The sequence below is a fragment of the Zootoca vivipara genome, chromosome 1, assembly GCF_963506605.1.
Source record: "Zootoca vivipara chromosome 1, rZooViv1.1, whole genome shotgun sequence".
NCBI classification, from domain to species: Eukaryota; Metazoa; Chordata; class Lepidosauria; order Squamata; family Lacertidae; genus Zootoca; species Zootoca vivipara.
This window is the reverse complement of record NC_083276.1, coordinates 81,591,380-81,733,112: the sequence shown is the minus strand read 5'-3', so window position 1 is coordinate 81,733,112 and position 141,733 is coordinate 81,591,380. Positions and strand designations below refer to the sequence as shown.

At 43.9% G+C, this 141,733-nt stretch overlaps 7 protein-coding genes and 1 long non-coding RNA gene across 15 annotated transcripts; 5 read left to right on the top strand and 3 right to left on the bottom strand.

The window, feature by feature from the left end:
* Positions 1-22,982: 22,982 nt before the first annotated feature.
* On the top strand, positions 22,983-32,339 carry LOC132592464 (uncharacterized). The gene is made up of 2 exons (XR_009557962.1): positions 22,983-23,160; positions 31,724-32,339. It is a non-coding gene; the product is annotated as an uncharacterized LOC132592464 (long non-coding RNA).
* Positions 32,340-33,295: 956 nt separating this feature from the next.
* YPEL4 (yippee like 4) lies at positions 33,296-40,771 on the bottom strand. Its single transcript, XM_035124720.2, has 6 exons — positions 40,649-40,771; positions 40,245-40,281; positions 38,429-38,752; positions 38,066-38,109; positions 34,595-34,703; positions 33,296-33,920 (listed from the first exon to the last, which is right to left on the bottom strand). The coding sequence occupies exons 3-6, from the start codon at positions 38,567-38,569 to the stop codon at positions 33,831-33,833; spliced, it is 384 nt and encodes a 127-aa protein (XP_034980611.1). The 5' UTR covers positions 38,570-38,752; positions 40,245-40,281; positions 40,649-40,771; the 3' UTR covers positions 33,296-33,830.
* On the top strand, positions 40,717-48,732 carry CLP1 (cleavage factor polyribonucleotide kinase subunit 1). 5 transcript variants are annotated; one of them, XM_035124658.2, is made up of 4 exons: positions 40,717-40,848; positions 43,988-44,032; positions 45,742-46,366; positions 47,616-48,732. In XM_035124658.2, the coding sequence occupies exons 2-4, from the start codon at positions 44,013-44,015 to the stop codon at positions 48,285-48,287; spliced, it is 1,317 nt and encodes a 438-aa protein (XP_034980549.1). In that variant the 5' UTR covers positions 40,717-40,848; positions 43,988-44,012; the 3' UTR covers positions 48,288-48,732. The 5 variants fall into 5 exon arrangements, with proteins under 5 accessions (XP_034980549.1, XP_034980589.1, XP_034980579.1 ...); XM_035124698.2 differs by having other exon boundaries at positions 40,749-40,848; positions 43,988-44,064; positions 45,745-46,366; XM_035124688.2 differs by having other exon boundaries at positions 40,749-40,848; positions 43,988-44,064.
* Positions 48,733-62,061: 13,329 nt separating this feature from the next.
* Positions 62,062-112,336, top strand: ZDHHC5 (zinc finger DHHC-type palmitoyltransferase 5). Its single transcript, XM_035124560.2, has 12 exons — positions 62,062-62,251; positions 75,373-76,791; positions 91,613-91,734; positions 92,722-92,879; positions 93,493-93,665; positions 93,836-93,938; positions 94,015-94,106; positions 96,051-96,183; positions 96,578-96,701; positions 97,634-97,746; positions 100,214-101,103; positions 101,990-112,336. Exons 2-12 carry the CDS (start codon positions 76,688-76,690, stop codon positions 102,153-102,155), a joined length of 2,178 nt encoding a protein of 725 aa, XP_034980451.2. The 5' UTR covers positions 62,062-62,251; positions 75,373-76,687; the 3' UTR covers positions 102,156-112,336.
* Positions 112,337-112,414: 78 nt separating this feature from the next.
* On the bottom strand, positions 112,415-115,806 carry MED19 (mediator complex subunit 19). Its single transcript, XM_035124585.2, has 5 exons — positions 115,557-115,806; positions 114,209-114,465; positions 113,288-113,384; positions 113,046-113,140; positions 112,415-112,899 (listed from the first exon to the last, which is right to left on the bottom strand). Exons 1-5 carry the CDS (start codon positions 115,777-115,779, stop codon positions 112,831-112,833), a joined length of 741 nt encoding a protein of 246 aa, XP_034980476.1. The 5' UTR covers positions 115,780-115,806; the 3' UTR covers positions 112,415-112,830.
* Positions 115,807-115,893: 87 nt separating this feature from the next.
* TMX2 (thioredoxin related transmembrane protein 2) lies at positions 115,894-124,637 on the top strand. Its single transcript, XM_035124571.2, has 8 exons — positions 115,894-116,347; positions 117,152-117,212; positions 118,217-118,330; positions 119,762-119,838; positions 121,379-121,485; positions 122,749-122,814; positions 123,233-123,362; positions 123,485-124,637. Exons 1-8 carry the CDS (start codon positions 115,952-115,954, stop codon positions 123,626-123,628), a joined length of 1,095 nt encoding a protein of 364 aa, XP_034980462.1. The 5' UTR covers positions 115,894-115,951; the 3' UTR covers positions 123,629-124,637.
* A 2,373-nt stretch (positions 124,638-127,010) lies between these two features.
* SELENOH (selenoprotein H) lies at positions 127,011-133,033 on the top strand. 4 transcript variants are annotated; one of them, XM_035124639.2, is made up of 5 exons: positions 127,011-127,229; positions 128,438-128,590; positions 129,703-129,848; positions 131,795-131,923; positions 132,814-133,033. In XM_035124639.2, exons 2-4 carry the CDS (start codon positions 128,442-128,444, stop codon positions 131,893-131,895), a joined length of 396 nt encoding a protein of 131 aa, XP_034980530.1. In that variant the 5' UTR covers positions 127,011-127,229; positions 128,438-128,441; the 3' UTR covers positions 131,896-131,923; positions 132,814-133,033. The 4 variants fall into 4 exon arrangements, with proteins under 4 accessions (XP_034980530.1, XP_034980511.1, XP_034980502.1 ...); XM_035124620.2 differs by having other exon boundaries at positions 127,013-127,254; positions 132,809-133,033; XM_035124611.2 differs by having other exon boundaries at positions 127,014-127,229; positions 128,441-128,590; positions 132,809-133,033.
* A 3,003-nt stretch (positions 133,034-136,036) lies between these two features.
* BTBD18 (BTB domain containing 18) lies at positions 136,037-139,232 on the bottom strand. Its single transcript, XM_035126183.2, has 2 exons — positions 139,106-139,232; positions 136,037-138,206 (listed from the first exon to the last, which is right to left on the bottom strand). The coding sequence occupies exons 1-2, from the start codon at positions 139,230-139,232 to the stop codon at positions 136,192-136,194; spliced, it is 2,142 nt and encodes a 713-aa protein (XP_034982074.1). The 3' UTR covers positions 136,037-136,191.
* Between the last annotated feature and the right edge of the window lie 2,501 nt (positions 139,233-141,733).

Sequence of the window (141,733 nt, the reverse complement as noted above, 5' to 3'; positions counted from 1 at the left end):
TTGACATTCTTCCCATATGATTATTTTAAAAAAATAAAAACCTGAATATTAAAGATTTCCATTATGTGCACCTGTAAGATTTACAAGTTTAAAGGATCAGTTAGGACCCAAAAGTAGGTTTCCCTTTTCAGGATGACGGTAATGGGCAAATGGGGTGACCATCATTTTTCAGGCAGAACTCTGGTCCCATTAACAGCTAAAAGGCAGAAATTCAGTAGGCATTTCCCCCATTACTTTGTATTCTTGCTGGGGAAAGATACGCCTGTCACATGTGCCAGGAAAGGGGGGGTTGCAATGCTGCATATATGGGGTGGCATTCCCAGTCCCACAGAGAAACATAGGAAGCCTGCCCAACTCTTGATCATCCACATCTATCTGTAGAAGAAACACCCTGGAATGGGGTGTTTAGTGTAACTACAGGTTGTTATCTGGGGAGCATCATAGAACAACTGTGGAATGCTTGTTTCACAAGCAAGCCCCGAAGGAGCGGCTCTTTTACCTTAATTTTCTTGACAGTGTTTTCTAGCTGGTTGAGGTACTTCTGGCAATATTCAGTTTGCCTATGGATGTTGGGTCTCAGTCTGCTGCCAATTGGTCTGATGATCCCTGCATAATGCTGGAAGCACTTTGTGTACTGACACAGTCTCGTGTCAATGGTTCCCTGTCACACAAGAAAGAGGGACACCTTTACTGAGTACGTAGTCTATTTAAGCAGCAGCTATGTGTAAAATGTGCTAAGATGGCCAGGTTGCATTTTGGAAATGTTAAGTGCAGTGTTCATGGTTAGTTAGAACTCTCAGATTCAGGACAGGGCTGAGGTACCGTGCTGTTAACAGAGGTGTAGAAGACAGAGTTTTGGCAAGTACAGTCGTACCTTGGAGGTTGAAGACAATCTGTTCCGGAAGTCCGTTTGACTTCCAAAACATTCGGAAACCAAAGCATGGCTTCCGATTGGCTGCAGGAAGCTCCTGTAGCCAATTGGAAGCAATGGAAGCCCCATCAGATGTTTGGGTTCCAAAGAACATTCGCAAACCAGAACAGTCACTTCTGGGTTTGCGGCGTTTAGGAGCCAAAACGTCTGAGTACCAAGGCATTCGGGATCCAAGGTACGACTATGTTTTTTGCCTCCACAACAGGAGAAAACATGCAACACCCATTCAGATACTCTTTTCTATGAAACTACCAAATTCCACCACAGTGGCCAACTAGATGCCCGTGGGAAAGCTACAAGCAGGCTCTGAGCAGAAGAGCATTTTCCCTGGTACAGTATTCAGAAACATTGCTCCCTCCAACTGAGGAAGGAGAGCAGAGCCATCATGGTTAGTAGCCATTGATAGCCTTAACCTCCATGAATCTGTCTTATCCTCTCTTAAAACCATCCAGATTTGGGGGCCATCACTGCCTCCCGGGTGAGGAAGTTCCAAAATTTAACTATATGCTGTATGAAGAATTACTTTCTTTTATCTGTCCTAAATCTTCCAACATTCAGCTTATTTGGATGTCAGTGGATTCTAGGGCTATGAGAGAGGGAGGAAAACTTTTCTCCATCTGCTTTGAAATATATACTGCTTTGCAAAAAAATTTATATTAGGCAAAGTTCTTTAAAAAGAAATTGCAAATTGATGTGGAAATATGGAGAACTGAACATAATACTGAAATAATATAATGAAAAAGTAGGAGAAACCAAAATTGACAGATTTGCCCATTCCTGCCGAAGAAGAAGAAGAAGAAGAAGAAGAAGAAGAAGAAGAAGAAGAAGAAGAAGAAGAATAGTTCGGATTTGATAACCCGCTTTATCACTACCCTAAGGAGTCTCAAAGTGGCTCACAATCTCCTTTCCCTTCCTCCCCCACAACAAACACTCTGTGAGGTGAGTGAGGCTGAGAGACTTCAGAGAAGTGTGACTAGCCCAAGGTCACCCAGCAGCTGCATGTGGAGGAGCAGGGATGCGAACCCAGTTCACCAGATTACGAGTCCACTGCTGTTAACCACTACACCACACTGGCCCTAGACACAGATACTGGGCCCACTCTTCCTCTTGCCAAATGCCTCCTTACCAGGTCTGTGGGCTGGGCCACAATGCCATTGTTCCTCAGGATGCACACAGGTCCTCTGAGCTCTCTGCCTCCATAACCATCATCCTGCAAATTTGAAAAAACAAAACTTGGATTCCAGAACTGGCACGAACCAATTTTAATTGTGGAAAAATAAGTTATATATTATTTGTCTTTCAAGCATCTGAAACTATTTCTACTTTTCTGAAATTTGGTGTGCTTCCCCTCCTCTGCTAAAACAGCCGAAACTTAGTGTTCCTAGTCCCCCACACAGAGACTTTAGTAAAATGTTGAGAGCCAGTGCAGTCCTGTCAGCAGAGTTGCCTGTGGTCTGGACTCAACAATTCACCTGTAGACTCAATAGGGGTGTTAAAGGAGTCACCATCCCACAAATGCAATAAGGGTGAAGGGACTTTACTTATATTTAGGATCTGATGAATCATATCTAGTAGAATCAGGAAGGAATGTTCACTAGGGTAGCAGAACTGCCATCCTTTGCAGCTTGTAGTTTGTGTTTTTCTGTTGAGTCATCTGAAGTGGAGCTATTTGTTCTCCAAAATAACTCGCTGTAGATTCTACAGATTGATAGGCTGGAGGTGGAAACAGATGGGGGTTGTGAAAGAGGACTGAACCCAATAACCTCCTGTTTCCTTCCAAGGCTGTGAATTGTACGAGTAGGGCAATAATGGCCCATCACACAAGATTGTAGTGGGAAGGTCGAGGTACGAAGCTTAAAGGCTGTCAGTCCAATCCTGAACACATTCACTTGGAAGCATGTCCCACATGCTTCAGATCATGCCTGACCTTCCATTGCTGATGTCCTAATGACTGCAGAATGTGGGAATAAGCAGGACTTTGTATATTGAAAATCAGGGACAAGGGAGACCTACAACAAAATGTTGCTGTGTGACATGCTTCTGTTCAAGGTTCCAACCACTCCAAGCTATTCCTATTCTCACTAAGGATTTTGTAAACCCCCCCCCCCAAAAAAACACACCTCAATAGCCAGGATTCCATACTAACTGAGCATGTTCAGTCCTCACTTAGCCATTTAGAGGAGTGTTAAACCCCCTTGATTTACTCCCCTAAATACACACACACACACACACACACACACACACACTTCTGCAAAACATGGGGCTGTTGATACCTCCCTCTTGTGCATCTCTTGTGCATGGATGTTCTGGCTACTTATGCATGAAGACTCAAAAACCCGAGATCATTCTTAGTATCTAGATCAGGCATCCCCAAACTTTGGCCCTCCAGATGTTTTGGACTACAATTCCCATCATCCCTGACCACTGGTCCTGTTAGCTAGGGATCATGGGACTTGTAGGCCAAAACATCTGGAGGGCTGCAGTTTGGGGGTGCCTGATCTAGATGATGGCGCTGCTGCTGCTGCTGCTGCTGCTGCTGCTGCTGCTGAAATGTAGGACAAATTGGTACTGATCCTGCCCTGGAAGTCATGTGCACCACACAGGACACTGCCTGCCACTCGGAAACACAGGATCGCACGGCCAGCAGCATTAAGCCAACTAAATGTTAGATTGTACGTAATTTTAGTCAGCGATTCCAGTCGAACCAAAATATTTGGATCTATTTCAGCTGACACCCTAACCCTCAACATTTGCCAACAATGCCAATAACCCATGGCTGAGCTGGTCCAGTTTACCAAAGCACAATTCTTTGCTGGCCCCAGAATCTTCAACATCTGGAATAGCTCTACTAAATTCTACTCTTAGCTGAGTGGAAGGAAGGATCCCTTGGAGAGAGAAAGGGAGGGAGTGGCACAGAAAGCGGCTGATTCATTCTCGTACATACCACTAAGGTCCTGTAAAGATCCCTCAGGCATTTCTTCAAGCGACTGATAATGGGGATGGCATTGGGCAGTTCTTCTGCACATGTTGGTCCGGGCTCAGTGGGGCATCCCTGACTCAAACTGCAAAGCACAGTCATCAGTGACACCACAGATACAAACGTGTGCCGTCCTGTAATAAACATAAGGATTGCGTCATCAGACTTAACATCAAGACAAATTGTGCAGGGAAATGCTATTTCACACTTCTTCCAGAAGGAAGTCACATGGCATTCGCAGGAGTTCACTCTCAAGAGCGTATCCATAGGATGGGTGCTTTCATGGCCTTAATCTCCAAACAAGCAGGAGCAACAGAACATTCTCCCTGCTCCCCAGATCTCCTCAAGGCTTTCCCTTGACACCCTGGGACTGGTTTTGGAATGACGCAAGGCATGCTGGTGGGGAGGAGAGGGAGGAAATCCCATTGTGTAAGCGGAAATCCTTGGTTAGTTGGACAAGATAGTAAAATAACTGATAGTAAAAGACCGAATACTGACTAGAATCACTGCTCTAAAGAAATAATTCAGCAAATGTATTGATGATCACACACCGTTTGAATGGCAATGCCCTTCAATTCCTGCAAATATTTTATTGGGGAGGGGGGCAAAGGGACCTCAGCCCCTAGGAGCTGGCTCCTATGTTGCAACATGTACATAATATATAAACAGAGAATGTGTGCTTCGTGTTGGTGAGCCTAACAGCTTTACCGAAACTTCCGCAGTGCGCACACAGAGAGCAAGATTTATAGGTGTTGAAGATAAGCATGCACTTCAACATTTTTATACAGTATGTGTAGGTATCTTTTCTCCATGCTTTGCAGCAAATAAACCTCTACAGACTGGTGAAGTCTTTAAATATAAATGTTATGTTAGGCATCGGAAGGCTGAAATATCATTTTCTGGCAGCAGGAAAATAGAAGTACAAACTTTAGCCAGGGTTTGCAAAGCCCAGTTTTTGGTTTTCAAGAGAAACCTATTGAGACACCAATATAGTTTTGGATGAATTTGGGGTTATTCCTCACGACCATTTTGAATTACATGTTGGCTCATTATTATATAAGAATTTCATCAGGCTGTATGCAGCATAAACAAACCTTCATAACATTGTTTATGCAATAGCATGCCCAGTCACAACAGTTTACTCTGTTTACTCTGGAACTCTTATTTTCAACCAGTTTACTTCCTGCAAAATATAACCTGGTTGTAAAAATAAATGGTTCACTGCAAAAAAAAAAAAAGGATCACGAGAATGTCTCCTTTTTATCCATCCATCCTTTTATTTAAGTGTTATATTCTTCTGTAATGGAATCCAAGCAGCATACATATGTTTGGTTCCCAGTAGGTAGGAGTGGGGAGAAATTAGATTCAGTTTGAATTTAAAGACACACCTGCCTAATTCACACTTTCTGAAACAATACAGGAATCGAACAAAGCCTTTCCTTGAAATTTGCACTTTGCCTAATTTTGCAGCCAAGTGATGTGTACAAAAAGTATATACAGTATGAAGGTAGATTATGCATATAAATGCATGCAATGGTGAAAATAGCATTAAAATATATTGTATTAAGGGGGAAGAAGAAGAAGAAGAAGAAGAAGAAGAAGAAGAAGAAGAAGAAGAAGAAGAAGAAGAAGAAGAAGAAGAAGAGGAGGAGGAGGAGGAGGAGGAGTTTGGATTTGATATCCCGCTTCATCACTACCCGAATGAGTCTCAAAGCGGCTAACATTCTCCTTTCCCTTCCTCCCCCACAACAGACACTCTGTGAGGTGAGTGGGGCTGAGAGACTTCAAAGAAGTGTGACTAGCCCAAGGTCACCCAGCAGCTGCATGTGTATATATGTATACACATATATGTATATAATTGACAAAATTGCATACAAACATGAGATAAATTCACACAAAATGTTTGATGAATTTTCAGAATAGCTGTTTTTTAAAAAGCCAATTGATGTTGTACTGAACTTTATATTGGAAAAATGAGAGAATCCAGCATTGACAGAGTTGGCCAGTCCTGCTAAGGGATTGCCCATCCAGACATAGACCAGACTCAGACCATAAAGGTGGTGCCTCACGTGCCTTCACAAAATAAGAAGGAACTGGAACTTAACCTGAGCCCCACGAAGAGAGGGTAAATATAACTGAAATAAATATAAAACTGACAGGAAAATAAACAGGCTGGCCCCATAAGGTGAGCTTCCACAGTATATGCCACCAGAGTAGACCTAGTTTTCAAAACTAGAATAAACACTTTTCAAAATAGTGTGACATCAAACATACCAAATAAGGGGATGAAATTCAATTGGAAATCTGCTTCAAATATCTCAATGGTTCTTCCTAGCCTGAATTTAAACAGCCCTCTTGGGGTACTAAAAGTTTTTTCAATGGGAAGTGCTGTAGATGAGTGGTTTCCTGAGACATCAGACCCTCTTGCAAAATACTTCTTCTCAAAACTTATGAACCAAAGCCTTTTGGGTGACTCACAACAGAAATTAGAAAAGTTTTCTGAATAGAGGAATCGTCATTCAGGAAGGGAGCTGTAATTAATGGGTGGAGAAAACTCTGTGTACATTTCCTAGGCACATGGAGGAAAGTGGGGAGGAAATATTTGTATGTACTGGCTACCATAGTCCATATATGCAGTTGGAGGAGAATGCCATTCAGTCTAACCTAATTTGTACCTCCTGGATTAGTACATGCATCTGAACACCATTAAGTTTCAGGTTTCTTACTTTTCCAAATTTGCAATTCTCAGTTCAAAAAGCATTCCAAAATGCATCACATCAAGAAAAGTAGAGGGTTTTGGTTTAAGTGTAAGGATTTCTGCTTCCACAATATAACTTTCTCCCTCCCCCCCCCCGCATCATATGACCCCTGTTGTAGGGGATCCCCAAACCTTCCAGAGCAGATTTGGGGAGGGTGTGGAGTGAGGAAAGGGCAGGAGCTTCTATTGCATCCTTGCACTAACAGAACAAGTACATTGGATACCTCCCATAGTTTAGGGAAGAAAACATTTAGAAATGCGCACGTTGAAATAAAATGTGTATGTAAAACAGACCAGAAATCGACAGATCCTTCCATCCCTAGCTGTTGCCTGCACTTACTTTTAAATATATATATTATTGGATGGGATTCAGCTAACTAATCCTGTCAGTGGAAGCTCAGTGCAAGAACTTCTGCTTGTGCAATGGGGCTCCCCATTTGAGTTCTCCAGAACTCTTCCTCAGGCACAAAGCAAGGAGGAAAAGTTGGCTGGAGACAAAGCCACGGAGTTTTCATCTTGCACATTATTTGTTGACTTTTGGGTTGTCCTCATAAAGGTATTGCCCTAAGATGGGCCTTGGAATTTCTTAGCAACTAACACGACTAAAGCGTAGGTCAAAAATCTGTTTCTTTCTGTCACGTCTGCCCTCTAGTATCTGAATACTGGAGGGGTGGGTGGATTTTAGCTTTATTTTATTTCCTTCATTTTTGGTAACCAGCCTACAAAATAAACAGGACAACTTTTTCAGACATGTATGATTGTAGGAAAGATGAAAAACAATAATCTGGGATTATCAAAGCAGCTTTTTAAAAAGGGGGGGGCTGTTTTGAATGAGAGAAGAACGCAGCTGTGAGAAGAAAAATTGATAAATATGTTGCCAGGCTGCACTTATGGGTTATTTCCTGCTATTTTTCCTCCAATCACCCAACGGATACTCCCCCAGCATCCCTCACATGAGAAACCAAAGAGACAGATTCCTGGTAGCAACATGTAAGGGTGGATGTGTCACACACACACACACACACACACACACACACACGTCCTAGGAATGTGAGTCAGGTAATGTGGCTTCAAGATGCCATGCATCAAATGGGACTGGGCAGAATAGCAGAGCGACAACATTTCCCCTCGTGAGAGGTAGCTGTCACAAGACATGTGAAGCTACTTTGCTTATTTGTGCCCAGAAGCAGAGACAGTCGACAGGGACTTTCCCCCTCCGCCAGGCAAGAAGGAACAGTGGAATTCCAGCACCAGATTTTATCAGGAGCAGATAAGGCTGAATACCTTAGTGAGGTCAGAGCTGTGGTGAGGTTCAAGTCAAGGCTGCCTACCTTGTCATGTCACATGCAGTGTCACATGAAGTTTCTTGGCCGAATCCTCTGAATACTTCATCAATTGAGCTGCCCCTCATACCAATTCATGCCCCTTCGTCTCCCCTCAGCGTGGAGGAGGCTGAGCGTGGAGCAGAATTTGGCACAGCTTTGGTGGCTGGCTCCTCCAGAGCGCTTGGCCTCCTCCAGATGATGTGATGTCGCACCTGCATTGCATGGGGGATGTCACATGCATGCAAAGTGCAATACGTGTGACATCACACACACGTGCTGCATATGTGGTGTCATGTGCACACGGCATGCGCCAGGGCCCCTCAATCTTGGGAGCAACTTGGCATCTCTGGGGCTGATCCAAGACATTTTGCTGCCTGAGGCAAATGGTATGTACACTTCATGTACAATAGCCAAATGGGCAGCCTGATCCATAGGATGGTGTCCTCTACCACACTTGGGGATAGCAGGCTACCTTAAGGAGTGCAGGACAGGCTGAGTGGCACACACAGCTTTATTCTCCAATACTTCACCACTGCCCCTTGACCCTCAGCACCTGCTGCCTGAGGTGGCCGCCTCATTCCGCCTCATGATAGGGCTGGCCTGCATTTCTTTGGTATTCTAGGCAAACTACCACCATATACAAAAGGCTGTGTTCACACCATACATTTAAAGCACATTTATAGCATATTCTTCCCTCACCCAAGATTCCCGAGAACTGTAGTTTCCCCCCAAGAGTTACAGTTCTCAGCACCATTAACAAATTACATCTTGAGGGGAGGGGTGAGCCACGTGCTTCAAAGATATGTTGTGTAAGCAACCATAAAACCCCCCACAGCTCTCATCATTCCAGGGAGATGTGAGTGGGTCAGATCATCAGCTTACAAAACCACAAATACAAGAAGGGGGGGCAGACCTGGGTTTCAAAACAGTAATGCACTTCATGTTTGGGTGGGGGACCCAAAACCGTAATGACACTCTAAATTACAAACCAAATTCCAACACCAAAATTCGCTAGAGCTGCTCAGCCCTGTCCCAAGTCCAGAGCTCCTGCTGGCAAAAAAAATATGTAGAAGCATGGGAGTCTTGCCAGGAGGAAAACAAAATCCTCACTTCCATTCCCCACCCCCACCCCCATGGCAGAGTTACCCTGCTTTTGCATTTCCACACCAAGAGAGCACCACCTGTTTAATTGCTGCTCGACGGACAGTCACACAAGCCCTGCAACCATGCACATTTAACACACATTTAAAGCACATGGCTACCAAGCTACAATTCCCAGCACATTTAACAAGCTACAGTTCCCAGGACTCCTTGGGAGGGTTGTGAGAGGAATGTGCTTTAAATGCTCAGCCTTCTGTTGCTGGAATCCAGGGCTCCCCTGCTACTGTATAAGCATGCACACAGCCTTGTTGACATCCTAGCAGGCCCTCAGGCATTCTCAAACTTTTCTTTTGTTTAACTCATCACAGTGGGCAAAGCATGATAAACACCCTTGCCCACAGGTCGACTATGCCCCAAAGGTTCAAAGAAAAATCTTGCATAGCAACAGAAGAATCCAGGAATCCAGCAATGACATCTCACCTTGGGTAGATTTTTTTAAAAAAAATAAAAACATCTCTGCTTCTACTCAAGCACCCAAACAAGAATCCATAGCGCCAGTGCTGCTCAGTATGACAAATCACAGATGTGTTGGCAACTCTGCTCCCACCACTGAGAGAACTCAGCACTGAAAGAGTCACAAGCCACTGTACAACTTTCCCTTGCTGGCTTTTCTCTAGGAAACATTCAGAACCTGCCCTACCTCCCATCTCCCCAAACACTTGCCTCAAAATTTTGTCCCACTCATAACACACACACACACACACACACACACACACACACACACACACACACACCACAGACCAGCTTATTGAAGAAGACTTCCCCTCCACTACCTCAGCCCAGATAAACTTCTCAGCCCATCTCTCCACACTGTCTTCCAAGGAGACATGCATGCAACAGAGTGCCCTCCGGCAGCCTCTACTACTTACGGTGCCTCATCCTGCTTCAAGTTAGATGCCTTTCCACACCTTAATTGTCCCTCTACCTACTGCTTTCCCCAGGTCCTTATATCTCACCTGTTCACTGCTGATCACACCCCTAGTCTGACATCACTTCTAGAGAAAAGCAGGCTGTGAAATTCTGTGAATGAACAGGATGTGGGTAATGTAATTCAGCTGTGTAGAATGAACTCATTGGACACTTCTGAGCAGGGCAGGGCAGGGCAATCTATGGAGGTGTCCTGCATGAGAAGCTGGGTCTGGTGGCAAGGATAATAGAATCTGGAATCATAGAATTGTAGGGTTGGAAGGGACCCTGTGGGTCACCTAGTGCAACCCCCTGCAATGCAGGAATCCCAACGAAAGCATCCATGACAGGTGGCCAGCAAACTTCTGCTTTAAAACCTCCAAGGAAGGAGAATCCACCACCTCTGATGGGAGTCTGTTCCACTGTCAAACAGCACTTACTGTCATAAAGTTCTTCCTGGTGTTTAGTTGGAATCTCCTTTCTTGTAGCTTGAATTGGTTCAGGTCCTAGCCTCCGGAGCAGGAGAAAATACACTTGCTCTATCTTCCATGCAATAGCCCTTTAGATATTTGAAGATGGCTATCACATCTCCCCTCAGTCTCCTCTTATCCAGGCTAAACATACCCAACTCCCTCAACCATTCTTCAGAAGGCTTGGTTTCCAGACCCTAGATCATCTTGACAGGAGTTATTGGGAGTCATCTTGGTCACCCTCCTCTGCCCTCATCTTCCAGCTTGTCAACATCCTTCTTAAATTTTGGTGCCCAGAAATGGATGCAGTATTGCAGGTGTGGTCTAACAAAGGCAGAATAGAGTGGTACTATTACTTCCCTTGATCAGAACACTATACTTCCCCAAAGGAGAAAGTGTGAGAGCCCCTAGCCTAGATCTGTTTCTGTTCAGTGAGAAAGGGGGGGGGGACCTCAATTGTCAAGTTTCAAAAAATTAGGGGAGAACTCCTTGCTGCAACTGAATCCTACTTTGGTTTGTTGCTGTCGTCAGGCAGTTTGATTTGGTTTTAATCTCTCAACAGCTTTTTATGCAGAGGTGCTCAATTCTACATCTGCTGAATCGGATCATCCAATCCCCCTTTTCTCTTCTTTCTGGATATGTTTCTTTCTCTTCTGCCAATGCTTCTGAAAAGATCAATGTCATGATCACATTGATCCTAGAAGTCTTTTTTTGTCAGTGATCTTGAATAATAATCTGCCAGCATCTTCAGATGACCCCCTATAATAGGTAGCAGCCATAATTTCAAGTGGAGGTATAATAAACTCACACTGTCAGGAAACAATGTATGATATTAGAACTATATAATAGAATACTCATGCCCTAAGGAATCGGTTCGAATCCCCGCAATGCGGTGAGCTCCCGTTGCTCGGTCCTAGCTCCTGCCAACCTAGCAGTTCGAAAACATGTCAAAGTGCAAGTAGATAAATAGGTACCGCTCCGGCGGGAAGGTGAACGGCGTTTCCATGCACTGCTCTGGTTTCACCAGAAGCGGTTTAGTCATGTTGGCCACATGACCTGGAAGCTGTACGCTGGCTGCCTTGGCCAATAAAGCGAGATGAGCGTCGCAACCCCAGAGTCATCCGCGACTGGACCTAACAGTCAGGGGTCCCTTTACCTTTACCTTTACTTAGTAAAGTAGGTATAGGATTACAGCCTCAGATATCCTTCTGGAAAAATACACAATGTCTAGCTAGGGGACATAGGTTTATTTTTGCAATCAAGTACTGTGGCTGTGTACAAACCATGCCTTTAAAGCACATCTGAAAAGGCATGCTTTCCCTCAAAGCATTGCAGTTTAGCCCTCGAGGAGTTACAATTTCCAGCAGCCTATAACAAACTACGTTCCCCAGAATTCTTTGAGGGGGGGGAGTGTGCTTTAAAGGCATAGTGCATATACAGCCTGGGTGAACGGATGGTGTAAATTAAATAGCCATTTTTCTCTGCCTGAGCCTATTCTATCAACCCCTGGACAATGGTCAAGGATGATGGAAGTCGTAAGAGGGGCACAAATTCCATGGCGCTGATCTAGACTAGTGTTTCTCAGCCAGGGGCCAGGTGGCCCAGGATATTCCAAGGGGGCCACAGGTGGAAATTGCATAAATGGGGGGAGGCATGGCACAAGACTAGGGGGACACAGAGGGAAGTGAGAAGAAAACAGAGAAAAGAAAACAGAAAAGAAAAAGATAAGTGCAGAAAATGGAAAACAGAGAAGTGGAGCGAACAGAGAAGTGACCATGATTCCCAATGGATGGATCGCCATGCGCACTCTGCAACAACATTGCTTCTGCTTCCTTCTCCCTCCCACTTCTGCACTCCACCACTGTGCACACCAAGCTGTCCGCAAGCTGCCTGGTAGTACGGAGGGGGGAACAGGAAGGAAGCAAGGTCGGAAGGGGGCCACAGTCGGAAAAGGGGTGGGAAACCCTGATCTAGACAGTTGCAGCTTCCCTCCCAGGTTGAGAAGAGCGAAGGAAAAGGAGCAAGTGAGACATAACTGTTAGGGACACCCTGATCCATTTGAAACCACCTATCAACCCTCTAGTACGATCATTGCCTTTATTGATCTTAGACTTGCCCAACTCTGCTCTAGTTGCAACCCGCATCCCCTTGCCCTGGACTGTTATTGACATTTTTTCGACTGGAGCAAAAAGCCAAACTTGATATGGGGTGTGGGTGGAAAGCTAATAGGGCTGCGCCTGCTTTTCTTTCTCCTCTCCTCTCATGGTTGGCCAAAGAGAAAAGTTCAAACAGCATTACTAAGTGTGTAAGGTCTGCTCGTGCGATTGATCTTTTACACACACTCACACGCCCTTCCACACATTTGTCCTCCTGCACTGCTAAGAATTTTGGGACAAGGGCTGATTGCAAGGGCTTGTAGCTCAAAAAAATAAGCCAGAAGAGGCTGTGTGTGACCCACATGTAAGGTGACCGCAACATTTTGCACTGGGGCAACCTGAAATTCTCTGCAAAAGCTGAAATTCGCAACCTGCTGTTGTTTAGATCACACAACCTGAAGGACTAGAAACCTGCTGTTTTTTAAAAGAAAAAAGTAAGAAATACTGATAAAAAACCATACTGAGTTATATCTAGTGCTAGTCATACTCAGAGAAGACCCATTTCAATTAATAGACATGGCTGATTTAGGTTCATTAACTTTGATGAGTCTACTCTTAGTAGAGGTAAATTGGAGACAAGCCATTGATTTTGTAATTGTGGAATATGCCTAGTCTTGAATGCCTCCCTTCTCTTTTAGAGATGAAGGATAGGAATGCAAGTGTCAATCTTCACAACAAAAAGGGGTTTTCCAAGCCAAGGAAGTTGCTCACATCAGGCTGGGAAATTTGCGGAATGAGCTGCTGAGATCCTGTACCCAGTTCTGACGTTTCCATCCTGAAAAGGATGTTGAGAAACTGCATGAAAGTGCGGCAGATATTGTCTGGAAAACATAAAGCCAAAAAAGTTAATACTGTACAAACACATGTTCATATGCTAATATATATGGGATGTTGCTGGGTACTTTTAAGGAAACAGGCACATACAAAACAGAAATTTGCATAAATCAGCTTTCCCCAAGATGTTTCAGAGTGCAACTTCCATCCTTCTTGACCTTGGGCCATTCTGGCTGGGGCTGATCCAGGTGTTGACCAGGTTGGCAGGCCCAGAGGGGTGAAAAAACAATGCCTCTCCACTCTGGCTCAGGGTGGCTAGAAGCCCATTTGCCCGTCCATCCACGTACCCCCGGGGCCACTTCTCCCCTGCTCTGGGAGGCCAGACACAGGGACAGTGGGCACTGATAGAGCTCCTTGCCAAGGGCACAAGGGAGCCCAGGTATGCCTCTGATGCAGCCCATCATATCTGGAGAGCACCAGGTTGGGAAAAGCTAGCATCAGTGTACAGAATGTAAACTGTTCTGTGATCCTCGGACGAAGGGCGGTATAGAATTTTAATAAATAATAATAATAGAATGCCTCGGGGTGAAATGGAGAAGGTAAGTGACTAGGGCCTCATCATCACTGCACTTTGCAGTTTCCCCAGAAGAAGTGGTCCAGGACAACTTGCTGCCTGAAACAAAGGGCAAAGTGGCACACTCCCACCTCAAGCCAGGAACAAATGTGAGCCAGATTGCCCGATGAATCTTACTTCCGCACTGAGGACGGCATCTGGTTTGGAAAACCAATAGCTGAAATGATCTTGAAGGCAATGTGGATATAGGCCCCATTCCAAACCATGCTTCTATATATATATATATATATATATATATATATATATATATATATATATATTATAATATATATTTCAAAGTGGTTTACAACATAAAACCATACAGTGAAAAACATATTAAATAGTTAAGAACCATATTAAAAAGCTAGAAACAGAGCCTTGTGGAAAGATGTATTCTTAATTGCCTGCATAGGCCGGGTGGAACATAAAGTTTTCAGCAGGTGTTTAAAAGTTGGAACATTATGTACCTGTAGTCAGGGAGGATGTTCTCAAAGTAACCCACTGCTGGTAACTTATGCCACTTAAGTTAAGCTATTTGAGCCCTACCATGTCTGCTAAGTGCCGGAGAAAGTGTGTGCAGCACAGCACCTACATGCATATGTGGTGGCACTGCCTCCGCGTAGTATGCTTCTTGGAACAGCTTTTTGACCACTTGCCCCTGGTAACAAAATGAAGCGTATCAAGATCTCCTCCTCCAGTTCTCGTATTCTTATTCACTGTTCCTGAGCTATTCTGCAAGGAACTCGTCATCTCACTACTTGCATGATAGTGGCGGGTTGGGGGTGGTGGAAAACATTCTTGCACATCACTTTTACTGGTTGGTACAGGCAAATTTAGTACGTAGTCTTGTCTGAGAAACTGACTTACAACACCAGGTTGAGTAAGGGCCAATCCAAGGCGATTGCATTTTGAGGAAGTCCAGTTTCTGCACGTTGCAAGTATTGTTGAATTGGTGGAAGGAGGTGAGGCTGCTGGCCTTGCTTGTTTAGCCTTAGGAGAGACTCGACATGATCGCCAACCCACCTTGATGTTGTCCATTGCTCCTGATACCCCGTCCTAGTTTCTTCTTTATACACATGTGTAAGCAGCAGAAACAAATTATATCAAAAGTTTATTCTTGCTCGCCTTTGATTTGCACATGGTAATACATGTCTAATCAGCCCTGAGTGCTCACTGGAAGGACAGGCCGTGAAGCTGAGGCTCCAATACTTTGGCCACCTCATGAGAAGAGAAGAGAAGAATCCTTGGAAAAGACCCTGATGTTGGGAAAGATTGGGGGCACTAGGAGAAGGGGACGGCAGAGGACGAGATGGTTGGACAGTGTTCTCGAAGCTACGAACATGAGTTTGACCAAACTGCGGGAGGCAGTGCAAGACAGTAGTGCCTGGCGTGCTATGGTCCATGGAGTCATGAAGAGTCAGACACGACTAAACGACTAAACAACAACAACAACAATACATGTCTATTACAGTGTATTGTTCAAAATAATTAATAAAAGAGCATTTAAAAACAACAGCAACAACTGTTGGCAGAGCTGCACTGTACCCATAAGTAGCAGGCTAGTTTAAGGGGAACAAGACAGTCTAGTTTAAGGGGGGAAAGTTGTAATGATTGTGATAGACAACTCAACAAAAATGTCAACTCTGTAGGCAGTATGTAGTAGTTAGTGAGAGGGGAGGGCAAAGTCCATGCTAGTGGGTATTAAGAAAGAGATTTCGATACAAATTGGCCAGTCTTGTAATGCCTCTCTATAAAATCCATGGTGTGGCCACATTTGGAATGTTGTGTACATTTAAAGATGGGGTATCATAGATCTGGGGAACATGTATAAAAAGACAAGAAAAATGACCAAGGGGTTAAAGGACATTCCCTCTGAGGTAACGTGAGCATCTGGGGCGCTTTTGAAGGAAAATGACTAAGCAGAGACATGACAAGAGTTTTATAAAATTATGCATGGCATGAAGGAAGTGGACAGAGAAATGTCCCAATAACCTATCTTGAACTCATCTATGGAAATATGCTGCATGTGAGGCTTCTCTTCAAGAGCCAAAGGACTAGGGGGTACAGGCACATGACAGGACAAATACAACTATTACTGTAGGATTTATTGTACTGTATAGTTGTATTTCTTGTTTGAAGTCTTGTTTTAGCACTGCTTTTCTTGCTGTTTTTAATGTGACGGGGCCCCTGCAGACTGGCGGAGGCTTTTTTGCATTGTTGTTGTTATTATTATTATTATTATTATTATTATTATTATTATTATTATTTGAATTTATAGACTGCCCCAATGCTTTTTCTTTTTCCTTTAAAAAACAACATTTAGAGGTACTCTCATTTTCCTACTCATATTGAAATACTGCCCCTCAATGAGGCCAAACTTACATTCATAAAATATTTAGGGGTATGCGTCCCCCTGGATGCGTCCCCCCAGGAAAAAAGGACTAGACTGCCCTATACCCCAAGGTGTCTTATATAGTACCTTAGTGGTGGATTTCACTGGACTGTTCACATGCCATTCTACTTTGTTAGCTGCTCCGCAATACTTCCCCAACGTTACCCTCATTGTCACCCAGAGGGGCACTTTTGCACTACATATGAGAACATATACAAAAGTGGGACAAACACATGCATCTGCTGGAAACATCTGCGGCATGAAAAATTACAGGATTATCACAGGAAGCTACTGGACTTATACCAGTTGGAAAGGAAGCAGTATGTATGCCCCAAAGTGTTTGGAGGTGCAAACAGTCTTGGAAGTGGCTTGTGTATAACCAGCCCAATAACATCATGAGCATGCATAAGCATGAATGCACAATAAAAAGAGACATCTGGAGGGTCCCCAGCTATAAACTGATCGTAGGATCCTGTTGGATGAAGGGTTGTGTAAAAAATACAATCAATCAATATGTAAAAGACCCAGTGGCAGAACTTCATGCTCCAGCACCGGGGGGGGGGGCGGGGCTGGCGCCTACTCTGGGGGTGGGGCACGCCTCCCGGAGGGGCATGGCACACATTCCGGGGATGGGGTGCACGTTTTGGGGGTGGGGTGGGCGCCTGCGATGGCGCCCCTTGGAGCCCGCCGCTCGGGGCACCGCCCCTACCGCCCCTATCTTCCAACGCCCCTGAAAAGACCTATCAGAAACCTCGGCTAACTCATAATTCAGCGACTAGACTACAGACTGACAGAGGCTATATGGAACAAACCCCACCAGATCTGAAACAACTTCAAGGGGTTCCTGTGCATTTTCTTTAAAAAGAAAACAACAACTTTATTTTAATAAATCAGTCGATCATCTTATTTGTATGCCGCCTTTCCGAAAACAGGGCACACAGGTGAGCAGGATGCTGTTGATATTCTGCTTTTGGGCTTCCCACTAGCACCTGGATGGGCACTCTAAGAAGAGGATGCTGAACTAGATGGGCCTTGGGTCAAATCTAGTAAAAGTACAGGGACCACGGAGTATTAGGTTCAGTTGCAGATGACTCTGGGGTTGTGGCGCTCATCTGGCTGAGGGAGCAGGCATACAGCTTCCGGGTCATGTGGCCAGCATGACTAAGCCGCTTCTGGTGAACCAGAGCAGTGCACGGAAATGCCGTTTACCTTCCCGCCAGAGCGGTACCTATTTATTGACGTGCTTTCGAATTGCTAGGTTGGTAGGACCAGGGATATGAAAGTTGTAAGTAAGCTAGTCTAGTTAGTTTATTATAAAAACTTAGCACGTAGTAACCATGCACACAAAAGCTTTCACTTTTCGGACAATTGTGAAAACTTAACTGCTGGCCAAAGGTAAATAAACAGTAGCACTAAAGCACAAGTGACAAGGTTACTTGTGGAAAGGTCTAGGCACTGGGGGGGGGGGGGGGAACGGACACACCAGTATAGAGGAAGGACTCTCTTAAGAGGAAGAGATTTCTTAAAATTTCGAAATGCAAATTAGATCTCTTTCTAAGATATGCAACAGCTAGCCAGACGTCTGTGGAGATGTTGTATAAGAGATGACGGGCAAGGTGAATAAGCTAAAAAATCTGAGAGATGCCCCCAGGAGGAAGAGGAAATGGGGGAGTCATAAATCATAAAAAAAAAGAAGTTACGGATGTGGAAACATGAAATGACGGCTGTAAGTGACTGGTGCCCCAAAATAACTTACCTTATCACTTTATGGGATGGAGCAATACTGGGAAATGCAAAAGAAGCACCGAATTCCTGGAGGAAGTTCTTAAAGAAAGGGTGTGACTGACTAGCATCCAATTACTGAGACTAATTGATGGCACCACATTTCTTCCAGGATAAAACATCCTTTGGGCATTTCTTCCAAAGTCTCCGAGTTATTTCAAAATGTTCACATTTGTGTGAACAGCTAAAGTCTCCTGTGCACAATTGCAACATTCTGAAGCTCTTGCAAAGGTCTGCTGAAGAGGACTAGAACATGCATCATCAAACTTTGGGGGCCTGTGGGTACATTTGCAAACTGTAGAAAGTGCCTCTCAGGCACCAGGTTCAGGCACAGTGTGAACTGTAGCCTCCCTTGTCTTGGAGGTCCTCAGCTTCAACAATTGCAGTTGCAAGTTGCAAATATTTACTTCTGAGTGAACATGCAAAGGCTGGGCACACAAGTGAATTTTGATTACCCTTGCGGCTTTGTCATTTTCTGAAGTGGGCTTGGATCTTGGCTGGTATAGATCTGGCATTTGTTTTCTTTGCAGAGAAATTATACAACCACAAATATTCATCCCGATTTGCTTGTGGGGCATATATATGTATTCCTTGTTAATCATTCATTTGACATTTTCCAGTGTATTTGCTCCTTTCCAAACCACAAAAGTCTGTTTCTTATGAAAACTGAATTTGTTGCACTTGAGTTTAATCCAATTTAATTACGCAAATCTAAATTTCCAGGTAAATGCTTAAATACTTCCCTCAAAATAGGAGAAAGACAGAAAAATCACAGGGGAAAATACAGCATGACGATTTGATGATAGCTTCATCTGTGTGGATGCCCCATAAAAAACGAGTGAATGAAGTGGTGGCCATTCCACGCAAAACACATTGGATGCTTCTAGCAGGTGTTTATTGTAGGGCCAATGCTCTTCCTCCATGCAGCATCCATACAATGTTTTCGGTATCAAACTGCCAGCTTGTATTCCATATCCCCACAACCCATTTAATAAAGATTTACTATTTCTAGGGGAATTCCAGTAAGTTAAAGCAAAACAAAAACTGTTGTCAATTATCCATTTGCAATATCTCAGTATCTCAATATCTCAAATAAAGCTCCTGACTGGAAACACCCCTAATGTTGGAACACTCAACCCTTTATCTAACCCCTTATCCAAACAAAGAAAGTGAATTCTTACAGGTAAGTCTCACAGTTTCCCATCTCTCCTTCCATCAATTACCTTCTACTTTGTTGTATGTTTGTATTTGTACAACAGTGGGGTAGGATTGTTCCTATACTGGTAACCTACAAAGGATGGACTTCACAATCTCACAATCCTTGCCTATCACTGGGAGATCATGAAGGGGCAGGAGGAGCTGGTCAATGGCCATCTTCAGACTTCTGTGTCAGTTAACTGTGAACAGCCAATATTGGTAAGCACAAAATGTTTGGCAACATTGTCTAAACTCCCCCCTCCCCCAATGTCTGAGACAAATCTGAGGAATTTTCAATTTAGTTAACCTTAACAACATGCCAAAAATGCATTTGCCTGCCATTTATTGGGTTATTTTGATTTTGATTTTATATACAGTATTGTGATCTTTTCTGTGAACCCCCCTGAGACCTCTGGGTATAGGGTGGTATATAAATTATTATTATTATTATTATTATTATTATTATTATTATTATTATTATTATCTGAAGCTTTTAAAGTATTGAATGTCTTCTCCAATCTCGATGCTGATTTCGAGTATCTCAACCTGTCTTGAAAAGTTCCTAACTTTTTCAAATTCAGTTTTGATTGCTGTTCTTTATGCAACACACCCTGCTCACTTTTCTTAATTTCTACCTGCGGACCTTTCCTACGCAAGCCGTGTGCAATGATAGCCTCTAGTACAAATAACTGTGTTAAAAGTCCCATAATCTCTAGCTATTTCATGGTTGTGTGAGGAGCCTTCCCTGAATCTCTGAATCCCAGTGGAAGCTTTCCTGTGTTTCCTTCTCTAATGGGAAATGATGTAAAAAGCATTGCTTGGGGCTGCTCTTACTGTAATCAAACAGGATTGTGCGTGAGAAATTCTGCTTGTACGTATTTGCCTGTGGGAGGTGATTGTGGGAAATCTAATGTTAGGTTTTCCCAGCATCTGCAAGCAGGAAATTATGGTATTTTCCCTCAAAGCACTATAGTGATATTCTGAGGGTGTCCAGAAGGATAATTCCACTGTCAAACAGCTCTTACCACCAGAAAGTTCTTCCTGATATTGAGTTGCAATCTCCTTGCTTGTAACTTGAAGCCGTTGCTTCAGGTCCTACACTCCTGAGCAGGAGAAAACAAGCTTGCTCCATCACTTATGTAACTGCCCTTTAGATATTTGAAGATGGCTATCATATCTCCTCTCGGTGTCCTCTTTTCCAGGCTACACATACCAAATTCCCTCAACTGTACCTCATAAGGCTTGGTTTCCAGACCCTAGATCATCTTGACAGGAGTTATTGGGAGTCAGCACAAAAGTCCTGGGGCTTTGGGAAGCCGAGTAAGATTGTCTTCCATAAACACAGTTTTAAAGGTGAGTCTGTAAGTGACTGTGGAGGGCAATTCTGGATCCACATGTCAAACTACAGTGGGGACATTGGTTTCCGGGAGGGAGTTGATCATGGTGAGGATTTGCCAAGTGTGCCTTCCTCCTAGCGTGTTTCTCCCTTTCGTCCTGAGTTTGAGCGTCTTCAAAACCCATGACATCTTTGGTAAAGGCTGTTCTCCAATTGGAGCGCTCGCAGGCCAATGTTTCCCAGTTGTCAGTGTTCATACTACATTTTTTTTTTAGATTTGCCACCCAAACCATTCTTTAACAGTGCCCATGACTGGCTGGCGTAACTTCCTGTTATAAAAGACACAGGTGGCCGCAACCCCATAGTCGCCTTTGACTGGACTTAACCATCCAGGGGTCCTTTACCTTTACCATATCCATAAATAAAAACAATGGATGTATAATCCGACATACTTCAATGGGGGGGAAATGAAGGTGCTTTAGGAATATATGCAAATAAATGTAGAAAATAGGTACTTATTCAGAAAACCTGAACAGTCTTTGTCTCACAGGTGTGCCTAATGAGCACGCAGGGTGTAAGTGAATACAAAATGTCCCAATTGTTATGTCAAGAGTATTGCCTTTCTTAGGAAATGCCCTACTAATTGAGATATACAAGATGTCAACACAGGCTGTGAGGACTTTCTCGCCCGTGTTCTGTCTGCAACTTGTCTCCTCTGCATTCCTTTAATTTGTGGTCACTTGGGGTGAAGGATTTGATAAGAGTGCCTAAGGGCAAAACTATGCATTGTGGGGAGTTCCTTGGTTCTCTTAAGAGACAATATGTGTTCTTTGATACCAGGGGTGACTCACCTGTAGCCTTCCAGTTGTTGCTGGAGGACAGGACTCACCATCCCAGCTACCTTGCTGAAAGTTGCTTCCACCCATGTGATCTCAAAGCTTCTGAGGAAAGGATGTGGGGGCAATTTTTCAAATACAGCTTTGAAACAGGTCCATTGTCAGAACAAAACTGACATGTCTATTGGCACTAGCACCATCTGCTGGGTTGGCACCATCCAAGGAAGGCAGAACAACAGCACAAAAACACCCCCCCCCAAAGTGCACATAAGCTGCATGCCAGTGCTGAGAGCAGTTGCAGCCCAGCCCAGGGCATTTTGCTGCGGATGCAGAGCCAAAATGAAGCATGCAAGGGCCAACATTTTCGTGACCCTTTTCAGACAGTGCCTCCTGCTTTCACCGCACCCCACCCACCCACCTTCTTGGTACCAGGAGCCAAGGGAAGAGTGGGTGCCTGCTTCCTCATCCCCGCCCATCTCATGTAAACTAGGCAAGACGCCCCATTGCACTGCTTCTGTGTGTCTCCACGCCCGTCATAGGATCCAACTCCTAGGAACCAAAGCCCCTTTGCCCCCCATAAAATATTTGTGGGGGCTGCCCCCCAAGTTGATGGGCATTGCCATTCAAATGGTGTGTGTGCACTGCTTCTTGTAATCGATTATTAGGGGAAGGGTTTACCTGCCCCCCCCCATTTCATTCAAGTTGGCACCCCTGACCCCCATCGCTCAGCCCAGACACTGAGATCTAGCTTTGATGGCTTTTTGGCAGTTCCCTCACTGCGAGAAGAGAAGTTACAGGGAACCACGCAGAGGGCCTTCTCTGAAGTGGAGATAAATAACTATACAACTTTTAAAAATTCCTTCCAGCAGCACCTTAAAGACCAACTAAGTTTTTATTTTGGTATGAGCTTTCGTGTGCATGCACACTTCTTCAGATACAATTAGTTATACAGTATAGTCAAATGGGCAAGCCAGTCAAAAGGGCAGGGTACTGTTGTTGTTGTTGTTGTTGTTGTTGTTGTTGTTGTTGTTGTTGTTGTTGTTGTTGTTGTTGTTGTTGTTATCTTTGTTGCAGTTGTAGTTGTAGTAGTTGTTGTTGTTATTGCTGTTCTAACAACGATCCCCTCGCGCGCCTCTGCTTCTGAACGAACTTTCCGCACCGACCACCGAAACAAACAGCTGCAACAACAGATCGAAAGGTTGTAGCAGAATCCCTGTTTGCCGTGGGGGGCACTAGGGGTGGGCGGCGGCGCGTGGGCGGGGGACGGGACCGCGTCCAATGAGAAGGCGAAGCCCCTCTCCAAAGGGTTAACGGGCAGCCAATGGGAGCAGCACGGCGCGGATCCCCCACACGCTCCATTCAAGAATCTCAAGTATTCAAGATGGACGGAAGGGAATGCGGAGAGGAGAAGCGGGAGCTGCTGCTTTGAGCGTCTTCCACTTCCATGCCCGGGCCGGGGGAAAGGGGGAGGAAACTCCCCGCAAGTTTCCACCTCTGCCACTGGGGGAGGCGAGAGACGAGGAGAAGCCCGAGAGCTGCTGAAAGGGTAAAGGCGTCCAATGGCTCGCGAGGGGGGTCCCCTCCCCTCCTCCGGCGTCCCTCGCACAAGCTCCGTGTCTGAAACGCGGGGGTTCGGGGGTGTTTTTTGTGTGGCGGCTCTGTGGAGAGGGGTGAAGGCTGGACGGGTCCCCGCCGCCCGAAGCACTGCTAGAGACCTCCGGGGAATGGAGGGCGGCGACCTTCCGAGTCTTTAACCTGCCTTCCCCGCCCCCGTCCTTCCAGCCCCCCACCAGTTCCACTCAAGCGCCCTTTGGCGAGGCTTCTCCGGGAGTGGCGTGAAGGAGGGCAGGGCGGGGGAAAGGCTTCCTCCGGCCAACCCTTGGCTGGTGAAAAAAGCAGGAGGCGAGAGTCCCCCAAGAGCCCTCGGGGGGCTACTCTCTCCTGTCCTGGGCCCAGGAAAGAGGGGTCCCATGGGAATCAGAGAGTCCGGAAGAGCGAGCCCCCCTCCAGCCTTTTGAGGTCTCCAAGAGTAGTCCCGGATTGCAGGCACCCCTTCTCCCTGCCCCACCCCCAATGTGACACGAAGGTACCTCGGATCCCCTTTTTTCCTCTCAGGGCTTGCGCTCCTTTGTGAATGTGAATGCAGGGTAGAAAAAGCTGGAAGGGTTTTATGAAGACACCACATTTCCAGCCACCATGGTTATGGTTGTGTTTGCATTACAGGAAACGCAAAAGGTGCTTTGATTGTACTCTTGGGGGGGGGACCCTGTATCACGTGTACAAAAAGTTCTGCGTTCTTCTCAGTTCATATTTGGATCCCCCCAAACTAGGACATATGCACATTAGGGTTTGAGTTGGGAAGATCTTGCATGTCCTCCTTGGCCACACTTTTGTAGCTCAACAACCAGCAAGTCTGAGGAGGAAGGCTGCCTAGGATGTCTGTAAAAGAGGCATTCTAAAGACCTCAAGTTCCCAATATCTAGAGCCTGGTGACTCTTTAGTCTGCGTTGTTTACATTTTTGCCCATTGCCCATTGGAGACCCAAGCCTATGCAAAAACCAAGCACATGTAATGGGCGTAGCTCTGTAGTAGAGGATCTGCTTTGCGTGCAGAAGGTCTCAGATTCGGCCCCCACCATTTCCAGGCATGGCTGGGAATATCCCTGTCTGCAACCCTAGAAAGCCACTGCCAGTCAGGGTAGACAATATTGAGCTAGATGGACCCATAGACTGATCCAATATAAATCAGCTCCCTATGTTCCTGTTTGCATTGACCGGGGGAAGGGGGAGTGATGTTCATTAGGACAGCACTGTTGCCCCTTGGGGAATAAAGTTTTCCGTTTAAGGGGAAACATGCAAGGTTACTTGTTGGGGTTTATTTTTCAGCTTTAGCAGAGGCTGCTGGGTTTTATGCACATCTGTGGCAGAAGCATCTACTCACAGCGTGGCTAAAGGCAATTTCAAATGGTTGGTATGTTGACAATGGATTAGCTCAGCGCAGACAATACATATATAAGGTAAAGGTAAAGGGACCCCTGACCATTAGGTCCAGTCGTGACCGACTCTGGGGTTGCAGCACTCATCTCGCTCTATTGGCCGAGGGAGCCGGCGTACAGCTTCCAGGTCATGTGGCCAGCATGACTAAGCTGCTTCTGGCGAACCAGAGCAGTGCATGGGAACGTGTTTACCTTCCCGCTGGAGCAGTACCTATTTATCTACTTGCACTTTGATGTGCTTTCGAACTGCTAGGTTGGCAGGAGCTGGGACCGAGCAATGGAAGCTCACCCTGTTGCGGGGATTCGAACCTCCGACCTTTTGATCGGCAAGTCCTAGGCTCTGTAGCATCTAGATCAAGGGAAGTAATAGTACCACTGTATTCCACTCTGGTCAGACCTCACCTGGAATACTGTGTCCAGTTCTGAGCACCACAGTTCAAGAAGGATACTGACATGCTGGAACGTGTCCAGAGGAGGGCAACCAAAATGGTCAAAGGCCTGGGAACAGTGCCTTATGAGGAACGGCTTAGGGAGCTGGGTATGTTTAGCCTGGAGAAGAGAAGGTTAAGGGGTGATATGATAGCCATGTTCAAATATATAAAAGGATGTCATATAGAGGAGGGTGAAAGGTTGTTTTCTGCTGCTCCAGAGAAGCGGACACGGAGCAATGGATTCAAACTACAAGAAAGAAGATTCCACCTAAACATTAGGAAGAACTTCCTGACGGTAAGAGCTGTTCGACAGTGGAATTTGCTGCCAAGGAGTGTGGTGGAGTCTCCTTCTTAGGAGGTCTTTAAGCGGAGGCTTGACAGCCACCTGTCAGGAATGCTTTGATGGTGTTTCCTGCTTGGCAGGGGGTTGGACTGGATGGCCCTTGTAGTCTCTTCCAACTCTATGATTCTATGGTTCTATGATTCTAACATACAGCGTGACCCGCTGGATGTTGTACAGATTGAGAAAAAGACCTAAGAAGTATTTGTGTGAGTTATCCCTGACCTAAGCAATTATCCTTGCTTTGGGTGCAGTTAGACCAAGGTATATGTTTATGGTATGCTGCCAATGTTAAACCGTATTAAGTCAGAACTGCAGTTCCCATCATTACAGTTTCTTTAAACTAGGTGGTACACAGCCATCATTAATGCAGAGTCAGTTCACACATAATAAAGCAGCAGCTTCCCAAAGGGGTTTGCAAATTAAACAGGGAGGGATAGAATCAGAGTTGGAAGGGACCCTGAGGATCATGTATTTGCATGAAGTGAGAATTAAAGTTGAGAGGAAGCAATTTGCTAAATAAGTATTGCTAGCAAGATTAGACAGTATACAAATTTGGTTGCCAGCCCAATAGGGTATGGGAGAGAAGAAGAACTGACTTGGCTGATTTTTATTTTGCTTCAAGTAATTGTCGGGAAAACCAGGAAAAAAGTCAGGGGGTGTTTCCCTCCTCAGTTTGGTTGTTTCTGGAGCTGTGCATCTTGGGTGAATAGATACCCCCTGGTAACTGCTGAGTCCTGGAAAACTCTGGGGCTGCCCAGGAACTAGAATTTTTATTTCAGTAGGTGGTAACCCTATCTAGAAACAATAATATAATACTGTAAGCATCTTTATGCCCACAATCTGGATTTTTTTTCAGGGGTGAAGGCAGCAATTTTTTTTACATAGCTTGTTTGGAAATCTTTGTTCTCCATTAGATTTCATGTTCTGATAGCATATATAGAGTACTAAGATACTGCATTTCTAAATAGTTGGAGTAGGGTGGGAGCTTCAAGGCGAGGTTAGCAGTGTTAGAAACTCCCATTGTTCCAGGTGCGTTATGTGACAGGGAATTTCATTTGTATGAGCAGTTTCTGAGCTCTGGGTGCAGTATTGCACCTAAGATTTCAGATTAAAATTGCAGAGTGGAAGGAAAGGAGGACCTTTTTCTGCCTCCCCACTTCCAGCTACTCTCTGAAGATTGGAGAAGAGACCCTCTTAAGAATATTATGGGAGTGGGCAGGGGAAGGACTAGACCATGTGAAAAATGAACGTAAGATTTTAGCTGCAGTTCGTTCATTTTCAGCTTTGTATTCTTCTTATTAAAAAGTGCCTAATGCCTAGACATTCCATTGTTGCACCCATAACCTAAGATTACGGTGCCATTTAGCTCCTAGCTTTCACATCTCGGTTTCTAACACCGCCTGTTAGGGTTCAAGGCAGAGAAGCTCTAGCAATGTGCTCACATTCCCATGTATGTTGTGAAAGTGAACTTCTTTGTTCAAAGTTCTCTTTCTCCGTAATTTCCTCTCACTAAGGAATCTCTTTGTGTGTGCTATTCTGCCATCTGTTAAGGCTTTACTGGTTGGAGTGTGGTGTGACTGGGTGCCGAGTTACACGGTATCCTGTACTCTCTCATGGAGATGCAGGTGGGCCACCTGTCCATCCAGAGCCAGCTATCTTTTAATATGTCCCACTCCCTTGAAGACAGTAGGAAGGAAATCTCATGTGCCCTGCTGCAGGGCTGGTGCAAAATTTCGCTGTCAACAGGGGCATAGCTGTGGAGTGAAGGGGTATAGAATCCAGCATGTTTGCACCTCCTCTGTGCTGTTGATGTCTCACCCATGGCTCATAGGAACAGAGGAAGCTGCCGTATGCTGAGTCAGACCATCGGTCCATCTGGCTCAGTATTGCCTACACTGACTGGCAGCAGCTCTCCAGGGCTTCAGGCAGGGTCTCTCCTAGTCCTACTTGGAGATGCTGGGGATTGAATCTAGGACCTTATGGATACAAAGTTTTATTTTGGCTGTTCCACTGGCATATCTTCTCCAGTAGAATGGCTTTGCTAATGTGGCTCTGCCGTTGTACTGGGGGAGTCCCCACCCAAGGATCTGCCGTGGCGGCAGCATTCTGTCTGTATAATGGGATTTCTGCAAAGCTGTAAAGCCCTTCAGCCAATGTTAACTCAAGAACAGGATTGTGCCCTCAGGTTCCTCATAGTGCTTTACAACTAATTGCCATCAATTCAGTTCAACCATGCTTAATCAGGTGGAAATATAACCACTATAACCATCTTTAACTTGAAACCTGACAAAAGAGCTATAGTAGCATGAAACCAAAACATTATTAATCAAGGACACTTCTCCCTGATCTGGTGATCTCTTCCAGTGCAAGCCTAACCATGTCTATTCAGATGTATGTCCTATTGAATCCAATGGGGCTTACTCCCAGGTAACAAGGGTTGGCATTACAGCCTTGCTTCCTGCTCTTGGGCAGTTGTATTGGAGTGACCGTTCCATAAACTCAGATTGGGCCACCTGAGTGTGTGAGAAAAAACAGAGCATCCTGCACAGACTGGAAGAGAGGATAGATTGCTCTGCCACCAAATACTAAGGCCTTAAAAAGTAACGGTAAAGGTACCCCTGACCATTAGGTCCAGTCGCGGACAACTCTGGGGTTGCGTGCTCATCTCGCTCTATAGGCCAAGGGAGCTGGCGTTTGTCCGCAGACAGCTTCCGGGTCATGTGGCCAGCATAAATGTGCATAAATTGATACAGCCCACCAACTTCCTTTCTCAGACGTGCACTTTTACCTGCTTTCAAGCCTCAGTGTGAATTGACAAACTGCCTCCACTCTGTATACTGGCTCCTAACACTCAAGTTTGGACATGTGAGCATCATTGGATTTTGTGCCTTTACACCTAGTCAGAATTTTAGATTCCAGTGCTCTTCTAAAAACATTTAAAAATATATTCTAGTTACATGTGTCACTCAATCCGTTCTGTTAATCAACTTGAACCGGTCTTGTTTTTTTAAAACAAACAAACAAAAACGGTGAGTGACAAAATATTTCTTCCGGAGTCACATGGAGTAACTACAATTTAAACTGTCTTATTCAAAAGTGGTGTGATGTCTTTATGGTACAACCGATATATGTAATCTCAGGGAACAAGTCTAGAAGGTCCCTGTGTTACCTTTTCTGTTTAGATCAATATAACTTGGGGAGAAAGCTGATCAGTGTTCAGGGGACGTGTTTCAGTGGTCTTTAACTATTTGTCCTCTATATTGTATACTAGAGGCTGGTTTTGTTTCTTTGTGAAAAGGGGAAAAGTTCTTGGCTAAATGGACAAAGTTTCAAATGCTTTCATCCTTGTCTTACGTAGTATTGCGTTCACAAGCAGCTTCCTTGCTCCTGAGCTCGGTCCCATTGCAGCAATATTTTCTTGCAGTTCCAACAAAACTTGCATGCTTGTGAATCCTTCCACCCAGTAAACTACTTACCTTAATTTATTAGAAAACATGCTTGAGTTCAGTTGAGAAATTGTCTCTGTCAAAGTCATGCATACTTCCATTTCATTTTTCTGGATCATCTTGATTTTGTTAATTACATTTATGGTTGCTTTTACACCTTTTTTTAAACTTTTATATGAAGCCAAGTTCAGTATTTTTGTCTTCCAAGGTTTTGCGGATTGTTAATGCCTTGGGTTGCCCTTGTCTCCGATTCTTCTTTTCAGAAGTTAGCAATGATTAAACATAGAACATACAGTTCCCCTCTTAATGAGGTGCAGTGATTAGCTATTTAATGGCCTCAACCAATATAACAGTCTGAACTGAACCACAATGCAGGAGAGGTTTGCCTACACTATCTTTGTTAGATCATTGCAGCTATCTACCACTGAATTTGTGCAGCCAAGAAAGCCATGCAGAATAACTGCAACAAAATGTCGGGATCCAGCAAAGATCTCTGTGTGTAGAAGAGGAGGTGTAGCCAACGCAATGCCCTCCGGAGCTGCTGGACTACAACTCCCATCGTCCCTGACCATTGGCCATAATGGCTGGCGCTGATGGAAGTTGTAGTCAAGCAACGTCCGGAGGGCATAACTCCCCCACCCCCCGGTGCAGAATATAAAAGCCTATATAGGTAGGGAGTGGGAGACTTATGTGAGAGGAGAGATTATATCTGTGGTGCAGCTCACTTGTCTAGTTCTTTCACTTGAAAGCCGCTCCCTTTGCTCCAGAAGCATGTTGTCATTTCCCAAAAAGTCCAATTGCTTCATATCTAGTTGCAAGGTTCAGCACTACTGGTAGGTGAGTGACCTGTTGGTGAAAGATGAGGGCACCCTTTCCCACCAGCCCACGTCACAAAACAATCAGCCGGCCTCTCCATTTCATTTATGGCACAATTCCCAGCCAAACCACTTAGGCACTTTGTTATAAATACATCTGCATCCATTTTTTACTGGGGAGCTGTTTGCTGGTTCTCTTTCAGAGGTCTCCATAGGCATAGCCATATTGCATAGCAAGATTTTGGTTCTGGGGAAGGGAGTTCTGCCCTGTGTTGCAACTTTTTTTAACCTAGAGTTCACATGAATCAAATTCCAAGGTCTTGTGATGTGATTATGATTAGCGTGGGATGTGGTTAAGGCAGTGGGGTGAGACTCCCAACCTTGACTGACAGCACTCATAGCTTTGGAAAATAAACCTCCCACGCCTGCACCTCTGTTTGCCATTCTGCCCCTTATTATCTATTTGCTTTGAGTTCCTCTGGGTAGAGTATGTATTTTACCCCGTACTTTCAACCCTGCTTGTCGCAACAGAGCTTCTGGTTGTTACTTGAAAACAATTCCACCCCAATTTCCTGCTGGAGGCCCATGGTGATATTTATAGCATCCATAGTGAATTCCATAGGATCAAGAGATCGGGTCAAGTGAATGCTTCAGCCCTCAAGGCTTACAGACCACAGCCAAACCAGTAATGCAGCAGTTGTCTGCATCTGGCAACAGTTGCAGGACAGACCGTCAGAGGACTTTGTTGCATATATTTGCAGAGCTATGGTAAGGCCTGTACAGTATATGCTACTCGTTGGACATACGCACACAAAATTGTGCATGGTGATAACCTATATCAACCATTCAGCATATATTGTGGTCCATATAGTAGTTCACATGTAAATCACACTCTTCTCATATACACCAGACTCCATTAGATTGGAATATGTACATTTGGTTGGCGTGGAGACACATAATGGTTGCTAATGGAAAAATAGCTTCTGTGTATTGAATAGTAGTAAGGATTAGTTGATAGCTACAGTAATAGACATGGAAACCTAACGTTGCTTATCCCCGACTCTGCTGCCTACTAGATGATTTGGAGTGTAAAGCTACTTTTTCTCCATTTGTCTCAATCTTTCAAGGGCATAGTGGAAATGGAGAATCCCAGATCTTCAGTATTTGTATAGGAGATTGTATGTAGGGCCAAAAGTAAGAGACGAATGGTACAGGTTCTAATCCATACCCAGAAATATGAACACGTGAATCCTATTAAAAGATTTAAAAAGGTAAAGGAACCCCTGGACGGCTAAATCCAGTCAAAGGCGACTATGGGGTGTGGCACTCGTCTCGCTTTCAGGCAGAGGGAGCAGGCGTTTGTCCACAGACAGCTTTCCGGGTCATGTGGCCAGCATGACTAAACCAGTTCTGCCGCAACGGGACACTGTGACGAGTGTCAGAGTGCATGGAAAAGCTGTTTACCTTCCCATTGCAGTGATACCTATTTATCTACTTGCACTGGTGTGCTTTTGAACTGCTAGGTTGGCAGAAGCTGGGACAGAGCAATGGGAGCTCACCACCGTCAAGCGAATTCAAACAGCCAACCTTCCAGTTGGCAGGCCCAAGAGGCTCAGTGGTTTATACCACAGCGCCACCTGCATCCCTAAGAATCCTACTCTCCTAGTATCTAATGATTATTATTTTTAAGTTGTCTTATTTCTTTTACTCCCATCTTGATGCAAAGTATTATCCCTCTGTAGAATTAAAACAACAACCCACAAATCTCAGGTTGGAATTAAAAGAATACCAAGACAGAGGCATTTTTGGAGAGAGACAAGAGTTGAATCCAACATTCTGGATCTAGCTGTTTGTTCAGTGGCTAAGCAAATGAAGACACCATACTTGCACTAGAATAAAGACTTTTCTGATCTGGCAAGTAAGGAGTTTTTTTAGCCGTCTTCTAACAAGAACAGACATTTCCTTAATCTGCGAATAGCCTCCTCACTGCAGAAGTGGAGCTGGTGGGTGCAGTGACAGAGAGCAGTTTAGCGGTAAAAAGAAGTTATTCCATCTACTTTTATTCCCCTCCCTCTCTAGGTGGACCTTCTGAAACACCTTCTAGAAACACCAAGCTGGATGTTCCTGCTGAATGAAGACCAGAGAGGACGGCTGAAATTATTTGGGCACTACGGCAGCCAAGAGGAGATCCCAAAGAAAGCAAACTGATAAAAGAGTTAAAATGAATCCCCGTTGTCTTGGGCGAGGTGAGAAGGCAGTTCTCTTGTTTCCGCATAGGAATTCGGAGAGAGGGAAAGAGTGCGCGAAGAGCCTCCTGAGGCACTGGGCATGGCCCCTGTCCAAGGCTCTTTTCACATTGTGCTACTGTCTGAGCCCAACGCAAGCAGTGCAATGTAAAAAGGGCATTGGGTGGGTGGCCACAGCAGCATGAAGCCTCTAGACGTCCCTTATTGGCAATATTCAGGGGATAGACACGGAGCCTTGCTATGTGAGGCAAAAGGAAGGTGTAACTGAGAAAACGGATAGTGGGGCTGTTCAGCATCAACTGCTGGGTTAGGACGGTTCACAGGCCAACATGGTTTGGCATCTGAGTGGAAGCTGAAGGGTTGTTGCTTTCTTGCAAATCGCCTTTGACTGTTCTCTTTCTGAGGTGTTACAGCAGCCTATTGCCTAATAAATGTTGCCGCTTCTTTAACTGGGTGTCTCCTGTGTTCTCAAAGTTGCTGAATTGCTGGTAAATGTTAAAAATTTGTGGGAAAGAAAGCTCTGACTCATTCTAGATGTGGAAAGGAAGACATGGGTAGCGACTTCCTGCACATACAGTCCTGTTAAGTTTTTGAATGGGGAGAAACTTTGTGGCTTGTATTTTATTGTATATGTGGGTTTCCAGATGCTCATCCCGATGGTGCTGATGTTTGGTTATTTTAAAAGGAAAAGAAGTATAGTGGGATTTCCAAGTTCAGGCAATCAGCCGTTCTTATTTTAGAGAAGTCCTCTTGGGATGTTTGGCCAGCAAGCTTAATCCTTGTGAATATAACTGCTAGCTTTGGGCTGCAGCTGCGCAAGGAAGCAGGAAAAGAGAGGCCATTAGCAGGCATGGCTCTTTTTGATTTTGTTTGTTTTTTTAAATATAAAACACTTTTATTATACAAAAAAAATTCCTGCGCTGGTGACAGTGCTGAGGCTTTGCCCCCACCTGCCCCCCATCCTGTCTTCATGTGGGGTGGGGGGATGTGGGGGAGCCATGGTGCCCAGGGATCACAAGCACACGGCGACCCAAAACAAAATAGACTCCATAGAGTAGACATGGGGGGGGGGACACCACGGCAGTGTCAGGGAACAGGAGGGGTGAAAGGGGTTGTGAACTACCATGGCTCCATGTGGAGAGGGGCTGCTCCCCACCCCACCCCGCCCCCTACCTCTAGGATCCCTTTGTTTCCTGTTTGAGAGGGATTTCCTCTCCCCAACACTGTTGGCTGTCAAACGCAATTTTTATTTCTCCCAAGAAAGGAGAAGAGCATAAAACGCTGCCTTTTCCTGACTCAGACCCTCTTGGCCCTTCTAGCTCAACCTGGTCAATGTTGACTGGCAGCAGTTATCCAGGGCCGTTGGGCAGAGAGACCTGTTCTAGCCGTTCCATGAGGTTCTTAAAAAAAAAAACCACACAACTGCAGATCCCAGAGATTGAACCTAGAACCTCCTTCATGCAACGCTTGCCGCTAAGTCATGGCACCTCCCTTGCCCTGTGCCCCACAGCCCTTTCTGTCCTGTTCCAGGAAGGACTGCTTCTGTCTTACGCAAAGGACTGCAGAAGTGCAAAACCTGCCTGCGGTTCTGGATGCCACCGCTTGCTCCGCCCGAAAGGCGCTGTCGGGGGGGAGGGCAGCATATAGATCACGTGGAATCCAATCCAACACCCCCAGCACTGTCCACTGAACCCTCTGAGCTTCCCCTTCTGCTGTAAGGGCAGGGGTGGGGTCCTCCTCTCTGCGAATCCAGCCTTCTTAGAAAGTACAAGAGGTTTGGGAGAAGGGTCCTGGTATCTCCACTCCCACAGGTGATGCTATGCAGGAGGGCTGGGGGTGGAGGGTGGGGCGGGTTGATTGTGCCGGGATGCCAGCTGCGGATGTGGGGTTGGGAAAGGGCAAGGCATGCTACGCAGGAGGGTGTGTGCCCAGAGTCCCCCTCAGTCCCAGCCGTTGTCCTTCACCATGTGTGACATCTCAATAATGTACTTCCCTTCTTTGTACTTCTGGCTGGTCTCGAAGGCTTGTTCCTGGCAAATGACGAGATTGGGAGAATTAACCCCATTTGCTTCAGACATCTGCCTAAACACACACACACACACACACACACACACACACACACACACACACACACACACACCGTAGAATCTGCAGCACCCAAAACACAAAAGATGCTCTCAAAAGGGGTGTGTGAACAAAAAAAAACCACCCACAATTACAACAGGGAAAGTAAGAATCGAGAGTTTCTGCTAGTGTGGCTGACACCTAGAGGCTGACATTTCTAAGTGCCATGGTTTCTAAGAGCCAGTGTGGTGCAATGGTTTGACAGGACCTGGGAGAGCAGGGTTCAAATCCCCACTAAGCCATGTCACCATCGCTCAGCCTAATCTACCTCACAGGGTTGTTGTGCAGATGACATGGAGAGGAGAACCATGTACACCACCTTAAAATCCTTGGAAAATAAAGGTGGTACTTAAATGTTATAAATAAATAAAAATATATACAATGGCTTTGACAAGGACCTTGTTGCCCACATGCAGGGCAGGGGGTCAGCCTGGCCCTTCTCTCCAGTTGGGCAGAGTCAAAGACAGGTTTTCCATGGCTGCCTCATTTTGACTCTTTCCAACAAGGTTGCTTGCAAGAATCCTGTTTTGAAAGGGGATTTATTGTCTAGACTTGTAAGCTACCAGTATTCAGTACTCACGTATTTCCAGCCCAGTGTTGTCTTGCAGCTTTCGCAGAAAATGTCAGCGACTGAATGGAGACCGGTGAGCAAGAGGCGTTGTTCGGCCGGACCACAGCCCACATTAACCCTGCAGTCAAAGAAATTAGAAGGCACTATCTCTTTTTATGCTTCTCAGAGTTCCACCCTGCTCTGTTCTACCTCACAGGGAGTTTACCACAAACTCTACGCAAAGAGGGCATGAGGAACTATGTCCTAACACTTGTGCATTTGCTCACACACACACACACACACACAGAGGAAAGAGGGGGGGAGAAGAAGAAGAAGAAGAAGAAGAAGAAGAAGAAGAAGAAGAAGAAGAAGAAGAAGAAGAAGAAGAAGAAGAAGAAGAAGAAGAAGAAGAAGAAGAAGAAGAAGAAGAAGAAGAAGAAGAAAGGATTTCAAGCCCCACCACTACTTTTTTCATGTGATTGGTTTATGGAAAGATCTCAGCAACTGAAACATGACTTACACAATTGATTATGAGAAACCAAAACACATCTCAGCAGCTCCTGTTTCTAGATAAAAACCCATTAAGCACCTATTTTCTTAGGATGCAGAAGTGTCACATCTCCTAAGCTTTAAAAATAAATAGATTTAAGAACAGTCATACCCCAACATTGTATTCATTCAGGCGTTTGCCTGAAACCTAAGCCGTTTAAGAGTGTTTTCAGCTTGGTAATGTGTTTAATGCTGTTCCCATACATATGGTTCTTTTATACTAGTGGTATGAATATGCTGTTTTTATATGGCAGTTTAAAATATAATCGTATTTGATGTGGTTTTAATAAGTTTACATTGTGAGCCCCTTTTTTTAATCCACCTGGTGGGAAAGAGCAGGATATAAGCTTTTTAAATAAAACAAACAAATCACTTCCTCGTGCCTTTGCCATTTGTCTTGAAAAAGAAAAGAAAAGCCAGCCTATTCAGCTAGGAACCAAGATGGGGCACTGAAAACAAGAGAAGAGTTCTGAATTCAGTCCCACAGCGGCCTCCTGTGGCCATGAGGAGAAATACCCAGTGTGACTGGGACACATTCACATTGTAGTGGAAGAACCATTCGAATTCCACGCTGGTCCCTGGGAAGAGAAAGCTCTGGCAGATGTGTTTGATCTTTACTCAAGGCACGATACCTCTGCCTCATCCCAGGCTTGATGGTACATGCTTAGCTGTAACACAGAGGCTGCCGCCGCCAGCTAAACAGTTGTCTTGCTGTTCTGTCAGCTGAAACATGGGGTGTTCAGCCTATGACAACTTGAGAGCCATTAGGAAGTGCCAAAGGTATAAACTTCAGGGAAGCTTAAAAATGCTCTCCAATCCAGCAGCAGGGGAAAAGAAACAAAACAGCAGGCTTCCCTGCTAAACCAGGGGCCCAGAAACAACAAGCAACCTAGAATAACTCGGGAAGTGTCGCTTTCATTTGCCCTGGAAAGTACAAATATCATCTCCTAAATATAAGGTTCTTCAGCTCGTCGTAAGAATCTCTTACTATATAGAGAATCCTCATGTCCTGCTTGCAGGCTTCCCAAAGGCATTTGGTTGGCCGCTGTGAGAACAGGATGCTGGACTCGATGGGCCACTGGCCTGATCCAGCAGGGGTCTCCTTATGTCTTTGGGTCATGTTCTTATCCTAGCCAATGCCCTCTTGGCATGATAAAGCAGATCAACCTGGTGGAAGCAGGAGGCAGCCAGACTTGAGTTACTGGAGCCAAGGACCATCAAAAGACTAGTGCTTTCCCCTCATGGTTTCAAACCGATCTACATTGGGAAAAAAGTTAAATTCTTCTAAGATGTGGAATTAAGGGGCTCTGGGGCAGAGGGAAAGAAATTCAGATCTTACCCTTACACTAAGATTTGGTCTCCCGTCAATTACTTCAGACTAACTCTCCAGTGAGGTGTAAAGCACCATAACGGTGTTTCCTTGTCTCTTTTTTGCACTGGCATCCAAAAGGGCGATAAACCCAGTTTCACAGCTGGAATAAAAGCTATTCTATAACATTCGTTTAGACAAAGTGTTCCATTCACGTTTGCCCAAATAAGGGCAAAACCAGAATGCTACCGGAAAAAAGAGCCATCAAATCACCACTCGCTTATTAAAAGCGCCAGCTGTCAGACAATGATCAATTCACCAATATGAAACTATCAATAGGAACTTTCCACAAACTGTAAAAGACATCCTATTTGCCATTCCCCATAGAACTGGCCCAGCAGGTCCTGGCTTTTGCAAATCCCGCAGGTTCCTACCACTGAGAAAAGAGCATCTACTTCTCAGGCAGAAAGAATTCGCCACTCCAAAACAACAGTTTGCTTGGCTAGGTTCAACAAGCATGGCAGAGGAATGCTAGATCCATATGACTCAGTCAGTCTGCCTTGGAACTAGGCCTTCTCCCTGCCAAAGGCCAATTAGAAATGAAGAGAAGGAAAAACTCTGTGCTGTACTTTTCTTCACTGTCAAAACCTTGGCACAGAGGGAGGCACCTAGAGAGAGCCTTCTGCACTATGAGCTATATTTTGCATATATTAGAGAAGTCTAAAGGATGACCAGCAATCCTCTGGCCCATCTCTATGTAGTGAGGCAGGAGATTACTCATACATTGGCCTTTGCAGATGCCTTCAGTAAGAGTCGTCAAAAGAGCAGAGGAATGAAGGGTTCATCTTGAAGGAAAACAACATAAATAAGAAACACTTTGTAGAGATTCTGATTAATTGTTAGATCAGAGGGAAGAGAGTTCTCATTGCCAGCAATTCAGAATCAAGGGTAGATAATGCCTGAAGGTCCAGAGTGCAACATCCTATGGATGGTTGAGCCAGCACCCAAGAGAGAGAGCTGCAAGGACACAAAGCAAGATGTGAGGAATCTAGTGGTGCTACCATTAAGTTCAGCAGGATGATGTAGGGAGGAATCCAGCGCTGAATTAAGGATTGACCATGAGACTTTGGGAACAAAGACTACAATAAGACAGAAATTATGCACTATTTAATTTATATTAGATGTGCTTCATTTCTAAAAAGAGAATGGCTCGGGTGTAACGCTAGCTAGAAGTCATCCTTGCTGGCTGATGCCCTTATCCCAAGCCCCAGGTAGTGGGTGCTGAGGGGGCACATATTCAGAGGTAATGTTGCTTTGTTCCTCTTGAGTTCCAGAGCTCAGTATGTCAAGCTCAGATTATCAGAATGCCTACATAGTATGGAATGCTGAGTGAGATATGATGGATAAATGCCATCATATATAAGACCTCCCCCTGGAAATACTCAAATGTAACCCTAACCCACCCTAGCAGCATCACTCTGTTTTTCCCTCCTCCTTATGGAACGGATGAGATGCAGCAGTGCTCTACCTTCTTCCGGCGTGAAACGAAACCACCTCTCTCCCTCTGCCTCTGCTCTGCTCCTTCCAATCTCCCCCACATCCCCACCCACACCAAATAAAACCAATTGCAGTAGGAGACTCACACAGAATTGAAAAGATAGGCGCGACCATGACTTCCCTGGAAAGACTGTGGAAATAAAGTATAGGAGTTACGACCCTCTCCCTTGAAAGGCTCTTTGACCCACTCCCCCCACAAACCCAACTGCTTTGCTTCAAGGCAGAAATCCCCAGATACGAGAACGATCAGGTCTATTCCTGGACAGACCGATAGGTATTGCTAGCAAAGTATCCCACCAGTAGGGTGCCATTTTTTAGAAAGTGTCCTAGTCAGGCCCTGGGATGGCACTTCTTTGGGGGAATCACTCAGCGCCAGAGATCCAGGAAGACCACAGATAAATAACAGTGGTATAGCTAAACTTGCTGCCATGTCCCAGGGATGCACGTACCTTGGAGATGAGCTCATCGTGCTTGGCCAGATGTGCCCGGCAGTGAACACAGCTGTATGTTCGATGGCACCGGGGCAGGTAACTGCGGAAGGTCTTGGTAGGGAGGCAGGCGGCGGGTGGCGCTGGCTCACAGCTGGGCATGACAGGCTGGAGAGCAATGCCCTGTCGAGGGGGGGGAGCCGGCGCTGTGCAGCCCCCGCACAGGCGGTCGCAAGTGAAACAGCGAAGCAGGTTGGCTAGAGCCGTGTTTCAGAAAAGTGAAGTTTGGGGGGGCTGCACTGCCAGGGCCCCCCCAGATGAGAACCAGACCGAAAGCAGAGTCACCTGCGGAGAGACAACGGCAAGCAATTATCAGCCCTGGGTCTGTGTGTGTCAGACCCAGGAGGAGGTGATCAGGGCCTCTTCTGGAGGTGGAAGTTATGGCATGTCCTGCACTACACAGCATGGAATGTGTATTTGAGCAGATAGAAAGCTCAGTGGATTCATCCGTCTGGAATAATTACCACTGGGCCCTTGCTCCACATTCAGACAGTTCGGTAATTAGAATCCTCCATCCACCTCTATAAAAAGGCAATGAAAACGAGGTGGGGGAGGAGGAAATCAACCTGGTTTTTTACCAAGTTCAAGAGGGAGCTTGGAGAGAGACAGGACCTTAGTCAATTGTGCTAAGCGGTTTGGGGTCTGCACGATTCAAATCCCTGGCTCAGCCTATTGTTCTCATTGTTTACACAAACAGGCCCACAACTCAGGTGCCTTGAACAACATGTTCAGCTTATACTCACAACTTTTGTAACCTGGTCAGCTAATTGTAGGTTAAGGCCAGGGTTTCATTATGCTTTTGCTTTAAGCATAATTGTATCTGTGCAGCTCAAGCCTACGTATGTTTACTCAGAAATAAATCCCACTGAGTATGGTATGATTCGCTCCCAGTAAAGCCTGCAAAGAATCAGAGTCTTGGGTTTTGCAACGCCCATGATTTGAAAGTCTCATCTGAGAAACAGCTTTTCTGCTTTTGCTCTTTTTCATATGGAACACACAACGCTGCCTTATATCGAGTCAGGCCATTGACCCTTCCAGCTCAATATTGCCTATGTTAACTGGGGACAGGGCTTCAGGAAGGGGGCTGTCCTAGACCTACGCAGAGATTTTACCTGGAGCCTTCTGCATGCAAAGCAGCTGTCCTCCCTCAGAGCTACAGCCTTCGAATTGTAGATGTTGCTATTACACAGCATGTCACATAACCAATGACTCTGGCAACGTTGGAAAACATTCTGAAATATGCAGAATGCCCTAAGGCCTCTGAGCAACCTTTGAGAAAAGAGTTCAGCAACGTTGCATTGCCTGAACCCAACCCTCTGGTGATGTACCCCGCTGCCCCTTGCACTAAACGACCCCCGCCACGAGCAGCGGCCTCGGATAATATTCCCTTTTCCGACCCACCCTTGTCACGGGCCTTTTACGTATTGTGGCTGCAAGAGGGCCCTCTATCGGGGCCTCGACGTCATTTCCATGCGTGTTCATTCAAAGCCTCCTCCCGTCCGCCCCCGTTCTGACAGCGACTCTCGGCCGCGCGGGCGCGCCTCCTGTCGACAGCAAAGCGGCATTACACCCCCCCAAAAAAGAAGCTGACTTTCGGAAGCCCCAGCAGCAACCTCACGCGTTTGTCCACCGTGCGGGCATGGGCCATTAGCGCTTCCCAATCCGCCCTGCAGCAGCAGCAGCAGCAACTCCAGCTCCCGAAAAAAAGCAGCCCGGGTCCAGAGCAATGCCGCGCGAGAAGCATCCCAGCAGAAATCCCTGCGCGCTGCTTTCTTACCTTGCTTTTCGCACTTCACCCGTCCACTTCGTCTCTCCTAGAAGGGCGGGGGGAAGAAGGGAGAAATCAGGGGTAAGAATAAGTGAAGTGGGAGGAGCCCATGTGTCAGGGGCGTGCGGGGGGGGGGCTCGAGGCGTTAATCCCCGCAGAGTCTGACTCACGTGGCCGCCTGCGCGGAAGGAAAATAAAGGCGGATTTGGCGTCGCGAAGTTCCCAGAGGGACTTGGCTGGAGGAGGGGGGTGGGTGGGAAGCGGGCGTCGGGCTCTCTCGGCGCGGCCCGGAGGTGGAGGCGAAACGAGCAACTCCCCAAAAGCCCCGCGAGCGAGGGAGGCAAAGTTTCAGCTGCAGCGGCGGCGCCTCCACCACCTCCGCCTCCGCCGGGTTTGCCCTCCGCGCTGCTCACCTTGAAGCCTGCGCCCGGGCGCGTGTGCGCGGCGGCGGCGGGGAGCTGCCTGTCCGTGTCTACTTCTGCTCCTGCTCCTGCTGCCGAGCGGCGAGGGGTCGCGTCCAGGCGAGCGCAGCTTCAGGGCCGCCGAAGGGCTGCTTTTGTGCTTCGTCGGTAGACGAATGTGGCTGTGTGTTGTGGAACCGCATCATAACATTGTGAGTCATCCATCCCTCCCTCCCTCCTCCTCGACTCTCTTCCTCCTCCCCCCTCCCCGCTCTCAGCCTGCTGCTACGTCAGAGAGGGGCCGGAGACACGGATCAAAGAGGGAGGGGATAAGCAGGGGCCACCAGCACCACCGCAGCAGGGATGCAAGTTGCAGTGGGCACGCTGGAGTGGAGAGATCGGCGGAACGGGCAGCTGGCGATCAGGGAGCCGGGCAAGCGGGGGCGCTGCTGGGGTGGCTCCGGCGACAAGGATGGCGGTGGGGAGGGAGAAAGGCGCGCAGGTGATAAATCCCACGTTGCGCGCCCGTGGCAAACTCTGACGCAGGGAGAGAGGCGAGAGACGCAGCTCAGGGTCACGGGCTGCAAATCTGCAATATCATTCTCCGGTGCATTTCTCCACCATCACCCCAGCCCCCAAAACATCTAGCCACTCACTTTAGGGCTTCCAAGATCCTCCTGGCGACACCCCGAAACGCAAAGGCCCAGATCTCTCAACGCTCTTCAACCTTGACAGGCTCTGTCATTGCTTAGACTTTCTCATCCCTACCCCGCACCCCAGTTGGCATCCCCTAACGAATAGGTCGACAACCTCATCATTCCCTCCCCCTCCCCGCAAAGTGGTTGCCAAACGAATTTGGCCTTGGGATCAATGTGGAGCCATTAACTCCAAGAGGAGTTTGGGCGTCCAGTTCTGTCGACGAGGAGTGGCATCCATTTAGTCTGTTACTAAGCAGCAGCAGGAAGACCAAACACGTCCTGCTGGTGCAGAGACTAAGAAACACTAGCCTTCTTCCGTGGAAGCATACACCACGCAGGCTGAAGGTCGAAGTTGGAGGCACACCTATCTGATATGATAGATAAGTCGACTTAAAAATGTGCAAGCTTTTGAATTCTTGAGTTCTTCAGCAAGCAGGTGCTGTCTCCGAGTACAGATTTTGCATCAATGTTTGTTTTAAGGACATCTACAGCATCTCCCTTAGGAAGGTTGCATGCTAAACTATTTTGTGTATTTATGTTTGCCTTGAGGAGCTGCAATTGCTTCCGGTGCTAAAAGCCATGGAAACACAGCTGGAAACCAGCGCTTCGATGGATCTAAACCTAAGTTGCCACAAGCTAAATGAAAGTCATGCAAATACTGTAGGGCCCTAATAAAACAAAGAAACAGGCTGTTCTTGCTGGTTGTGTTCTAGAATTACAGCACTCCCTGATCCTTTGTACTGTACTTCAGTTTCCACTTTAGTACTATGTCATTTTTGTTAGTTGCAGACATCTCATTCTTTCCTTCTCATTTTAACACTCAAATAGTAGTATAAAAACTGTTTGGGTCTTCTGTGGTTAATAAGCCACCTTTAACAAACCACAAAACAGAGGAGAAAAGTCTTTTTTTGATTAACAGTAATGTTTCTGAAGAAGGTATCTGAAGAAGTGTGCATGAACACGAAAGCTCATACCTATGACAAACTTAGTTGTTATCTAAGGTGCTACTGGAAGGAATTTTTTGGTTTTTTGTTTCGACTACGTCAGACTAACATAGCTACCTACCTGTAACTAGTGACATTTGCAGTTAAATCAGTGGTCTGATGCTCACAACATTTTTGGTTGTGCTACTGAATTCAACAGACTTGATCCAATCATGTTTGGTACAGAAGCATCTGGAAGATGTATCTTGTTATGTCCTTCAAATAAAAAAGGATCCAAGATCTCTGTCATGGTAATAGTGTTCTGAAGATGACTCTATTCTTGCTGAAGATGAATATGGGCTGTACCAAAGGAATTGATTATATTGACTCATTCTTCGTTTCCTTTCTCATTTTCACTTAATCTTTTTTCTCCCTACCTTTTGCTGCCTCTTTGATCTCCTTCAAACGTAGCCTACATCCAGACACCTAGGGTCCCTTTTTTAATAATACTATTTATAATATAGACCCTTTGCCCCCTTTTTGGCACAGCCCATTCAAGGTGGTTCACAATGTCATAAAAACACAATACATACAGCAGTCCAAAAACCCAGCAACAGCAGCAGTGTTTGCAAATATTTGAAAAGGGAGACCAGTTGAAACAAAACAGCAATGTAATTTTCCTGCAAATGTGAAGAACTATTTTAAGATGGGCATTTCCCCCCTGCTTTTGCCCTCTTCATTTGGGAGAGGGCAATTCTGAAATAAATGGGCTTTTTAAACCCACTGAAAGGTTTGCAGGTTGGAAGCTAAAGAGCAGCAAGTGGAGAAAGTTCCACAGCCAAAGTGACCACTGCAAAAAGGCTGCCTCACTGCCACACTTGCTGTTTTTTCTGCTTCAGACAGTAACTGGAGCAACATCCCCCCCCCCAAAAGCTATGTAACATACCGGTAGTTGTAGTTTAATAATAAAATATTATTAACATTTTCCCCAATTTAGAACTGACATTTTAAAGGATGCAAACAGAAAAAGTATAAAATATCCTGTTGGGTGGGCCTGTTCCGGGCAGAAAGGCAGACTAAGGCAGGAATTCCATAGACACTTGCCTTGAGTAAGCTCCATTGAAATCAATGGGACTTACTTCTGTATAGACGTGTACTGTATAGGATTCTTCCGTAAGTGACATCCTTGCAACTTCATTGCCTCAATGCTGCTGCTCCACCCTGTAAAGCACATTTAGCTACTGAAAAACTTCATAAAGTTATGACTGGAGATTTGCAGGGGTGGGCAGTTACACCACAACTGACTCAGTGCAGAGTAGGAAGCAGCAGGTACCATCTATCTGAGTAGTAAGAACTTGGAAATTCATCAGTTGTACCCTTTGGGAAGACTTAGTACTGGCTTTGATCCCCAACATTGTGTATTTTTCTAAGTAAACAAATAGTAAAAGAGAATCCGGGGGAAACCAAAATTCCATGAGACTTCTTGTGGCATAAGCTTTTACTGTATAGTCTCTGGTCCAAGGAAGTTTATTCCACAATAAATATTTAGTGTGCCGCCTTAGTTTTTGGGGGGTGGATGTGTGGCATAGCAGGAGTCTTTCTTGAATTTGTAACCAAATAATTAAAGACCATGATATGCCTTTTTCTGTTAAAAGATGAGAAGCGGGAATTATTAGTGGTTGCGTGGGTTTAATCTCTCTCTCTCTCTCTCTCTCTCTCTCTCTCTTCAGAACCACCGAGGGTGAAATTTTCCAGATGGGTGATTTTGATCTAAGGTGATGAGAAGGAAATAACCCTACTCTACAGGGTAGGAAACGTGCTTGCGCGACTGGTTGTTTATATTTAGCAGCTGAACAACAAAGGGTTAAAGAAGGAAGTTAGAAACTACATTTCCCAACGGGCCACGCGAAAAACAAACGCTTTCCCGTCAGGCAATTGAAGGAGGCGGCGGCTCAGAGGCATGCGCACATCACACAATAGCTGCGGCCGTCACTTCCGGGACAACCGGCACTTCCGTTGCCTGTCCCGATCCGGGACTCGTGTGGTTGGATCCCTGTAGATTCAGTAGGTGGGTGATTTTCCTCAGCTTCTCAAGGCCTCGGGTCGGTTTCCATGGAGGCGTGCAGCCTTCACTAAGGCAGGAGCGCAACTGCCTCTTCGTGGGGAAGAGTCTTGCCCGTCGCCTCGCCTTAGGCCCCTTCCCCTATATGCTGCCAGGCAGGCACTGAAACGCTGCGGTAGCAGCGCGGTTGTCAACACTCGAAACGGGGTGGGGGTTGAAACCCCGCTGGGGAAGCAGTATATCGCCCAGTGCCAACGACATACGGACACTATTACTCTTACTCTGTTTCTGAAAGATAGCTCCTAATCTTTGGCTGTTGGTTTCATCTGGAACGGTTTCGCTTCTCCGGAAACGAAAGTGTTCCACTAGATGGATCAAAATGACAGATCAGCAACTTTCAGCCCCAGGATCGATCTCCTCCTCCCTCTGTACAATGCCAATTCAGTAGTTAAGCATCTGGGGAAAGGTTGCCGCTAGAACTCTTGCTGAGACTCTGCTGTGGTATGGGAGCACTGGCCTGCTCCCCTCCACCCTCTCTTCAGAAAGATCCTCCAGTGAAACTGGTTGCTGACTAGGGACCTAAATAAAACGGAGCCCTAGCTGTCTTCTTCAGAGGTGGGAGCCACCAGGCACACGTTCATAGCCAGCCCATGTAGCCACTTAATGAGGCACATCATCCAGCTTACAATGTGTGCCACAAGCAAAAGAAGAGGGGTGGACGAAGTTTGTGTTGTGCTGTGTTTGGGCAATCAAATCTCAGTTTAAACTGAGATGTGCAGAAGTTTCAAGCATTTTCAGGCAGCTCATTTGGCAAAACAGCTCATAAAGCTATGGTTAATCTTTGCTGCCAATGGCTTCTAAAGAAGCCAGAATATAAAGCCATGGTTTAAAGTTGGCTTCCAGATCCTGGATCATTTGGAAGCAATTCACTGTTGTTCCTGGTTTGTGTGTGAAGGGAAGCTGTGGTTAACTGCAGTTTCTTGGCTTGTTTGTTCATTCACACAAAGCATGGTGCATAGGGGATGTGTGCAGGTGTCTCAAAGTTGTGCTTGGCTCATTAAGCTGAGATTTGAGGGTGCAACTGTAATCTTTACAATTCAATGAATAGTTTAACAAGCCAATACAGATTGTTTAGGCCAGTGATAATAAGCAGTCCCCCAGCAACGGCAAACCCTCAGGCTCCCTGAACCACCTGGGGAAACCTCCTGCCTAACCAGAAACATATTTAGGGTAGATAATAAACAGGAAAGCAAAGTGTCCACCCTTTGAAAAATGCATATATAATAGGGGGCATTTTTGTCAAACTTAACGTGCTATGTAAGATGGGACACTAGGAGAGGAAAGGACTTTTGCAAGTTTTCTAATGAGTAGATGTTTCATTTTTAAAACATGAGTTAGTTTAATTTTGTTTTGTATCCATAGCAGTTGCAAAGGAAACAAGATGGCAGAAGAAGCTGGAGATGAAAAGAAACTGGTGGCCAAGTTTGAGTTGGAGAGGGAGACTGAGCTCCGCTTTGAGGTTGAAGCTTCACAAATGGTCCAGCTGGAGCTTCTGACAGGCATGGCTGAGGTTTTTGGAACAGAACTGACGCGCAACAAGAAATTCACCTTTGATGCTGGTGCCAAAGTGGCTGTCTTCACTTGGCATGGCTGTTCAGTACAGCTAACCGGTCGGACTGAAGTAGCCTACGTCTCCAAGGACACTCCCATGCTGCTGTACCTCAACACCCATACAGCCCTGGAACAGATGCGGTGGCAGGCTGAGCGCGAGGATGAACGGGGACCTCGTGTCATGGTGGTGGGCCCCACAGATGTAGGAAAGTCAACAGTCTGCCGCCTGCTGCTGAATTATGCTGTGCGGCTAGGGCGCCGTCCCACTTTTGTGGAGCTGGATGTAGGGCAGGGCTCAATCTCTATCCCAGGCACCATGGGGGCACTCTATATTGAGCGACCTGCAGATGTTGAAGAAGGATTCTCAGTTCAGGCCCCTCTGGTCTATCACTTTGGTTCCACCACACCTGGCACTAACATCAAACTTTATAACAAGGTAATCAGCATATTTGAAATAGTATGTGATATGGTGATCCTTTGCATGCATCCTAGTCTCACAGAGCTGGGCTGGACTAGTTTTTATATCCTTATCAAACTGAGAATAGGGATGATAGTTAGAAATTGAATTTCCGTTTTCATCTTTGATTGTGTTATGCTGGAGGACAAACAAGAGGTGGCTAGTCAATAAATTATTATCATGAATCCTGTTAATCTGCTTCAGCATGCTGTTATAGTCCAACTGTCATTAATTTGGAGACCAATGTAGATCTAGGGCTGCCTAAGCCTTTTTATTTGAATAGGCACAGGCACCTGCAACTCTTCGTAGGGCTGGGCTGTTAGTGGTCAATAACTGTCGAGATCCTTATCTTTTATACAAGGCAATAAACTAAAATATGCAGGTTTTACTTACCGAAGGAGTAAATTGTGTAATACAAGACTGTTTAGGGAGAGCCTTGTTAATATATTTGACTTGGATAACAGACCTGTCTCTGATTGAGGCAAATCCTTTAAAACTACACCAATAACACTCCAGATCCTTATCCTTTACACAAAGATATTAACACAAGACATGCTGGTTTTACTGGTTTAAGAAGTAAATTGTGCAAGGCAGGACAGTTTAGGAAGGATATTGTTAATATGTTTGACTTGATGTATCTCTGATGAAGGCAAATATCTAAAAACCACTCTGATAATTTCATTATTAAAGAAACATTAATGAAGACAAAATCTGTGGTGAATAAACATATGATGCTGCTTGTTTGATCTGGAAACTTCTCTTTAAAACAGCAGGTTTTAGTCTTTTGCAGACACAGTGAATTGGTCGTGGAGCTTATTTCAGCTTAACTCCCATCATAGTCCAACAATATATGGAGGGCAGCAGGTTGGGGAAGGTTATGCCTCTTAAGTTTCCAACTTATTTCTCTGGCATCTACAGTTAAAAGGTTCTCAAGTCACAGGCTTGGGAAAGTTATTGAGGCCGTGTAGAACTGCTGCTAGTCAGAGTAGACAATGGTCTGGCTCAGAATAAGCAGCTTCATATATTTATAGAAAATTAGTACAGTTTCACTTTTGAAAAGCAGGGTGGGGTGCGACTGAGCTAAAACTTCAGTATTAGTAAACAATCTGGAGATTTCCAAGGATGGAAGCTTCTAAAAGAGGTCAACTATCCATTTCATAAGACATTCACCCATGAGATTTGTGTGGTTTCCTGTTGGTTAATGCTGCTGCTTCATCTTTTTCTGCAGATCACATCCCGCTTGGCTGATGTATTTAACCAGCGCTGTGAGGTGAACCGCCGGGCTTCGGTCAGTGGCTGTGTCATCAATACCTGTGGCTGGGTGAAGGGATCTGGGTACCAGGCACTTGTACATGCTGCCTCTGCCTTTGAAGTTGATGTTGTGGTAGTTCTGGACCAGGAGCGCCTCTACAATGAACTGAAGCGGGACTTGCCTCACTTTGTTCGGACAGTGCTGCTCCCTAAGTCAGGTGGAGTGGTCGAGCGCTCCAAGGACTTCCGGCGGGAGTTTCGTGATGACCGCATTCGCGAATATTTCTATGGTTTCCGAGGAAGCTTCTACCCACATGCCTTTGATGTGAAGTTCTCTGATGTCAAGATATACAAAGTGGGCGCTCCCACTATCCCTGATTCCTGCCTGCCTCTGGGCATGTCGCAGGAAGACAACCAACTCAAGCTGGTACCAGTTACACCTGGGCGTGACATGGTACACCATCTGTTAAGTGTTAGTACTGCTGATGGCACTGATGAGAACATCTCTGAAGCAAGTGTTGCTGGTTTCATTGTAGTCACTGGAGTCGATCTTGAACGCCAGGTCTTCACCGTTCTTTCACCAGCACCTCGCCCGTTGCCCAAGAACTTTCTGCTCATCATGGACATTCGTTTCATGGATCTTAAGTAGTACCAGCGTTTGCAAGAAAATGATAAGACTCCACCAGGCACACAAACAAACAAACCCATTACAATTCTGGATGGAACAGCATCACACACAGACCAGGCAAGAGAGAGAAAGCAGTCGCAATAAGGGATGAACATAATTTGAACAATTTGAAATAGTCCTTTCTGTTTTCTCTTCATTGTTGGAATGAATCCCTGAGTAGAATGGTAGAAGATGAAGCTTAGAAAATTCACAGGTTTGACTTATTGAACCACTATAATGGACAAAAGTGTTGTCTAGCTAGCTAGTTAATTGGTTTGCTTTATGGTGGTGGTGATGGGTCTCCATTGAGGTGTCACTTATTTAAACTGGTCTTATCTGAAAGTAACAATAGTGCAAAGAGGGCATTTTTTAAAAAAAACTTTATATATAGATATTTTTAACTTTAATAAATTCCAAAATGTTGATAGTTTCGTGTTTGTGTTTCTCACTACATGTAACTAAAACTGTGTTTCAGCATTAAAAAACATGCACATATAGATACAGGGTAAGGCAGGACAAAGGGGGACTGTTTGGGTAATAAGCATACAGGGATGAGAAGAAATATTTCATCGGGCAGAAAGGCATACAAAAAATATATGCATAAGAAAACAGTGGCAATTTTGACTTCAAAGAACATGGCTTACAAATACCACTAGCCATTTTCATATAGGAAGCTTGCAATTAGGCACATGACTTAGGCTTATGAATGGAAACATAGTATTGTTATAAAATCATATTGGGGGGGGGGTTTGCAGGACACCATTATTAATGAACAGAGAGGGGTGACAGAATTTGACAGCTGCAATACCCAGAATCCTGTTCAATGCCATCTTCCCTGTCTCCCCACCCCTCTAGCTAGGACTCGACCCTGCCTGAAGGAAGGCTTAAGGATCTGCATATGCACAACAGTTAGCATAAACTCACACATTTCCCCTCTCCACCTCCCCTCCGCCCAGAACAAAACAATGTTTCCAGAAGAAGGGGGGGGGGAAACCGCCCAAATCCAAAGTTAAACTTTTCTACTCAAGTTAATAATACAGCCTATTATATGTTCTCTTACCATGAAATCTCTATCCGCTGCCTCTGTATTAGAATTGCTGTTTTATATCTTAGAACTGTATATGTCAGGACTGCTACCTTTTAATTAGAAATCCCTGTATTAGGTATGTTTTCCAGGTATATTTTCTGTATGAACCCTGTATGATCCCAACCCACCTGAGCCTTGCCCTGCTACCACCCTGTGCCCATTCAGGGACACACGGACAATGGAGGGATTAGCTGGAACAACTTTATTCAAATAAATTGCCATCCTCAACGTAGCCCACCCTTCCATGGCCTGGAGGAAAACACCTGCCGGGCAGACTTCCACCCCACCTCTGCACCCATCTCGACTGATTGCCCTTCCTGCCAAACAACAGGGAGCACCATCAGCGACAGGAGAAGAGCAATTGACATCTCCCCATCTGAAAGGAAAAGCCATCTCCGCACCCAGCTAATCCGATCCCCCACCTGTCGCCCTTGTCTCCCCCTCCCTCCCAGTCCAGAGATTTCCATGCATGAACAGGAGGGTATATAGGGGGACTTCACCATTTCCCGGGGTTCCTTCCTTCTTTCCAGAGGCAGGGACCCTACAGCTGTAGCTTTGCATTCTGCAATAAAGGGATCAGTTTGTTTTTCCTGACAGCATCGTGTGGTCTCTGTCATTTTCCCGGCGGAGCTGAACTTAGTGCAAATTTTGGAGCTTCCGACCCGCGTCTGTCCTTCTTAAAAGGCAACGCATTTTGGGGTACATTTTTCATAACAATATGGCGAGCCAGGGCAGGAGGCTCCGTTTAGCCGTACTCTTGGGGCGCCGTGGTTGGGGAGCCCAAGCGCACCCAGCCATTTGCAGGGGGGATCCCCTTCCCCGACTGTCCCTGGAGTTCTGGCCTAACTGGGATCCTTAGCGGGACCACACAGGGAAAACAAACAGGATCCAGACGGCCGTGGGGGTTGTTTTCCAAGATTTTCTTCTCCTGTTGTCGCGAGGTGATCAAGCTTCAGGAAAAGAAGGCAGCGCGCTGCGACGTGAGTATCAATAGGGAAATTGGCTTTTCGGGGTGGGAATTGTCACAGCAATCAAACTCTTTCCTATTTTTCACAGCCAAAAAACCCAAAGCCCGTCGGAGTCTGCCCAGGCTGGAAGGTTTTGCGGCTGCCCTTTCCCTCCCCAAGGCTTGTTGTCCGTCGGAGTTTTGCCCAGATAGCAAGCCTTGGCAACTCTTCCTTCTCTCGCTTAGCTATCCCGGGTGAAGACGCCCCTCTGCCATGGCGACCTTTTGTTAGGTATGACCCATGACCAGAGATTGCAAGTGCGCCCGTTCCCTTTTCCTACTTTGCATTCCTCAGGTCCGATCTGGCATTGCGTAGGTAAGCGTTCAGTAGGACCTGAGTCTGGAGAGCAAGAGGCAGGGAGATTGCTGTGGCACTATTAAATTGTGGGTGGGAATAGGAGTCCTCCTCGGAGTGTGTCCACTTTCCTAGAACGTTTTCCTAAGGAGACTTTCCAAACCCCATTTTCCCTTAGAGAGCCCTTTAGCAAACCTTCCCAAGCCCACTTTCCTATCGGAGTCGGTCCACTTTCCTATCGGAGTCTGTCCACTTTCCTTAGACGTGCCCCAGGTTCCCCAGGAATCCCCAGAACCCCGAGAGACCCCCCCCCAGCCCCGTCGGAGACTGCCCAGGGCTAGAACTTGCGCAAGTGCCCCTTCGGAGACTGACCAGGGCAAAAATGGGTGCACCCCTGTCCAAAGAGACAACTCTGCAGGCTTCAGGGGAGAAATAAGCCCAAGGAGAGCTTACTTCCCGTCTGAACTCTGATAGACGCCTCCAATTGTATTTAAGAAATGTTTCAGGGTCTAAAAAAACAAAAGAAAAAACCCAAAACAAAATGCAAGCTTGCTTAAATAATTTTTATGTAAGGGCTTGATCAACCCAAAAAAACATGGCAAATATTAAAAAGAGTGGACGTAGTGTGTAAAGGTTTATTTTAAAGAGGCTGTAGAAGGCCATTTTTTCCTCTCCAAAAGTAAAAAGAGGGGCAGGATGAAGGAAAATAAAGAGTTGTAACTTTGAAAATGCTTGCTCAATGCTTTGAAAATATTTCGAAACTTGAAAATGTTCACTTCATAAACTCCAGCTATAAGTGGATAAGAGATGTACTCAATGTTTAGAAATGTTATGGGGTTGTGTATAAATTGGCCACAACATCCATAGACTGCCTTCTTAAGTGTGCATAGTTAAAACTGCCAACTTGTTTTAAATTTCTAGTATAAAGAAACAATGTTGAACCAATCAATCTTAAACATGATAAATATGAGAATGAGGTGTGCAAATGTTGTTATTGAGAGAGGCTACAAAGGGGAGTCTTTCTCCAAGTGACTAGAGGAATATTGACTAAAGGAAAATTGAACAGCTATTCCTATAAAGGCGATTTGTTTGTCAAAAGTAGAGCTTCCATAGCCAGGAATTGTCTATCTGAGTCTAGTTTTAACTTTGATTGTGTTGGACAGAAGGGTTCTTGTTGGGCTCCTGATATCAGTCTCTTAAGGAAAAAACTCATCTGCTAAAGGGTTCTGTATAGGGTTGGTATTCTCAGTCAAATCTTCTGAATCCTGCATCTTAGAGGGTTAGACTAAATGACCTCAGGGTCCCTTCTAACTTCCATTTTAGAGCTATGTGAAAGGCAATGTGTCTGATGTGGTGATGGGTTGAAATTCAGCCCAGCTCTGCTTTCTGGCAAGGAAAGATTATTGGTTTTCAGAGTTAGAACAAGAGTGTCGTTGGTTTTTAAGGAGTGATTATATAAGTTTTTACCATTTTGTCTATTAAGGTTTAAAGTTTAAGCACATATGAAAGTCTTGACCATTTTCCCTTGTAAATAAATGGCAGAAAATATCTTATGAATTGTGACCCTGTAGCCATTTTCCCATATATGAGGGGGCAGGGAATTTTAGTCTGCCCATGGCTGAAGTTATTTAAAAAAAACCAAACATTTGCAATTTATGAATTCTGACTGGTCATTTACCCGTACATAAGGGGGCGGGTCATTGTTCCGCTAATGACTAGAGGGAAAGCACACTAATAATAATAATCCACATTTGTGAAATATTTTGAATAAAAGTCTGCACCCCAAAAACCCTGTAGATAAAGGGGGCAAATCTAGATTTCTTTTGCCTGGGGTATGAGATGTTTATATAGTACAGTAAACATGGCTAATTAGTGCCATGACTTCATTAAGGAGTTTAATTTGACCAAACTTTTCTTGCAGCTTTCTTGTGAAAATATTGGGTTGGGTTGTCTGTGAAAATATTGGGTTGTCTGGATGTTGAAGTTTTATATATTTAAAGTTTAAGATTTATAAGCCTGCTTCCTAAGCAGCAAGGAACAGGAAGTAAGAGGTGTCAGAAATATCTCAGGACACAAAAGCTATAGAAATGGATTTAAACTGACCAAAAATAATTTAATTTGACCACTTTTTGTTGCTGGTTTGGTGGAAGTGTAAATTGTTGGGTTTCTGTGTAAAATCTAACCTATTCACCCTTCCCTTCCTCTATTCAAATGGTAATTCAGCCAACACCAGCAACACTTTCAAATGGTACAATGGATTTCTGAATCATGAACTTTGTACATGCACAGAGGCTATGCCAGCTTGAAGAGAAAAAATAGAGAGAAAAAGGAGGTTAAAAACAAAACAAAACAAAAACAGCAACCAAATGCTGAAGGGCCTGTGCCATGCAGGGGAAAATTTGTTTAAATTTCCTTATGTGTCTTTGACTCCAGGGGGTCACTTGAGAAAACAAAAGGGTCAAGTGTTGGACCATCATTCCAAATCTAATATGCAAAATTCTTTCCAGAGGTAAATATCTCAGCACTCCCACTTTGAGTTCATCGCTTGAGTACTTTCATCGCTTGAGTACTTTTTGTTGTTGTTTGTTTCCCCTTTCAACAGGATACTGATTGTGATTTTAGTCAAGGGCTTAGAAAAAACTCCAGACTATGCAAACCAAGGGTCTGCTCCCCCTTTCCAATGGGTATTCAGGAAGCACCTTCAGATACTTCTCTCGCATTTGCATTTCACCCCAAGCATTAACTCCTGCATAACCTCCCCCCTTGCAAAGTTCCAACCTAACATGCAAAAATTATTCTCACAGCTTTCCCAGGAAGAACATTTCTAAAGGATATGTGAACCTTTAAGAAGACTAAACCCCAGTAACAAGTGTTTATTTTTTCCTTTCTCCCACAAAAAAAAAAAGGGGGGGGGGTAGTGAAGAGATACAAACAGTAATTTCTTTCCTTACAGTCTGCAAAACGAGCTTAAATCCCTGCTGTATTAGTTTACTTCCCGCTATAGTTTTATATATTTCCTTTACTTTGATGCTTCTCTTTAGGTTGCAAATAATCTGCTTTCATTTATTAAATCAGTTTTTCCATTATGTCTATGAAATTAATCTAACCATACTTGTACAACTTTAGATTGCTACTCTTTATTTTCATTTGAGATGCTCATTATTAGACTGATGTTTATTCAGGTACCATCTGTGTTTTTCCCCATAGAGTTCTCTTTTATCAGATAGCACATGATGACTTTTAAGGTTTTTCCCCATTATTTTACCATTCACCTTCAAATCTTTAGGTTACAGTCCAATATTAACCTGTATGGTCTTTATAATGTCTTCATATTATTTGATAATAATTCTTTTTTTTAATCTGAGATTTTTGTGTCAAGTCCATCTGAAAAAATTGTTGTTTGAGTGGTAATCTAAATATTATTTTGTTCTTATTTTTGATTTATTTTGCACTTCTACTTTTTTTGTATTTCTACTCTTTATTTCTGTACATGTGAATGTAACATCTAAGTCATTCTTTCCGTAGTAGTAGTAGTAATAATAATAATAATAATGATAATGATAATAATAAACCCCTAGGTAAAGGAAAACAGACTTAGCAGCTAATAACAGTAGTAATTATATAGAAATGTGATGAATAAAATACTTAATGCATCAAGATTTTATTGTTTGCAGCTTCCCAAAAAACTCCAGGAGATATTGCCACCCCCTTTTTCCCTCTTCTTCCCTTTGGCTTTTGCCCTTTCCTTCTTCTAACTGTGCCCTTAAGTACCCCAAACCCTGCCCCTTACAGCATACTCCTTCTACAGATGTTACTACAGACGCAATGATGGAAAAAACCTTGAACCCAAATCCTCCGGACCACAAGACTTTTACCTGCAACAACAGACACCAGAGTTTTCAAACTGGCCACAACTATCTCATTCCAAAAGGATATGGGCTGACAAAGGGGGGAAAGTGAATTGCAAGGACATATGCTCTCTTTTGACTTCAGGACTCTGTGCCCTGTTAAGAGTTGGCCTCAAGATATGCAACTGATATATAATTATGTTTTATGTTACGTGATATTATGCAGAAACGTTGACCTATGCCTGACAAGTATATGTTATTTCCACAAAGGGGGGGGGGCATTTTTGTGTGTAATTGTTTTCATGTTTAATGTATAGTAAGTTATTGTATGGTGGTATTATTCCTTATACGCCCAATGGAGGACTCATGTTTTCTAAAAGATCAGGCTATTGCATAGTCCATTATTGAGATTTAGATCAATTTATGACCACATTTCCTTATCTCACCTGGCACTTTGTAGTGTGCCAGCCTTCTTTTTACCAAGAAGCAGTTTCAGGATTCATGAAACCAGCAGATACAAGAAGGTGTATATGCCTTGATTTACCTGGAATGATTCCTTATAGAATTAAATTGACCAATTTGGACATGTGCCCTTTTCAGAATGGTTTTTATGGGGCTGTATAAATTATAATTGGGTCAGTTCTAATTGGGCAAGTGTATCCAAGGTGCAAGTAGCTTTCTCCCTTTAAGAGTAACTGAGCAACTCCCTACTACAGTGCAAGACCAGAGCCTATAATAAAAAAATCCCATAGAAAGCCCAAGGCAAAGGCATCTCTCTCATGACATGCCCAAACCTGTGGCAGCTATGGTGAGTGCCAGGTGACATGGTCAATATGAAAGCCCTAAGGGGATTCACCAGGGATTGTTGCTGCTGTGCCATGATGGAGGTGTGGGACCAGAAAGCTAACTTTTACACCTGAGAACACACAAAAGGCAAACTCCAAGGAAACTGCATTTTTCAGTCATTGGTGGACCTTCCCGGTAAATGTAAGGCATATACCATTTCTTATAAAATGCTTCTCCCAAGCCCCCCTTTGAGCCGCCACCACATACCCCTAGGTTGTGCCAATGTACCACCTAGGAAATGGAGAATACGTCACTGTCGATTATGTGAGGCAATGATTGGTTGTTACACAACAATATTGCCTCAGAGAGGGGGCTGTTATAAAATCATATTGGGGGGGGGGGTTTGCAGGACACCATTATTAATGAACAGAGAGGGGTGACAGAATTTGACAGCTGCAATACCCAGAATCCTGTTCAATGCCATCTTCCCTGTCTCCCCACCCCTCTAGCTAGGACTCGACCCTGCCTGAAGGAAGGCTTAAGGATCTGCATATGCACAACAGTTAGCATAAACTCACACATTTCCCCTCTCCACCTCCCCTCCGCCCAGAACAAAACAATGTTTCCAGAAGAAGGGGGGGGGGAAACCGCCCAAATCCAAAGTTAAACTTTTCTACTCAAGTTAATAATACAGCCTATTATATGTTCTCTTACCATGAAATCTCTATCCGCTGCCTCTGTATTAGAATTGCTGTTTTATATCTTAGAACTGTATATGTCAGGACTGCTACCTTTTAATTAGAAATCCCTGTATTAGGTATGTTTTCCAGGTATATTTTCTGTATGAACCCTGTATGATCCCAACCCACCTGAGCCTTGCCCTGCTACCACCCTGTGCCCATTCAGGGACACACGGACAATGGAGGGATTAGCTGGAACAACTTTATTCAAATAAATTGCCATCCTCAACGTAGCCCACCCTTCCATGGCCTGGAGGAAAACACCTGCCGGGCAGACTTCCACCCCACCTCTGCACCCATCTCGACTGATTGCCCTTCCTGCCAAACAACAGGGAGCACCATCAGCGACAGGAGAAGAGCAATTGACATCTCCCCATCTGAAAGGAAAAGCCATCTCCGCACCCAGCTAATCCGATCCCCCACCTGTCGCCCTTGTCTCCCCCTCCCTCCCAGTCCAGAGATTTCCATGCATGAACAGGAGGGTATATAGGGGGACTTCACCATTTCCCGGGGTTCCTTCCTTCTTTCCAGAGGCAGGGACCCTACAGCTGTAGCTTTGCATTCTGCAATAAAGGGATCAGTTTGTTTTTCCTGACAGCATCGTGTGGTCTCTGTCATTTTCCCGGCGGAGCTGAACTTAGTGCAAATTTTGGAGCTTCCGACCCGCGTCTGTCCTTCTTAAAAGGCAACGCATTTTGGGGTACATTTTTCATAACAGTATAAAAATCATTCTGATATGCTAGATTAGGGCGGTCCAACTTTTCATACCAAGTGGGCTACAAGAGTACTTGTGACATGCCCCCCCCCCCCCCGCTTCATGCTGCCTTCCCCAAGCTGGCTCTGGCAGCATCCTAGAACCTCCCACCTCTTTTTGAAAGCTGGGGAAGCACTAACTAGGCTTTCGGAAGGAGGTGGGAGGGGAATGAGGTGGGAGGACCCTAGGACCCTGCCAGAGCTCTCACACCTCCTTCCTCAAGCCCAGCTTTCCCTGTGTGCAAGGGCTGGTGGGGGAGGGGGTTTCAAATGTTGAGGGCCGAGTGTCTTATTACGCTGTGCCTAGAGCTTTGCACTGAAAACTACCAAATTTGGGCTTCAATCTTAACTCTACATACCTTGGAGTAAGCGCCATTTAATTAAATCAGATATCATCATTAGTATATTAATATTTATTAGTTGCTTTACTTATGGAAGTGGCTCAAATACAATTCTGAGTAGACTTGATTAGGATTGTACTGTTTCCCAGAATGTGAACCAATACTAGAAAGTCTCAACTAAACTTGACCTGGAATAGAATGGTTCTCCCCATACCTCCAAAATCAGGTTACTGTTTCAGGCTAAAAGTGATCCAATGATCTACAAGTGGCCCTAATTTAAATAAAACATGAATACTGTACTCAAAAATAATGTCAGAGAATTTTCTTACACGCTTGCGGTTGTTCGAGCTGTGACCCCTTCCAAAGCTGGCAAACAGCAGGCAGAATGAAAGCCTGCTGCTTAAAGTCTGCAAATCAAGAGCACATAGTGAATATAAACATCCAGGTGAGGAAGGGGAAGAAGACAACATTTTTGTCCCCTGCATGGTACTCCCCTCCCCCATGTTGTTGTGCTCAGCCAGTCACTGTTGCTCTTAAAGTGGTGGTTGAAACCTATTTTTACTAACTACTGATCTAAAGAATTCTGAAGAAGTGTGCACATGCACACAAAAGCTCATACCAATAACAAACTTAGTTGGTCTCTAAGGTGCTACTGGAAGGATTTTTAATGTTTATTTTGTATTGATCCAAGGATCAGTATTTACACAACTGATTTGTTAAATGGTAGGTTTCCCTGAGCACTTCATCAAGCGATCACTTGTTCTTTTAATTGTTTCCACAACATGGATTGCAGTTGTCAGATCTTGTGAGAAATTAAGTCTGCTGTTTTAAACTTTCTCAACAGACACCTGTGATTATGGATAGTGAAAGAAAAAGAAATAAACATGGAGTTGATATCACAAATTAAGATACAGGTAGGTAGCCGTGTTACAAGTTAAGATGTAAACAAGTTGCATTTACATTGTTTAGGCTGCAATTATGTTCACAGTTACCTGGGCGTAAGCCACACTGAGCACAGTAAAATCTTTTGCGTGAAGAGTTAATGGCTACCAGACTGAAAAAAGAAGACCTCTGTGCCACTGTCAGAGCAGTTCTGGCAGCCTAGCTGCAGCCCAATGATATATCCAGTCAAAGGCAGAGCTGACCCTACCATTAGGGGGAGAGAGATGGTTGCCTCATGCAGCAGCTACTGAGAGAGTGGGGGCGAAGAAGCCATTCCTAGTGTTAGGGCAAAATTCTGGGTGCGAGAATGCTCAGCCACCCAGCTCATCAGGCAAGGGCCTGTGGTCGTTGCGGAGTAAAAAAAAGGAAGGAGTCCAGCCACGATCCGGAGCAAACAGCAAGGTTTATTACTGCGCAGCAGGTTCAATGCCAGACTGAACACCGTGAACAGGGCTGCAAGAACTTTTAAAAGTTCCCACCACCATCCCATAATGCACATCGAAAGCATCATACATACATCACTTGTGACAGGGTAAAACGTCAGAAAAGGGGAAGGTGCAAGGGGCATTAGCATACAGGTAAACAGGAGGTAAACAGGATTAACATAAGGTAACAATGCACAATGTCCCAGGACATTGATAAGCAAGTACTGTACCAGTAAGTATCTGGGAGGGGATCCTTGAGTACCTGGCGGGGGGGGGGGGAAAAACAATGGGTCCAGGTGTGTGTATTGCCTCTGGCTTAGGAGGGTCGGGAATGGCAGGAGATGGTACCTGAATGGATTATGGATATGCAGAGGAGCACCACCCTGGCTACCTGACCTCTTGCTTAAAGGATTATGGCTGTTCCCTGCATCCCTGAGAGCCCTTGGCCAGAGTAGTAAAAGGGGGTTTCATTTAGAAATAAAGATACACGGTATTCATTCATAAAGAAATATGGTTACATAGAGTCTCAGGCAACAGAGAAAGGGTAGGAAAGGGAACCTTTATTACACAGGGCTTCATCTTGAGGGGTTCGTGTTGGTGCGATACTAGAGTGGTGTTGTAGGATCAGACAGGGTCCCCTTGAGGGCATTTGCGCCAATCTTGATTCCCAAATGAAGACTCGTTTGGGTGCCCCCCCCATATAAAATTCCCTAACACTAGTAAGACTGCTGGCTTTCCCTGCTCATCTGCTGTGGTGATGTTTGCTTGTTCCTGGGCCTGTGCAGGCTGGCTGGCTAGCTGGCTTTCTCACATCATAGTTGCCTTCTCTCAATGTATCACAATTGGGAAAGGCTCCTGACTTAGCAAGCAGACGGAAAGGGAGCCAGACCAGCTTGCACACTCCAACATGCATTGCTCTGCTTGTGAGATGAGCAGTTGCTGTACTTGTGTGGACAGCAGACGGGGCTAGGCAAAGAAGTGAATGAGTAGTTGGGTGTTGGAGAATAGAACTGTGTGGGCCATACAGGCTGCCCTGTGTCCGTTAAGCTAGTCTTCTGTCTTCAGGTATGGTAGAGCAGGCGTAGGCAAACTCCGCCCCTCCAGATGTTTGGGACTACAATTCCCATCATCCCTGACCCCTGGTCCTGTTAGCTAGGGATGATAGGAATTGTAGTCCCAAACATCTGGAGGGCCGGAGTTTGCCTACGCCTATGGTAGAGGACCCTGTTCGATTGTCAGTGTTGGAAATAAGATTTTGCTGCCAGTCCATTTAGAATGTGGGGTCGCTTGTGTTCTTTGCCTCAGGAAGCAAAATGTCTTGAGTCAACTATGGCTGTCAGCCTGTACTAGCCTCAGAAGTACCATTCAAATGCCCCTGGCCCTCTGCTACATATCCTCTTCAAAATGTCATTTGTTTACCACTGGATTTTAGGTGAAAAAAACTGATCTGAGGGGAGAAGCTAGCTGTAATTTAATAATCTGGAACTAAATCATTTTCAGTTTAGTCTCTTCAGCCACTGCTACTTAAATTGCCTGGCTCATGTCTGGACATCTTAGTTCTTGTGAAGTATTACACCACAGAGGAAAGTGATCAAGGGATCATATGATCATGAATACAAAAGCTTATTTATTTTAGTAATGTTATCTCACTGTAGCCCTACTTATCTATTTATCTACAAAATATGTGCCATGGAGCAGTTTTATGTGACATTTCCCACCCTGCTTTGTAGAAGATGCTAATTCAGCCAAACCAAAATGGTAGGTTCAAAGTATTCAGTGCCCCCTAAAAATATTCAGTGTCACACACTCATACTCTGGAACATACTCTGTCAAGACCCTTTCCCATCACAACTATTGAAGTCTTGTTAGGGTATATCCAGCGCTTTTTTAGTAGAAAAAAGGTGCCAGGACTCACCATGAAGTTGTTACAGTAAGTGCCACACTTTTAACATTTTGGGGGAAAGGTGCTGGTACTGCGTACTCTTGAGTACTCCCAGGGGGGAAAGCACTGAATGTATCTAAAGCACAAACTTCTATGTTTAACACTCATGTCTGTAAACTACCATTTAGCAAATGTGCTGGAAACCTCTATAGCCTTTCTGCACAAAATTATTATTCCTTGGGAAGAAGGAATGAATGGCTGTTTAAACTACAGCATTTTAAGTCTATACTGTATATATGCTTTTAATCCTTGTTACCGCAACATATCTTGCTTCTCTGTTTTCTCCACAATTTACAATATTTTGTCATTTCATTAAACCTGCACTCCCATGACATTTATTTGTCATCGATCTCAAGTATTGCCCTCAGGTTCCAAATCCTAGGGATGTGTGACACTGAACTCACCATCCTCTTTCATCCCCTTTCAGACAACCACTCTCTTGACTTTCTGCATTCCATGTCTCAAAATACAGTTAAGTTTTACTCTTATAATAGAATACTGTACAGGATAGAAGAATTGCATTTTTTTTAAAAAAAAAATAATTCACATCTCTCACAGCTAGATGGAGAGCTTGCTTCACAAGGTGTAGATGAAATATGGTCACCCTCAATTAAAGTATAGATCAAATAATACATTTTCAGGCTAATATTAAATACAACGGAAGCTTTGATCAGTATCAGCCTACTTCTTCAGATACAGAACTGTATAAATATTAAGGTAGGAGCAGGAGATCACATGTAAATTTGTTTTCACACATGCTGACTGTGAAATGTTTATGTTTAAGAGTCCAAACTTGCCTTGTGTGATGAGTCCTTTTGTCAAAAGTAGAAGTGTGTTTAATGCTGCAGCGATCCTATAATTTATCAGGGATTAAGACCCTTTGAAATAAATGAGCAGTACTTGTGAGTATACACATACTGTATAAAGTTGTGCTGCAGGACAGCCCAGCACATTTGAAACATTAATTTTTTTAAAAAAAAACACAGATTTTTTTTAAAAGGTGCAGATGAAAATGTTTGCGTAATGTTTAATTAACTCATATATATACATATACAAACCACATTTATGTATATTAAAAGAACGTTGAGATATCTAGAAATACAATTACAAATGTTCCACTACAAACTGCCACAGAGATTTTAATCAGGAGTTCCATGTTAAATCAATGACACTAGATCGTCACCTTATATGAAGTCTAACAAACGAGTGGATATCAGGTTTGTCAATCTCAGCCGCAGCGTGCCAATGAGGTGCTTGGAAGTGGGACGTCAAGAAATAATCTGCATACGGGAGGACGATTCACGCATGCTCGCCCTATACTTTCGTCCCTACCCCTCCCAGTTCTTTCGTAAGGCGGTCCTGGTCTTCTCGGGTACCACGAGACCGCGCATGCGTGCGGAAATGCCGCTGTTGCTATTGCTGCTGCTCCTCTCTTCCCTCAATCACGATTTGTAGACGCGCGGCTCCTCCCCTTTTACGCAACGAATCCTTTACTTCATTCAGCCTATCACTTCCCGCGCATGCCCGCGAGCGAAGGAAGGCGAAGGCTGGGTGTACTGGGGAGCGAGTGCGCACGCGCGCGTGGGGGAGCGCGGGCGAGCAGCTACCTGACCAACCGGCGAGCCGCGTCGCGAGCCCGGACGGCTTTGAGAGCGCGCGTGCGCGCCCCGCGCCCCTTGCTTGGTGCTTCTCCTCACTGCTTGGGCCGAGCGAGCGAGTTCCTCGCCTCACAGGGCGGGAGCCAGGCGCGGCGGCGGTACCAGCGGGAACGTTTTTGGCGGGTGAGTTGCCAGGCGAGGCGGGCCGGGGGGGTGACGGTAGCGAGGGCACGAGAGGGAGAGGCTCACCTCCACCTAAGGGCGAGGCGGGCGTGGAGAGGGACTCCCTCAGCAACGGCTCGGCGGGGCCTAACGTCTCCCTGCCCTTCCTCGGGGTAGTGAAGAGTGAGGGAGCAGAGAAGGAAGTAGCCGCGTCGCGTGCTTTCCCCTTCGTTCGCCTTACCTCCCCATCCCACCCTTTTCCTGCTGTGGGCTGGCCGAGAGTGTAACTTCCACCCCACCTACGGTACGTCCCCTCAGGGCCCTTCCCGCGTAGGTGGCCCCCGCCGCACCCCCGCTTTCTCTTTGTGACAGCTACTGTTACTTTCGCTTTTAGAGGGTTGCGAAGTGTTTTTCTTTTGGGTTCCGTGCCGGTAGCAGCTTCTGTTGTCGGTAATACTCATGAGTGGATAAGTTCCTTTCCCGATAAGCTTCTTCTCTCTCTCTCTCTCTCTCTCTCTCTCTCTCTCTCTCTCTCTCTCTCTCTCTCTCTCTCTCTCTCCCCCCACTTTCTGTTCTATAAAACTGTGGTCACTTGACAAGGTGGTGGCCTGCTTAAGGCCGCTTGTTTTAAGGGTAACGTACCTACTAATAGGTTTGTAATTATAGTTATGGGCCCGGCCTGTAGGTGTGTGGCGATGGTTGGAGTGAGGGGACCAAGTTGAAAATGTAGAAACGGGGGTTGTCTTCCATATTATCTGTGTTGGGTGTGTAATCATAGCCATGCAAAATGTAGATGGCGTTACTTATTCTCCTGACGACAACGCTTTCCATAAGTAACCCTTTGAAAGATCTTGCTGAAAAGCAAAGATACTTGTTAACTAGCTGATACAGTACTTTCATATCTTGTACATCATATTTCACTTCTTACCTTTACCAAGCCCTCCTCTCCTTTGCTTCTTACTTTGTGTTTATATGGTGGAAAAGTGAAGAAGTTTAGTTTCTTCTCTAGGGATTATTCAGGAGAGCATGCCATCTGTATTTCTCACAAATGCTTCCTGTGCAGTTATGTGTAGACCCCATGTTTTTACTTAAGGAAGACTGATTGAAAATGTTAAGAAGACATCCCAGCATTTGCCTCTGCCCTGCTTTTCAGGAAGTAAACCTTTTTATCGCCTGTACACAAAGTCACCTTGGTAATGGATGGAGCAGGTCCTCCCTCATCTGTTAATGTTTGCTTGAACAAGCACTTTAGGAATTGAAGTATCTTATGTTTTTCTTATTCTAACTCCTCAACAAGAATACAAGGCATGTACAATTTAAATGAATTTGAAGGTCACTTTTAGATATTAACTTAGATTGCATGGTAACATTAACTAGGTTTTTTTGGGGGGGGGTAATATTCTAGCTTGTTTTTTCCCCCTTTTAAGTCATTACCTGTTAATCCTTTTTCTTCCTGAACCCCTCTCTCTGTTAAGCCTCTTTCCTTCTGCACCTATACAGCACGCACACTCCTTGATCAGTACAATCATTTCTCAATTGTTTCCTCCTTTATATTTCCATACTGATAATTCTCCCTGCAACCCCAACTGTTCCCCTCTGTGCTATATGGCATGTCACCTATACGGTATTCTGATGCCCATTGTTTTCTATGCTGTGTAACACCTAGGATTAATTACTGAAATGTATTATATGTGGGAATCTTTGAAGAATTAACTGCAGTTAGTTCTAGATATACCGGTAGCCACCAGGGGCTGGGGCTAGTCAGTACAAACGCATCACACTGGTCTTCAGAAACTTAAATTGGCTTCCAGTCCATTTCCAAGTACCATTCAAAGTGCTTCAGCTTATCTTTAAAGTCCTACAAGGCTTAGGACTCAAGTACCCAAAGGGCTGCCTGCTCTCATACCAACCTGTATGTGCATTAAGGTCCTCTTTGGAAACTCCATTCCAGGCACTTCTGTCATCTGAGTATAGCCTTCTTGGTAGTGGTGCCCATCTGTGGAATACCCATAGAGACTCACATGGCATTGTTTTATTTCTGAAAATTTATTATACTGTATTTATATCCTACCTTTCTTCCACTATGGAACCCAACATGTGGTTCACATAGAGTTATTGGGCTTTCAACTTTGCTTCCATGGTGTTTTTGTGTGAAATAAATATATTAAAACACCCATGTCTGAAGGTGGGGCCAGTGTGATTCACATGTGATAGAGGCTTTGATTAGGTAAAAGTTACACTACATCATATCTAAATCTTGATAAAGTTTAACTAATTATTGAGTATACTGTGGTAATGTCTCCATTCCTTAAATGTATTTTATCATGAAAAGTGTAAATCACAGTAATGAATCATAGCTGTATATGTGTTTCCCATTCTTTCCAGTTGTTTGGAAAACCTGGTTCACTTAGAAGAGACAATATATTGTATAGTGATAAGATGATCTTTGTGCAAGAAAACATATCCTGTACTGTATGATGAAAACTTTGCCCTGCCCTTTAGATAATGAAGAGAAGGTTCTGGCAACTATTCAGGCAAGGACACATATCAGAGTACTGTATTTCAGAGATCCCTTTAAATGTGATTGGAAAAATAAAAAGGAAGCAGGAAATATTGAACACGAATAGAATTGTAAAGCACTTTAAAGAATAAGTGTACATTTTTAAGTTGAGTGTGGGTGCATTTGACTTGGTGCCCTTACTTTCACATAAGTGCTTTTGATCCAGTGAAGAGAAAGCAAGCAATTTTTGTTGATTTCACCTCTCCTGCCCCTGTGTCACTTTCTTCCCTCTTCTGACAGGTCCGCCAATTATCTGCAGCCTGTTTTCAGGGGCTGGGGGGATAATATGCAAATATAGCCCCCACACTTCGATTAGTAGAGGCATATGCTGGTTCAGAAGCTCTTTAGTGAGCTCGAGAGCACCAACTTGAGTCTTCTCGGCCAGCAAGCTTTAATTTAATATGAGCAGGGTGGATATTACTGCAAGACTATGTGTCTTTATTGCACTGTACAACAACAACAACAACAACAAACTTTATTACGGTTACAGACCAGCATAAGATACAAACATGTGAATAAAATAAAGCACATTACACTTAAAAGAGGAGAGGGATAAAAGGAAATAGTTAAAAGTGGTTATAAGTCATAAATTTAAAGAAGATACTGACAAAAGACATGTGAAGCAGCACACGTCTTGCATTATGGGCCTTCTGTTTAGGCCTATAATGTTTAGGCCTTGTTTGTGACACAAACCGTCCTTTGATGTATGTCCAGCAGGGCAGTGCAAAATCTAGCAACTGAGTATGTGACATTGCACTGTATATATTTTGCATGTTATTCTTATTGCTATACAGTGGAACCTCATGTTACGTACCGCCCTCCTTACGAATGCTTCGGGTTATGAGCTCCGCTAACCCAGAAGTAGATGCTCCTGGTTGTGAACTTTGCCCTGGGATGCGAGCAGAAGTCGCACGGCAGCAGCAGTAGGCGCCATTAGCGAAAGCGCGCCTCATGTTAAGAACGGTTTCGGGTAACAAACAGACCTCCGGAATGAATTAAGTTCGTAACCAGAGGTACCACTGTAGAGGTAATGTCCTTAAAATCCCTATATAGGAATTATAGCACTTGTGACAGTTTGTGCATTTAAATATGGGAATATAGGAACCTGCTGACTGGGTAATGTTGTCGTTGCTGCTGTAATGTGTTTTCTATTTTATTCTGCCTTGGTCCAGCCTCCCACCTGGCAATAGAGTCCATACTTACATGTAGAAGCAAGATCTGATGCTGACTGGTCATACTAGAGCTGTTTTTTCATCAGTTGAGAATGAAATGCATATGTTTAGGTGTAAATATTCATATCTGAAAAAAGAACAAAATGGTTCTTCATTTTACATAGAATACCTTTTCACTCAGTTAATCTGTTAGGGCAGGGAAGTCCAACTTCCAACAGACTGTGATCTACTTACAGAATAAAAAACTGGCAGTGCTCTACCCCTTTTGGGGAGCAGGTTCAGGTCAGAACCTCTCAGGGATCCCAGTTGAACGCGATTAACCTGTTGGACATCCCTGTGTTAGGGCATTGATTTAGTTTAACAATGAACTTTAGAACTAACATTCTTATGGCTAAATTATTATTAACCTAGTTGTTTAAGACGGCAGGAAATTGACATTTTTAAAAACAACTATTCAAGCCAAACTTTTTTAATATGATGAAAAACTGTTGACAATAATCTAAAGTTAGCTGTTTAAGAGAAACTCCTCTTTAGGATCTGAATAAAGATATTCTTGGAACTTTGCACCACTAGAGCTAAAAACTGGAGCTTATTTGGATAAACATCTTTAAACAGTTATTAGCTCTTGTGAGGTTGTTTTTAGGAAGCTTTGCAGTGACATCTATATTGTGCAAAGTGGCTTGAGAAACAAAACAACAGCTTAGTATGGTGACTTGAAGAAGTGGGCTTGTGTATCATATACAGTATGCCACTACTTCCTCTCCACCTATTATAATCATTATTTCCCACCTTTTACTCTGTCCAGGATTCAAGGCAGCTTACAGATAAAATAGAAAAAGCTATAAACCAGGGGTCAGCAAACTTTTTCAGCAGGGGGCCGGTCCACTGTCCCTCAGACCTTGTGGGGGGCCAGACTATATTTTTTTGGGGGGGGGAAATGAACGAATTCATATGCCCCACAAATAACCCAGAGATGTATTTTAAATAAAAGGACACATTCTACTCATGTAAAAACGCACTGATTCCCGGACCATCCGGGGGCCGGATTTAGAAGGCAATTGGGCCACATCCGGCCCCCGGGCCTTAGTTTGGGGACCCCTGCTATAAACCTACTGCAACATGTGGCACCGAATTGTATCCTTAGACTTCTAGTCTAGTAAGGCTTGGTGAATACAGATAGCGGTACTTTGAGGTGGTGAGTGAGATGCCAATAAGTTTTTGAAAAAAAGAATATGGTATTGTTTCAGGAAGACTAATGCCTAATATAAACACTGTTGATAGTGTTCTAGAGTGAGGAAGTTATGGGTGTAGGGAGCAGAAGAAATTGCAACCAGTGGTACAGCCTTTGTATATGTATGAATTGGAGGTGTAAAGAATAGTGAAGCTTGTGTAAGGAGGCAGATTGAAGGTTACTGCTGAGATGGTTCACCTGAGACTATTGACGCTTTTATGAAAATGTAAAGGATAAGGAATTGGGGAAAGTTGTGAAGAAAAAATGGGTGAATTTCAAAACTGACTGCCTTGACTAAGAGTTTGGAGTTGAGTTAAGTAAGGTGAAAAAACATTATGGGTAAGTAAGACCTGAATAATGGTGTCTGGGGAAAGGTGGGGAAAATCACAGAACAGATTCTTCTAAAAGGAAGGTTAGGTGGATAAGAGACAACTAGAAAGGCTATAGAAGGTAATATTTGGACATGAAGAAAATAATACCAGGGAACACTTTAGAGTCATTTTACTTAGACTGTACTGTACTAGCATGTTCGGCCACGCCTCGCTGTGGCTTAGTGTCGGGGGGGGGAGTCCGTGGGGGTCTGAGTTTCGGGCGGTGAGTAAACCCCACAGAATCGTCATTCAGGGTGGGAAAGAGTAAACACGTTCAGGAGTGAGTGAAGACTCTAAACACAGACTTACTCCCAAGTAAACAGTGGTATCCCTCTGTAGTCTACTCGGAAGCAAGAAGCATGGGGTTTACTCCGAGGGGTTTACTCCGAGGTTAAGCCTGTGTATGCATGAGGTCGCAGTTTTCGGGTAGTAATAAGTCTTCCCCCTGTCCCATTTATTCCAATATGTCTACTCTTGAGTAAAATTCAGGTGGCTCCAACAACCCCTTTTTTTATTCGAAGGGGGTGGGGAGAAGGAGATTTATTTCGGAGTAAGCGCGGCTCGGAGGAGCGCAGCTTTTTCTTCCCTCTGCCAACCCAAACACAACCAAATCCTACTCAAGAGTTGACCCATTGAAATCAGATTCCCCCCCCCCATTTCAATAGGTTTACTCCTAGTAGGCTGCAGTTCAATGTCCGTGGGTGGGGAGATTTACAGATGCTTCCAACCTTTCCCTTGGGTAAAGCAGATTTTGGGGTGGGGGAGGCGGGTCCTGGGCGGTGGCGTGGTTTGTGTAGCGGCCCAATCTGTGGGTGGCGGGGCTCTCGGGTGGCGGCGTGCTCCCTTGAGTGAGCCGAGTCTGTGGGTGGCGAGGTTATCGGGAGCCGGCGTGGTTTGCTTAGCAGCCGGATCCGTGGGCAGAGTGGTTCTTAGGTGGCGTTGTGGGCTGAGGAGCAGCCTTGTTCTCTGGGGTGGGGTGTGTCTCAGGTGCCGCTGCGTTTTCTGGAGCGGTCTGGCTACCTGTTCGGTGCGTAGTTCGGAGGGTGGTGTGGCCTGTGCAGTAGCCTGGGTCTCGGAGGGGGGGTCGGGGGGGTCGCGGAGAGGCCTGGCTCCCTGGTCGGCCTTGTTCTTTGGCGGGCGCGAGGTCTCTGGTGAGTTTCGCAGCCTGTGGGATGGGTCCTGCCCTCATAGGAGGATTTACCATCTAGAATTTCCCAGCTTCCCCAGCCCTCTGAGTTCAGGGTTCCAAACCAGTGTGTTTTACCTGGTTTTTGTGGCACAGGTGTGACATGTGGGCAATGCATGTGGATGGAAACACTCCCCTATACCCATGTGACATTGTGGCCAAATTTGGATGCAATCGGGCAAGCAGTTTAGGAGAATGCCACGTTTTAACAAACTTAGACCCTCTACATTTATATATATATATATAGAGAGAGAGAGAGAGAGAGAGAGAGAGAGAGAGAGAGAGAGAGAGAGAGAGAGAGAGAGAGAGAGATTGGTAGCCTTAGTAAATCAGGAATCATGGTGACTGAGTGAAAGGGCTTCAGTGCGAAAATCAGCAATACATGTTCATTATTTAACTATAGGAAGATGATAATGTGTGAAAAGTGTGAGGGCTGATCATTCAAGTCAGAAAATACCTTTTTTTTAGAAGGAAGAGTGAATAAAGGGGTAATATCAGATGTACTGGAAATGAGTTATCTGAGTCACATTGGAAGAAGAGATTGCAGAAAATGAAAACTGAACACCAAGTATTTCCCCCCCCCTTAATTTGATATAACATAAATAACAGAATAAGCAGTTTGCTGAGGATGGTTCAGGTAAAGCAGCTGCATTAAACTCCATTGACAAGCTCTTACCTGAATTAGATTTATTCTTATTCTGTATGCCAGCAAACCGTAGTACTCATTGAGTTTTCATTATTATATACAGTTGAAATTTGGGGTAATTGTTTGAAATAGCAGTTGTTGATTTCGATTGAGTCTTGTGCTCAGAGTAGTGGCGAGCTGGAGGAAGGGTTCAAGGAGATGATTTTTGCCAGTACCCTCTTCCCTATTTGCCCCCTAAAAAGCTAATATAGGGCATTGGGGTACTTTTCAAAATAGTATGGTAGGTGGCCCTGAGGGGCTGTAGGGGGGCATGTGCCCTTCCCTCCAGCAGGATGTTGTTGTTGAAACTGTACAATTTATGGAGGTGCAAATCTGCATATAAACGGTTGTAAATTGAGCATTTGGGGGAGGAGAGAGGCATCTTGAAAGGAAAATATTGCGACTGATATTTTTCTAGAGAGAAATGCATTTATTTGACCTGTGCTTGGGAAAAGATGGACCTATACTGAAGATAATGGAGCAAACAAATAGATTTGCTGCTTTTAAAATTATTCTGGAAGTAGATTGTTTAGTTGAGATAGTGATGTGGGTGTAACATTTTCCAGTGCTTTATTTTTCCATAGAAACTTTTCACTTTCATAAGTTTATTCATAATACTGAATGCATGCCAGTTACTAATAAATATTAAGAAAGCTTGGCAGTGTTTTTGGCACCACAAATTATCTAATGCAATTTACTCTTATTTGTATCGAAATTTCCCCCAGAGGTTTTCCAGAAAACCCACATCACTGGTTGACAATGACAGCTAAATTACTGCTGTTACATGCAAGAGTTAAATCATGGTTAGTTTTCAGGATTGCTTCCAATCTTAGTTCTGTTCATAGTAAGATCTATTGAAATTAATTGATGTGATTAACTTAGGTCCATTAATTTCAATGTGCCTTGAAATATTTTATTTCTTGAGTAGCATCAGTCTCTGAATTCTTAATCACTTTCTTTTCAAGTGGCATATAAGTAGAAAATGTAGGAACATAGATGCTTGTTGTTTTCACTCAGTTGCTGGTAGGCAAAGCAACAAAAGCTTTTTTGGGGACCATAAGTCTGTCAGATAACATTTCTAGATTATTATTATTTTAAAAAAAGATTTTTGCCATGCAACAATTAGTGACAGAACCAACGAAATGAGGCAACTATTGAATTATCCAAAGTAGTGCTCAGGATGTAATAGAATATGTAGTGCTGTCAGATTGGTTGGCATGCGTCTGTCTTGGGAGACAATGGAGTAGTGCACTTTTGAGGGTTAAATCAAACTGTTGGAAGGTTACAGCGCTTGTGATTGTAGAGACATATGGGAGAGGCATGGTTGTTGCAGCTGGGGCAGATTGTTGTTCTGCTGCAGATGCAGCTTGGTGTTTCTTCTCTCTCCACTCATCGCAGTAGTCATTCCTCCTCTGGTCACTACAAGAAATGCTATCAGTCTGCTTGGAAATAATTGCACAAATGCTATCAGATTTATTTTAAGTTTAATTGAGCATATGAGTGTGGGAAATTTCCCAGAAAGGCCAACATTTCACTATATTTCTTTGTCTGTGTGTAGTGGATCGGTTCTAACAAATTAGAAATTCAGTGTCATGTTCTTTGTTGCCATGCGTAGCAATCCCCCTCCCCTCCAGGGTTTTCCCTGATCCTCCCAGAGTTAATTACTTTTAGCATGTGTATGGGGTGGGGGAAGCCCCATTGCACAAAGAAACAGAAGAGGGCCTTCTTGGTAGTGGCGCCTGCCCTGTGGAATGCCCTCCCATCAGATGTCAAAGAAATAAACAACTATCTCAAGTTTAGAAGACACCTGAAGGCAGCCCTGTTTAGAGATGTTTTTAATGATTGATGTCTTACTGTATTTTAAATCTTTTGTTGGAAGCCGCCCAGAGTGGCTGGGGAAACCCAGCCAGATGGGTGGGGTATAAATAATAAATTATTATTACAATATTATATTACTATATTATTTCTACTACTATTACTATTATTAGACTTTGCACAGGACTTCCACTGAGGGGACCCATTAGTTTAATCCTACCCTTTGAATCTGTTTAAAGGAAGATGGTAAGACACAGAAGTATCAGATCCCACCAGGAAGCCTGGAAGTTATTTAAAGCTATGTAGAAGGTCAGATAAGATTCATGTCACTGCTCAAAAAAGATGCAAATAAGACAAAGGGGGATCAGCATGGTTAAATAGCAGTGGAGGATAGTTTCCATAAGTCTTAGTATACTTGTCTGTCCTCTCTCACTGCCTGCCCTAGAAATTCCATTAGCACCATTTCTTACGCCTTTGCTCCAGAGAGCCCAGATGGCTACATTCTGGATGTACAGTTAAATTATATACAAATTCACTACCTTACCCCCCCCCCAAATGTTATTCCTTTCTCTAGTTCCTTTGTCCTCTGCATTTGGACTCCCTTTTTTCTTGGAGATGGGTAACTTTGAACTTGAGGTATTGTAAAAAAATTCTGTACATACTGTATTCATTTATTGTACCGTCCTGTTCTAGTGGGATCATCACATTTAATTTAGTTACTCCTAGACATTGAGTATGGTACCACACCTCCTTGCTATGTTTCTATTGGCCTTGCAATTTTTTGTCTGGTCCAGTTAAAATAACTCAGTCTATAGTTGGCTCTCTAGGGACGCAGGTGGCGCTGTGGGTTAAACCACAGAGACTTAGTGCTTCCCAATCAGAAGGTCAGTGGTTCGAATTCCCGCAACGGGGTGAGCTCCCATTGTTCGGTCCCTGCTCCTGCCAACCTAGCAGTTCGAAAGCACGTCAAAGTGCAAGTAGATAAATAGGTACTGCTCCGGCAGGAAGGTAAACGGCGTTTCCGTGTGCTGCTCTGGTTTTCCAGAAGCAGCTTAGTCATGCTGGCCACATGACCCGGAAGCTGTACACCAGCTCCCTTGGCCAGTAAAGCGAGATGTGCACCACAACCCCAGAGTCGTCTGCGACTGGACCTAACGGTCAGGGTTCCCTTTACCCCTTTACCTTTATAGTTGGCTCTAGGCCCTAGGGAATAGCTCTTTAGTGAAATTTTATTTGGATTTGGGTAAACAGTGGTGCCTTGACTTACGAAGGCGATCCGTTCCACAGCGCTCTTCAGAAGTCGAAGCGTCCATTTTGCGCATGCGCAAAGCGCGATTTGCTCATGCACAGACCACGCACGCCGCTTCTGCGCATGCTCAGAATGCACGCGCGGCGAAAATACCTCCGGGTTAGCGGACTTCAGAAGTCGAAACCTTCGAAAGTCGAGGCACTTGTAAGTCGAGGTACCACTGTACGGACCTCCTACTGTATTTCTAGGGACCTGGCTCATCCTGTAATCTCAAACAATAGTCTTATCCTAGTCTGAACATTGATGTTTCTTTTTCAAAATTTGTTCTCAGAGACAGCACTATCATACTTTGTAAATAATTAGAAAAGTGGGTTTTAGGGTTCTGAAACTTCTTTGTTAAATGATTTAATCCCACAGTTCCCCGTATCATGTCAATTAGTTCACTCTTCAGTTGTCTCATTTCTCATATGAGTTTTTCATTATGCATACAGTATATTATTTTGATCATTATGAATATGGACATTATTTTACTACTGACCATACCTCCCTTCTTTGTGGGATGTCCTTGTTGATAGGTAGCAAAGAAGCTACTAACCTTTATTATTGTATAAAGTATTCAAAACCAAGATTTAGGTCTAAGATTACATATAATTTATGGATTAGAGGTGAATTTAGGGTACCACTATAATTGCTATATAATAATAATATTGAACAATTTACTGAATGGATAGAGGGAAAAAGTGATTCCTGCCTTTATTCATCTTTGAAAGATGCTGGTACATTTTTTAAAAGATAATTGATATGGATAAAGAAAACTTTCAATATCCTTCATCCAGAGAATCCACAGACAAAATAATAAATCAGGCAGGGGTCAGTTTGTTCGGAGGTTATTTTTAAATATAATTGAACTGGAACTCTCTAAATACTATATGTTTACACACTTTAAAACTTAACTTGTTCTGAGGGTTCTCCTTACGCACTCTCTTCAGAGGAGCAAAAGGGGAAAAGTCCTGTTGCACAAGTTGAAGTCCTTGCATAAGGCTTTCACTGATGGGATTTGTTAGATCAGGCATCCCCAAACTTCGGCCCTCCAGATGTTTTGGACTACAATTCCCATCTTCCCCGACCACTGGTCCTGTTAACTAGGGATCATGGGAATTGTAGGCCAAAACATCTGGAGGGCCGCAGTTTGGGGATGCATGTGTTAGATGAATACTGCCCATAATCACCATTGACTGTATTTGTATTTATGTATCACTTTTCAGGCATAAGATTATTACAACAATAAGCACTGGTGGCTTTTTTTTAAAGTTACAAGAAAATGGATAAGACAACAGCTACTGCTTCTTCTCACTCTCCTCAGGGCAAGATAGTTCTGCAGAAGGCCCTGCGGCTGCAGTTTGGGGGAAGGGTTATGAGACCTGGGTGTTGGCTGTTCACCAGGCTGTTTCTCTTTTCCAGTCTCCTCAGGGCAAGTTGGTTCTATAGGAATCCATCTGGTGACATTTGGACGATGGAGGGGCCACAATTGGAGCAGGATGGTGGAATCCCCTGCTGAAAAATGGCATGAAGTTAAAAAGAGGGGGGGAAACCACATATTTTCCCTTTACTCAGAAGTGCCCCCCAATACAGTGGTACCCCAGTTTGCGAACGCAATCAGTTCCGCAGAGGCGTTCGTTCACGGAGGCGCTTGCTCGTCAAAGGCATGCTTCTGTGCATGCGCTGCGCAGATAGCTTTTGCGCATCCGAGCGCCGCGGAACCCGGATGTAAACACTTCCAGGTCCATGGCGTTCGTAAATGGAGGCGTTCATAAACGGAGGTAGGTGTAAACCATAGCTGCCAAGTTATCCCTTTTTTTAAGGGAAATTCCCTTATGCTGAATAGGCTTCCTCGTGAGAAAAGGGAAAACTTGGCAGCTATTGTGTAAACCGAGGTTCCACTGTATTGTTATAAACTGGACTTGCAGCCAGTTCAGAACCCTTTGGTATTATATAGTGGGGTAAGGAAAGGCTGGGGGGGGGAAGCAACACTGACCAGCATTCCAAAGCTCCTGATCCAGACTGGCTGCTGAACAGGAGTTCTTTTATTAGTTGGGGATGCACAACAGCATTATGAGCTGGAAAACACTACAAAGTTCCTGCTTGAAGGAATCTATTTGTTAAACCTACAAGGGAAAGAGAAGGCTATTAATCATCTTGCAAACAACATCCAGAAAGCAGATAAGAAGGAAGGAGAGAGAATCTGACCAATGGGAAATACTGTCAAAGGGGATGTGCATAGCTGGGAAGAGGCTTAAAGGACTGATGGGCAAAGTAACAGATATGAAAGTTAGGTTCTGCATATCTATTTTAAGGATAAAAACTTTATAACAGTAAAGAGTCTGCCTTTTAAGATACAAGCCATGAAATATTTGACCCTGACATTTTGAGAAACAATCACCTAATCCTGGTAGAACAAAGAGTTATTTGTCTTTATGTACACTTTCTTTTGAAGTGTAGTAATTTTGTAAATCTGCCTTTTTAAAAGAGTAGAGTCCTGGCTCTGAATATGCTGAAAATAAAGGTAAGCCACCAGGTTTTGGGTTTCAGTTTTATTAACAGTAGATAATTTTAGATAATCCCAAAATCCAGAATGAGTTAATGGATGTTTGAAGCTCCCTGAGTGCAAAATATGTCCTAATGTGTGTCCTAAATATAACATGTCTCACAAGTTTTACAGATGTGGAAACTGAGTCACATAAGACTGTTATCCATAATTATAGGGTTCTCATATGGGAAAAGTACTTTAGCTCTTAACTCTCAGATCTGTACTAAAGATGAGTACCGCATTACACTTTCTCTTGAATGCTTAACCTTATTTTTATCTCTTCTAGGTACAAGAAGCTCAAGATGAGAAGTTGGCAAAATGATTTAAAGACTTTTAAAGCAAATATGAATGAATAAGGATTAATTTTATTTGTGTGAAGGGAGCATGAGAATGCAACAGTTTGGAGCAGACTAAGTGCTCTAGGACATGGGTGTGGAGGTCCCAGGCATCTTTTCTTTTTACTGTCAGTTATATTTTGGATTTTTAGGAAAACACTTGAAAACTCAGTCTCTAACTGGGTCTTCTCCAGACACAACTGATCCATAATTTATGAAGCAATCTCAAACTTAAATTTCAGTTTTTACCAGTAAGACTGAACTTGTTGAAGGATTTTTGGCGTTGTACACAAAGGAACAAATAAGGAGACTAAAACGCAAGACCAGCCTTCCAGTGTGCCCCCTACTCCCCCTTGAAAGAAAAGGATTTTCAGCTCAACCTTGCACCAGCTGTTACCCGGATTTAGCAGTCAAGAGAGAAATAAACAAAATTAAACAACGCATGCCAGACAACCCCAGTTCCTGGTGAAATCAGGGGAGAGTGCTCCTACTTTAAAAGAAGAGAACGTTCGCGGCACAAGGTGGGGGGGGGGCAGAGAATGATGTGCACAAGCATGACAGATTTGCTAACACAATAACCTTCCTCTGAGCAACAACCAGAATGTACTGCTTTATACTAAAAGCAGATTAAAAAGGAGAAACTTGCTCCAGAGTATACATTGCAAAATCACCATGTGTTTTCTGAAACAAAAATAATAACAAAGCAAACCATCAAAACCTGGTATATACCTTGTGTCTTTCATTGATCACCTTCCTTGGGGTGCTTATTTGGCTCATCCTGCACTCTTGCACTAAAACGTCTAGCCCAATTCTGATACTTCATTTGCTACATTTTTCAACACTGTGTCACCTCAGAAGAGGATCATCTCTACTCTACTCTAGGGAGTGCACTTTTTTACAGGGCTTTCCTGGTACAGGAACCTGCGCAATTTCTTGAACCACTAGAATTTTCAATTGGAGTACAAGCTCCCATTTTATATTTTTAATTTTCCTTGCCCCACAATCTTGGGACTACATATAGAATTCCCATTGTTGTCTTCTGTGACACTTTGTTGTGAATACTACTATTCATTTTCATCTGGATCATACTGTAAATCTGATCTGACTCGTAACAGCTAACTACAAGAACTTGAATACAGATTTAAAAGTCTCTTCTTTGCACAGTTGCTTTTCTTTTTGAAGGTCCCTCCTGCATTTTCTTGTCCTTTCTGACTCCGGTTGGGCCTGGGCTATGCTGCAGGGCGGATCATCCATCAGAGCTCCAACATGCCAGCAGCATCTGGAAAGAGATTCAAACCCAGCAAGTATGTCCCTGTATCAGCGGCTGCAATCTTCCTAGTAGGATCCACCACACTCTTCTTTGCTTTTACGTGAGTCAAGAAAATATATAATATTTGGGGAAGGGGGGAATGGATAGACTGGGCTGGCAGTAAGTGTAGAGGCTGTTAAGAAAATCCAGTACTCCTGGATAGAAAAAACCAGCCCTGTACTCATTTTTGTTATGCTGACTTTACAGCAATGGTAATCTGAATCGGGGCACTCAGAACCCACTGATTTGATGGCTAATTTTGTTTAGCTTTGTTGAACTTTGCAGTCATGTTTATGGTCATATTAAATATAAGTTTAAGGGGAAAGGTATTGGTTGTATATGCACTTGCTTTTGCTCCTACGTGTTTCTCCGAAAATAAGACACCGTCTTATATTTATTTTTCCTTAAAAAACCCCACAGTGGCTTATTTTCAGGGGATGTCTTATTTTTTTATTATGCGTCCAGCCTCGCCTCTTCCTTGGGGCCCTCCAGAATTGCGCCTATCACTATGTCTTATTTTCGTGGTATGGCTTATATTGCGCAAATGCTTAGAAATCCTGCTATGGCTTATTTTATGGGTATGTCTTATTTTAGGAGAAACAGGGTACAATATAGGTGTGTGGAAACAAACCAGGAAGCCAAAGTTAAGCATAGTTTCCCATTATGTGTGAAGTGAAGTTGGCTTTAGACTCTGGAAGAGGACTGCCAGAGAAGCCATAGTTTTCAGTTAGCAAAGAACCAACATGTGAGTGTATAATGCTCGGGCATATCCTGTCTTACTAAAGCAGGATTTGTTTGTGCAAACCAGGCCACCACATCTTGCTCACTTGCAATGGCCAAGGTTTCACTTCAGTTTTCCTGTGGTGGATGAGTGCCGTTCCTTTAATTTAGGGACCTATCGGAAAGAAATGTAAGTGGAACCCGGATTAAAATGCATATCTAGTAGATAAAATAATGTTTCATTGTGCAGGAAAGCAGGAGAGCTTAGTTTGGGCACAAGCACTGAGGTTACTGTATATATTTGGGTTCACAATTATACCTGCAATGCAGAGGAGTGATGTCTTTTGCCATGGTGGATAGGGTAATTTCTGCTGTTTGTCTGTCAGATAAAAAGGGAAAGCTTGTTCAGCATTGGGAGGCCTATTTGTAGTCAAAATAATCAGATATGTTGACTGTATAGAGTAATATCTGTTAAACATAACTTAATTGAAGGCTATGAGACCATTAAAACAGCCTAAATAACTTGTCTGGTTGTTGTTTATTTTATTTAACATATTTATATGCTGCTTAATTACCAAAGTCTAAATGGTGTATATAAAAATTCTACAGTGGGTAAAATCAATTACAATTAATTATAAAAACCGAAAGCCTCCTTACCTTCAAAGTTGTCAGTTGTGTTTCAGAATCTGTTGCTGTGAAAAATGTTCACTGATATTTCTAAAAAAGAATTGCAATAGGCAATCTGAGATTGTGAATGGCATACAACAAAAACATCAGTTTCTGTTGAACACATGGTGATTGGGGTTTCCTTATTTTGATGTTTATTGATGTGGCTTCAGTGAAAAACATATTGGGCAATGTATGCTTGTCATACAAGGACTTTGGATACTTAGGCAGGAAAATAAGCCACAGGTGGGATTGTCTCATGAGCTGTTATCCTGGTTTACCATTGAGGTTGTTATTGGTCTTTATGTTAAATAATTGCAGTGATGTGTATGGAAAAAATGGCTAAATTGTGCACACTTGAAGGAATAATTTTATGCAATTTATGATTTAAATACTTTTTAAAACATTTACACACACACACACACTGATAAAGCTTTCCATTATGGCTTTTTGTGAAGTCAAGTTGAACTTAGTAATGTAAAGGGCGAAAAGAGTGATTTGTGCACAGAAATCTTTGCTCATACAAAATAGGATTGTTTAAAGTGCTGCATAGCAGAAAGTTTAAGTTTGCTAGCACATTGCCTCTGGATAAATACCGTAAATATACTACTTCTTCACCGGGTGGTATAACAAATAATGCTTGAGGAGGCTATCTTAGAATCACAGAATTGTGAAGTTGGGACCACATGAGTTATCTAGTCCAACTCCCTGCAATGCAGAAATCTTTTGCCCAGCATGGGGTTCAAACCCACAACCCTGGGATTAAGAGACTCATGTTCTACCGGCAGAGCTATCTCAGCAGCTCGTAACATTGGTGATATACCACAACTGTTAGCAGCCCTTGTCTGAAATGTATGAATCACTTCCATGTGATGTGCTTGAATTCCATCAGTGGAATCCTTTGAGTTACTCCTCTTATTTAATACATAATCAGTGAACTTAGTAACAAGAAAGCAATTTTTGATGGAATTTATGGGGCTGGTTGTAACAGGTATGTATTTTCAGATCCACAGAAGGTACTCATAAAAAGTAGTAGTTAAACTTTTTCCCCACCATGAGTACGGTATAGGGTACTATAGAAGCATTCTGCAGAGAACTACAATTGTATTTACTGGATGTTCCTACATTTTGTAAGCTGGAAATATGTATACATATTCCAAATACTACTTCTGTCTAATATGTATTCAACAGGGTGTGAAATGCTCTGTATAGTAAGAAATGTAGCATCCCAATAAGTGAAGAGAATAATGTATTTCTAGTCTGAAGCATAGGATGTAAACATGAAGCACAGCCTTTTCTGTGATCACTTGAACACTTGAGTGGCTTGTTCAGAATGAAAATTCAGTCAGTTAATTCTAGGGCAGTTGAAGTTGGCCTGCTTTATAACATTTTAAAACTGAATCATAATTATCCTTCTCTTCAAGAAGGATTGAAGCCCTCCTGACATTCAAGTTTTATTCAGTGTCATTTGGGGTAGGAATTTAATGTCATTCTCTCCATGCTCCATGGCATTTCTGAACATCACCTCTATTTCTGAGGGATGCTTCTGCCTCATAATTGAAAGTTACACAAGCACCATAGCTGTACTCCTGATGTTTAAAGACTTGTTAACATGTAGTGTCTGAAGCATACTTTTAAAAATACTTCCCAACATGCATCTGAGATGGGCATGTAGCATTTTCACATTGTTGTAGGAATAGGGGTACGAGTATAATAGTTTCTTTCAAAAGTGATGCAGGGTGTTACTGAAGTGTAAAGATAACTCCTGCATCTTCATCATTTAATTTCTCATTTGATTGACTGAAGCTGATTCTGTACTTATTCCAACCAAGATGTCATGGGTGTGTGTTTGAAGAAATAATAATACAAATAATAACTATTATTTCTATACTGCTTTATATTTTAAAGAAAAAAGCTCAAAGTCAAAGGGGTTTACAGCACATTAAAACATTGAGTAAAGCTATTCTGAATAAGACAAATTCAAGCCTCATGGAAAATATTTCCGATCCTTCTGTAAGTAACATTTTGTTTTCCCCATATTTATACAGTAATGGTAAAGGGACCCCTGACCGTTAGGTCCAGTCGCAGACGACTTTGGGGTTGCGGCGCTCATCTCGCTTTACTGGCCATGGGAGCCGGCGTACAGCTTCCGGGTCTTGTGGCCAGCATAACTAAGCCGCTTCTGGCGAACCAGAGCAGCACATGGAAACACCATTTACCTTCCCGCTTGCACTTTTACCTTATCTACTTGCACTTTGACGTGCTTTCAAACTGTGAGGTGGGCCCAAACAATGGGAGCTGATTAGCAAGCCCTAGGCTCTGGTTTAGACCACAGTGCCACCCGTGTCCCATTTATACAGTATACTCATTTAATTTTTATAGCTGCCCCATAGCAGAAGTGCTCTAGGAAGTCAGTGTGGTGTAGTGGTTAGTGTCAGACTAGGACCTGGGAGATCAGGGTTCAGATTCCCACTCAGTCATGAAGTTCACTGGATGACCTTGGACCAGTCACAGCCTCTTTGTTTAACCTACTTTACAATGTTGTTGTAGGGATTAACTGAGGAGGAGGGTGAACCATGTACTCCTTGGAGAAAAGGATGGGATGTAAATGCAATAAATAAGTTATTCTGCTTACCTGCTTAAGAAAGCTGGAGGGTCCAGACAGATGGAGATATTAGTCACCAACCTGGCATTCAGAGATCTCCACATGGTCACAGTTTGACCTGCGACAGTCACAAAATGTGCCTGACACCTGTGGGTTTTTGAACACTAAAAAACAAACAAACAAAACAGTAATTAATACATTGATGATGATTAGTATGAGCCGGCATGTCAGCAGTGGTCCTTGGTGCTACATGGTTTCCCATTCACAATATGATGCAATTCTGCTATCCTGTGAAGAAGGCGGAACTATTGTTTGGCTGCTATAGTGTTCATTTAGCTGAGCTCTGCAGTACACACATATAATTTAGCTTTCTTTCACTAATTTATTTGCTGCTTGTAGCAGACATGCTTAACCTTGCAGGTTGCTAGATGCAAGATTCTTGAATGTGTGCTTTAAAGCTTCATTTTGGCTAAAAGAATTGGAGCAAATATCTCAGTCCAGTTCCAGCTGTTGATTAAAAGAGAGCCTTCTAAGTCTGAAGATGTGACTCAGTATATTTGGCAGGCAATAATAGCTGAGCTTCCAAGAAGCCTGTTATCTACAGTGAAAAACATGATTCAACAGATCTTGGGGGTGTGTACATTCAAGAGTACTTGAAGTTGTTTTTCATGATTATTTGGTAAGCAGTTGCATGAACCCTCCAACAACTATGATTGTACAAACTTTAGTTTGGGATATGGCCCTGAGAATCTGCACAGTGAGTGTATAGTATTGTAAATGCCGATTGCTCTTTTTGCAGAGTAACAGCATGAAAAAACCTTGTTTTTCTAGTAGGCATATTTTGCTGTCTTCAAAATATCTTACCTTGTAACATTAACCATTAGCAAAATATACAGTACAGAGATTGATTGTCACATTCAAGCTTATTAACCATGCAGGCATTCTCTTGGCCCTGGTGTACCTTTCTTGATCTCTAGAATACATTCTAGCTGAACTTCTAATTTATAGTTTAAAACAACATTTAAACATTTTGGGTAGATATGACCTCCTTGACTTTGCCTTTCAACTTACTTTTTTAACTTCCTTTTTTGGGAAGTTTCCTCTTTTTGAAGTCAAATGTGACTGGGTTCAGGGGTTTTGTTTTGCTTTGCTTTGCTTTGCTTTTTTGCAGTTGTCTGTTTATATATACATTGTATTTGATAGCATTATGACCACAGTTCCCAAATGATTCAACTACACTTGCACCAGGTCCTGGGGGCCACTCAAGATTAAGTCCCCAGGGTCATCACTCATCTGTTCAGTTCCATTACCTGTTGTTCTAAGGCAGAGTCATTTTGAGTATCTAGAAACAAATATGCACCTAGTCCATGTGAGGATAATGGTAGTCACCTATTAATGCAGCATTTCCTCTTTTAGATGCCTCCTTGATTTAATTCTCCATTGATTTCTCATTCTCCTTTTCAAGATCACTGAGCATTTTGGTCAGGGGGAGCAACAGCATTTCTCTAGTACTAAATTACTTTTTGAGGCTCAATATCACTACCCACAACAACTTTAAGGAAGAATCTGTGCCTTTGGGGATTTCCAGCTTATTGGACTTTATGTACTCTTTGGCGTACAGAGTGACACCACCTCAGTAGGTCCCATCCTGTCCTTCCTATAGGGTTTGTATCTAGGGATAACTGTGCGTCATTGGTTCTGTCCACTCCACCAGGTTTCTGTTATGCCTACTGTTATGTCTGGAGCTTTAATCCTAGAATAATAGGCAGGTAGGATTTTAGAATGTAAAATTTTAGAAGTGAAGTTTGAACTAGCCTATCGGGTGTGTCTCTCTCTGTGCTTGCCTGCTTGCCCCTCCCAGACTCCAGGCTATATACCGGTATCCTTTATTCACACCCTAGGTCACACCTGATAGGCTGGTTTAAACTTCCCTTCTGGAGCCGGATTGGATGGTTCCAACGGCCAATCAGATTACTACAATCTAAAATCCTACCTGCCTATAATTCTAGGATTAAAGCTCCAGACATAACACCTACTATATCTGTATTGTCCTCAAAATCCAAGTAGTCCAGCTCATCCATCTTGACTCAAAAGTCTTCTAGCATATAAACACTTAAATTTTGTTGGTTGTATCCACCCTACTTTTCAGTAAATGACTCTCTTTGCTGTCCTCAAATATTATTCAGAGGGTTGGGGGAATCCCTAGAACAGATTAAGAGGGCACAGGATGAGAGGAAAGGGGAAGAAAGTCCCAACGCACAAGCAGAAATCCTTGCACTAATGGGACACTTACTCAGTTGTTTCTAACATAGCATTAAGTGACTGTCTTTGTCTTTTTTTCATTTTAGTCTATGGTGCTTGGGTCTTTCTGAACTTCTGTCATGTGCCTCTGCACTGCCAGTACCCATTTAAACAATCATACCCCTTAAGCCTTAGTCCTTGGTGGGAAGATTTGCTTCCATTGGCTTCACCCCCTGCAATCGGTTTAAAAACTGCTCTGACACATTTTATTATTTTAAGCATCAGCAGTCAGGTTCCATCCTTTTTCAAGTGGAGCTTGACCCTTTTGTATAGGCTCAGCTTGTCCTAGACCTAAAACATTCCCTAGTGCCTAAAAAATCCAAATCGTTCCTCCTGACACCACCATCTCATCCACTCATTGATACTGCAAAGCTGTGCCTGTCTAGCTGACTCTGTGTGTGAAATCGGTAGGATTTCAGAGAAAGCTATCTTGAAAGTCCTGGTTCTCATTATCCTACCTCACAACCTAAATTTCACTTCCAGGGCTTCCTAACTACATTTCCTCATTTATTAGTGCAAGCACAACTACTGACTCTTCTCTAGCAGAATACTTTTCATATTTTATTTTATTTTATTTTATTTTGCATCTAAAACAATCATTTTGAAGTTTCTAAGCTGGTTGAGTAACTTTTTCATTTGTCTAAGACATAATAGCTTTTTGTATCACCCGTAAGGAATTTCTAAGAAGTTGAATGTTGGAGGTTTGCCTACATATAAGAAGTTATTAGAAAGTTGGACTCAAACAGTAATTTAGCAGAAATGCAGTAATTATGACTGGCATGATCAGGAACACCGTGTGAATATCCAACTTCTTCAGAGTACGGGCTATATTCTATTCTCCTTTTGCACTATTAGCTGTTTCTGCAACAGCCAAATGAAACTTAGAACTTCACTAGTGCAGGCACGTCCAACAGGTAGATCGTGATCTACTGGGAGATCACTGGACATCTGTGGTAGATCACTGGCTCCCCCCAAAGAAGCTCAACAAGTTTGGCTCCCCTAGAAATAGGCCAACATTTTTGCCCTGCACCCCAAAAAGCATGGCTTTCCCCCTCCCTAGAAAAAGCTCAATAACTTTGACCTGAACTACTGCCAGCTTTTAACTCTGTGAGTAGATCGCAGTCTATTGGGAGTTGGCCACCCCTGCACTAGTGTATAGCTTGGAGGCCTAAAACAGTTCACTAATGGATATGGAGCTGTGAATGAGTCACCTCTTCATCCCTTCAGTTGTAGCAGGGAAAATGCAAACATGGGCTGGGCATGTCTGTGTCATTAGATGTTTGGGAAGGTTTCTTACCTAGATCTCTTCTGTAGGGAGAAAGTTATAAAATAACTTGGGTTAACTACTGGGATAGGACTTGAGAGTTCCTGTCTGAGTTCTTTAAACATTACCTCCTCTGACAGGGGGGGAATCTCCAGCACCTGCCTGTCTACTTTGAATACCTTGACCACCTTTCATTTTGTCAGTAGCATTCTTACTTGTTTCACCTCATTATCTTTATTTTTTCCACAGTAGAAGGCTTTATCATTAAAATATAAGTATGTGAATGCTAGGTAAACGACATATAATTGATGCTTGGCCTATGATGTATATGCAGTACATAATAACATCTTTAAAAATAATCAAGAATCAGCAACATCATTGTCACTTTCTATCTCACTCTGCAAGAGACTTATTATTCCCATGGTTTTGTCTGGCCGTAAGAATGTTTCTGTAGACATATTGAATGCTAGTAAGCTTTGGGGTGTGTACACATATAATTTTTTGAATGTGTTCATTTATCCTTTTGCTGTGACACTGTTTATCACTGTGACACCTGGACAACATTGCTCTAGTCTCATGGAACAAAAAGGCTCCATATCATGTTCTTTTGATTCACCAATAAGCTCAAGTTTCTATCCTTAACTCGTATAGGAAATATCAACTTGTTTTGTATTCTCTTTAGATACATAGCAAATTATTGTCTTCCCAGCTTTGGTGTGTTTGCATTGCCTAATTCTGCTGTTCAGAATCCACTGACAGTACTTCCCTGCCTCTAGCTACCAGCCCACCATTAATGATTCACAGGCCTGATGCCAGTAGGCAGGGGTTGTTGAGTCGGTTTTTAGCTGCTGCTTCAGCCTCTTTTTGGCCTGCATTGGAGATTAAGACTGTGTTCTCACTGACCCACAAATGAAAAGAGTTGAACTGGCCTTTGCCTTATAGATATTTTGATAATGAGGGGGAGGAGAGGAAGACTATATTGGGAGGGATGCCTCACCCTTCCCTGCTAATGTAATATATGCCCCTTAGATACCCTTAGTGGGCTCTGAGCATTCTGTCAATTGGTTTACTCCATATGTCATTTTTTTAGAGGTAGCCTTGCATTTCCCTTCCCTGCTCTTTGCTCCTGCTGCCTAAATCCATCTGTTTATCTCAGGCTGCTCTGATTGGAGAAAGAAGGACAGATGCTGCCCTAAATCTATGGGATTAAACTCCCAGCAGCAAAGCAGATTAGGGTATTACACTGGCGTCTTCAAGGGGGAAGCCCGCTGGGTCCTGAGCCCAGGCTTTTCTGTGGAAAGGATTCTTCAGTATAGTAATTTTGTCAGTGGGTACCATCTTAACGCGGGTGGCGCTGTGAGTTAAACCACAGAGCCTAGGGCTTGCCGATCAGAAGGTTGGCAGTTCGAATCCCCACGACGGGGTGAGCTCCCGTTGCTCGATCCTAGCTCCTTCCAACCTAGCAGTTCGAAAGCACGTCAAAGTGCAAGTACAGTAGATAAATAGGTACCGCTACAGCAGGAAGGTAAACGGCATTTCTGTGTGCTGCTCTGGTTCGCCTGAAGCGGCTTTATCATGCTGGCCACATGACCTGGAAGCTGTATGCCAGCTCCCTCAGCCAATAACGTAAGATGAGCATCGCAACTCCAGAGTTGGTCACAACTGGACCTAATGGTCAGGGGTCCCTTTACCATCTTAACATTTTCCAACCTCCAAGACTGTGCCTGTGTGTTTGCTTGTGGATTAGTCATATGAATGAGTACCTTGTGCTAGAAGAATTGATCTGCATTGTCCCTCTAAGGAATGGAATTATATGACATAGGTCTGGCTTCTGTCCTAAGACACAGTTGCATGTGAGATATATATATAGTGTCTGTGGCATATTAACTTGTGGTGTTACTAATATTTCCAGAGTTGTAATTAACACCTATTCTGAGCAGCACATAGATACTGTGGCCAGGTGAAATACCTGGCAAGGGTAATGCAAGGGTAAACCCACCCCCCATTCCCATCACTGAATATGGCCACACACCCTGCAGTAAAAAAGCCCAGGGAGGCACAAGTTACAGTCACACTGTTGCTCTCAATTTTCCTGATACCTCCCAGTACCACATACTGATTCAAGGTGGATATTCTCTTCCTTAACTCCCCACCACCACATTCACAGAACCTTCATCTTACTATAGGATATGCAGGAGGCCAAGTGAATACAGTGGTGGGTTCACAGTTATTTGGGTAGTTTGTGTGGCTATCCAGAGTGGTTAATGGGGTGTGAAGTAACAAGTTGCTAAATGCTGATGGTGCATAGCACACTGGCACATTGGATATAGAAAAAAATATCCTCTGCCCTTCCATTGTAGTCGTAATGTTCAGGGCAGGTTGCAGCAGCTTAAAAACATCTGCAAAACATAAAAAATATTAAGGATCAAAATAAGGACCAGCAAATTCTTGGACTAGATGACCCTTGGTCCCTTCCAACTCTATAATTCTAATTTGATACAGGTAGATACTGACCTGCATCTGATTATGGGTCCACTTCAGAATTCACTGCCCTGTAGATCACTTTACTGTACAAGATAGTTGAAGGGCTGAAGCACTTCTTTGTTCCTGTTGTTTAGCATTCAAAAATGGGTAATCCAGCTGCCCACAACCTGGAGTGACTAGCATGCAATACGCCTTGCTGCCGTGCACTTTGAATGCAATATAGCAAGTCCCCCTAGGAGTGACGGGATGAGGTTCTGTCATTGTCAGGGGGGATTATATAGACAAACTGATTAGCTCTAGTGCTTGAATTAAGTTTGACTAAATTGGCATATATTTGCAAAGGGGGAAAGGCAGATTTAAATCATTTTTTCTATTGATTTCCTCTTCATATATTTCCTAACCGATGGTGCATATTTGACCATTACATCATGCTAATTTACAACTAAATGGAATTTATATGGTTTCTTTCTTGAAACAAAGGATTGATCTTGCACTTACCGGTACCCATGAATGATACATCAAAGTATGTCCAGATAATTAGTGGGCAGAGTAGAGTTGGCTATTTTCATTCAAGTGAAAATGAAAAGCTAATGTTTAGTGAGTGTAAATAATGAAATCTTAGAAATTGTCAAATTGATTTTTAATTTATATTGGAAAGTGTCACTTAACTCAATGTATCAGGTAGAGGCATTGCTATAGTTAAGAGACTAACTGTAGAGCTAATATCCATTTCTTCAGATTAATATCCCAAACTTTCCTGAAAAGAAACTTGGCATTTATATTTTTAAATGAAATAAAATATTGATTTAAATGTTTATAATTTTAAAATTGATTTTTATTTGCGCTTCTCAGTCAGGGCTGAGCATACACTGCACCACTAGATGTGATGAGAGGTGGAATGAAGTGTCCTTCCTAGGATAATACATTACTGGCTGGCATGCTGAACATGAGCTCTCCAAACTACAATATTTTGTTGCACATCCCACTTATTTCTATGTAGTGCTCAAACAAGTAAAGCCATGAAAGTAGCAGCCCTGGCTACTTGGTGGGTGGCATGTGCCGCATTATGGAGCAGTTACCATTCTGTATGAAAAGGCCAGTTGCCCATGAAGAGGGCATAGGCACACCCATATCCCACATGGTGTTGCAGGTGTGCCAAGGTTTTCTGTCTGCCAGTCTTAGTTGTCAGGAGCAATTTTTGAGTACTCCCTAATACAATTGGGTGAGGCTGTGCTGCTAAAAGATGCATTGTGGCAGGTATATCTTACACACCTTACTTTTCATGTTATGTCCTATGATTGAGACAAGACGAGGTGAGGGAGTTGCCTGCCTTTCATTCTAAAGATGTCTCAGGTTAGAGCAAATGTAAACCCAGTGTGTCTAATATATAGTAGGACAGTTGCCAGGCCAGGACTGACATGCAGCATCAACACCCCCCCCATGGGAAGCTATGCGAGAGAACCAGTGCAGACTGTTCTGTGCAATCCCTGTGGTGAACTACAATATCTTATTCAGGGTAGCCTCTAAATCTCATCAATTTATATTTGCAAAAAAAAAAATCGGTGTGACAGTTTTTTAAAATTGCTATTTACAATTCTAACATCACCTATAATTACATGCTTGCATAATAAGAGAATTAAAGACTCCAATACAACCTTAGATTTCTAAATTATTCTTGCACCACTATGTAGACAGGGAATAAGGCTGTCATGTACAGAACCAGTTGCAGTTATCTGTCTGCCTATTTAAATTTTTTTAGCCTGATATACATATTTCTTTCATCCAGGCCCTAATCTAAGCCTTATCAGTTTTATGGTGTTTATTGCAAACCACTTCAAAAACCTTGTTGCCCAAAGCAGTATAAATAATGTTTGTTTGGGTTTTTTAAGTTGAAAGCTTTAAAAGTTTCAGAGAATGAAGTTTCTGAGCTTATTTTGACATCACATTTACAAAACCACATCCCTTTCTTTCACTGGCAGCACCTATCTCCAGGCTCTTGATTTGTATTTACTGGTACTAACATAGATTAGAATCCTAATTTGTTCATAGCCATGTGTTAAAAGGATGAAAAAGTGCAGTCTTTCACAAATGTGTAAATGAAAATAATATGTTATGGGGCAACTGATCTGAAATGGATTGACTCAATTGTCTTAAGATACAAATGGAGGTGTAATTCCTTTCTCTATTGGGCTGGGAACATTATTGGGTGGTATCCAGTGTTTGCCAAGTAAACCCACTGAAATCAGTAGACCAAAGCAATTTAAGTTCATTGATCTTAATGCATCTACTTTGATCATCCTTGATCAAACTTTATAGTTTAGTTACATTTACATTCAGATAACCTAAGACGCGGGTGGCGCTGTGGGTTAAACCACTGAGCCTAGGGCTTGCCAATCAGAAGGTTGGCGGTTCAAATCCCCACAACATGGTGAGCTCTCGTTGCTCAGTCCCAGCTCCTGCCGACCTAGCAGTTCGAAAGCACGGCAAAAAGTGCAAGTAGATAAATAGGTAATGCTCCGTTGGGAAGGTATATGGCGTTTCCATGTGCTGCTCTGGTTTGCCAGAAGCAGCTTTGTCATGCTGGTCACATGACCTGGAAGAGCGCCGCAACCCCAGAGTCGGTCAGGGGTCCCTTTACCTTTACCTTTACCTTTAACTTAAGGCTACTCCTAGCTTTTGTGTCTACCTCATTAAAAAGAAATATGAGCTTGCTCTGATACTCTTCTGGCTGTGCTCCATTAAAGTTTTGAATCTAGTGGGCAAATATTTTAGGTTTATCTAACTTTGTTCTAAGCAGACTTTTGTTGTGCCTTCCCTCCTTAACCTGTAGCCTTACTGTAGGTTTTATGTGGGATGTTCTTCTGCATATGGATCTTCTAGTCAAACAAGCTAAACTTGTTTTTCTTTCTTGCTGTGTTCTGGACGTTGACAAATTTGGTTACAGCTGATTATAGTGTGTCCAAAATGCCAAACCTCATAGAGCTCATACACATACTCAAGTAGTGTCTGGGAAATCAGATGTTACTAATGGCACTTTCTTGTTTATGTAAACATTTTTAGCAGTTTTAACTTACATGCTCCATGCTGTGTACATTGAATAGAGAGCAATAACCATTTAAAACTGGTAACTGCTATATATATGTAACAATGATGAAAGTTGCTATTTCACAAAATGTGTTTTATTGTACATGTTCCCAAGTGTTGAAACTATTTTATGCACATTATCTCCATAATCCTTTCAATAGCTCTGCAAGGTGGACAATAATGGTATCATAGTGCATACTGGTAAATGAAGCTCAGAATATTGACTTGCTTTAAGACCATCTAATGAATTCATAGCTAATAATAATAATAAATTTTATTTATACCCCGCCCTCCCCAGCCAAGACCAGGCTCAGGGCGGCTAACACTAAAAAGAAAACAATTGATTAAGATACAACTTAAAAACACGATTAAATACAACATTAAAATTAAAATACAGCCTCATATGGAAGGAAAAAGGGAAAGTAGGGGAGGGGGGTCAAGTCGGTTCCAGGCCAAAGGCCAGGCGGAACAACACTGTCTTACAGGCCCTGTGGGAAAAAATCAGGTCCCGCAGGTCCCTGGTCTCATGAGACAGAGCGTTCCACCAGGTCGGAGCCAGTGTTGAAAAGGCCCTGGTTCTAGTTGAGGCCAATCTGACCTCTATGGTGTTACTATTTATGGACGTTAAGGTCCTTCGTGGAGCATACCGGGAGAGGCGGTCCCGTAAGTACGAGGGTCCTAGACCGTGAGGTAAAATTGGAACCTGGGCCATTCCAACTTGCACTTTACTATACTAACTGCTTGCTTAAACTACCCAGCACTTCAAGTGCACAAATTGAGCTCACATAAATGTGAGAGGTACACATTGGCATGTATAGGAACACTAGTAGCATTATATCATTAAGAATTTCAGCTATGTATGTTAATGGGTTCTTCATCACTGGAGTGAGTAGAAACTAAAAATATTTACAGTACTTGAGCCTCAGCAGAGCTGACATTTGCTATAAATGGGAAAATACCACTTAAATACAACTATTTAAAGCACAGAAGACCAGTACTACACAGAGTTGGGTGATCTCAATGCTATATGATCATGACGGCAGTGGTACATAAGCAGTGGTTCACCTTGAAGAACTTTACACATTTTGGAGTTATCCAAATATTACACCTAATCAGATTTGTGTTGGAAGATGTATCTGTTGTTCAGTGAATAGTTTTGAAGAACTTCATCCACATCTTTGGGAACCAAAGTGGGTGGTATAGGCCATGTGTTGAAATGCATATTTATGTTGTTTTGTTAATTCTTAAGTGATTTAACAGAGTGATGCTTCCACACTGTTAATGGGTTCCCGTGCATGTTTGGATTAATGCTGGCCATTTGCTATGAAGTGAGCAGAGTATAGGCTTTGTAGGATCCCAAGCTACCGGTACCTACATACTCCTTTAGAGGGGGTGTGATCCTGTCCAGAACAGGCAACTGTTCTATCTTTGGGACATGGGAACCACCTATCCATGGGACCTCCCTCTTCCTACAATTCAAACTCAGCCCTCATCCAGTCCATCACCACATTCAGGTACTGGTCCAGGGCTTGCACAACTACTCCTGATTCAGATGTGATAGCGAAATAGAACTGTGTGCCCTCAGTTTACAGATGTCACTTTACTCCAAAACTCCTGATGAGTTTTCTCTTCCATTTGCTGGTTATCCAGGTTTATTTAGGTCGAATGACCTCAGTGCTTTTACTTAAGGTTGAATCAATTCATAGTTAATCTTAAAATGTTAATAGATCTGTTTTAACTTACTTTTTCTTTGTGCAGGTGCCCAGGGCTTAGCTTGCATATCTCCCCAATCATTCCCATTTACAATGCTGTGGTCTTCCTCTTTGTGCTGGCCAACTTTAGTATGGCCACCTTCATGGATCCAGGCATATTTCCTCGAGGTGAGAACTGAAAATTGCCTTTGAAGCAATTTCTATGGCACTGATTGATCTGAAAATGTTTTGATTAGGGATGGCTACTTCCACTCTCCAGATCCAGAGCATAAATTATTGTAATCTGAATAGGCAGGAATCTTCCAGCTCAACAGTGTTTATAGTGTGAATTATGTTGGATGTAACAGCAGGATTCATTATTGGAAGCTATTGCCATATTTGGGAGGGGTGAGGTTCTACAAATTTTGGCTGGCCTTGATAGCTAGCCAAAGGTGTTCTTTCCACCAAACTTGGTATAAGGTGGGGGGGGGGGAGTATTGATTGTGGTGTCACACTACAATTTTTGAAGGCTCTAGCTGTGGGGACAAACCCTGTTCTCCTGCCTAGCATCAAGATGAGTGGGAGTTTATTCCTGTCCAGGGATCACTCAGAAGACCCTGGTATCTTACTGCTTTCAGAGCTTCTCCATGGCTTATTTACAGGACAGCCTAGTATGTAGCAACTCACTGGTAACTGTAGGTGGTAAGGCTCATTCCATGTAGGCAGCTGAGTGAGCTAGCAGAGGAGAGATGGATTTTTCCACTGCTGTTCTGTTTTATGTACTGGCTGAGAAGGAAGGGAAGCCAATCCTTTAGCTCTGCCGAGCCTATGGGTGCGTTCTTGACAAAACAGCTTTTTTTACAAGCCTGCTAAGAAGCTGGTGTCCTGGGATTCCATAGCAGACACCACGCAGAACGCTAGACTCCTAGACTTTAAAAAAACACACAGCAACCCTGCAAGCTATTGTGGGCTTATTTACAAAATGGATCAAGGGTCAGCATAATCCATCCCCTTTTCTCTAAACTTGTGAGGGGATAGGGTGTCTCACCAGAAGCACAAAAACAAAAAGTCAGTGCTAAGGTGAATGGGTTTGTGAAACGGGGGGGGGGGGGGCAAGGACATGTTGGACATGCTCTGCACGTCATTGGATTTTATAATTTTTTCTTGGTACTTCAGCTGAAGAAGATGAGGACAAGGAGGATGATTTCCGAGCTCCATTATACAAGACTGTGGAGATAAAGGGTATTCAAGTGCGCATGAAATGGTGTGCAACGTGTCGCTTCTACCGGCCCCCACGCTGCTCTCATTGCAGTGTCTGCGACAACTGTGTGGAGGTAAGAGACTGGGAAGAGAAGGGATGTGTTGGAATTGCTTGTTGGATTGTTGATAATGAACTTAGGACATTCTGTAATTTTTGAGATCCAGTTCAATAACTGTTTGGGCTGCAAGATTCAGTTTTGTGTGTTATAGGTTGGGATAGACACCTCAGACTTGCATGCTTTCCTTTTTTACCAGAGCCCGCAGGGTCCACACTCCGGCACTTGATACAAAATGGTGGTTTGAGAGGGAGGGGGCAGAATCAATTGCATAATTGTGGGTAAAGTAATCCATAGAAAATATATTCCTCTAGTATACATGTTTGTTTATTTTATATTCATTTTTCACCTTCCATAATGAAATTCAAGGTGATGTGTGTACAAGTGTTTTTAACACATATTGAAAGGCAGGAGAGGTGATGAGGCACCATTCAAATATAATTTATAATCTGCTGGTTGACCACAGCCATTCTACTCTTACCCTTGTTATAGGAGTTGCATCTTCTGTTGTGGAAATGAAAATTGTGGGTGGGATTCAGGTTTCCCAGAGTTTCAAGGGGTTCTACAGGTGTAGTATTGTTTTACAGAGGTGATGTCCTTCTAACTCTGTTCTTTACCCTTTCACTGATAGGAATTTGACCATCACTGTCCCTGGGTAAACAACTGTATTGGGCGGCGCAATTATCGCTATTTCTTCCTGTTCCTGCTCTCACTTACAGCACATATCATGGGTGTATTTGGTTTTGGCTTGCTGTTTGTCCTGTGTCAAGTTGAAGAGCTCTCTGGGATTCGTATGGCCGTCACGTATCCTCTTTTTCTAGAGTGCAAGGAATTCCTTAATCAAATTCTGGTGAACAGTTGGGCTGTTCACCTGAGATAATGCCAACTGTGATGAGTGGTGGGAGGGAAAGGAATCCCAAAAACAAAGTTGTAGGCTGGTCCTTCATGAATTGCTTCCTTGACTTTGTTGACAGTATGGCTGTGATGTGTGTGGCTGGCTTGTTTTTCATTCCTGTTGTAGGCCTTACGGGATTCCATGTGGTCTTGGTAGCCAGAGGTCGCACTACAAATGAGCAGGTAGATATTTTACAGTTAGTTTTTTACTTCACTACATGGTATCTCTGTTTCCCTGACATATCTTTTCTTCTTGCAGGTTACAGGCAAATTCCGGGGTGGAGTAAACCCTTTCACCAATGGCTGTTGTAAGAACGTCAGTCGTGTCCTCTGCAGCTCCCCAGCCCCTAGGTAAATTCTGCTTCACCTAAGAAATTTGTAGAGGCCCTATTCTTTCTTGGAGAGAGAAGAGCTAGATTGTCTTGATTCCTAATGGAGACAAGCAGAAAAGCAGATGAATATTCTCTGGGATCAGTCATATGAATGGTTTCAACAGTGAAGTGGTGGGATGTGGGAAGTCATTGCTCACAGCCAGATCGCACCTTGAACATAGCTGCCAAGTTCTCCCTTTTTTTAAAGGGAAATTCCCTTATGCTGAATAGGCTTCCTCGCGAGAAAAGGGAAAACTTGGCAGCTATGACCTTGAAGTACAGTTTGACACAGCAGCTATAAGCTTCTTCCTCTTGTAGTTTTTAGTAAAGAAAGGGGTTGCTGGCAACTATCTAAAGATGTGGGAGAAAGATTAATTAATTTTTATAGTGGCTGTTTTTCCTGGGATCTGTATGTCAAGGTGTGTCTATACCACTGAATATAATCAGTCTTTGAGAGTGGATTGGGAGTAGTTATCTTCTCCTGACTTTGCTTACTTGAACTATCCACAGAACAAAAATATGTGGTATTCCTGCTTGAGGTGATATGCAAGGCTCATTAACAGTAGATAATTCTGTGATGTTTCCTTGATACCTCCAATTCCAACAGCTCTAGTGTTCCTCACACCTATGTATGTAACTTTAGAGAGAACAGAACTCTATATGACTTTATATCACTACATGTCTGTACTCATGTACAGGTGAAACTCGAAAAATTAGAATATCATCGAAAAGTGCATTTATTTCAGTAATGCAACTTAAAAGGTGAAAACAATATATTAGATAGATGCATGACATGCAAAGCAAGATATATCAAGCCTTTATTTGTTGTAATTGTAATGATTTGTCGTTAGGCGGGTCAATTATAAATGGAATGTAATTAATGAAATGTAATAGCGATGTTTGTTTTTGTTTATTTTTGTATTATTGTAACTATTTGTTTTATTACTGTGGAATTTCCAAAAGAAAGCATTTGTAAAAAATTAAAACAAAAATAAAAATATTAAGTTGCATTACTGAAATAAATGCCCTTTTCAATGATATTCTAATTTTCCGAGTTTTACATGTAAATCATAATCCACTAAATCGCTGCTCAGCATTTATTAGTGTTTCATGTATAAACTATTTCAGCGTGCTCTGTGTTTTGCACTCATCACAGCTGCCTATAAGTGTGAACAGACTACAGGTGTGAAAAAGCTGTTTACTTTTATTACATCAATGAATGTAACTTGTGAAGAAGGAATGCATTACTTACTCCATGATTTGACACTTTTTGTAATTATTCATCTGTTTTGTTTTGGTGACTGAGCTCTCCAGAGTTATCTCTTGGCCTCTAATTTTCTGCAGTTTTCCTAGATATAAGGTATATCTTGTTCCCCAATGCCTTATATCCTTGAAGGATGGCTGTGTTCAGTTTTTAATCCAAGGTTCCTATCCTGAGAAACAAAGGGATAAAAAATGCACCTTGGCTTGTTTTTGTTCTCAACTAGTGTGATCTGTTATAGATCAGTTTGTTAAGTATTTTGTTTAAAAAAATTGTTTTGACAGCACACTTACACCAGGGAAATGTACATTCTCTCAGATATTGTCACATCACTACTTAACTTTCTTCCTTCACTGTGGCAATATGGCCTGTAATGTAACAGGAACTCAAAGAGTATAAAGACACTACTTTGAGTGCATTCTGTATAGCAGGGAGGCGCATAAGGGAATGTACAATGAAACCACAGGTGATACCGGGACTCGATTCTAGAGAATGAGTGAAACTGTGACCTGTAGTATTGCCTTTGCAGTTCTTTGGATACAAATAACTTCATGCCTCAAACATTCCTCAGACTTTCTTGCCAGAGCATGTAAACATCATCATTGCTTCACATGTTTGCAGGAGGCACTGTCTCATCTTTGCTGACTTCCCATGATTCACTAGGTATCTTGGACGGCCAAAGGCAGAGCAGACTGTGTCAGTGAAGCCACCATTCCTGCGACCAGAAATATCAGATGGACAGATTGCTGTAAAGATAATGGACAACGGTATCCAGGCTGAGCTAAAAAGAACAAAGGTGAGGAGGAGGAGAGAAGGTGCTACCCAAGCACTAGCTTTCTCCAGACCTTGATGGTGCCACTGCATTCGTGAGTAGGAACCAAATGAGCCTCTTGGACATCCTTCCCCCATGTTATCACACCTTGTACTTCGTTTTCCCTGACAAGTGAAGGTCTGTTTTCCTCCCATGTGACTATTGCTGCATGAGAGTTGTCCCCTTTTATATCCTATATAATTTTTACTTGCCCTTTCCCTTCTCATCCAGCAACTGAGACATGCACAGTCTACAACTACACTTGCAGAAATGCTAGATGGCTGCAGGTCCTTCTAATAACACTTTCAACCTTTTAGAGCTGGGGACAATGCTCAGGACTTTGGGTCCTGTCTCATTCTTCTGCACTTTGTCTCTGCAGTCCAAAGGAAGCCTTGAGGTGACGGAGAGCCAGTCTGCTGATGCTGAGCCACCGCCACCACCCAAGCCAGACCTCAGCCGCTACACAGGTCTGAGGACGCATTTAACCCTGGCCACCAATGAGGGTAAGAGGAGCATTCCAGGGAGACAGAGGATCCAATCAGCTGTGCACTTCTACAGTGATCTGCCATCAGAGAAGTAGTCTCTGACTGCAGTACCAAGTAGTGAAGCTAGTCAGTACTGAACCGTTTGCAAAAGCCAGTGGCAGCTCTGTGCTGGTATTCACAGCACTGCTGACCATACAGCCGCCTGCTTGCCTCAGTGCTCAGGCAGGTTATTAGAGCAGTTGCTGAGTTGGTAGCTAGGTTATGACCTTTTAGATGTTACGATCATGTAAATATCCAGCTTTAGCTCTTGTCCACATGTGAAGGCTGCTGTCAGGATTTGGGGATTTATTGACTGTTCCTCCCTCTTCTGAGTGTGGAAACGGGGGTTATTTGGAAGGACAGGTCTGTGCTTTGTTCATCTGTCATAGAGCTTATATAGAACAATAACAGAAGGCTAATGTTATTTCCCAATTCACGTAGTTGTGAAACCACCTGCTTTTGCTGTTGCTCTAGTGTTTCCAAAGGGTGTAGCACCTTGAAAGAAAATGTGATCATGGAGAAATGCTTGGAGCTTTCTTTTCTAGTCAGTGCTACTGTTTCCCTCTAGCAGTGCTCAAAATTGAACACCCAAAGGGTCAGGACTACCAAGGTGTGCATGTACAGATTGGAAGCTTCTTGTGTGATGTCATTATTGAGGAAATGTTCCTCTTGCTCCATTTCACCTCCACTCCTGCAATACACCCCTTACCTCCTGACTGATTCCTTGACCTCCATGGTGTGTCCACCTGCCTGAGGCTCTTAACTGGTTCTCACGGATCAGTCACTTGTGATATGTGGAACTTCTGCAAAAGCGTTCAAACCAGGATTGTTGGGAACTCCCCAGGAAAAGCTGTAAGTAACTATATAATATTGCTTGTAAGTATGTGTGTGATTCCCATTTATCTCCACAGATAGCAGTTTGCTAAGCAAGGACAGCCCTCCAACTCCAACAATGTACAAGTACCGACCTGGCTATAGCAGCAGCAGTACTTCAGCTGCACTGCCTCACTCCACCAGCGCCAAGGTAATGAAGAACTAAGGTAGTTAAATATGAAGAGGGGGGTTTTCAGGAGACCATGCAGGATGTGGAGTTGGAAAGGGAATTCTCTTTGAGACTGTGCAGTGGTTTACTGCCTTAATTTGACAATTTCTCTATAAGAAATTTCTCTAGTGTATTGTACAGCTACTATTATGCCATAAATGGAGAATTCTAGCATGGTACAATGTTGGGAATCATGGGGCCGAGAGGGGTCTTTCTTTGGCCAGAATAACCATTTCACCAATTTCAGTTCTCTGTCTCTTCCCATGAACTCCAGTTCCTATTTCCATGCTCCTTACTGCCATCCAATAGTGTGTGAGTCTCACTACCATTTTCCTATTTCTTGATCGCACTGTTTTGTGGTCAGACCTTACCTGCCCAAATTGGTGTACATCTAATAAGCAGTTTCCTGAGGAGCAGCTGATTTAGTCTTGTCACCAGAAAAACAACAAAAAGTATTGTGGTAAGGGTCTTACAGTGGTGGTAAGGGTCTTACAGTGCAATAGTGTGTTGTTGTTTTTTCCAAAAGCAAATCTCCATGAAGGGTCCAGAGGCAATAGCATGAGAACAGGCCTTTTCTGCGGTGGGCTCCCCATTGTGGAATGCTTTCCCCAGGGAGGCTTGCCTGGTACCTTCGTTACATATCTTTAGGGACCAGGCAGAAGCATTCCTCTTCTCCCAGGCCTTTGGCTAATTAAACTATGGCCTTTTAAAGTGTGTGTGGCGGGGTTATTGTTGTTATTATCTGTTACTATGTTCGAAAGCATGCCAGTGTGAGTAAATAAAAAGGTACCGCTGTGGCGGGAAGGTAAACTGCATTTCCATGCACTCTGGTTTCCGTCGCAGTGTTCCGTTGTGCCAGAAGCGATTTAGTTGTGCTGGCCGCTTGATCTGGAAAGCTGTCTGTGGACAAACACCAGCTCCCTCGGCCTGAAAGCAAGATGAGCGCCACACCCCACAGTTGCCTTTGGCTGGACCTAACTGTCCAGGGGTCCTTACTAGGTTAGGTATTTTTGTGTTTCTATATTGTAAACTGCCCTGTGATTCCCCAGATGAAGGGCGGCATAGAAATTTAAATAAATACATAAGTTCTCAAGCAAAAACTAGTTAGACTCATTATGAGTGCCCAACTTCTGGTTAGACCAAGAGTAGCTAATCTTGTTTAGGCCAAGGGCTGCATTGACGCATTAGCAGCCCTTGGGACCATATTTCAAAGTGGGTGTTGCCAATTTGTAAAAGTAGTTGTGGTGAGAATTGCAGTTCTCAAGACTGCCTTTCAAAAAGATTTCCTGTCAGTTATTGTATGATATTCTAAATACTGGTACTTTTTATTATTCCTTTTTTAATGGACAAATCTTTGGATGGGGACTCAAAAACTTTATGGTATCATGTCAGCACAGGGGAAGGAACAAGAGCGATCAGTTAAAAAATTTTTTGTCAGGTTTTGAGGGTAGTCTTGAGGGAGCACAAAAATCCTTTTATGGGTTAGATACAAGCCACAGGTTAGCCACCCTGATTTAGTCCCTTCTTGTAAATGTGGAAGCTAAGAACCTTTCAGGCTCTGTAAGCATTGCCTTTTCTTTTAATTCATCAATCTATGTATTTCTTCCTACCTAGGGAATCCCATTAGTATGTAGAAACCATTACCTTATCTTGGGTTGGCGCTATTTTTTACTGGCACTCAACCACTTCAGCTTGATGTTAGATGTAATGGTGAATACGTGTAAATGCTCCCCTATTAAACTCTTAATGCTTCTTCTATAGCTGGCTAGAATTTGATCAGTGAAGTAATGATTTATTAAATAAGACCCTCCAAAAATGAATTTCCTTTTACCTTTGTAAATACAGTACCCTTGGTGGAGCTCTGGGTGAAATAAATGAGGTTGTTCTACTTTATATAAAGAATGGTCTGTATACCTCAGTGGTAGAATATATGCTTGGAAGCAGAAGATCCCAGGTTCAATCCTCAGCATCTCCAGCAAGAGCTGGAAGAGATAGGTCCATAGAGATCCATTGCCTATCCGTGTCTACATTTAGCTATACAGATTCTGCATAAGGCAGCTTCCTATTTTGCTATGTATAAAGCAATCCTGTGAAATAGGTTAGACTGAAGGAATGCGACTGAGCCAATGACACACAATGAACTTTACAGCTCTGGGGGGATTTAAACCAAGGTCCAAGTCTAAAAGTCTGTTACACCACATTGACTCTTAATAAGTAAACAACTTGATTATCTAGCTTACATTATTGTGTTTACAATGTTTTTGAAAAAAATGAGGCTTCTGCATCAAGAAATGTGGGAACTTCATTTACAGTAAGCAGAGGTCCTTGCTTATGGGAGCTTTGAGAAAGCAAACTCTGCACCCAATAGTTATGAATTAATATCCACAGTCCAGGAGGCTTACTAATTATTGTTGCATATGTTCCTCTTCCCCCTTCTCCCCTGCTGTAGCTAAGTCGAGGAGACAGCTTGAAGGAGGCAACCTCCATTGCTGAGGGCAGTCGAAACCCCAGCTACCGTTCTGAGCCAAGTCTGGAGCCAGAGAGTTTTCGGTCTCCCACTTTTGGCAAAAGTTTCCATTTTGATCCACTATCCAGTGGCTCCCGTTCATCCAGCCTCAAGTCTGCCCAAGGCATGGGCTTTGAATTGGGCCATCTTCAGTCGATCCGCTCTGAGGGCACCACATCCACATCTTACAAGAGCTTGGTGAACCAGACACGCAATGGGAGCTTGTCCTACGACAGTCTTCTCACACCCTCTGACAGCCCTGACTTTGAGTCAGTGCAGGCAGGCCCAGAGCCAGAGGCCCCCATGGGCTACACATCTCCTTTCCTCTCGGCACGTATTGCCCAGCAGCGGGAGGCTGACCTGCACAGTCGTTTCCCAAGTTCTGGCTCACCGAAGCACCAGCCACCCCGTGACCCTTCACCTGTCCGTTATGACAATCTTTCGCGCCACATTGTGGCCTCCATGCAGGAGCGGGAGAAGCTGCTACAGCAGTCACCCATGCCACCACCCCTGGCCAGAGAGGAGGATACAGCACTGGGGGACTCAGGCATCCAGTCCACCCCAGGCTCCAGTAATGCTCCACGTACCAGCTCCTCCTCGGACGATTCAAAACGCTCCCCTCTGGGCAAGAACCCACTCACCCGCCCAGTGCCACCTCGCTTTGGCAAGCCAGAACCACCACATGCACTCAGAGTGCGCTCTCTGGGCTCACCAGACCAGCCTGCAGCCCCACACTTGGGCAAATCTGTGTCTTACAGCAGCCAAAAACAGTCCTCGCAGGCCATTGTCCCAGAGACTGAGGAGGTGGCCTTGCAGCCTTTACTGGCACCAAAGTAAGTACAAGTGACACCTGCCTCACGCTTTAAGTGTTCCTTGACTTGGTGGAGGAAGAGCCGCATTCAACCCTGTCCTATCTCTGATCTGACCAGAGACCCCAAGATAATTTTTGTTCCTTTCAGCAGCATTTGGAGGGAGTGGCTGGGGGAGATCTACAAATAATGCCTGCACTCGTCTGCCCTTTCCTCCCTCCCTCCTTTCCTTCCTTCCCTCCAGTGTGTGAACCAGCCCATTTCCTCCACTATACAATGCAGTGCATATCTCCAGAGTACTGCATTCCTTTTTGTGAAGTGTGTGTGGCTTTGAACACCCCTACTTTCCTTGGGTGTGTGTGATGGTCATTGGCTTCCCTAAAAGATACCTGGATCTGTGTGAAAGCTGCTTGGTTTCTACCTCATATATAAAACTTTTATATTTATGTCTGCCTTTCTACCTAACCCAAGTGTGGTCCTTTTCCCTGTCTTGTTGGCATGCATGAATGAGACACTTGGGTCCACCAGGGAAAGGACAGATTGTAAGAAATCACCTGGTCCTCTCATGATGGTGGAAGCATGAGCCCTTCTGTCAGTTTCCTAAAAAGCTTTCTTCCCACTGCACCTCCTTTTTTTCCTTCTAGAGAGTGTTGTATTGGGTACATGTAGCATCTTTTCTTAATAATTCTCTGTGTGTAGTATTCTATCTTCTAGATTAGTGTGTTTAGCTGGGTGGTAAAAAGTATTTAGAATAAGTTTTCCGTAGATACAAAAGGTGCACTGTTCCTTAGGCAGTGCAAGATGTATCCCAAGCTTTCCTTTCCTTACCGAGTGTGAGGCATCCTCCATTTCCATTGCCATTGAATGAGTGGTCACTTCCTGACATCCATGTATCCTTCCTTTTCCCCAGAGACGAGATGCAGATGAGACCCTCCTACAGCAAGTCCAATGGACAGCCCAAAAGCCTGAGCTCAACCTCGCCCACCCCTGGTCAGCCACCTCTCAGCAGCCCCACTCGTGGAGGAGTCAAGAAGGTCTCTGGAGTGGGTGGGACTACGTATGAGATCTCTGTATGAGGAGGTGATATCCCCACTGTTGACTCCTCCATGGCTGATTCCAAAATGCTCTATCCCTGATGAGCAGGAGATTGGGACTTGCTCACCAAATGGTTGCCCCATCAGATGCATGGACCTTTTTTTACAAATACAGTTTTTTTGCAGGGGGGAGAGCTGAAGGGACAGCTACCTTTTTAAACTAAAGTATCTGGTATTGGGAGAGTCCCTAAACACTACAGCAGGATTCTAGCCTTGCTCATCTCCACAGCCTGCACTCTTCCTCTCAACCAAGAAAGAGACTGCAATTTGTAGCGCACACTGCCCAGAGAGAAGGGGAGGGAGTTGCTCTCAGCACCCTCTGTGAGAGAAGGTACAGGCTGCAGGCTGCCCCACTACCAACAGGACAGTCAGTTGTGGACCTTGTGCAATTGCTCGCCTAGTGCGGTAGGAGTGGATCATTTCTAAATTTTTTTATTGTTAACGGATGCTATTTTTTCCTGTTCTGAGTTACTGGGTGTGTGTATATATAAATATCTATAAATATATAAATATAAATATTAAAATATATATATATATATCCATATGGAGCGTGGGGTGGCCCTGGCAGACCCCATTAGCTGGGCCTGAGGAAGCCATGTATGGAGCATTTTAATTTTGGAGGAGTCCAAAGGGCTGTATTAATCATTTCGTTTACGTTTGAATGGGTCAGGCAAAATACAAAAACTGCTGTTAAATCACTATCCTTGGACAAGTATGGCTGAGGAAATGCTAATATGTTACCTAATTGGTACCACTGACCTGGTCATCCCAGTGCCTGTGGCCAGGCTTGAGTTTGGCTTGTTCTGCCCCACTCTGGATTGTCCTTTCCAGGAAATGAAGGGAATAGACAAAGGCTTCCTAATCCTTGCTCTATCCTTCTGGAAGATTTTCTCTATGAATAAATCCTCCTTTTCTGGGGGGCTTGGGGGTGGGGTTAAGAAGACTATGGGAGTGTTTGGCTTCCCATGTTTTCAGCTCCAGGCAGGCTTTGACTTCTCAGTAAAATGACTCCCAGTGAAAGGATGCCATACCCTACAAACCAGGCCAATCAGCATGCACAGGTGCCAGTTGCATACTATAAGGATACAGGATCGTGCTTTGGGTGCTGAGCAGGAGGAGGGTGGCAGTGGCATTGGAGCTGTGTCGCCTATGTGGATATATTACTTGTATTTAGTAAATCCCTCCCCCAGGTGGTTTTTTACATTGCTTTTATGATTTGTTCCATATTGATTTATTGTGGTATCATGGTTCTTTATTCACAAACTGGGCAACAGAAAGAAGAGGGAAAACAAACAAACCAAAAAGCAATATTTTTCCATATGCCAAAAAACTTTCAACCCCTAAAAGCCCATGAGTAAAAATCAGAGCAACCCAGGAATCAAACAATCTCCAGTCGCTACTGACTCTTTCTCTATGGCAATATCTTTACTGTGGCCTGCAATGGGCCACACTTTTATTTTTATTATGACTAGCCATTTTAAAATGAGGAATAAAAAATTATATAATGAGCCACTCCCTCCATGCTTGTGTAGTTTTGTTTTGTTTTGTTTTGTTTTGTTTTGTTAACCTGGGGAGGAGAAAGGTCCTGGTGGTTATCCTTCAGTATTGCTTGCCATGCCCACCCAAAATGGTTCCGTAGGAAGGACATTACTAGCTTCTGATCCTTGGTAATTCGAACTGCAGGCATTGTGCTGATTTCCAGAGCTGGTGCAAAAGGTTTCCCAAGAAGGTAAGTGAGGAATGCTCATTCAGTCATCTACATTCCAAACCTCGTTACAGAGGAGGCTTACAATGGAGGACTGGTTCAGAAAGTAGTTGCATATTATACCCTAGGTTAAGGGCTAGGCCTCGAAGTGGCTTGCAATAGAAAAGGAAAGAAACAAATATAAAAATGCCATTAAAACAAATAACCCTCAACTGCACTTGCTACATTCTAAACTGTGTTCCATCTCAATTGATAAAACTGCACAGCATTTCAAATGAAGTTCTGTGTTATTAGTGAAATTTCCATCTTTGCTACATTCAAGTCTACATTCTCTTTGTTTTTGTTTCCTTCACACCTTGATGAAAATATTGGACACCAAGCATATATATATATATCCTCCTTATCCTGCAGTTCTGATACAGATGGTTGGAAAACCACTTCTTGTGAGGAGCATGTGGCTCAACTGCAGCCGGTAATTTTTATATTCAAATAATAGAATTTCACAGAAAAGGAATCTAAAGGACTTTGGAGGAAGCTATGAGCAAGTGATGCAGCTATCTATATGGCAACAGTTGCCAGGTGAGATGTCTTAATCCAGCCAAAACTAGGCACGACAAAGTCCCCTTGATTTCAGTATTAAACCCATGCTTCTCATTGATTCGTGTGGGAAAGTTATTGACATGCCCAATATTACTTAAATAGTACCATTGATATAGAAGGTAGTTACAGTCTCTAAATTTCATAAAGAGATGCCCTGAGTGATGCTTTATAGAAGAAGGGTGGAGTATAAAAGTGCATTAAATAAATAAATAAATACACACAACTGCTGTTTGTATACATCAGCGTAATGTGATTTCTAATTTCTGGTAGATAAACACTTAAAATATATATGTCATAAGTGCTAATAACAACCATGATGTTCATGCATAAAGTCAGTGCTTTATTTCATTAATTCTTTTATTAACTATGGAAACAGATTCTCCTGAATTCTTCTACTTTAGAGACTTAGGAAGGGGCTTGGCTCAGAACCGGCTACAGCAGTAATGGTTTTAGGCCTGCTTGGTCCTTCTATCTAGAGTGATTCAGTTTCCATAGATGTTTCCACCTTGGTGAGTTACGTTTAAAATTATCCCAGAATGTGTGCTTAAGCTCTTCAGCGGCTCTTTTAAGTGTTCTGCTTCTTGTTGATGACAGCAAGAGTGCTAATTGCCCCAATTACAGTTCTGAGCCAGAGCCTTGATGTTGCTTACTTTGCCTCAAGGAGAAGCCTTTGAACCTCGTTTGTATCTCCCAATACCTGCTCATCATCTGGAAGAGCTGAGTAAGGCTGTGGTAGTACAGTAATGGCGACTAAGCATCTGACAGACACCTTCATGAAAGCAGGCTATAATCCTATAGCAGGCAGTCTTCAAGAAAAGGGAGTTCCCAGTGAAGACTAGTAGGATTGTAGAAAGTCTTAATTCTAATAGCCTGTGGGTGGGACTCATTAGGCTGCTCTGTAATGAATTCTAATTCAAGTGATCTTGGGAACCCTGGCTTCTCACTAGCTGCTGTTCATTTGCCTTTTTGCTAGGAGACAAGACTAACTTAACTTCCACAACAGTGCGCCTTGCCATGGTACGCTTCCATACCACCAAATCTGCATGCAGTGTAAGTTGGAAGGGACAGCCTCAACCAATTTCTGCCGTAAATTGCACAGAAATTATGATGAAAACTGTCCCTGTTGAATTCTCAACATATAGCAGCTAGACACAGCCTCATACTGGGATTGGGGGCGGGAGAGAAACACATGATATATTTTGCCAGGGATAGAGAGGGGGTGGTGTCTTCCCCTATGGGATGCTCCTTTAGTTCCCACCTGAAGTACATATAATTGAGATGGCTGCATATTCTTCCCTCATCTGTCCCTGCCTCTGTTCTCTTCTGCTTTTTTTTAAGATTGAAGGCTGCTTGGGATAAGGGCATGTCAGACCTCTACTTTATAACATGCCACACACACAGATGGTGCTGTGTGAAAAACAACTGCAATATTGTAAGTGATTGTGTGGAGGGTCCTTACTTGGAACTGATGACCTTTTAAGGTTCCGTTCCCAGCATTTCCATGGTGATCTTTTAAGGAAGAAGATTCTTCAACTTGCCTAAGCAGCTGGTTCCATTGCTGATCAGCCCTTACTGGTAACTCTTGGCAGTTTCCGTATAATTTTAAATCTGCCCCCCCTTTTAAAACCCCTTTTGTATCTGCTATTTTTGAGATGGTCAACAGCATCTCTTAATCTTTTGTGAGCTGAACACACTCAGCCCCTTTAGCTTCTTCTTGTAATCATAAGTCTCATATTCTTTTGAACTGTAGTACTCTGTTTTAAATATCTCTTTATGACACTGCTGCACAGAATAGTATTACGGGTTCTGCTAATACAGGTTGGATTGGCCTAGCTGTACAGCTTTGCACAGGCTTGTTGAACTGAACCCTCCCCCTCTCACACATTGGCGCATTAAGAATCTGCAAGTCTTGTCATACCACATTTCAAGAGACCCCCTTGGAGAGTAATGACGTAACTTTGTTATGAAATTAACTTTAAATTATATTTGATTCACACCGTTGCAAAGGGAAACAAATGAACAGGGAGTGACTTGATGAGCTTCAGTCAACCATTTGGGCTTTTGACTGCAAGAAGCTAATGGTTAGCATTGAAGAAGGCTGCCATGTTTCCAGGCTTGTAAGTCTGCCACCACCACCACCCCAAAAAAGCAGATGTCATGAGTAAAGAATAGGGCTAAGCACTAGGCAGGAGATCTGAATCCATCTTCTGCTTCTGCCATAGTTTCTCACTGAGCAAATCATTTTTGATCCCAGTTCCAAATTTATAAAATTGAGTACAGCAGTGACCTACCTCACAGGGTTGTTGTGAGGGCGCAAATAAAGATTGTAACACACTTTGCTAATTAAAAGTGCCACAGACGTGATTGGTGATGGTGTCTACTTGGGTAACACAAATGGGCTGCCCACAGTTTCTGTGGTCAGTGCAGGTCAGTGTCTTTTGGCATCGGTTACTCTTTTGCTAATGGTCATTATTCCTTTTGAAAATTAATCGTTCAGTTGCGTAGCATTAATTTGCCTGTTCTACATATTTTTGAAATATTGGCTGTGTTGCATGCTGAACAGCTGCCCACAAATGAAATATAATACTTGATCAAAAATAGAAATCAAAGTAATGTACATTTGACAAAGATAAGAGCATGGGTAGCTATTCCCATCACTCAAAAAGGTGTTATTTACTCCTCAAAAACATTTGACAGAAGCACAGATATCTATTTTTTTATGCAAAGTTCTCTGTGTGACTTACAAAAATAAAAACAAAAACATAGCTAGCTGTATGTATAGTATGGTTACGGTATGTCCACAAAGTCTGCTGTCTTTGCATAGAATACATTGGTCTGTGAGGCAGCTATGCCCTATTGACCACTCAAGTTATTTTTTAGCCTTCACAAAAAAAAGAAAGAAACCCCACCAAAGCAGACCTTCCAGGGCCATAATTTTTCCCAAATTACAAAAGAATAGTCCTTAACCTTGCCTACCTTGCTACCTGCCACGTGTAATCCATCTAAGCTTACTTGTGCCTAAATCTTAGAAGAAGGAATGGAATGTGATTTTGTTGTGACTTCTGTTTCGAAGGGAGAGCCACAATTTTTTTTGAATTTAATCATTGTTTCAAACTATTTGAGCTCTGCAATTTACTTCAGTGCTAGTCAATATAGGTAAACCAAAATGTTCAATACAGTGGATGTTTTATGTTGAGGCATATTTGTGTATGTAAATAATAGTTCCATGCACCACTGGTCTTCAACTGGTGCATCAGGGCCTGATCCAAGGTGGGTCGCAACAGGAGCTGTGCCACCATGCAAATATTAAGGTAAGAGATTAAGAAATGGGTCCCTAAATGCATGTTTGAGTTAAAAGTGGGCCCTGGGTCTGCAAAAGTTGAATGTCTGCCATACAGCATGACCTGGTAGCAGATTTCAGACCGCTTACTATTTTCTTGGCAGAAGGACAAAACCTCATTGTTTGTGACCCATTTCTTCTTTGTGGGAATATGTAGGACCCAGACAAAAAAGAGGGGGATTGTCTACACATCATTACACCAGCAGGTGTCTGCATTCAAAGGTTGCTAGTGGATCTGGGACCAGCTACCAGCTGTCAACGGATAAGCCAGCCAAGGACTGGACCTCTTTCAATATGTAAACTTTTTAGATTGATGGGGGAGGGTAAGAAAATACGGCAGAGGGTTGTAATGTTATGCATAATGTTGGGTGAGCTTTACTGCCTTTCTGTCAACACCAGAAATTGAGATTCCCAAGTGAACTTTGCTGTGGTGTAGATTGAAGATAATAATAAAAAGGAGCACTTCATCCAGTGCATACTTAAAAGGCCTGGCATTCACTGCTCCAAGCAGTGATGGGTGCTACATTAGATGGCTGGAGAATAGGTTTGTCAATGGTGCCTTGGTCTTCAGAAAGCAGCATGCCACTAAATGCTGTTAGGTTTACAGCAGGAAAGGGCTGTCACTGTCCTCAGGCTTGCTTAGAGGCAGGTGGTTTAACATGGTGTGAAGCAAGATGTTGGATGAGATGGGCTATTGGTTTGATTCAGCTGGACTATTGCATTGTTAAGAGGCTGTGGTGCAGATTTACCTGTGGGCTGAAGGAGGTGGTGCGGGGAACCCTGTGGCTGTATAGCAGGAGAAGAGGTGCTGTGGGGTGCAGAGAGCAAAAGGCTAATGTAGAAGTTTAAAAGAAACCAGTAAAAAGGGAGAGAGGCATATTTTTCTGCAATTAGCACACCACTCAAACCTTCATCCCAAAGCCCTCTTGTAAATATGCAAATCACACAAAATTTAGCAGTTTAATTGTACCTTCAACAAAATTTATTGCAGGGGAAAACTGTCATGAGCTAGAACTCACTTTGTCATCTTTATCTTAAATGGGTGGAGATAAACATCTGTGCAGAAACAAGAGTCAGAGGGCTCAGTAATACAAGAGAGAGTTGTGCTACGAAAGATATAATCAGGGCGTGACACATTCCCAACTGCTAATAAAGTATGGCAGCTTTCATGTTACAGGAGTCTGTCTGGCCATTGTGTAAGAGACTTTATAAAGTTGCCATACTTTGTAACAAAAAAAGATTTCAAAGGGAGGCTACAGAATGATGTTGCAGAGTTGGAATTCATTTTCAGATCTGACACCCTAACTTAGTCTCAGTATAGTTAGGGAGTGTCTCTCTCACACAGCTGTCCCATTTTTGGTGTTCCTGTACACCATCTTGTTTTTGGCAGGCAGTTAATATTTGGGAAAGTTTGCATCTACTCTGCTAGGATTGCATTGCATTTATAATGCCGCCTCCCCTTTTACATGTGAACCAAGAATGCCGCTTTGTGCATTTTACAAAGTGGGCTCTGGCCCATGAAACCTTATGACACAATAACTGTTAAGTCTTTTAAAGTGTCACTATCCTTTTTTTTGTTAATGTATGAGTTGCACATTATTGGTGTGGTGCATTTCTATGTACAAAGAAATATTGCACACCTTCCTGGTGCTACTAGTAGTGGATGGGTGTTGTCTCATTTCAAAACTGCCCCAGTGCAATGCTTTGGGTGTTGGTAGGATTGCCATACGTGCAGAATTTCCCAGACATACCAGAATACTGCATTTTCCAGCAGAAATTGGCCAAATGTCTGGGAAAATCCAAACATATGGCAGCCCACGTTAGCATTGCTCGTTTTCCCTTAAAATAGCTCAAAAACATCAAAGCTCAACAATTTTGGGCAAAACTAAAAAAAAGCTCAACATTTTTTCTGTCTGGATTTTCACTGTTTCAAATAGTGGCAACCCTAAGGTTAGTCCTACTTGTATTGTCTTACGGCTGACATGAAGGGTGACTTGGTTCCCCTCAGGTGTGTACTCCTGTGCTGCCTATTTACGTTATTCTAAAGAATTTTAGAAGCAGATTGTTCACACCAGTTTCTGTTACCTTCCACAATTCCTATTGATGCTGCCCAGTTCAGCCTGGATTTTTTTCTTAATACTAAAATGCTGCCTGTGGAGCTACTTGCATGGGAACATCCACCTGACACACAGGATGATCTGGGGAGGGAATCTTTGGTCCTCCAGATGTTTGTGAACTACATGTCCATCAGCCCCAGCAAACATGGCCAATGGGTGTTGAAGTTCTGTAACATCCGGGGGAGGCTGAAGGTGCGTTTCCCTTCCCTGAAACATATCCCCAGGGCTGCAGAGGAGAGGACAGTATTTTTCTGATGGTTCTGGGTTGGGTTGGGAACAGAGAAAGTATTCCTTACCTGTTCTTCAGGATGCAGAAATCACCAGTCACTTAGAGGAACAGGATCAGCCAGTTTTGCCCCACCTTTCCTACTAGCAATGGCTTTTAATTTAGATGCATGTGATAATTGGGGGTAGAGAAGAGTCGGGAGTGGAGTAGACTTTCATCCTTTCCCTTTATTATCATCAGCTTTCTTTTGTAAGCACATGGAAGAGTAGCAAGCAAAGCATTATTATATGATCCCCATTTACTGCTTCAGCTCGGTTCATTACTTTGTTGTCTATAGCAAAATGGTGAAGAAGATGGAGATGGAATAAACAGCTCATACTGCTCTTCCAAAGGTACTGAGAGCAAAGGAAATGGCAGTCAGATTGTTCAAGGGCCGCAACGGGAGTGTACTGAAAATAGATCCAGGACCTAGTAATTTTAGTTACAAATATCTTCAAAATGCAAGGAGGAAGAGAATTTAAAAAAACTCTGTCCAACCACCCTTTTCTCTTTTAATATTTATTAGCCTGGTATATCAGGAGGAGGATCTACAGGTGGAGAACCCAACTCCTTCCTTTGGTACCCAGGTAGTGTAGCGTAATGGTTATGGTGTCATAGCAGGGGCACCAAAAACTCACTGGGCGTTCTTAGGCCAATCACACTCAGCCTAGCCTACAGGGTTGCTGTATGCATAAAGTGGAACAGAGGGAGGGTAGAAAGTATGTATACTGTCTTGAGCTTCTTAGAAGGAAGGTAGGACACAAACATAGTAAATAAATGAGATGAGTTGATTTTCATGATTTCCACTTTCCACCTTCTCAACTGAATCACTGCATCTTGCTGTTATCAGTGAAATACCTATGTATCTGAATGCCCAACTAGGCCTACTTTACCAAAAAGTCTATACTTTTCCATAAAAAGCACTGGGTGTAAAGCAAGCTCCCCCATGGAGCAACATGAAGTCTGCACAAACTCCTACAGTACTTCATAGGAGTCCTTTGACATTAAGCAAGCCTTTCTGTGCAAGTAGACCAGCATAAGAGACAAGCAGTATCACTAGAAAGCAATTTATTAATACTGTGAGCCAGAGCATCTGCATTTCATTTCCAAGTGACATCTATCATCTCTGTGAAAGGACTGATAAGGCGATCTATGCAGGGATCTCAACTTTTAAAAAATTGATAGGTGGGATATTTGGATTGGATTCACAACACCGGGGGGGGGGGAGCTGTTTCCATGAAAAAAACAGTCTCCCTGGAGCAGCTTATTCACTGGGGGTGGGAACCACATTTACCCCTTGAGGAAGAAAATTTATATTGGGGGAATTTGATTTTAAGAAGTTACAGGAACTTCAGTCAGGGTCCTGAAATTCTCATGCCCTGTTTGTCCCTAAGAGGCACTCTTGATCAAAGTGCAGTTCCACCCTCATTCTGATTCTTAAGCTCAGGAAAGAGATGTTTTAACTGTGGATGAAATTCCCCTTCCTATAGGAAAAAAGAAGCAGTTAAGATGGCAGGCTATTTCCAAGCACATTCCTCTTGTCACTCCAAGGAATTTTGGTGCAGTAGATAGGGGCCGATTCATCACCACCTTGGCTTTAGAAGTGGGACAGACTAGCCATCAAGATGACCAGCTGACAGTTTAAGGAACCATTTCTGCCAGGGTGCTGTGCTAAGGTACTAATTCAGAAAAAATCAGAAGAAGAGGACAGAGGAAAGCAATGGTTTCTATTCGTCCAGGTTCCAGAAAGAGGCTTCCATCTGTTCACAGCTGAAGTCTGTGGCCGAAGATTCCACTTTCTCCCTTCTGCTGGCAAAGATTTAAATGATGTCAGCTTTTTTTTTGTTTTCAAGTTTTATTTTTAAAGGGACTACATGTAGAGAAGCCTTTACCTGGCAAGTGAGCCCTTAGGGGGAAATATCACCATATATACAGTTCTGTCCTTGGATTCACAGTACAGCTTCTTGACTCACATGCTTCCACTGTTAAAAGAAATTTGGTCAAAGCTTTCGACTTAACTCTCCAGGTGATGATATTAAAGCAGGCCTACTTATCAGCATGGGTCAACTCCGGGAAGATAAAACCAACCTTGTCTTCTCTTTACTCCCACCTCACAATTCAGCCGTTTCTCCCATTCTCCTATTTCGAAAAAGCCCGATCACAGTAGCTCTTTCTACTTAGGAGACTATCTCACCCACTAGCCTTGGGCCACACTTTACAAAAGAAAGCACTTCTGGAGTCTCTAACCCTATCTATTCACAGTGCAGTTTGAAAGCCCATGATATGAGAGGAGGTTCTAGACCCTCCCAAGTGCTCCAACAAAGGTTTAACTAAATCACGAGGCAGACACATCCCAACTTGGTCAGGAACATTCTGTAAAAAGGAAAAGAAGAAAAAAACCCTCCCCGAGTAGGCAGGGCTCCCATATAAAGACACCAGTCTGCATTGTGTCGCAGGCAAAGTCTGTGTTCCTTATAGAGGGGATCAATGGAGTCCCAGAAGTTCCACTCAGTAGGGGTGAAGGGGAAGCAGGGGAAGTATATGAGTCTGTGGTGACTCCCCCATTATTGCTCTTCCTCCTTTTCTTGTCAAAGCTGTAGCACCTTCCAAGGTAACTCTCTGGCAGGACTTTACCGGAGGCTGCTGCTGCTGCTGGCCTGAGAGCTGCCCACACCAGGGTGTTCAGGGCTATGCCGATTCTAAAGAAAAACAAAATGGACACACATGCAAGAATGAGAATGAAAGTTCTCAACAAGAATGAAAGGCCAGGAGAAAAGGTCAGTCCGTTCTCTGGCACCTGAAGGTACAATTACTTGAGCTGGTGGAAGCATTCTTCCCAACTTACTTTCTTTTTCTTCTTCTCCTTCTTCTTCCTTTTCCGCTCAGGGTCATCCTCTTTCTTCTTCTTTTTCTTCTTGTGGTCAGAATCTGAAGGAGTTTCTGCCAAGAAGAGAAAAGGAACTGAAGCAGACACTTTTGACGAGGCAGAAATTGTGGTAGCTTAGGCTGCTGGACTGTGGAATGCTAAATTGGAAGGGGTTGGTGAGGGCAAATGCAACCACAGGGCCCAAGGAGGAAGCTTCTTACCTGGAGGTACAGGATCCTGGGTACGACTCTGCTTGTGTTTGTGCTTGTTTTTTTTCTTAGGTGGCTGGATGTGCATTAAGCGACACTGCTCTGGCAGCTGAGGCAGTGCAAAAGAAAGAAAAGAGCATGTTAGTCCACTGAATACCACATCTGTTGTTCCAGACAATAACCACAGGCGTAATCATTTGCAGGGAGGGGATTGCTTGTCTCTTTGGTAACCTGGTCCCACCATTATCCCCCATCAAAACTTGCAAGAAAAGTTTCTACTAGGTTCACTAAGTACTTGGGTCTGTTATGAGCTCAGCGCTCCCTAGACTCCTTGGCTATCTACCCTTCACAGAATACGGCTAAAGCATTACTCTGGAATTCACATATGAGTCAACGTTCCGTTTCATACCTGCTCTGCAAAAGAGAGCACTAAATTTGGCAGTACAGTGGGACCTCCATTTACGAACTTAATTCGTTCCGGAGGTCCATTATTAACCCAAAACTGTTCTTAACCCAAGGCGCGCTTTTGCTAATGGAGCCTCCCGCTGCTGCCACACGACTTCCACTTGCATCCCAGGGCAAAGTTTGCCACCCAGAACACCTACTTCCGTGTTAGCGGAGCTCGTAACCCAAAGCGTTCGTAAGGAGGACGGTACGTAACCCGAGGTTCCACTGTACTTCTGTGAATCCTCCTGCCTGGGATCCCTCCCTAACTTCAGCCTACCTACTACTGCTTATTCCATCAAGGGAGATGGATCCCATTCTACTGGACTCTTAGAAGTTTCTCCCAGTACTCATATTCTCCAGTGCACCCTAACATCTATTTCCAATGCTGCCATAATTTTATTTATTTATTTTTGTCATTCAGAACATTCTTTTCCCACCAACAGTCAATATTTCCTTCTTCCCTTGCAGCCCCCAACTCTAACTTACCGGGCCTGCATGGAGACGAAAGCCTGTTAACATGGTACCAGTGATAGGGTTGAACGAACTGCTGCAGATGGGGGGTTTCTCAATGAGAGAGCGCAGGCTGCTGTTGTCATGTGAACCTGGCAAATCTATCATCCCTGGTAGGTCTGGCAGGAAGTTGCTGAGCTTCTCCTTCACCTTTTTGCCACAAAATTTGTTGTAGGCATGCTCCAGGTTGTAGTGGGTGATCAGGTTTGTGCTCCCTGTTAGTTCTGTAGTACCTGGCAAAGAACAAAGGACATGACAATACTGCCTATGTTTGGCTTGTTGGGAGTAACAGGACAAAGGCAGATAGAATCTGGCAAGCAAATCCTTCAAATAAGACACTACTTGCACCTGCAACTGAATTCTTTGTTGAGATGACAAGAGGACATGTCCAGCCTCATACACCCAAAATGCTTTTGGTGAAGCCAGATCAAGAAAAAGCTTTGCTCTGCTTTCTGGAAATGTACTTCTCTTCTTGATAGGCTGTGGCATCCTGGGAAGAAAATCCCTAAAGCCCTATTATTCCATGGGAGGTTGCTTCAAGGTAATGGTTTGTAGGACCCTCGTCTGGTAACAAAGCAATAGTTTGCACACAACACTAAGCCAATTCATGGCTTCACGCAAATCATGGTTGCTGTGCTTCTTCCCGAGTCCTGCATTACATCCAAACCTGGGCTCATGTTCTGTCTCTCCCGACAAGCCATGAGCTGTTTGTTGTTGATCACTCATAGTTTAGGGGAGACAACCATGAACCCCGAGTCAGCATGCAGTGCTGAGCCAAAGCATGGTAGTGCAACAGCCACAGCCTTTGCTCTGGGAATGCTTGCTCTCGTGTGCTAAGCCAGGTTTTGGCATAGTGTTGTTACATGTTCACTGGGTCCTATTTGCTCATGGTATTTAGACAGTGCTTTTCAGACGGACCTTCCATATAGATTATTACAGCAAGCATCTATTAAAACAGGAAAGGCAAACAGCTGCTTGTCTTGAAGTTAATGAACTTCAGCGGCTTCCGTCTCGGCAGCGCCAAATGCGGATGCACAGCCTGACCCCGCCTCCCTTTTTCAATCCGACACCTCATTGGGCCCCAGGCAACTGCCAATCGAAATCCCACCACTAGCGGCGCTTCCGCGAAGTCGTCAGCGTCGACTGTTGGGTCTAAGTTCCCACAGGAACAGGGAGGAGTGCCCATCAAGACGCAACCGCGAATCTCTATTGGGCCATTCCCCCGCAACGCCTCGTTGGCATTGGCCAAGGATGCAAGGCCCGCCTCTAAATTACGGTAGGCTGAATAGCCCCCCCGAAGCCCGCCCCTCCAACAGCCACATACCTGGTAACTCGCGCATTAGGTAGAACGGGCCACTAGCGGCCGCCGCTTTCTCTCCGACGGGGGTCACCGCAGGGACGGGAGCTGGCCCAGTCCCCGGTCCTCCGGGTTTCCCTGGACCAAAGCCCAGCGCGGCGGCTGTGCTAGGCGGAGGCGGTTCTGTCCCTCCGAAGAGAGCGGAGAAATTCTCCATCATCCCGGCGTGCTCCGCGCAATCTCCTCCCATTGGCTTCGGATCTTGGCTGTCCCCTCTGCTCGCCTAGTTTTCATTGGAAGGCGGTGAACCCTCCTCTTACGTATGATTGGCTAACTAACCTGGAAACTGCGCCACGTTCCGATTGGATGGCACTCTGCTTTCTCGTGACGTATTTTTTGGATGGCGGCATGACGTCAACAGAATGCGTCGAGAGGTCTCCGGAAAGCAATCTAGTTTGTATTCCGAATCCATCACAGCGATTCTGAAATCGGCCAATGAAAGCGCGCGGTGTTTCTCTAAGCTCCGCCTTTCCGTTGATTGGCGTAGGTATTGGCCAGCGAGCCAGAGTGGAGGAACGACGAGCGTGCGCCGCAGGCAGGCGCGGGGGCTCGGTCAGGGTGAGGTGAAGATGGCGGTGCTTGCTCCGCTGCTGGCCCTGATCTACTCCGTGCCTGGAATCTGCCGATGGCTGGCGCAGCCCTACTACCCGCTGTCGCTTCTGCTCTCGGCTGCCTTCCTGCTGGTGCGGAAGGTGCCGCCGTTATGCCACGGGCTGCCCACCCAGCGCGAGGACGGGAACCCCTGTGACTTCGACTGGGTGAGGCCTTGCCCGGAGCACCTTCTGACAGGGGCCCCCCTCACGCCCTCTTTCCTCTATGGGGCTCATCCGGCGAACTGCCGGGAAGAGAACGCTCCGTTTCTCCCCTTTGCCCAGAGAAGTCGAGATCTGCCGTTTGGCATCCTCGTCCCGCAGACATTCGACTCTCCGACTGGAAGGAAAGAGACAGATGTCTTTCTTTCTTTCTTTCTTTCTTTCTTTCTTTCTTTCTTTCTTTCTTTCTTTCTTTCTTTCTTTCTTTCTTTCTTTCTTTCTTCCTCGGTGCCATCGACTGATTGCGCTTTTGTTGTTTTGATGGCTGGTGCGTCATGTACTAATGAAGGGTAACTAACTTGCGGCCCTCCAGATATTGTTTGTTTATAGAATTTATATACCGGAGGTCTCAGGGCGGTTTATAGAAGAAAATCAAAATATAAAACCACAAAACCACAAAATATATAATCAAAATAAAACAACAACCCCCCCCAAAAAAATGTTGGGCACCGGTTCCCACCCTCTTTGGTTACTGGGCATGCTAGTTGGGGTTGGTGGAATTTAAGAATCCAGTCCAAATAAGGGTGATCCTTGCATATGCCGTCACATAAAAGTCATCTCTAGTTTTATTTCATTGTGCAGCTGCTTGGTTTGTGGTCCTGAAACTTCCAAGCAATTGTAAGCTTCTTTTGGCACTGACAGTATGGCCAGCTAGATGATGGATAGATGTGACATCTGCTTTAAGGACAGGCCAGCTGGGCCCTTTTCCCCTCTGCTTATACAACCACTTACTGCCATCTTTCTTTGTAGCGCGAGGTGGAGATTCTTATGTTCCTCAGTGCCATTGTGATGATGAAGAACCGCAGATCCAGTAAGTAATGCTTGTTCTTTATATCTCTCTTTTTCAGAAAACAAAGATTTCACAGCTGGTTTTAACTTGTATCAAAATCTTATTTTCTTTAAAGTCAGTATGGTCTAGTCCAGGCATCCCCAAACTGCGGCCCTCCAGATGTTTTGGCCTACAACTCCCATGATCCCTAGCTAACAGGACCAGTGGTCAGGGATTATGGGAATTGTAGTCCAAAACATCTGGAGGGCCGAAGTTTGGGGATGCCTGGTCTAGTCAGTATGTTTTGAACAAAAAATAGCTAGTACAGAGTGGGATGTAAGTGGGATGAGGTTGTGTCAAAAATGCACACAGAAACAGAAAGCCCCTAAATGATTTCAAAAGTTTTAAGATGAATGGCTGCTGCTAGGTCCTTGTTCCTCTGCCACAATTGGTGCGTTGTCCCTGTGCATTCCTGCTTTAGGAGCGGCTTCAAAAGGTGACCTGTCTGTTTCTTTTGTTTTCTGTTACATAATACAAAGATATGGAGGCCAGCAGGGCAAAGCTTCTATGTGCCAAGCCTTGGTCTATTATGGGTGAGAATAAGTGAATGTCAACATGGAGGTGATAAGAATACAGTGGAGAACAGTGATTGCTTAAGATGAAAGGATATGCAGAATGTGGGGTTTAGCCTGAAATGATATGGGAAGCAGAAATGACCTATAGGCATGAAAAGAACACACTTACCGGTAGTAGTATCATTTGCAGGAAATGCAAAAAGCTACAGCACATGCTGTAAAATACAAAACTGTACAACGTTAGCCTAGGACAGAACTCATTTGACAAGAAACTCACACAGACCTTGAAAACTACACCGTGTCTGTATATCTATCAATAGGCATTCTAAGTATGTAATCTGTCTTGCACAGAAAGCTTCCACAAATTTTTAAAAAGTTAAGCTTCATTCAAAATTCCAGCTTGTTGCTGGGCCTAGCAGTGATGCAGATAATATCAGCCATAAGAATGTGCCTCTTTCTCTCTCTCTCAAGTTACTGTGGACCAGCATGTGGGAAACATCTTCATGTTCAGCAAAGTAGCCAATGTCATCCTTTTTTTCCGCCTTGACATCAGAATGGGACTGCTCTACCTCACCCTCTGTTTAGGTGAGTCATCCTAGTTACATCCTAGTTCTAGTTCTAGTTATATCAATTGAGGAGGACTTGGACATCATAAATAATAGGACTTTAGACACAAAATCCACCAGTTCTGCATTACCACATAATAACTCTTTCATAATTCCTCTATTTTGGGGCATTATTCTTGTTTATAGGGCAATGCCAATTTGCATTAAGTGGAAGTAAAGACTATCCCATGATTGACATATCTAACACTGCAGCTGGAACCTGCTGCCTGAATTCCATTTGCTTGAGCTATTGGAGGAGGGCTGTGGGCTGGAGGAATCTTTGTTCCTGGCAAGAGGAGAATATAACCTAGATCAGGCATCCCCAAACTTTGGCCCTCCAGATGTTTTGGACTACAATTCCCATCTTCCCTGACCACTGGTCCTGTTAGCTAGGGATCATGGGAGTTGTAGGCCAAAACATCTGGAGGGCCGCAGTTTGGAGATGCCTGATCTAGGGAACCTTTGGAGAATTCTGCCAATCTCTAAAGCAGGGAGGAGTCAAAGCTTAGACAATACTGTAGTAGGTGGACAAACACTCTGGTCCCATATAAAGCAGCTTCCTAATCCCATCCCAGCAATAGTGCTAAACTAGGGGTCAGCAAACGTTTTCAGCAGGGGGGCGGTCCACTGTCCCTCAGACCTTGTGGGGGGTTGGACTATTTTGGGGGGGATGAATGAATTCCTTTTTTTAAAAAAAATTAAATAAACTTTATTGGAATTCAAATTAAAATACAATCACAAAATCACATACACACTCAAAAAACAATAATATAGAAACAATAACATACACAATCATATATAAATAATAATGAAAATATATCATATAATGAAATAATAATGAAAATATAACATAAAAATTAATATCATACAGCATCAAACATAAATAATAATACTCATAATCATAAAGAAATTACAAACAAAAGAAAACAAAAATCATACAGTACATTCAAATACTCATTCATACCCAAAATCATAATAATCAAAATACATTTCGGCTATATTCACCTTTATTTATTCCCCTATATCTCCTCCTCTCCATAACTCACACAAAAAAAGGAAAAAAGGATTCATCATCATTCAGCTTTATCAACTTAAGTTAAATCAAATCAGCTCAGTACGAGGCCTTAGAAATAAACCCAGGATTTTATTGTGGGGCACTGTCCCTTCATGTACTCCAAATTTTTTCCAATTGTGATGGAATTTCTTATTGGAATACCCTCTGATTGAATTGGTCAGGTTATCCAGGTCTAAATTTCCAAACAATTTCTCCTGCCACTCCAAAATATTGGGTATTTCTTTATTCTTCGAATAAAGGCTGGATTTAGAAGGTGATTGGGCCGGATTCGGCCCCCGGGCCTTAGTTTGCCTACCCATGTGCTAGTTAAGCTGTGCTTGGTGTGTGCCTTTTCAGTGTTCCTGATGACCTGCAAGCCACCTCTGTACCTGGGTCCTGAATACATCAAATATTTCAGTGATAAAACAATAGATGTGAGTATTTTATTCTCTGCACTCTCATTTGTTCTTGGGGAATTGGATAAACTGGGTATAGCTTATTATTTTGGGTATAGCTTATTATATCAATGCTGACCTAGTTTCCTTACAGTAAGAAAATGAACACAATAAAAACCCTTGTTAAAACAGAAATAGGCAGTGCTGGCTGAAAAGGAGACACTGCTTCAACAAGGTTCCCCTCCCACTTTTGTTCCTGGATCTGGAACATTTATTCTCGGGCAACTGGATAGTCTGCAGCTCCTGGCTTTTCCTGGCAGCAGCAGCAGTGACTGAACCAGCAGGGAGATGATGATGATGATAACTGACCACTTCCCAGGCCATAGATGTTCACTGTTGCTGCTCTAACTGTATGTTCTACCTTTTCTTTCTTGGAGCTCAAGGAGGCATGTATTCTATACATTCACACACACTTTGTTCTCATAACTACCAGTAACATCTGAGGTAGATTGGCCAAAGAGAAAGTGTCTGGCCCAAGGTCCCTCACTGAGCTTCACTACCGAGTGCAGATTTGAACCCCGATCTTCCAGGTTCTAGTTTGACACTTTATCTAACCATTGCACTGCATTAGCTCTGCTTAAGGAGGCCTCAAGTTTATTATTCTGTACTGCTGTTTCCTCTTGCTGATTGGTTATTTTGAAAAGTTGCATGCAGTCTTACCGCCCTGCGAGCATTGTGGAAATTTTGTTTATAGGTATGGAATATAAAATACTATTTAAAATATTTTATAGAAATGGTACATATTAACACGAGAACTGAGAGTATGGAGACCTAAGAAGATCTGAGCAAAGAGTGTCATTGGCAGTCTACATTGATGTAGGTTACTGGTGGTGGAATGGGACTGGTTCAGCCCAACTGAAAAAGCCTTGCCCTAAGCTCTGAAGTTCAGACAAAGGGAGCACTTTCCAGATACAGGTAGTCTTAAACACAGAGAGAAGTGCAAGCATGAAGGTAACTATTGGATGTAGCCTAGTATATGAACTATTTGGAGCTACGCCATGGTGGTTGTGTACTGCCTCTAATATTGGAGGCGGTTTGCATCTGAATCCTAGTTTCTAGGAAGCACAAGTAAGGAAAGTGCTGTTACGCTCTGACCTTGTGGGCTTCACATAGGCATCTGGTTGGCCACTGTAAGAGAGGGTGCTGGGCTGGCTGCTGATCCATCAGGCTTCTACTGATAACCTGTTCTTTGCCAGTGCCTCTCAACTCCTGGAACTCTATGGGTTTGAATTGTGATTGCTGGTCCTTCTGTGCAGCAGCTTTCCCCAACCTGGTGCCCTCCAGGTGTTATTAAGCTGTAACTCCTTGTCATCCATCCTCATTGGCCATTCTGGCTGGGGCTGATGGGAACTGGAATGCAAACCATGTTGGAGGGCACCAGGTTAGAGAAGGGTTGATGGTTGTGTGATCCTGCTTCAGGATAGGGATTGTCCTTCTGTATCCTTTCAACTCTATTGAAGTGTCGTATGTGGACATTTGAGGGATGTGCATGTTGTCAGCCTTGATCCCTCTTTTGCAGGAGGAACTAGAACGGGACAAGCGCGTAACCTGGATTGTGGAATTTTTTGCTAATTGGTCCAATGAGTGCCAGTCATTTGCTCCCATCTATGCAGACTTGTCTCTTAAGTGAGTGGTTTACTCTTTAATAAAGTATGGTGTCTTAGCGCAGGGGCAGGCAGACTTCAGGCACATGTGATGCCTATAGTGTGATGCATGCTTTACCTCCGGCACTCAGCATTTTTGTTGTGCTGAAGGGTATACAGAGAGGCATTGAGTCCAGTATGTTCCAGTGTGATAACTACTGGGCTAAGATGAGTGTGTATTTTTATGCTATGAACTGCCCTGAAATCTATGGATGAAAAGTGGCTTATTCTTATTCTTATTATTATATTTCTAAGATACAATATTTCATTTGTTGGGTGAACAAAGATAAACTCGCCAGATTATTCTGATAGCAGCCCCTGATGTACCGCTGGCTTTTAAGAAAGAGTGTTACTATAGGCATGCAAGTTATGGTTTAAAAGAGGAAAAATTTGTATCCTCTAAAACAAACTTTAATGGGAAGGAACTCTAACAAATAGGGAATGTCCATGAATCCAGGCCCTTGTGGTTGCAGGGGGTTAGTGCTAATCCTTTATATAGACTGACAATTTAAAATTGAAGAAAATTAGTTCCCAAGAGAGTTTATGGTGGTTCCCGTTCTGAGGTTTATGAGACCTAGCAGTTGAACTAATGGGAGATGAATGGTGGCAATAGCTCATTAGCTACTGGCAGTTTCTGGGGGGGGGGACTCCATAAGAGATTCTGGTGACCCCGCTAGACATTCAACTGAGGCAAAGGCCTCTCCTTATCCTGAGGTTCCAAAGTGAAGGATTGCTCTTTAAGTGGCTCTTGGCAAGGGCCTGGCCACCAATGGCTTTTTTGAAGCAACCTATTGCTTCCAGCAATGACCAGTAGATGGCCCTAGTGTAGAAAGTGTTTTCCTTTTTAGTCCCTGTAGAGTTGAGTTACACATCAACATCGTGGTTGCATAAGCAGGAAAAGGGTGGCTGTATAACTCAACACAGTAAAATCTAAAGCTTCCCAGAGGAGTAGTTCAAACTTGAGAGAAGGGAGAAAGCCCCTGGAATCAGCTTAAGGCTGTGCTTTCCGTGTTCTTTAATATTCTGTGTTATTGTCTGAAAGCACATGATGCCGCAACCTTGGTTGAAGCTGAGATCATCTAGGTTTGGTTAGTGTCTGGATGGGAAATTGTCTGGGAAACATATGTATGCTGCCTTGAGTTCCATGCAGGAAGAAAACAGAATGTGACCATTAATGAAATAATAAGCGTCTACTTTGTTTCATGGTGTTTCTGCCTGCATACTAACCATTGCTGTGCCTCTTCAGATACAACTGCACCGGATTGAACTTTGGGAAGGTGGATGTGGGCCGCTACCCTGATGTGAGCACCAGGTGAGCTATTTGCTGTAGGAACCTTAGGAGAATGAGGAAGACCACAAGGCTAGGTGTGTGATATGCAGCACCATGAAAACTTGTTTTGCATTAGTAGGGCAGTGTGGGAAGAGGAGATGCCGTGTTGAGTAATTCATATTAGGGTAATTCAAATCAGAAAATTTTCTGATTTCTTAGAGAGATGTAATTAGCCTGTTTATTTTACTTGAATTTAATAAACAAGTCTAAAAACTTAGAATCAGCTTTGGTGACCTAATAATTATTTGTAGTTGGCATTCATTATGACTAACGAACCTGTGGAACAATATTTCCTGAAGGAAAAAACAAAACACTAGAAAATTTCCTGGCCCACATTAATCTCTGGCCAGATGTTCCTTTTCTTATTCTCCCTGGACTCAAGCCCTCCGTCTCTTCACAGGTACAAAGTCAGTACATCTCCTCTCACTAAGCAGTTGCCCACACTAATCCTTTTCCAAGGTGGGAAGGAGGTGATGCGCCGGCCACAGATTGATAAAAAGGGACGAGCAGTCTCATGGAATTTTTCGGAGGTACATTCTATCTGAAGTTTCATTTGTATGCTGTCAATATCAGATGTGCTCCTTGTTTTAAGCTGGGGGCGGGGTCAGTACAAGGCAACACAAAACAATGCTGATCTTTCTTTTTGTCACAGGAGAATGTGATTCGGGAATTCAACTTGAACGAGCTGTACCAGAGAGCCAAGAAAGTGTCTAAGCAGCCCGAGGTCCCAGAGGAGTCTCCAGAACAGCCTGCTGCCCCTGAGGTCCCCAATGGAGAGAGCAAGAAGGACAAATAGAGCCCAGAGGACTGGACTGTGTTCCTTTACTGTTTAGCTCCCCACTCCTCTTCCATTGCCATTCTGAGCTCTCTCCTGGGACATCAGCCACAAGCTGCTTTCACCCACAACGCTGGTGCTGGGAGATGATTGTACATGCCAGGGAGCTTCTATCTTCTGAGTGTAGTTGCCAGGGAGCTTCTATCCTCCTGGGCTCAGTGCCTCTCTGCTGGCAGCTACATGTTTCTTTGGGACTTCCCCCATCCCCTGATCCTCCTTCCGGGAGTTGCTAGGTGTAGTTTCAGCAAGATAAGATGTGGCCCCAACTCTATAGAAGCTAGAACATGTTTCTGCATCTAGATATGGGGCTGCAGGCTTCTCTGGCAATGAATAAGAGCTACTGGGGGGGAGCAAGAACTCAGTGGACACTGTAAATGGGCAGGATGGGAGGAATTGCCACTTTTGGTGGAATTGACTCCCTCCTGTCAAAGCTGTGACACCTCACTCCTGTTTGAATTGGTTTTACGCAGGGTCCTATCTGTGGCTGAGAAGCTACAGGTGTCATTGACCAATTTTGACTACTTGCTACCCACTGCCCTCTACTGTACTGACTGCAGAACCTATGTGGTCTCTTCCCATATGTTTTGGGCTTTAAAAGCCAATGGGTGGACGCACAATGTTTCTTTGCTGAACTTGAAAGTGCTGCTGTGCCAGAGAATAAGCAGCAGCCATGCAGTCCTTAAAGATTTCCTGTTCTCTGCATCATCATCGTCATCAGCTGCTTGCGTGGTGTAATATGCTGAGGGTGTGCAGTAAGAAGGGGGTCCCTCCTGCCCCCAAACTGGAGGAGTAGTTGCATCTGCCGCCCAGAGTCATAATTGGCAGGGTTCTTATAGCTGCTAACTCCATTTCCAACCCAGGGAGCTTGTTTGTGGATAGGAACAAACTCCACTTCACTGTACTCATCCACCTTCACACTTCTGTTAATTGTCTTATACGGCTATCTCTAATAAACAAACTTGGGGATGTCTTTTTCTGGAGCCTTCTTTTTGTTTCTGAGTTGGAATATGACCACAGTCTGTAGTGATTTATGCAAGCATTTGCTTATTATTATCATTATTATTTATTAAATTTGTATACTGTCCATAGTATACTGTTCATCCATAGATCTCAGGGCATTCTTTTCTTTTTCTTTTAAAAGAATGTTTCCTAGTGACCAAGTAAATTCTGTTCACTGTTTACGGCTGAACTCTTCTGTATGGGGTGAGGGCTTTGCCACGCTATCCTTCTTGGTGCTCTCTACCAAGCTGTAAGCATGCTGGCTGAGTCACTGGGAAGATCTTGGAAAAGTCCAACTAGGGTCTCCACCAGTTTTTAGATGGAGGAAGCATCAGTTTGAAGCTGGACTACAATGTGGGAGGAGGGGAGAGATTTAAGTCTTCCTCTTCTATTTTCCTTATTAAAATTCCCCCTCCTGAATAGTTAGCTGAGGTCAATCCTATAGATAGGTGTATGTTTTCACCCTGGGGAAAACTAACTGTGAGGTTCAGTTAGGGCAGTGGTGACCAAACTTGGCTCTCCAGCTGTTTTTGGACTACAACTCCCATCATCCCTAGCTAACAGGACCAGTGGTCAGGAATGATGTCTGAAAACAGCTGGAGCATAGCTGTCAAGTTTTCCCTTTTCTCGCAAGGAAGCCTATTCAGCATAAGGGAATTTCCCTTTAAAAAAGGGAGAACTTGACGAGCTGGAGGGCCAAGTTTGGCCACCACTGAGTTAGGGGAAGGGTTAACACCGTGCACCATAGTACCAATCCAGACCGTCCCGCCCCCCACATACCTGCTTTTAAACCTTTAAAGAAAAAAGAAATTGTGTTTGAAGAATAGCTGCCCTCAGCTTACTCTGATCTTTTGGTGTACTGCTGTTCCTCACACGTGCAAAGGCATTGCTTTTGTCTTCCCCAGACATGCAACTGTTCATAGGCTGGGCCAAAAAAGACACCACTGACAAGCCAGATGTGAAAGGACAGTGTAGGCCACAGAGTGGCAGCACTATAACAGTAAACCTGTAAGAAGGGAATAAAAAGAACCTTGCTTAGATCAGAATGCCAGCTTGTGCTTCTGAAGGGCATGCCTACATTGTTTCCTCCTAATTAAAGGCAGATACAATCAGAGACAAAGATTTGAGAAATGGGAACAATGTGGAAAGTATGATATAGAAGGAAAAGTGAGGGTAGGGATGCCATGCCATGCCATGCTGGTATCCAAATAGAAGCTTTTTGTGTTCCACGTATGTTTGCGAATACAAGTGTCAAATGCAACAACTTTAAGGAGCAGTACAACTTAAGGAGCAGAAGAAAGGAAAATAGCACAAACTTCAGGAATTAGAAGCAGGCAGCTCAGTTTACAATGGAACTACATAAGATGGTTAGGGAGTGGTTCTGCTAGGTTAGATAATGAAACAAGTTCCCTAAAAGTAGTTGGGGGGCTCCTAACTTAGAAGGTGGATGTGTCTTACTAAGGAAAGGTAGGAGCTGTTCATCCCTGTTATTTTATTTATTAAATGTGTATACTGCCCTTCATCCAAAGATTACAGAGCAGTCACAACAAAAATACCAAAGGTTCTGTGTTTGCTACAATGCCATATGATGACGAGTGTGAATCGTCTGTTCACACCCATCACTGACAGCGCAAAATCACTTCCCATGGCTGCTTTCAACCTGATACTCGCATGTAATCAGTTGTGATGGAGTACTGTGAATGTGTGGATCTGTCCTTCGTCTGCTGCCATGCCACAAGACAAGAGTACTGCATTAGAAGATAGGGAGAGTTTGGGGGATTTGGTTTTAAGAAACCCATTTTCTTTAAGGCAAAAGAGAGCTAAATAGCAAACCTCGGACAGAAGTTATTACAACGGCTAGCTTATACCTATTTACCTCGAAACCGTGCAAAACAGTATTTTCTGACTCAACTCATACTTCCTGCACCCTGCCACGCTCTTTTTATACCTTCGATTAACATAACGGAATAGATAAGAAAAAACCCTTCTATATTTAAAACTCGGGCATAGGGATCATCCGCATTAAGTGATCTTTTGTAGAAGGACCAACCCACCCCAACATGGTGCAGCGGATGTTTCCACTGCTTCATCGCATGAAAACGAACCTGGTTGCCCACGATAAGTACTAAGCGGGGAATTGCAGCGAAACCCTAAACCAGCGACGCTACCTTAGCAGCCAGGATCGGGAGCGAGCCGGGATTGGCTGCTGCAGAACTTCATCGCGATTTGCAGAGAGGGGCTTGTGTAAGTGGCAGCAACCACCTTGCAAAACCTCTTTGAACAGGGTGGGGGCGGTTAAAAGTCCTGCCTGCGATTGCTATTCTTTCATCATAACAAAATGTTTTGATAGCTAAGGCTGCCATCCTCAGAAGGCGTCCCATTTGCTGAACTGGCCAACTAGGAGACTGCTGCTTTTGTGACTTTCCCGACTTTAGCGTTATTATATTTCCGGGTCTCTCCTCCCATCATCGGCGCACGTGGTTGGTCCCGCAGTGTATTTTCCTTTGTCGTCCTCAAGCTGCGCGTGGGCTGTAGCGCCTTTGCAAGAAGGAAGAAAGGCAAGGTGAGATTGCTCGCTTGTGCAACGGGTAGGAGTCTCTATCCAGATTTTTTTTGCAATCTGGCTCTCTTATCACTTTTGTTTCGGGTCTCTCCAAACAAATGGGATACGGTTCGTGCTGCTTTCTTTCTGTCCCTCTTCGTAGGCGCTTCTCTCCTACGATAATTGGCTGCTCCTCTGTGCTGGCTTCATCCTGCTTGCTGCTCTGGTTAACTGCTGTTGCTTTTTCCTCCTCTAGTTGGATTTTTTGGCGTCCTGGGTGTTTTTTGGGGGGGCGGGGCTTATTTCTGCCGTTATTTTCGCTTCTTCGAGATAACAAGCTCTCCTAATTCTTTTCTTTTAAATTTCAATATTTATATGCCGCTCATTAACAGAAAAGTTCTTCGGGCGGTTTGCAATTAAAGGCTACTTTTCACGTTCTCCCCACCCCGCCCTGTGTAACTACTTACTGTAATTAAAAAGGTTTTTAAGAATACGGTATTGGTTTACATAGGCTCGCATTCTCTTTGCTTGAAAGTGAATACACGTAAATCAACCTGTGTTCTGAAAGAGGTTTGATAACCCAATTTCTAAATGCTTAGCACGTAAGCCTTTCTAGTGTCCTCCTTGTGGCTTTAGGACAGGCATAGGCAACCTTGGCTCTCCAGAATTGGAACCACAACTCCCATGATCACTGGCCCTGTTAGCTAGGGATCATGGGAGTTGTAGTTCCAAAACATCTGGAGCGCCAAGGTTGCCTATGCCTGCTTCAGGGTTCTTTTGTCAGGATTGATACTATAATGTTCTTTGCAGAAAGGGACAGGCTGTAGCTCAGTTTGCTTGCTTGCTTGCTGCTTGCTTACTTAGTTGCATGCAGTATTTTGCATGCAGATCTGTCCTTCCCTTTGGACAATACCGAGCTAGATCAGGCATCCCCAAACTGTGGCCCTCTAGATGTTTTGGCCTACAACTCCCATGATCCCTAGCTAACAGGAGCAGTGGTCAGGGAAGATGGGAATTGTAGACCAAAACATCTGGAGGGCTGAAGTTTGGGGATGCCTGAGCTAGATGCATCATGATCTTACTTGGTATAAGGCAGCTAAAGCAAACCCAAGGAGCTGCATCTTCTTGGCGGTTCCCCTTAGGAAGGCTGGCCACATGCATTGAGATGTGCAGCCTAGTGGGGCGAGTGGGGCATTATTTTCCCTACCCTCATGTGTTTGCCTTTGTAGTAGAATGGCCCCCAAAGGGAGGAAGAGGAAGGCAGAGGCACCTCAGGCCAAGACTGCAACATCTGAAGGACTGGAGAGGAATGTTGCTGAGGAATCACCCAAGAAACCGAAGAAGGATGAAGAATTGGGCTGTCGTGTGATCATTGAGCATTGGTGAGTACCTGCCTGTTACTTGCATCGTCTGACTAAGGATGGTACCCCCATGGGTTGTTTCATGCATTTTGCTTTCTAGAAGGGATTCCTGGGTAGAGCTGGCTGCTGCCTGATAGAAGAAATCTTGGGGTTGCACCCAGCACAATCCTAAAGTGAGCCAGTGTTGAATTTGCTCTGATAGTGGGTCCTTTTTGCACAAGAAGTACCATAGGTGGACAACTTGCATCTGCAGATACAATTCCTAAGGACAGAAATAGAAATAAATGGTAGTTTTGTGTCATTTCGTTCATGTGGGGCATTTCCAACAGCAGACCTGTTGCCCAGCATTGAAAGAGAGAAAACACTGCTGATGCAAAGATCCTTCTGCTAGCACACTGAGGGTATTGGATGCAACCCTTAAGTCTATTAATTATTTTAGCTTTAATTGGTTAAATTGACATACATTTGCATATGAGGGGAGAAATGGTTCCAAAAGAAAGAGCACACCTTTTTTTGCTTTTGTTTTAAATAATGTATGTGTAGAAGTATTATTTCCTCCTTTTTCTTCATCTGGGAGGGAATGCCTCTCTTTAGGTGTTGTTTGCCATCTATAAGTAATTATTGTATCACCCTTGAATCCAATCCACTGGATGGTTGAAAAAAAAGAGTAAAGCCATTCAAATGTTCATACAAAAATAAACGTCCCAAAATTATAAATGTGGTATGACTAAAATTGCATCTACAGAGATTTAGAAAATCAAAGTGACAATACAGTAGGCACTGAGCAAACTGGTATCAGAACTAGTATTAAAAGTTAAATTGGTCAGCAGATTTAATCACAGGTGGGTATATATATATAAAATTTATAATTGATTCTTTTTTTAACTGAGTAATGCAACAGCTCTAGTAAGAACACTTTTTTTGAACAGGAAATCTCATCCCTAATTACTGCATCTCTCCTATGAAGTAGAAAACAGAATTGGGAAGTTTGGGCTGAACTCTCTGAACACTGGTGGAATTGTGCTTTCTTCCCAGTAGTCAAACCATTCATTGCTTTGGGCCTGTATGGGTTCAACAGAGACTTTCAAATCACAGTTCAGGTGGTTCTCTTAAAGCTTTTCTTCATTCCACAGTAAAAGCTGACGAGTCTATGGGCGCAGTGCCAATGCAGTCAGCGAGGCACTGCACCAGACCTTTCCTGACATCGTGGTGATGGTGAATCCTGAGAAGCCGCGCAGGAATAGCTTTGAGGTTACTTTGTGGAAAGAAGATGGCACCAGTAAGTGATTTCAAGGGAGGCTTTTCAGTGAGAGGCGGTAGGGACCTTCCTGGATAGCTTGGTAGAGAAACCTTTGGCAGTGAGTTCTTGGGGTAGTTTTCATCTGCCTGGAATATGTGTCTCCAGATGTCCACGAATCCACTCACCAAGCCAGAAGGGTGCCCAAGTACAAAAAGAAATTAGGTTGCCTTGTGCTCTTCTCCATAAAGGTAAAGGGGCCCCTGACCATCAGGTCCAGTCGTGTCCGACTCTGGGGTTGCGGCGCTCATCTCGCTCTATAGGCCGAGGGAGCCGGCGTTTGTCCGCAGACAGCTTCCGGGTCATGTGGCCAGCATGACAAAGCTGCTTCTGGCGAACCAGAGCAGCGCATGGAAACGCTGTTTACCTTCCCGCCGGAGCGGTCCCTATTTATCTACTTGCACTTTGATGTGCTTTCGAACTGCTAGGTGGGCAGGAGCTGGGACTGAGCAATGGGAGCTCACCCCATCGCAGGGATTCGAACCGCCGACCTTCTGATCAGCAAGCCCTAGACTCCGTGGTTTAACCCACAGCGCCACCTGGGTCCCTGCTCTTCTCCATATCCCACTGCAAATCAGAACACTCTGTATCTCTCTCCGGCTGTGGTTTGTGCCATAGTGTTTGAGCGGGAAGGAGGATGGCTGTGCAACCACAAATAGTAGCTGGGTAGTAAACCAAGCCAACACTTGTGGCTCCCTGTATGTATGCATCAGAATGTACATAACTAGAAATTGATGCAGAAACATCAGCAGCTGAACATTTTATTGCTGGGATCCCTAGTGTGACATCTGAGGGCACCCCTAAGCACCAGCCAAAATCCTCTGCTTCTCCTAATTTTTAATTAGTTTTAAATTTGAGGGTTGCTTGTTTTTTGTTAGGATGGGTTGCCTATTCCGGGAGTGGGGTGAGGTGAGGTGGTCAGATGTTTTATCTGTAGGCTTTGTCTGCTTCAGAATGAGTCTGATAATGTAACTGTTTGGTGGCAGAATCTAATCATTGCCAGACCCACCCACCCACCTCGGGTGAAATGGTTATTTTGTGGTGCCTGTGTTTCTTAGATTTGATGGATTCAGTAAATGCTCCTCCAACCTTCAACAGTGACACAGTATGGAGAGTGTGGGTGTGCTGGCATAAAAAGGAAACCAGATGTGGACAATCCATGCCCACCAGATGTTGCTGGGCTAGAATCCCATAATCCCAGACCATGGGCCAGATTGGCTGAAATCTAACATCTGGAAGGCCACAGTTCCCCACCCCTGACTTACCTACTACCAGGTCATTCTCTCTAGTGTATCAAAAAGCTGGGCTAGCTGCGGTTTCAACCAGATACCATAGCCATATTCTGAGGTTCCCCTTCCGGTTCTGTTGTGCTGTCTGCCTGCTTATCCCCTACTCCCCTTTACTGCTGCAAGTCCAAGAAGCTAGTTGCTGCTGGAAGATGAGTGGGCAGGCAGTGCCAAGAGAGACTGGGAGTTCTCCAGAGGTGGCTTGCACAACTTCCTCCACCATTAGCTGCCCCAGTTATCACCTAGAGCCTTGTTCACAGGGTTTCTCAGAACTGGAGCAGGACACTGGGCTGAATGTTTGGCAAGACCTACATAGCACCTCTTTGATGAGCTTTAGCCCAGTTGTCCCGTCTTTAGATTCTGTTTCTTTCCACCACTCCACACACAAGCTCAGCTGTAGAATTGGCTCAATGTGTGAGATCTTGGGTAACTGGAGATGTAACTTGCTCAGCTACTGCTATGTCATTATTTGTGAGGGCAACCAGCAGTTTAATGAATGCACACAACCCTACCTACAAGCCAGCAGAGGGACATGGCCTCTTGGCTTCGTGCTTGTGGCTTACTGGAAGTAACACAATACAAATGCTGCTGGCGAGTTGCCTTCTGTCTTTATTGATTTTGTCTTTATTGATTTTTTTTTAGAGGTGGAGTTATGGAGCGGCCTCAAGAAAGGGCCACCGCGGAAGCTCAAGTTTCCCGAACCAAACAAGGTGGTTGAAATGCTGAAGGGCAACCTAGAATAAAGTCAACAACTGGGCAGGATTACCAATGGTAGGTCTGCACAATATAGCAGCTGTATTCTCTGAGATCTGCTGGATGACAGTGCCTTATTGGGCTGGCCTCACCACCACCACCCCAATTCCTGTGTAGTTTTAAATGATTACTGCCTGGCTGGAGCAAGAAATGGGAACAGGGGCCAGCAAACTTTTTCAGCAGGGGGCCGGTCCACTGTCCCTCAGACCTCGGGGGAAAATATGAACGAATTCCTTTGCCCCACAAATAACCCAGAGATGCATTTTAAATAAAAGGACACATTCTACTCATGTAAAAACACCAGGCAGGCCCCACAAATAACCCAGAGATGCATTTTAAATAAAAGGACACATTCTACTCATGTAAAAACATGCTGATTCCCAAACTGTTCGTGGGCCGGATTTAGAAGGTGATTGGGCCGCATCCGCCCCCCCGGGACTTAGTTTGGGTACCCTGGACTAAAAGCTAGTCATTCTTTTGTGGTCTCTGTTGTTGTCGTCATCCCCCCACCCCCCAGGCAGGGTAGAGGATGAATTGGGAAGAAAGGCAAATTAACTGCTCCCATCATTACGTCACATACTTCCGAGGACTGCTCATCCATCCATCAGTCTTGTACACTATCCCCTACAGCACTGGTTGGCAGCATGCAGCCACTGGCCTAATTACATATGGGTGTGGAGGTGGCAGCAAGAGAGAGAAAAAGGGTGCCCCCTCCCTTTCAGCTCTGGGAATCTTGGATCATAGCTGTGCTATCCATTATCTGTGATGGCATCTCCTGAGAAAGGGAAGGGGGTGAAACCAAGAGAATCCCCCCCCCTACTCAGCATAGCATATGAATGGTACATTAGCTTTCATTCTACTGAGCAAGATCTGTTGCTAATGGCTGTCTGTCCTTGCATCTAGCACAGCTGATTAACACTTCGTCCTGTGTGAGAGGTGGAGCATCCATGATGGGATATGATTAAGTGGGGTAAATAATGAAACTCCAGTCGCATCTCTGAAGCTGCTGCCCCTCCTCCACGAAAGGAAAAACGTACCAGCTGCTTGTTTCCTGATCCCTTTACCGTTTTGCTTTGTTAGTAATTTGGGGGTGGGCATATATTGTTTTTCAATAAAGCTTTAACTATTGACATGCCTTATACTTCATTTTTTAATTCTGTTCAGTCAGGACAGCATCTGGCTAGACAAACCTTAGTGTAGCATGTGCTACAGCTTCACTAAGGCCCCATCTACATTTCCACTACATTTTCCCCTGGAAAAAACCTGTCATCAATTGAGTTTTCTGCAGACTGATGTTTGTTCCAATTTGGTGCTAAACAGGTTTTCCTGGGGAAAGTGGTGGGGCAAACAGAACCGTGTTTAGAAAGTATGGGGTAAGCAAAAGTGTGGACAAGCCCCTAAATAAAAGTGGTTCTTCTGGATCAGCGACAGTAGTGAAGCCATTATTTTTCCTTAAGCAGCATAAACAGGCACCCCCAAACTGTGGCCCTCCAGAGGTTTTGGCCTACAACTCCCATGATCCCTTCCTAACAGGACCAGTGGTCAGGGAAGATGGGAACTGTAGTCCAAAACATCTGGAGGGCCGAAGTTTGGGGATCACTGAGCATAAAAATCAGTGCGGCATGTCTTAGCTGTTGGAAGCTGGGAGGACTCGCCACTGCTGCACATGGTTTTTGCAAACCTACCTTAACATTCAGCATGCTTTATCATCTTTCATTGACTGCAAAAAGGATGTCATTTGTAAATCTGTGGAGCCCGTTCTAGCCTGAAACACCAGAGCTTTATATGAAATTCAAGTGCCATGATCTGCCCATATATCCTGCAGTAACTTCCTTTCTAGATGATTCTTCTGTAATATCAGCTTTTCCCTCATCCTGTTTCCAACAAGCTTCTTGTGTGCAATTTGTTTCTTTCCTACCAGTGCTGCAACTAAACCAGGCATCCCCAGACTTCGGCCCTCCAGATGTTTTGGACTACAATTCCCATCTTCTCCGACCACTGGTCCTGTTAGGTAGGGATCATGGGAGTTGTAAGCCAAAACATTTGGAGGGCCGCAGTTTGGGGATGCCTGAACTAAACCATAAGCTGCCACAAGTTTAAACAAAATAAAAAAGACTCTGGGGAAAATATAGGAACTTTATTTGAACAAAGTCACAACTCAACATTTCTTATGGCCTTTGTGCCATCTACTCTTCAGATTCTTTTCTGTACAATGAGAGCTTTGGGCTGTCAAAAGGAAGTAGTTGGCACAGCGTCATGGAGGCATGGGTCACTGCACTTGAATACACCTCTCCTTGAATAAGCTGTAAACAAGGGAAATGGTTTGAATGTAAAACAAGTGATTTAACCTGTCGTTAGACTTTGGAGAGCCATCTCTGTACAAAATAAAATAAAATAAGCAGGGCATGTAACTGTTTACTGCATCAGCTTCCACAGACGGTTAGCCAGCATTAACAGCCAGTGAAAGTGGTTGGTCCTACCAGAAGTAGTGAAAAGACAGCCTTGAAGGGGCTTTTAACATTTCCAGGCAGCTGCTCCAATGAATGCCCCAAGCTTTTGCAGTGCAGCCCAAAGAGCACCCAACTCAAAAGTACAGCAGATGCAGTGAGAGGCATCAGCAAAGGTCATGCTGCTGTTTCTAGCTCCAGTGTGACCTTTGTGATAAGTGTTTGATATGCACACAGCTGTGGAACGGTAGGCCACCACCAATGTCTTCTCCGGTGTTGTGAAGTCCCTTCTACTCCCAAATTGTGCTGCTCAGTGTAACTGTTCACCAGATTGGGTTTTAAGAGGGTGGGGCAGGGAGCAAGCACTAAAAGTTGCTTTAGCTGCCTACCATTAAAAATTAAAATTAAAGCCACAAACAAACTGTAGACGTTTGAGTCCCTGAGAACACAGTCACTCTGTGGTTACCCTAGAATACACAACTGACTTGACTGAGTTGTGAGTGCCACACTTCCTGTGTATTTAGAAAGCCCTTTTTGGGGCAGCTATACCCTCCTCCATTATTGGGGTGGGTGGGGGGAGAGATATAAAGCAAGGATGGGGAAACTGGTGGCCCTCCTGATATAAACAGAACTGAAACAGACAGTGTTCATGTGCAGTTTTAGTGCTTGAGAGGGACTTTCCCCCCCATAAACATTTCCTTACTTTTTGACAGAACCACTGCTAGAGGTTTCAGTGTTTTAGTTTCTAGCTTCTACCTATCCTATAAAGCAGAGCAGGAATCCTGCCAGCCTGCACTGTACAGAAAACAAGAGTTACAAACATAACCGTCATGATTAGATAAGGCTGAGGGGGTGGTGATTGTAAAATAACCCCTCCTACCACTTGGAATTCCAGGGGGGTCACTTTTCCCTCAGCACTCTAAAAGCATTGTAAGATACTATTAATGTTTTTGTTAACCGCAGCCCCATCAGGGATTTTAAGTGTGGCACTGAAGTCTATCCCACAAAGGGCCAGACTTTTATGAGGCCTTGACATGGTGGCGAAGCCCCTACTTTCGAGGCACCCTCCTCTCCTCTCATGGCAGTGTATGTTAGTTTTTTCTTCTCCACTTTTCAAGCAGAGCAGCCTGGTAATGGAAAGGCTCAGTTCAGCATCTGAGTTCTCTGTCCTGCCAGCAGTCACAGGAAGGCTGAACATTGTCACCTGTGTCCATGAGGGAGAGGGCGGTCATGTGAGGAAGAGAGGCCATGGCAGGCTGAAATGAGAAGTGCACTGCACTGGGCAAGCAAGAAAGCAAAACCAGGGGAGAGAGCTAAGTTAAAGGGTGCACTGCAGCTCACCATTACCACCACACCAAGGAAGTCCCAACAGTCCAGATGGTCCCAAGAGAAAGGTGACGGGGATGAGGCCTGGCATTGCTGCTTACTCCGTCACACACTCACCCCCATTACCCTAGATGAAGGCTTCCCACTTTCAGTTGGGAAGATGTCTCAGTTCAGTTTTGGCCTGCAGCAGGCAGCCACGACGCTGAATGTCCCTCAAGGTCCTCACATACTTTGCATTTTGGGAGACTTGGCATAGCGGCTGCCCACCAGAGGCTTGAGGCTCCCATTTAACCACAAGTGCGGTTGCCTCCAGGATAAATACATCCAGGGAGAGGGATAAGCCAATGGCAATGGCAGCAAGTAGCAGCAGCAATGCCCAATGGGATCCTATTGGCACTGAGGTGAGCAGGGTAGCAGTGGGCCCTTCTTAGCCTGATCAGACCTTTGACATCAGGCCTGACCCCTCACAGCCCCTGGGTAGTCAAGGCAACTCCTTCCCATGGTCTGCATTCACTAGTTCACAACATCCACCTCGGTTTCAGACACTGGAGAGGGATCTGGCCTGATGCATTCGATACTAACCAAGAGTTCGTCTACCCCACCGACATCTATCTCTTCCTCTTCCAAGCATGGAGGCACCTTACAGCCCAAGTGGTGTTGCAAAGGGCTCTTCAGCAATGTCTGAGCATGGAGCTGTGTTTCGGCACCAGAGATACCCACTTCATAGGACAAAAAAACCTGGTCTTCATTGTCTGCCAAAGTGATGGGCAAAGGATCACTAAGGTTTGCAGGCATATTCTCTGACATGGACAGTTGATGCTGAGCTGTCCAATCATCCAGTTGGGGAGAAGCTGGTTTGTACCAAGTAAAACAGTCACTGCTGGTTTCAGACTTCACAAATGGAAAGCAGCCGGGAACAGGGTCTAGCAAGGGACTCCCATTTGCTGAGCCATGAGTTTCTCTGCTGATCTTCATGTCAATAGCTTCCAGTTCCCCTTTTAGGAGACTGTTTTTGGTCTTGACCCACAGAGGACAGTCAGAGACTTCTGGAGAGCACATATCTTTTCTTTCAACTTCAGCACATTCTAGTGGACTCTCATTTGCTCCTGGTGCAGGCCATAAAATATTCATCCCTTCTGGAATAGTGGCCTCTTGAGGCTTCTCAACAGCATCACCATCATCTGCCAGAAACAAATCAAGCATGTGTTCCAACTCACCAGCTGAAGCCAGCTTATCATACTGCTCATCCTCACTCAGATGGTCTAGCAGAAACAGATCCAATTTATAAGGGTCTCCATCTTCCAAGGATACCTTGTTATCAGCTTGTTCTTCCAGGTTCTTCTCATTAAGAGGTGGGCTTTCCATTTTTGTTGGCAGCCGTCTAGTTGAGGTGACTGACTGTTGTGCATCTACTCCTTCTGGCTCAGGGTGCCTGGGCGGAGACTGAGAGCCCTCCTCTTTCACAGCACACACAGAATTTGGTGGCCTGGTGGCCTGAGCTGAGGGAGATTCCTGCACCACCTCCCAGCAGCTGCCATTGATAACTTTTCTGAGCCTTACCCGGCCAATCTGCCCTGCATTTTGGGGATGACTAACACAAGGTTCACTGGCATTGCACTTTCTGCTCTTAGCAGCCTCTGGAGGGAGAGGCGGGCTCCAGAAGCCATACAAATGGCTATCTTCTGTTTTCTGCTCATCTTTGATAGGAAGACGTTTCTGCCTCCAGTGGCGTCTGGTGGACCTTGAGGGTTTGCTTGATTCCACAGTGCTAGAGTCTTTGATGGCACATGGTACAGGCAAGGGTGACGAGGAGAGCTTTGAGCGACTGAGCTTAATCTTTTTTGACTCTTGCAAGCTGGTTGTAGCTTGGCTATCGCCATTCCCATCCTGTGTCTGCAAACTGTCATGCTCATTATTGCCTAATATATTCTTTCCCACGCCTGTAAGACGTTTTTTAACTTTAGTTCTAAGGGGCTCGGTGGTAACTGCTGGATCTTTAGGCATCTGCTCTTCATTCCCCCTCATCAATGCTTCTGGTTTTTCCTTCTTGATAGCTTTCTGGACAATGCTGCTATTGTTAACCATTTCCTTGGTGCATGGAACTTTCGCTACAGTATGTTGCATGTTTGAAGACAGCCATGACGTCAAGGAACTACCACTGCAGGCAGGGGGAGACTGCAACAGCGTTAACTCTGAGATGGATAATGGACTAGATAGCTGTAGGCAATCCCGATTTAATCGAGGGCCCAGGGATTTTTTGACCAACTTTCCTCCCTCTAGATGAAGTGACTCCAGCTCTGACACCTGAAGCTGCCGTGCAGCTGCAAGAACATCCTGGGCTTCTTCCCGGGACACCTCCATCTCAGAGGTGTAGAGGAAATCCACCAGCTTACGTAAAGTCCCAATTTTCAGCCCCCGGATCTCTAGCACCACCTTGTGTCCTTTGGGGGGCATTTCTCGCTCCAAACGCTCTGTGAAGAAAGGGCTGCAGGCTGATAGAATGCAACAGTGAGCTGGAACAGCTTCCCCTGCAAACAACACAATTGTTAGCAGGTACTGTATCAACAAAGAAACCCATATATTTGCCCCTCTGTGGACAGAAGATGGTCCCAAAGTGTTCCAGCCCCCAAATAAACATTTTTCTTGAGATTCCCCAAGTGCTATCTCATGACTAATTATAGAGCCTTCTTACATACTGAGGCATATTATAGCATAAAACCATTTAGTTTTACGATCAGTCTGCTTAAGAGTCTGTCTCAGCAGCTCATTTAAAACTGTTAAACTTATTTTCACAATTCCTTCTGGATATGATACAATAAAAACGGAATGGTTGGAAAAAAATAAGTTATTTAGCTCAACCTGTTCTCTGCCCTCTCAGTTTTGAGGGCACTTAAGCACTAGCAAAGCACTAGCAAAAAGCAATTCACAGCATAAGATGTGCTATACATTTTTATAAGCATACACAGACTTTCCCCAGTACTGTACACATACAGTATACTCCTGTTTGTTTCAACTGGGTTTGCTTAGGAGAAGTTAGGAGAAGTTCTCAGTGGATTTGTACTCACATTTTGTTTGTGAGCAGGCATTTTAGTTAGTTCAGTTTGGACTAATGGGTTCTACTCATTGCAAGAAAGCTGCCTACATTTCTAAGGGACCTATGACACTGAGGACAGGCTCTGGGAAATCCATCTATCACATCCAATAGGTTATAAATGTCATTAATTAATTGTTGCTGATGTTTCGTTTTTGTTAACCATGCAGTCAAAGCTTGAAAAATACTTGAAATTTCTAGGAGACACTGTGAAAATTCTAGGTGCTGGATCCTTAAAGCAGAAGCACTGGTCAGGAATTTCCAAGCACCTGGGAATTTCCAACTCTGTTAGGAAGCAAAGCACCCTTATTAAACCCTCCCAGCTTTAAGTATTACCTTCTGCTTGTAGGACAACATCACAAAATAAGTCAGCTCTCTGTTGCCGATGGAGCTGCAGGAACACCATACGGAGAAGGCGGGAATTCCGATACAGAATCTTGGGATTCGCAGCTGGAGGGCTCATGGCAGCAGAATTTCCACTTTGTCAGGCACCAGATTTCTGTGAGGTAGACACAGTTCTGAGGATGCAGCTACCAAAGTCTATGAACCTAAAGCCTACACAAGTCATACTGGAAGTAAGACCCAATGAATTCAATGGGATGTACTCCTAAGTAAACATGCACAAAATTAACAATGCTAGTGGTAATTTGAAAATAAGGCTGCAGCCAGAGGCACAACATATAGCTATGCAAGTTTTCCTTCAGGTAATTCTGCTGAAGAATATTCTTAAACTGCAGCACTTTCCCACATCATACTGTCAGCAATCCCCAAGGCTTACCGGTATTTCAGCTTTACTTCAGTGAATAAATACATTGTGTTTAAGATTTTCCAATATGCCCAAATGGCCAGGAATGAAGTAGAAGAACTTGTGAACTGTTAATACCTGTGTTCTTCCTCTCTTGCAACACTGATCATGTCAGTGGCTCAAGCAATACTGCAAACCTTTTCATACCCCATTCTGAGGCACATGACTTCAGACACACAGGTTGTCCGTTTCAATTTTTAACATACACAGAAAACAAGTCAGTTCAAAAATTAAAATTTTAATCAACAGATTTTAAGCAGAACTCTATCATTCCATACAGGGTTAGATGTGTTGCAGTGTATCCCTTACTATGAAAAAAATTCCAACACTGTCTGAAATCTACATTGGGGGTGGGGGAGAGTGCTGATCTCCCAAAAATTCAGAGACCATTTAAAACTGGGCTGTGACCAACAAGTGGGTTGCGAAGCCTGTGCAAGTGGGTTGCAGGCTTTATATGTAAACCCCAAATAATTTCTGCTTTTAATCCTTAACTGATATTATTATTTATTATTTATACCCCACCCATCTGGCTGGGTTTCCCCAGCCACTCTGGGCAGCTTCCAACAGACTATTAAAATACAATAATCTATTAAACATTAAAAAGCTTCCCTAAATACCACTTGCAGCTTTTTGTTCTGTTGGTACACTACACTGCTGTGTGGACAGACACTTGTACCTGAACATTAGAAAACCTCCAGTCATTTTAACACTTGGGAACCACACTCTGGCAGCAGATCTGGTAAAAGTGCACCACAAGGTGCTCCCTGTAATAGCACCTTGTGCCAAAGTTACACCAGACCAGCCAACAAGATCAATTAATAGTTAAGCCAAGGGTGATTTGACGTTTGCTTAGTCAACATAATAAATAATATCTATACCCTATGTATTAATAACCGTTTAGAGGAGTTTTCTTACAATCAAGCAGTATATAAATTATTTGGTAAATAAATAAAATAATAATAATAATAATCAGACTAAGGGTATGCTCACATCACCACTTACTCTGCATCCAGTGCACTCCCACTGCATTCACACCATAGCCACAATCTATATCAATCCTGTTGTTCCTTGACAAATACTAGCCGCCATCCAATTAGAAAACTGGATGCAGAGTAAACTGTAATGTGAAAAGACACTAGTAGCCATCACACAAGTGCAGATGACCATGGAAGAGCAGGTGAAAGTGTAATGCACAGGAGTTCCATAGGGGTTGCAGGGGAGAGGAAACCATAAAGGTCACATGAACAGATCTCCATGCAAAAGACCTCACTGAGTTTTAAGCTACTAATGTGAACATGCATTGGTACATGTGTGACAACCATCAAATGCCTCACTGGCTAACTTGTTGGCCAAATACAACCTCAGACAAACCACTGCTACATGCCAAAATGAACTTTATCGTGAATATTAAAAATATTAATATTCCATTGTATTTAATACTACTTGTGTAACCATATGTTTCTAGAATAACATTTTATAGCTTGTTTTGTTTAGTCGTTTAGTCGTGTCCGACTCTTCGTGACCCCATGGACCATAGCACGCCAGGCACTCCTGTCTTGCACTGCCTCCCGCAGTTTGGTCAAACTCATGTTCGTAGCTTATGAAGCAATATTGTGCAATCAGATGGCTGGTGTTCTTAACATTCCCATAAACAATACTGTGAATAACTTTGGAAGTTTTATCAATATTGCAACAAATTCCACATAATAGCAGCATTAAGTAAATGTTTGCTTGGGTGTTGCAAGTAACAGTTATAAAATAGGCAAACTTGAAACAAAAATACATGAAACCAACAGCTGACAAAGTCATGGCATCCAAAATTCATTTGATAATAAAACGATGGTAAATTTGGACTTGTGGATCACCTAATCACTGATTTAAAAATATATTATTCCTTGCTGTTTTGGCATAGCATACATTTTACACTGGAACAAGTGCAAAAAAAACCACCTGAGAATTTAATTAACAAAACAATAAACCTGTTTTGCCAGATTAAACAAGGTATATATAATATAGTAATATGATTATTTATACCCCACCCATCTGGCCAGGTTTCCCCAGCCACTCTGGGAGGCTTCCAGCAAAACATTAAAATACGATAATTCATCAGATATTAAAAAGCTCCCCTAAACAGGGCTGCCTTCAGATGTCTTCTAAAA

Excerpts from the sequence above, each read along its gene's own strand:
- ZDHHC5 (XM_035124560.2), top strand. The coding sequence starts at position 76,688 with ATGCCAGCAGCATCTGGAAAGAGATTCAAACCCAGCAAGTATGTCCCT. Across the intron at positions 91,735-92,721 it reads TCCAGGCATATTTCCTCGAG|CTGAAGAAGATGAGGACAAG; the intron begins GTGAGAACTGAA and ends TTGGTACTTCAG. Across the intron at positions 96,702-97,633 it reads AACCCTGGCCACCAATGAGG|ATAGCAGTTTGCTAAGCAAG; the intron begins GTAAGAGGAGCA and ends TTATCTCCACAG.
- CLP1 (XM_035124658.2), top strand. The coding sequence starts at position 44,013 with ATGGGTGATTTTGATCTAAG. Across the intron at positions 44,033-45,741 it reads ATGGGTGATTTTGATCTAAG|CAGTTGCAAAGGAAACAAGA; the intron begins GTGATGAGAAGG and ends TTGTATCCATAG. Across the intron at positions 46,367-47,615 it reads ACATCAAACTTTATAACAAG|ATCACATCCCGCTTGGCTGA; the intron begins GTAATCAGCATA and ends CTTTTTCTGCAG.
- TMX2 (XM_035124571.2), top strand. The coding sequence starts at position 115,952 with ATGCGTCGAGAGGTCTCCGGAAAGCAATCTAGTTTGTATTCCGAATCC. Across the intron at positions 116,348-117,151 it reads ACCCCTGTGACTTCGACTGG|CGCGAGGTGGAGATTCTTAT; the intron begins GTGAGGCCTTGC and ends CTTTCTTTGTAG. Across the intron at positions 117,213-118,216 it reads GATGAAGAACCGCAGATCCA|TTACTGTGGACCAGCATGTG; the intron begins GTAAGTAATGCT and ends CTCTCTCTCAAG.
- BTBD18 (XM_035126183.2), bottom strand. The coding sequence starts at position 139,232 with ATGAGCCCTCCAGCTGCGAATCCCAAGATTCTGTATCGGAATTCCCGC. Across the intron at positions 138,207-139,105 it reads TGTTGTCCTACAAGCAGAAG|GGGAAGCTGTTCCAGCTCAC; the intron begins GTAATACTTAAA and ends TGTTGTTTGCAG.
- MED19 (XM_035124585.2), bottom strand. The coding sequence starts at position 115,779 with ATGGGAGGAGATTGCGCGGAGCACGCCGGGATGATGGAGAATTTCTCC. Across the intron at positions 113,385-114,208 it reads TTCGTCTCCATGCAGGCCCG|CTGCCAGAGCAGTGTCGCTT; the intron begins GTAAGTTAGAGT and ends GCACTGCCTCAG. Across the intron at positions 113,141-113,287 it reads CCAGGATCCTGTACCTCCAG|AAACTCCTTCAGATTCTGAC; the intron begins GTAAGAAGCTTC and ends TCTTCTTGGCAG.
- YPEL4 (XM_035124720.2), bottom strand. The coding sequence starts at position 38,569 with ATGCCCAGCTGTGAGCCAGCGCCACCCGCCGCCTGCCTCCCTACCAAG. Across the intron at positions 38,110-38,428 it reads ACGATGAGCTCATCTCCAAG|TCTTTCCAGGGAAGTCATGG; the intron begins GTACGTGCATCC and ends TTATTTCCACAG. Across the intron at positions 33,921-34,594 it reads CAACACTGGGCTGGAAATAC|GAACAAGCCTTCGAGACCAG; the intron begins GTGAGTACTGAA and ends GTCATTTGCCAG.